Raw genomic sequence first — 144179 nt, forward strand, 5'->3', positions numbered from 1 at the left:
GATCCTAGGATAGCCATGAATCTGGTGATGAGAGCACTGAAGAGGGAAAGCAAAGCAAAAAAGAAAGATGGATAGTATTTTCTTCTGATATTGAACATGGTTAATATCTGCAGTGGATGTAAATAATTTGAGACAGCAGTTGATAAGTATAAGATCAAATGTGACAAGAAAATGATTTAAGAAGGGAAAACGTTGTGATTCTGAGGAACTTAATACCCTATTTATAATGAATTTTATTTCTGAGAAACAAAGACATTTGAGGAGTCAACGTGTACAATATTGTTCTCCTAGTAATGACGGACACCGGGCGTTCCTGAAGGAGGGTCTCAGCCCATGCAAGTTTGGTTAGAAACGTTCAGTTATTTCTGGAAAGTTTCCAGTTAGGCATCCTTTTCCACTTCCAAAAAGTGTCCATGATGTTGAGGCTATAGTTTATGCTGAAGGATTTGTTTCCTGCAGATTTATTTTTGCAGTGTGAGGAATAAGAGCTCCGAGGACAATTCAGCTTTCAAAGAGATGAGTCCTTGTGTGATAAGTCTAGACACAAGGTTTCTAAGAGCTGTGACAGCATGTTGGTAGGAGGGGTATGCTTGGGAGGCGAGATCTAGAATAGTGGTATTCCACTGCATTTCCTGTTCAAAGGAAAGAAAGGAACCTAGACATGAACTTGGAGAAATACCCAGTGCCCAAACATATAGACCCTTTCTTTCTCTTCTTTACAAAAAAAAAACTCATTTTTATTCTTTCAGTTATTTCTCTTTTCTTTTTGACAGAACCATGCCTCAAGTCTCTGCGCATGCCCTGGTAGAAATCAAGCGTGGAGGAGGTACAGAAATACGTTCTAAGTACTGGGGTGCCGTGCAGGAGGACATTGTAGCCATGCACTTGGCACACCCTTATTTAAAAATCTGTCTCAGAAAGTCTGGCAGAGAAGACAATTGTCTAGTTTTCATTTCACATGAAAACTGACTTCATTGGTTTTATATCATAGGCCCGTGACTGCATAATGAGTCAAAATCTTTATGAACACCATGACTCACTAGAGAAGGATTGCAAAGCCGTAATCCAAAACATTGGTATTAATTTCAGAGGCCACTGAAGCTGTTAAAAAGAAGAGCTTTTGCTAACCAAATAATGGAATACCCTTAACTACTTTTCTTAAAAAAATAAATTTTTAAAATTTTATTTATTGATTTGAGAGAGAAAGAAAGAGAAAAACATTGATGTGTTGTTCCACTTATTTATTTATTCACTGGCTGCTTCATGTTTTTTTTGTTTTTGTTTTTTGTTTTTTTGTTGTTGTTGTTATTAATTTTCACCCAAGGAATTTTCCCATTATTTTTTAGGTTGAATGGAAGGGAGAGAGGAGTGGGGAGAGAGAGAGAGAAGCATCAATGTAAGAGAGACATAACGATTGGTTGCCTCCTGCAGGACCACGACCAGGGCCAGGGATCATACATGCAACCCAGGTATGTACTCTTGACCAGGAATTGAATCTGAAGCCCTTTGATCCACAGGCAGATGCTCTAACTGCTGAGCCAAATCAGCCAGCGCTCATTGGTTGCTTCTTGTATGTGTCCTGACCAGAGATTGAATCTGCAACCTTCGTGTATCAGGATGATGCTCTAACCAACTGAGCTACAAAGCCAGCACCTACTTTTCAGTTCCTAACACCCTGAACAACAATGTTCTTTGCATAGTGACTGCAAACTTGCCAATAAGAACTTTCACTACTAAACTAAAAGGTAGCACAAAACATCTCAAAATCAATACTTACTGTGATTGAATGGTAAAGATTCAAGAATGTTCTTAAATAGAAAGGAATGAAACAATCCATGCAAATTTGTCTGCTTTAGTTTTTCAAATCTAGGGACTTAGTCTGAATCAACTTTACCTCCACTTCTCATCAACATGTGAAAATGACAAAAATAAAAGACCTTTCAAGTCTATAATTACACTGCTCCATCACCATTTTTGTTGGCATATGTTTTTGTTTTTTAAATGAGTTTTTCAGTAATTTTAAAAAGAGCAAGGCATTTGTTACTTTTATGAGATACTTGGACATTTAAACCCTGCCCAAATATTTGATGATATGAAGACATTTTTTAAATTATGTTTTTAGAAGAACAGTATGTTGTATTTTAAAAGAACATGTTGATATTTAATTACTGTCTTAATCATCAAACATTTGTTGACCTTCTGCTATATCCAGACCTCTACGCTTCAGATGAATTATTTGATATTGGACTGTGACCAGGTGGTAATTATTCCACCTCTGCTTGAAGATTATGCCCAGCCCATTGACTACTTAATTTAAGTTCATTCTTGAACACTTGCCACTGAATTCCAAGCATTTTCAAATGATAAATTACTGTTTATAAAGTTAATAGAGTACGTATGAGCTGTTCTGAAGTAACCCACGTGATGTGACTATGTTATGTCAATTTTAGTATCATCGCGAAGGGATCGGTAGTGAATGCAACATTTGGCCGTAGTTCTTTTTTAATATGTGTATTTAGTTTTTGTATCAAAGTAATTCATGTACAATGATTTTAAAGAATCAAATAGTATGACAGAACCCCTGAGAAAAACAATAGACACTTGGTCCATGCCCTCCCCCTAACCCAGGTATCCTACAGCTAAAAGTCACCAGGGACACACCTGTAATTGAACAGCATGGGCTTATCACTCATTTCAGTGAGGGAAAACTTAAACTGTGGGAAGCCATGGGCATCTCAGCTAAGGGGTGTTAAACTTATTACAGGATTGGGCTTTGGTTGTGTGATATTGGGAGAGTCTCCTGCTCTGGATTGGATACTGTTTAAAAGTGGGGACAATTCTATGTTTATCTTAAATTGTAGGTAGAGGAGGGCAGACTAGAAAAATGCTCAAGCTCCATTTGCTAAGAAGCAGCCCTCACTCATCGCTGGAATAGGAAGATGTTTGGTATTTTGCGGCTTGGCCAATGCTCATATCTTGTCTGTGTTTGGATATGATTACAGAGTGGTCTTCATGTTGCCTAGATCGATCATGGTTACTGAGTGGCCTTGTCTGCTATTGATGTTCTGTGAAATTCTTTAAGTTTCAGAGGCAGACATCAAGACCTAGCAGATAGTTCTGGATTAGCTCTTAGAGGTCAGGAGTGGCTTTTCTTCCTCCCATGTCTTTTTCCAGAGGCAAACACGTTTAATTTTTTAGCACTTATTTCTCCAACTTACCTCCAGATTCCTAAATATGAGTTTCTTATTTCTTATTTATTTATTTTTTATTTATTTTAATCCTCACTTGAGGATATGTTTGTATTGATTAGAGAGAGAGAGAGAGAAGGAGAAACATCAATCAGTTGCCTCCCATATACGGCCCTACTGGGGACGAACCTGCAACCTAAGTATGTGCCCTGACCAGGAATCAAACGTGAAACTTTTTTTTGGTATATGGAATGACACTCCAACCAACTGAGCCACCTGACCAGGGCTAGTTTCTTTTTATTTTCAAATATTTGACTTCCTACTATAGAAATAAGCCTTTTGCTCTCATATCCATACTACTGTACTCATTCGCCACATACACACCCTTGTACCCATCCTGGTATGTAGTTATGTCACTGGATTTTAGTAAAAGTCATTATAGATATTCTTGTTATTGGGGCTACGTAAATGTTATGCATAGTAAGGCTAGTATATAATTATAGATCCTTTCCTTTAGAATTTAATTGATCAGTGGTCTCATTTTATTACACTTGCTTAGGTATCAATAATTCTTCCCAGAAATCTCTAACAGAATTGCGAAAGTTCTCTTAAAAGGGTGAAACATCACATAGTTCTCTAGCCCTCCTGGGCCGCTCAGGTGATTGCCGCCACTAGAGCTCTGAAGGCCCATGGCATTGTTGTCACCTGGCACTTCATTTTAGGCATCTGGTTTACCTCTATGCTGAATTTTCTATTTCCTGACTTTTGTCTTGTGCTACTCTATTGCTTTTGTTAGAGTACATCCCTTAATGGCTTCACGAGGAAAAAACACACAGGAGGCCAATTATTTGCTATACATACCTGAAAATGCCCCTTCTTTCACTGCCCAGTTGAATGAGACTTTGGGGGACCCAGAATTTTAAATTATAAAGAGGTTTCCCTCTAAATATTGAAGTCACAACTTTATTTTTTTCCATGTCCCAGTGTTGTTGTTGAGAAATCGAACGCTTACTCATGTAACGTGACCCCCCACCCCCCACTTTTGGAGGCTATTTGGATCTTTGTCCTTGGTATTTTTACTATTCATGATACTATGACCAGATATACTTTTTCTTTTTTCTTTTCCTTTGCATGTATTGTTCTGGGTCTTTTGGGTCTGGGATTTCAGGTCTTTTCCTTTCTGGGAAACTTTGTAATACTATTTCTTTGATAATTCCTTTTCTTCTCTTTTCTCTCTCTAGCACTCATATTCGTTGACCACCTGGTGAATAGTTAAGATTTTTAAAAAATTGATTCTTCTTACCGTTATACCTCTTTTAAAAATGTGTTATTATATTTGAATTTCTGTGTGGTCTTTCTTATTGTCTCAAAGCTCCTTTTGGTAGGTCTGGAAGTTTATATACTTAGATCACTGAGTTTATGACTGGGTGCTTTATTACTGACCATCTGGCAGGGACGGAGCGAGCTTTGGGATGGGGAAGGACACTAAACATTTCATTACTGATAGGTTTTTCTCTTCCATTGTTGAGTTACTCTAGAGAACAAAACTCTCATCTGCCTGAGGGGTTAAACAAGTAACTATCCTACTACTTGGATTTTGTCTCTACTCACTTTGCTACTTTTTAATATCAAGAAGAATGGTTATCTTTTCAACCACATGATGTATCGTATGAATTTAAGACTTCATACTAATTCCTTTATTGTAGGTGGAAAAACAGAATTCTTAGGAAACAAAAGTATAAGAAAAGATTAAAGGTCATACTAGTAGTCACAGTGAAGGTGCTAATCACATATTAAACCCATCAAGATAAATTTTTGCAAACAGCTTCTGTGGGTGTCACAAATCTTGCCTGTAAATGTTGGTTCTTTCCGTGGTTAGTGACATCAGTTGATTGAAAAACAAGATGCAGGAACATGCAGATGCTTCTTTTAACAAATGAATGCAGTGTGGCCTGTGGCAAGTCTCACTTTGCAAATGTTACATGTCCTTGGGAAGCCAGACAGAGAACAAGTTTAGACTTGAGAAGAACGAATGTCAATGAGGCTGAGGAGAAACATTCTGGTTTTTCTCCCCTGCTTGGGGAAAGAACTTTTCTACAAATCAAAATGAAAAATGTGTACATTGGTCCAGTGATTTAGCATTTTATTATATTTCATTCAGTGCTTAAAATGTACATAGTATGCATTCTCCATTGATCTCTTCCACTCCTGGGTAATCATTCGTCACTTACTTACTGATGACAGTCAAATATGCCAATATTATTCTGACTTTTTTTCTAAATTGCTAACACATTCCAAAAAATTTTCCTGGGTTATCTCAAATTCAAGAAATCCAAAAATCAATCAAATTATCTACCTACTAAGCCTAATGTTTCTCCTAAATTCCTTAACTCAGTCATTTGTTTTACTATCTATGCAGTCACTGAAACTAAACGTTGTAGTCACAGTCCGCCACCAAACACAGCTCTGGCACCAGCAGCCAAGAACCATTACTCAAACAAGTGAATGGATGGATTTTCAATGCTTTCTATTCATCTCCCTCTCATTGACGATTTAGCAAGTTCCATTCGCTCTGCTTCAGATCACCTCTCGAAGCATCCCCTTCCCTGGCCTGCACTGTTGCTGGTCTATTACAGGCCCCCAAGGCTCTTACTTCTTAACCATCCAAACCATCTGTATCCCTCCAGCAAAGATTTGGTCATATTTTAACTCTTTAACTTGGCTCAAAAATATTTAGTTTCTCTTTGTTGTCTGCAAAACAAAATTCCAGCTTCTCCCGACTCCCCATAATTATTACACTCTTCTCTCGCCACTTCCGACTCATTCACTGAACACTCCCCTAGAGCCCTGTGTCCTCTGTTTGATCACACTGTGTCACCTCATGCCTCCATGCCTTCGATCGTATTACTTCCTATGCTGGAGTGTTTCTGCCCCCCACTGTCTGGCATGCTCACATCCTGATCATCCTGTAGCTCCTAATTCACACACCTCCCTGGGCTCTAATCATAATTATTATTATTTTTTTTAACTCCTCAAAGCTTTTATGGTACCATTTATTCCTACTTCTGCTCAAGCTTTCAACACAGTCTGAGCTGTATTTTAATAATCTATTCATGTGTCTGCCTTTTCCAAAGTTCTAACGAGCCCTATTCCCAGCAATTAGATACCGTAAATGATATAGGAAGTTTTCCAAATTGCCATTGAATTAAAGCCATGTATACATTATTATTGAGAATCACACATATTTCAGGAGTTAAAAGAAAAAATAAATAAATAAAATTGAACCAGAAAGTCTTTTGTATTCAGAAGAGTGTGAAAAGTATTAAAACAATGTGGTGCGTGGTGTGATATGGACGTACATCATGAATCACTCATATCAGTGGACTGCATGAATCAGGTCATTAACAAATAAGATTTCTCCTGAGAATAAGCCCCCACTCACACCCTAGTCATCGCTGCTCACACCGCTCCTTCCCTTTTCTCGCAGACTCTCCTGACCACAAGCAGCGTGGGCAGCACTGAGACTGTGGCGTTCACGCTTATTCTTTATTCACCAGGTCTGTGCTTCCCCATTTCATCTTGCAGGTGTCCTGAGTGTAGATCTAAGAACTCCAGTGCTGAAGACGAGATAGCACGATGCCTGTAGGAGAGAGCCTCCCGGCTCCCCTTGCAAAGCTTCCATTCCATCCCAGTCCCTCTGAGAGCAGGGGCCGTCTGGAGTGCGAGGCCCCTCCTTCTGGATCTGTCTGTCTTTATTGGAAGAGAGGGGCCGGAAAGGATGAAGCAGGCTGTTCTGGGTTCCTCCACACACCCCCAGCTCTCTACCTCCCACCCCCACCCCCGGGACCGACTTGTATTGTAATGGTCTCATATATAATGTGCCAACTTAGGGGCAAGGCAAGGCGAGAACTTGTATCTGAATTGTAGTTGAACATGGTGAAGACCCCTTCATTCAGAGAAAGCCACTTTTCAGGTTGGTTTTCTTTTAGGGAAGGGGCATTTTATCTAATTAGAGGGGAATTATCAGAGAGTAAAGAAGTCAAGTAGCTACCTCAATCTGATTGCAGATGTGCATATAAGAAGGTACTAATTAGCCCAGCAGTGTGGCCCAGTGGATTGAGCATCCTCTCCATGGACTGAGAGGTCCCGGTTTGATTCCTGATCAGGGCACACGCCCAACTGCAGGCTGGATCCCCGGTGTGGGGCATGTAGGAGACAGCCAATCCATGTTTCTCTCTCACATAGATGTTTCTATCTCCCTCTCCTTTCCTCTCTCTCTCAAAAATCAATAAAAATACATACTTTAAAAAAAGGTACTAATTAAACTTACCCAACCAATGGCAATCAACTCTGCCCCTGCAAAGTAATATTTTTAAAAAACTCATTATTATTAAAAAATTATAATTATATAAAAATATATATGCTAATTAGAATTGTAAAGACCCCTCTCCCCCATACACACACATGTAATCATATCCAGGTTCCACAAATATTAACTTATAGCCAATCTTATTTCATCTATACACCATTCCCACAATCCCAGATTATTCTGAAGCAATTCAGACACCATGTTATTTGATCCCTAAGTATTTTTAAGTATCACAAAGGAATCTTATTAACAGTATTATTCAAATAATTTACCTTTGATAATAAATCTCTCATCTTTCCACAGAATCTCTAATTTGTTCCCGTGAACCGTGAAGTCTATGGGGCTTCCACAGGGCCCTGAATGTGAAAAACTGACATGGAGAAAGGCGTTGTGTGAGTTAGCTCTGCCTCTGTGATGACTCTGTTCTGTACACAATGGCACCCAGGGTGCAGGAACGCCCCTCCTTTGGTCACCTAGTAACTTTTCACTGGTCAACAAGAAGCTGAATAAACCATTATGTTGCCAGAAAGTGCTTGGCTAGCCGACTTGGATATTCTCCTAGGTTTTAGGAGGAAAAAGCACTGCCAAGTTGGAATTTGCTAAACCTTTAGGCTTTGCTGGCTGGAAAGAAGCATTCTACTCTTAGAACATAACATGGATACAGAAGACATGGGCTCAGGTAAACTAGGCCAAATACTGAAGCAGATTTGGAGACGGAGCCTGATGCTGAAGCAGGCTCTCCTGGGCCATGACCAGTGTGATGGGGCTGGTGGGGCCACTCGGATAGCCACAGTGGTCTTTCTGGGTCAAGAGCTCAGCGGGGCCCTTCATCAGCTCTTGGAGCACACGGCAGGCACGCTGAGCTTCACCTGCCAGCAGCTCTGCGTGCTGCTCAACAAGGAGAATCAAGGTACCTGGGGACAAGGCAAGTATTCTATCCATCCTTTCTCTAAGAACTGTAGCCCTGGCTGGTTTGACTCAGCAGTTAGAGCACTGGGTCACAGACCAATAAGTCACGGGTTCAATTCCAGTCAAGGGCACGCACCTCGATTGAGGTTCAATCCTGGCCCTCGTTGGGGTCCTGTGGGAGGCAACCAATCAATGTGTCTCTCTCACATCTCCCTCCCTCCCTCCCTCCCTCCCTCCCTCCCACTCTTTCTGAAAATCAATGGAAAAAAATGTCCTTGGGCGAGGATTAAAAATGAAAAATAAAAAAATAGAAATATTGACTGGGTAGGCATTCTGAGAGAGGATAAGGAGCCTACCAAGAAGGCTAAGAGAGAGTCTCTGTCTACAAGGGGCAAACAACATAATAGGGAGAGATGACACAGTTCCATATCCCAGCTTACCCGAGTGCACAACAATGCAAGGAAAATTGAGGTCAGTTCCATTAGAAACATACAAATAAAATGTGTTAAGACTCCAGAAGCAGGCAAGATCTCATTTTTAGGATGAGGACTTGGGAATTTTGCTAAATAAATGTGATATTTAAACTGAAGCTTAAGGAATGAATTGGAGGCAAGCAGCCAGAAATTTGGGATTCTTGAAAGAACATTCCAGGCAGAGGAATCATCAGCGGGATGCGAGACTTAAAGGTAAGAAAATATAGGCTCACTTTGAGGTTGAACAAACAGTTTTTCTATATTGAAATATGATGTTCTATGTTTAGACTTATTTGAGCTTGAACCTATTAATTGCAAAAAGCTTTGGAAAGACGAGGGTGAGCTGGGATATGGAATTGGACACCCCCACCCCATATAGACACACTAAGAGGAGTTCAGGTTCTTGGGAATAGGCCCAGTTATGGATGCTGAGTTCAGTACAGCAGGGAAAACATGAGGTGTAATGAATATGGTCTCAGACAACAACAGTTACTCAAGATAAGAAGACAGGTGGCTTCATGAAAATCAGTTCTAAGTAATATAGTGTCAAGGCAAGTGGGCAGGTCTTGTTACTCAGGAATCTGGAGCAGCTAATGTTAAGAACTTCAGTCTAGAGGACAGATGGTAGACATCTGGAAAGTCTGTCCAAGGACAGCAGACCTGGAGATCATCAGGCAGAACTCATAACCAGGATTCAAGTCTCCACAGAGAACTCAATGTGCTCCTAGGCAACATATTTAGGCAAATAGTTATTCAAAGAAGATGATAAGGACTCAGCTATCAGAACAGAAGTTCCAGATAAATGCAGGCTCTCAGATACATGACAAAAAACAAGTTGTCAGAACTGGAGTCCAAAGTTAAGTCCAGACTAGTGAAAGGATGATTTATTGACGATTCTAAAAACACTGAGCTATGGGGCTTTGAACATCATTTTCCAGTCTTCAGAATTCAGTTCTGAAGAGAGTTGCTAAGACTGCATCAGGTGACCCCAGCTGTGCGGAGGGGAGAAACGAACAGAATGGGGATGAAATGAGAGGATTACGTCAGATCAGATCATGGTGAGGGTTTACACTAGAGTGAAGAGGGTTGACTTTGTTTAGTCACTGCTGTTTCTAATGAGAGAATCAGTATAACGAGAGCTATTCTTTGAAAGACTAGTTTGAAAATTGCCAATGATCACAAGCTCTGCAGGAGAAATAGTGCAAACCTAATACAATTCTCATAACAGCAAAACAAACAAACAAAATAACAAAAAATAACCCCTCAAGATAGCATGCACACCAGCAGAAATAATGTTGCTGTGGTATGCCTCTACCCGTCTCATCTTGAGTGTTTCACTCCATTTTAGGCAAATAATTATGAGTGCACAATTGATAAATTATAGTACATTTAAAGGAGAAAGAGCAAGTCTCAAAATCTTACCCAATAAGCGATGGCGAAAGGAGAGTTGACTTCAATTGAACAGTCTTGGGGGAGGTTGGGATATCTGTCTTCCCCTATTCAAAAAATTTTCACAAGCAAAAATGATTCGATGTACTATTTTTTACTACTTTAAAAAGCAATCTGTCCCCAATTTCTAGATGTGTTAAAAGAATGGCAGTTGTACAAATGGCTTCTCTTTCAGGAGGGATATTGGCTTAACTGCCTAGGAAGGGCCTCTGTGGGTTTCTAAGGTGCTCTTGCCATTCCTCACTACATGTCAGTGGAGAAACATAATTTGGTTTCGTTTTGCATTTATTCTTTTTTATGTGTCTCTCTGTGTGTACGTGTGTGTAGAGATTGTTACTTTCATAGACTGCCTCATGAAAATAAATGAATATTTGGGGAGCACTGCTACACTTCTGAAGAGAGAAGAAAAGCAGATGTGTAATTTATGCAGCATGCATGATGAATGCACTCCAGTACAGACAATGTCTGCCATTCAGGATATCAAAGCAACAGGCATTGCTGCAAGAGGGGAACAAAATGTCATAGAAACAGCTACTGTTTCTCCCTCAAATGGTGAGGAAAGTCATCACACACACCAGGCTGGGTTAAAGAAAAATAAAACACACATGAGTCCAGGATCCATGGAAAAAGAAAACAATACACCATTGACTGGAGATGTCACAGTGCAAGAGGAGTCACGGGACACAATGTTCCCAGATAATGCAGAAAATGGAGAGGATAAACAGTTAGCACACGTGACTGTGGAGAACATGAATGGCAACAGGGAACAGATGCATGACATCATCCAGACCAAAGAAAGAGAAATTCAAGAGAGCTCAGAAAACCAAAATGAAGAGACTACCACATCCTCAATAATGTGTGATATGGCCAAGAAATATGTGAATAGTCTTCTTCCCAATGATTCAGAGAGTTCAAAGCAAAAAAATAACATAATGGAAAAAGAGTAAGTAAATGTAATCAATGTGAGAGATGCTTATATATGCCTATTTATGTGTGGTTCTGTAGTTAGTAGTCGTACTATTTGCACATGAATAAAGTCTTGTATTTCCATTGAATATCTCCAAAAGATATTGTAGATTGTAATTCAGTTTAAATTACTCCTATAAAAATTTATATGGCTACTATTACTAATATTGTTTGTTTCCTATAGCTTTAGGAGACAAATGTTTCTTTAAAGGCCTGGCTGGTATAGCTCAGTGGTTGAGTGTCGACCCATACACCAAGAGGTTGCTGGTTCGATTCCCCATCAGGGCACATGCCCAGGTTGTGAGCCTGATACCCAGTGGGGGGCATGAAGGAGATGGCCAATCATTGGTCTCTCTCATCGATGTTTATCTCTCTCTCTCTCTCTCCCCCTCTTCCTCTTAAAAAAAAAAAAAAAAAAAGTTTCTTTAAAGGAGGAGAAAATTGACCACATGAGAAAGTAGTTAAAATGTGGCATTTTTCAGAATAGAGATACTTTAAAAATCACTATTTTTTTCAATGATAACAAGAAAAAATTGGTAGGCTGGAAACTGTTCAAGATTTAGGAGAGGATTTTCCAACCTCAGGTTTATTTTATTTACACTCAAGTAAATTTTCAGATTTATTTTATTTATAAATAATCTTGAATTTTTAACCTGTGTCTGTAGAACTCTAGGGGGATCATGGATTAGCGTTGGGAGGCTCTTAAAATTGAATATATATTTTCATACCAATTTAATCTCCTTGGTCCAGAGCTTTCAAGTCTCAGAGAAACTGTGACTTCAAAAAGTGTATAAGACTAATCTAGTTTATGAATTATCTTCCCAATACAAGTAGGTAATTTCCCTATTTGTTCAAATAAAATATTCATAAGCCATATTTCCCCAGCAAAAATAAAACCCTTAGAAGGCCCTGGGGAATAGTAAAAAACAAAACAAAAAAAAACAAACAACAACAATTGCTTTGTGAGTCAGACAGACTTACATTTTATCTCCTGTTTTATTACAAACTAGTTCTGTAACCCTGGGCAACTCGCTTCATTACTGAGCCCCATTTTCCTTTCTGTAGATGTGTATATTTCCTGGGATTACTCGTTACAGTCAAATGAGAAAATCATGTCAAGGTCCTAGCACCATGCCACTTTGCAGAAGCTCATGGTCAGCTAAATGTTAGTGTGTTCATTTATTTCACGCCCAACAAACCTCACTTTCTCCAACATGACCAATCGTGACTTGTTCCCTGGCTGCCACCATGTGAGATGCTCTTTCAGACGCACGGTACCATTTCAGGACAACACTGCAAATGAGTCTATGGTCGTAAGCAAGTCATTTTGCTCAATTTGGCTTTAATAATCTCATTTAAAAATGAAGAGGTTGAACCAGTCGATGTGTCTCTCTCACATTGATGTTTCTCTCTCTCTCTCTCCCTCCCTCCCACTCTACCTGAAGATAAATGAAAAAAAAAAAAAAAAAATCCTCAGGTGAGGATTAAAAAGAAAAAAAAAACAAATGAAGAGGTTGAGTTAGTTTAGCCATGAGGACCCTACAGGTCTGAAATCTAATAATTTCTATAGGTGTCCCAGAAGTACATTCAATGCATAAAAGACCCCCTTGGTTTGAAAGAATTATTGCCCCTGCAAAACAGCTATTGAAGTACTCAAAAAGTGGCTGCCCATTTCACTTGTGAAAAACATTAACACTTCAGATCCTCACATTCAGAAATGACTCAAAGTATCAACTAATGAGTCATTATTGAATCACTCCCTCTCACACCTCCTTTAGGTGTTTCCTACTTACTGATTTCCTCTTTATGGCCTACAAACCAATTGTGCTTGGCTTGCATCTTTAAGAAGATGACTACTCATTGCAATCTCTCAGGCTAGGAGGCCATCCTTCATGTCACATAAAGATGAGTGCCATAAACAAAACCTAGCTCAGAATCTGTTTTGCTTCCTCTCTGAATAGCTTTTTGAGAAAAGCGTATCTCTTCTATTGTAATTGTCCTAGTATGTACAGACTCAAAGGGAAACAAAAGAAGAACAAATCCGTGTGATTATTTTAGTTGCTGGATGTATTTGATTAGGGTTATGGTAAATTAAGAATATATTGAGATGATTTCCAGGGCATAGAAGAGTTATTCTTGAATTCATTCTTCAGAAGTCAAATTATTCATCCCTGAAGTCATTCTTGAAGGCTGGGTCACTGTACCCTCTACTAGACAATGTTTCTCATTTTCTGAATTAACATAATCACCATCATCAGAGAATTCTGATATACACCAGTGGGCTGTGTAATTTTCTATTTCTTCTAACTTTGTGAGTTCAGAATTTTAAATATAGATAAATAACCCTAACAGAAAAGTCAACATATTTTTTAGACTTCTATGTTAAAGTGCATTATGATATTTAAGTTACTAATAATTGAAAAATAGCTAAGACTTGATAATTCTAAAACTGATTATTAATGCTGTATTTTATATAGATCCTCTAATTTCTTTGACATTGTCTATATTTCATTCATTTCACTGGTATAAAATGAGAAGTAGCAAGAAAAAGAGAAACTCAAGCTGGTAATTTTAATGTAGTGATCTAACATTTATTGAGCACTCATTTTATTCTAACCTATTTTATTAGAAGTTTAAATATTTTATCTCATTTAATCTTCACACTATTGTGGACTAGATATAAGTTTCAGTATGTAATGCACACACAAAAAAAAACCCTCAAAACCCCAGGGCTTTATAATGATTTGAGGATGTATAATATTATATTAGAAAGTTTGAGCTTTTGCATTAAAGATAGATGGATTCAATTATTGATTCTACAACTTCCCATCTTTGTAATCTTCAGCAAGTTAAAAAATTTAAACATTAGTTACCCTATATGTAAAATGGTGATAATATACCTGCCTGACCCCAGTTGTTGAGAATTAAATGAAATAATGTATAGCTTAGAACCTGGCTCATTGATAGGGCTAAAATATTAGCTATTTTAATAATAAGTACTGATGTTTAAGGTTAAACAAACAGCAAGTGACTGATCTTAAATTTGAATTAAAATCTATAAGATGATAAAATCTTTGGCCAAAGTGATGGTATAAAAAGCCAAAGTAGCCCTAGACAGTTTGTCTCTGTGGTAGAGCATCAGCCCTTGGACCAAAGTCACAGGTTCAGTTCCGGTCAAGGGCACTTACCTCTGTTGCAGTTCATCCCTGGCCCCGGTCAGGGTCATGCGGGAGTTAGCCAGTTGATGTGTCTCTCTCACATCCATGTTTCTCTCTCTCTCCCTCTTTCTCCCTCCCTCCCACACTATCTGAAGATAAATAGAAAAATACCCTCAGGTAAGGATTAAAAAAAAAAAAGCAAGAGTAACATAAATAATCAAAATAAACTTTTGGTCAAAATATACTTTTAGATTGATTCCTTGAGGATTGCAAATATTCTGTTTCTAATTACCTTGATTAGTCATAAGTGCACAGGACTTTTGTACCTTTCTCAGTTTTTCTAAAAAATGAAATTAACATCATCATTTGATCTAATGTGTTTAGACAATTCCAATACCAGATATACATTTATTCCCCAAGTTAAGAAACTATTCAGGTGGTAGTATTTGGTTTATCAAGAAACTTCAGCCCGGCTGGTGTGGCTCAGCAGTTGAGTGTTGACCCATGCACCAAGAGGTCACTGGTTCAATTCCCGGTCAGGGCACATGCCCAGGTTATGGGCCTAGTCCCCATGGGGGGGCGGGGGCATGCAGGAGGCAGCCAATCAATGTTCTGTCTCATCAGTATTTCTCTCTCTCCCTCTCCCTTCCTCTCTCTCTAAAATCAATAATAAAAAAAAAGGTTTAAAACAAAAAAAGAAACTTCAGCAATCTTCAGATTTATATTGTGGCATAAACAAAACTGAGGAATGAGTCAATTACTTTTTGCTGTGTGTTGTTTTTTTTTGCATTTTATTTTCAGATAGAGAGGGAGGAAGAGATGGGAGGGAGACAGAGAAAAACATCAATGTGAGAGAGACACATCGAGTGGTTGCCACCCAAATGACCCAACCAGGGCCGGGGACAAACTACAACCAAGGTACATGCCCTTAGCAGGAACCAAACCCGGGACTCTCTGGTCCACGGGCTGATGCTCTAACCACTGAGAAACCGGCCAGGGCCAATCACTTTAATAATAGTAGCAACAATAAAATAACTAACATATAATACTATGATCTAGGTACAGATTTTAAAATTATATATTTTTATTGGTTTTTAGAGACAGAGAGGAAGGGAGAGGGGGACGGAGAGAGAAACATCAATATGAGAGTGAAACATTGATTGCTGCTGCCTGCAAACCCCTACCAGGGATCAAGCCCACAGCCCAGGCATATGCCCTGACCGGGAATCAAACAGTCAACCTTCTGGTGCATGAGACAATGCCCAACAAAATGAGCCACACCAGCCAGAGCTAGGCACAGATGTCTAATGATTTAACAAGTAGTAGTTTATTTAATTCTCACAGCCTTCTTATGAACTTGCTTATTATTTTACTACCATGTTGTAGTTGAAGAAGCTGGGGCTCGGAGAGGGTGAATATATTGCCCAGGGTCACAGCGTCAGCTAAGTGGGAGAACTGGGTTCCCATGAAGGCAGTGTGACCCTAGAGCTTAGGTTCTTATATATTTACCCATACAATACATAAATCAGATATTTGCAAAAACGATGTCCCTTTATTCCCCTGCAGGTATCTTGATGTGCTGAGCGATGATGCAGGCCCCCAAGTGTCTTGTTACATCACAGCACCATCATACCTTCTACAACATCTGGAATGCCGAATAACTAACAGCATGAGTTCTTTAATAGTGAGTGATAACGAGGAGTTGGTCAGCAATGTCATCACTGTCCAGTGCTCAGATATGGAAATGAGAATTCCATTCCCAATATGCATTGCAATTCCATTTACTGCGCGTTACAGGGGAAATTACAAAGACATCATGGTGAAAGTGTCTGACATAAACCTTCCATCGAGTTACCTAACCCCGAGTTCACTGGAAAGAATGAGAGGAAGTTCCAAGGTTGGTAAATCACTGGGTACATCTACAGTTGCTGTTTAACTCCTCTTCTAAATATTGCTTAGACAATCAGATTGCAGTATAGATATAATCACTCATTGGTAGCAAATCACAAGGTTGACAAATTTATGCGAGCACATTCACACTTTTTTTTTTTTTTTTTTGCCATCCACAAGGATCAAAGAACAGAAATTACTGGCCAAATTTAGGAATGGAGAACTTGGTTAGGCTAGCTTTAGACCAACCTTTTCACTGTGATGGACCTCTGCAACACATGAGAACGTTAGACTCCCCAGATGAGATGGTATCTTTATTTTTATCATTCATGGGCTGGGACAAAATGTTAAAAGGAACATTTTGTGTGTGTCTGCCCTGAGATAGTTATTGAGTCCGTATCGTGTTTAGCCCACACATGGAAGCAGTGGATGTGGCTGTTAGGATGTGAGTTGTGAAGGGTTCAAATGTGGTTCTTATACTTTCTCGCTATGTGAACTTTAGTAAATTCTGTAACCTTGCTCTAACTCAGTTTCTTCATCTGAATGATGAACAAAAAATAGTGTCTACCTGGTAGGGCCATAAGGACAAAATGAGAAAATATTGTACACTTACGATAAGAGAAAGCCTAAACACACATGCTAGGAGTCAAAAATGATCATTTTCCCATGGTACACTGTATAACTCTGAGGACCTCTATAGTCACAAATCCATATGTTTTGAAGAAAGAATACACACAATTATTAAACAGCATGGATTTGATGGGAACAAAGGTTTGCGGTACTTCTGTGGGCCAGTGAATGTACTTTGAAACAATTTCAATATTTGTCGTTTTAGCTTTCTGTAAATTGTCATTATTTGAAGAGAGGGGCAGGGAATAAGTGTAAAAAAGTTCTAGGCAGACAAGAAATTCTTTATAACACATGTCTACCTTTTCTGGTTTGGTCTTTTCTGAGTTACAAATAAGGTTATACAGTTAAACATGAAAGCTAAGCCTGTTCTAATTATTTACTACAACTCATGCCACCGATATATTTTATATTTTTTCTAGGAAGCCTATCAGTAGAACAGCTCTTGATTGGGGCTTTTTAATCTTGGCCATTTTGTTTGATGTAAAAGCAAAAAGTGCTCAGGTACACATGCTTTTCACAAAGTGGTTACACAAGATGTTTAGCAAATGAATAATCGAAGCAAAAAAAAAAAAAAAAGGAGAGAGAGAACCATTGTCTACTGGAAAAAATAAAAGTATAGACTTTTTTTTTGTTTTTGTTTACAGTATTCTAATGTCTAATGGTAGGTATCCATATTTTTAGCTCAAGACAATTTAAACTCTCTTTTCTTCCCAAACGTTTATGTGGTTTATACGATGTTTAAGAATTCCAATTCTGGAGGCGGATGAACCTCCATCAGCGCTCTGTTCATGACACTCCCCTGGTTAACAACCCTTCCTGTTCCCCAGCATCTGCCAAATGTGCTTGAAGTGCAAGCCAACCACCCCTGGTTCCCAGAACACCTTCCTTTCTTACCTCTCACCATTTTCCCTCCAGCCAGTTGGGAACATTCATCATGCCCTGAATTTTCCCAGAGACGGATTCATGCAGTGATATTGCGAAATCTTTTCCTTAGTCAGTTTTCAAATGGTAGATTATTTTGCATTGTGACTGTCCCTGAAATGTTTGTGTGTATGCCGGCACAATTATCCACTCATGCCAGGGCGGAGCCGGCTGGTGTTCAGAAAAGCATGAATAGATCAAATTACTTCTAAATCTTCCTTCTCATTTTAAGCTTCAGAGATTATATGAATAGGTAATTCTGTTTTCATCTATGTACAGTTCCTTTTGTGTGATATAAAAAAGCTTAAATATGTGCCTGCGTATATGCATTACAAATTTAAATGTGGCTCTATGAAAAAGAAACACGAATGTCTCTGTAGCCAACTGCTTCCATTGCAGGGAGGACAGAAATAGAGAAAAGGACTTGACTAAGAGATTGCGAATTGTCAGCAGGAAGAATTTGCTGACAGTACAGGTGCTATAATGTGTACGTAAATTGCCCGGTGAAATTTCAGTCCTTGGAACTCCTAAAGCAGTGTTGAATCTTCTGGGTAAAGGCCAATATTTGAAGTTCATTCTGGCTTAACCTAAGGAGGATAGGATTCCAGAAGTAATTAGTATTTGTTAGAAATCCTGAATGTGATTGCCCATTATACATATGCATTTTCTCTTTGGAATTTATTTTAAATTAAAAGATGAATTGGCCCTGGACGGTTTGGCTCAGCGGTTAGAGCGTCGGCCTGTGGTCCTGAGAGACCTGGGTTCGGTTCCCGCTAAGGGCATGTACCTCGGTTGCAGTTTGTCCCCGGCCCTGGTTGGTCGTGCGGGTGGCAGCCACTCGATGTGTTCCTTTCACATCGATGTTTCTCTCTCTCTCTCCGTTCCTCTCTCTCCCTCTCACTCTATCTGAACAAAAGTTGGAAAAGTGTCCTCCGGTGAGGATAAAAAATATATAAAATAAAATAAAAGATGAATTGATTTCTTTCTTTTCTATCATGGGGCTCAAAACTGAGAGACTCCAGGTTATCTGTGCTCCACTGTGGGCAATTACAGGGGCAGCATAGAGTGTTCAGTCACAGCCAAAGTGGGTACAGTGTGTGCTCCCAGGACAGTCTGTGTTAATGTCCTTGTCTTAATGCCCTTCGATCTATACAGGGCACCTGTGCCGAAGTGAACGTTTACAAGTTGGGAATCTTCTCTGTTGTGTCCTGTTTAAAGAAAGAGTCCTTCACAGTGACAAAGAAAGGCCTCACTGTCAAGCCAAGCATGGATTCCCGGATGTCCTTGCATTACCCTCCAGGAGTGTTCAGCTCACCAGTACTTGTACAATTAAAGGTAAATGTGAACAACTAGTGATTTCCTTCTTATAGACTTTGTGGGTCATCAGACATGGTCCTAAAAGATGAAGAAGATGGAAATATTTAATGAAATTGTAAATGAATTCTTCTCTGATACTTTTAATCACCTAACATGTAGTGTTATTAGTAATAAAGCGGTGATTGGGAGCATATGTAATCTCACAAGAGAGAATATTGATTGTCCACCTCCAGCATACACCCACTGGGGATTTGGCCCACAACCTGGGCATGCGTCCTGACCAGGAATCGAACCAGCAGCCTCTTGGTGCATGGGTTGACTCTCAACCACTGAACCACACCAGCTGGGCTTGCTTATGACATTTATTAACGATATGATAGAACTGATGTCAGGGCATTCATATGATTCAAGATTTCCTCCTAAGAGGCAAAAATGAGGCTAATCAATTAAAATATTTATAATTTTGAAAATCTGTCTATATTTAATTATAAATTGTTTTTATCCTCACTCGAGGACGTTTTTCCATTTTTTATTCAAATAAAATGGGAGGGAGAGAGAGGAAGAGAGAGAGAGAGAGACATCGACGTGAAAGGGACACATCGAGTGGCTGCCATCCACACAACCCAACCAGGGTCGGGGACAAACTGCAACCGTGGTACATGCCCTTAGCGGAACCGAACCCGGGTCTCTCTGGACTGCAGGCCGACGGTCTAACCACTGAGCAAAACCAGCCAGGGCTATATTTAATTATAAAACAGTCCTTCTTGGGAAGGCATTTTTAAGAATTCAATATATACAAACACTATTTGCAAGGTGAACAATGATGTATCAACGTGCACTTTAGAAGATATGTTTCCTCCTTATTTTCTGTACTTCTGGCCTCAGCTCTCTTCCCGGGGATTCTGCTTCTCCCAGTTGTTACCATAAAAGGTAAGCGAAGAAGGAAATTTAGAAAAAAAATAACATGAATAATTAATTTTTATAAATATTTTTCATAAACTTTGAAATTTTGGAAGTATGTTAGCTATTTTTATTATTAGCCATTCTTATGTGAGACAAAACACTTAAGTAAATATAATGTTGTTTTTCTAGTTTCTAAGGATTCCTTAATCTTACAATAGTTTTGATTAGAAATTATGAAAAACATCTATTTTGTTTTCTAGGTCATTTTGTTGCCTACAACAAAACGAGGCTAATCAATTAAAATATTTATAATTTTGAAAATCTGGCTACATTTAATTATAAAGCAGTCCTTCTTGGGAAGGCATTTTTAAGAATTCAATATATACAAACACTATTTGCAAGGTGAACAATGATGTATCAATGTGCACTTTAGAAGATATGTTTCCTCCTTATTCCCTGTATTTCTGGCCTCAGCCCTCTCCCAGGGGCTTCTCAGAGTGTTTCCCAGTTATTTATAACAAAGAACAGGGAACCTACATCTCAGGAAAACTTTGTAAAAAGAGACTAACTGCTGTGCTCTTTTATAAATGAATCTAGTGTTGATTCAGCCAACAATGTATAGAAAACTGTATTAAAACTATGTTCCTTCAAATTATCAGAAGATTGGTTTAGAAATGTGCTGATGCTTTACATCTTTGGTATTAAAATATTGGAATACACACATATACATAGTTGTTGTTGTTTGTTTAGATCCAACCGGTCGACCCATCTCTGGTGGCATATTTAAAAACTCAGCAAGATACTTCCTACGCAGTGCTCGCCACCAGCCCTCTGCTTCATGTTCGGCACCCATCAACCCATCCTTTCCAGAGGCCGGTCACTGTATTCCTTCCTTGTTCCTCACACCCTGAGAAAAAGAATTTGGGGTCTGAGATCGATCATAGAAGAACAGTTAGCACGACAACGAAAAGGATCATACCTTTACACCTCAACTGGTGAGTTAAATCCTAATATCTCTCACTGACTTGATGGTCAACAAAGAAACTTAAATGATTGGAAAATATAATCAAATGTTTTGTATTTTTAATATAGAAATAAAATGTGGATCCACAAAGGGTAATGATTTTAGTTTTCATGGACCCAAAACTATGGTATATGATACAAAACAGGTAAAATTAATCCTGGCTTTCAAAGAATTTGATATGGTTAAGTACAAAGATGTGGTATGGTGATTTTAATTTCTCTTTTTAAGAGTGCTTTGTTAATGTAGGATAAAGATTAACCTTAAATTTGAGTCTATATTTACTATATAGGTGCATTTCTTCCTCTCCTAATTAAATAAAATTCCTGCCAGTAAGACAAATGTATATTGAATTACCAGCTAGAAATGTAATTGGAAATAAATACTACCAATAACTAGGGTACACTAATACTAATCCTGATCTAAATTACTGTTCTTTTATTTAATACTTATGTTCTTGCCCTGGGCGGTTTGGCTCAGCAGTTAGAGCGTTGGCCCGCGGACCAGAGAGACCCAGGTTCGATTCCCACTAAGGACGCATATCTCGGTTGCAGTTTGTCCCAGGCCCCAGTTGGGGTCGTGTGGGTGGCAGCCACTCGATGTGTCTTTCTCACATTGATGTTTCTCTCTCTCTCTTCCTCCCTCTCCCTCCTGCTCTATCTGAAAATAAATGCAAAAAAAAAAACCAAAAACCGAACTTACTTTCTTTTCCCATTGAAAAGGGCAGAAGGGAATCTTTCTATTCTCTGGTTCTAAAAATAACTTTTTTTCTTTGAAAAACCAGAAGAAGAAATGAATTCAGACACTTAACTGATATAACTATTATTAACTGAGAAACTACCATGCCCCAGGCTCCTTATGTACATTATTATCTCATCCAATCACCTCACTACCTCACCTTCATTTTATTAGTGAGAAGACTGATTAAGATTAAGAATTTGTACAACTTCCCTAGCTGGTTTTGCTCAGTGGTTAGAGTGTCAGCCCTTGGACCAAAGGGTCATGGGTTCAATTCCCTTGGACCAAAGGGTCATGGGTTCAATTCCCAGTCAAGGGCACGTGCCTAGGTTGTGGTTCGATACCCAGCCCCAGGGTCATTTGGGAGGCAACCAATCGATGTGTCTCTCCCAAATCGATGTTCTTTTTCTCTCCCTCTCCCCATCCTTTCTTCCCTTCCACTCTATCTAAAAATCAATGAAAAAATATCCTCGTGTGAGGATTAACTACAACAAAAAAAGAACTTTTACAACTACCTATATGTACCAAGTAGTAAAAACTTGGGTGTAGACTCACATAGCTCTATTTCTTTAAAATTTTTTTTTTTTTATCCTCACCCGAGGACATTTTTCCATTTTTTGTACAGATAGAGTGGGAGGGAGAGAGAGAAACATCGACGTGAAGGGACACATCGAGTGGCTGCCACCGCACGACCAACCAGGGCCGGGGACAAACTGCAACCGAAGTACATGCCCTTAGCAGGAACCGAACCCGGGTCTCTCGGACCGCAGGCCGATGCTCTAACCGCTGAGCCAAACCGGCCAGGGCTAAAAAAAATTTTTTAAATTGATTTTTAGAAAGAGGAAGGGAGAGGAAGAGAGATAGAAACATCGATGAGAAAGAACATCGATTGGCTGCCTCCCACATGCCCTATCCTGGGGATTTGGCCCATAAGTTGGGCATGTTCCCTGACTGGAAATCAAACTGGTGACCTCTTGGTGAATGGGTTGATGCTTAACCATTGAGCCACATCAGCCACATAGCTCTATTTCTGATCATGACTCAATGCAGCCATCATTTATTTAGTTTGAAGCTGCAAGGCTAAGCACTGGGAAGTGTATCATTTGCTCTTTCCCACCATGTTGGCAGTTTAGGAAGCTGACAATCATGGAGTGTTGGTTTGTTGCTGGGAGAAGAACCAAACTTTCCCTAATTAGATAAGTGAGAGAGAACCTAGAAATTAGACACGATCCAGTTATACATACTTTTGTTACCTGGGATAAATGTGTGTGTGAGCTCCATTTGCCAGAAAGATGTATAATACGCATCCTAAGTGGCAACTTAGTTAATCTATGTGCCTGTATGTCATGGTAAAGTAAGATTTTAAAGCAGAAATATCCAGAAGCTCTTAAAACATGTATCAGTCTAATAGATTAAGATATTATTTTTTAAATATCCTCAAACACACACACACACACACACACACACACACACACACACACACACACCGTTTTTAAAGATAAGAACCTAACCATAAAAATTGATACTGACTGGTAACCTGTTGCTAGAGTCTACTGTCTGTAGGGTGGATAGCAAAGGATTTATAAAGATAATTTGTGACTCATATGTACTTTACATCATAAAACAAAGCAGCTCTATTTGCCAGAAAGATGGTAGAAGTAACAATTTGCCTATCCCCTGTTATCTAATTCCATAGTCTATACATAGCACTGAAAATATAAATGTATCTCCATAATACACAAATAATTTTTAGAAGGGATTAGATCAGTGTTTCTTTGCCCCTCCTTTGTTATATTTCCACATCCCTCAGAAACAACAGAGCGGGATGCAGAGGGAAGTTGGAGGCATCCCATGGCATTGTCAAAACTGAAATTCCCACAAGTGCAGGGATACAGAAAGAGGCAAGCAGAGCCCTCACAGAAATGCAAGCTGAGGCGGCACATTTTGTGTACTCAGTCGAGTCAAAGCACAGGACATCCAGTTAGCACAGGGAGGAGGAGGTTACGCCCGAGTCCAGAGGAATTATACTCAGGAAAAATGACTGAACACCAAAAGTAGGTTTAAAAATTATGAACATGGATCTGCCAGCCAAATCTGAGAAAGAGATTGAAATGACTAACGAACTGAAAATGGACAGACAACTATTCATTTAAAGATAAGAAAAAAAATCCTACTTGGTGTCATAAGGGAAAAGAAACAATACCTAGCAACACCAAGATTTTAGAAGAAGAACAAAAAAACAAAAATGAAGAAAAAACATCATCCTGACTTTCACAGAAATTTGAATAATGAGAATTACAGTTACCTGAAGAATATCATAGAGTTTCATTTTGTACATTTAGTAGTGTCCAGGAAACAAAATTTCCAAGTCATCAGGATAGACCAGGAAAAGATAAAAGGACAACAGGATGAAATAGAAAATGATATTGAATGTAAACTGTACTTAAAAATAAAATAATAAAGAAAGCACAACAGGATGAGATACGAAGATGACAAACTGAGATGAAAAGGGACAAAGTGTGATAAGAAATCACGTGGGACAAAGTGTGATAAGAAATTACTTGAAGAGATGTAACCTTATAATTATAGGTACCAACAAAGAAGACAACAAAGCCATAAAGGAAGAATCAAAGGCTTCATTGAACTTAGTGTTCTGAGGTTGATTAAAACCTTGAGTTAGAAAGTACTGAATGATTACTAGACAAAATTTATTAATAAAACTATACTTAGACACAACATGGAAAACTGAAATGCCTGTTCAAATAAGATATAATCTTATCAGCATCCATTCTGAAGAAACAGTTAATGTAAGAAGGAATAAAATCAGTTTAGCTTCAGCCTCATTCTAAATATCGAAGGGAAAAAAATGGACTAAAACCTTTACAGTTTTGAAGGGAAGATATTGTGGAATAAGGCTTATCACCCAACAAAGGAGTTTTTCCTTTTTTATATATATAAGGACTCACAAAAATGTACTACTCACATGTTCTTAACAAAATAAATAAATAGATAAAATTAATTAGCTGACTTATCTTAAATAAAATTTAAGATATTTTTAAAAATCTGGTATTGGATATAAATAATATAAAAGCAAAAAGGAAAAGCTCAGATGGCAAAGAGATAACAGAAAGAAAACGGCACAGTGACATTAAATAGAAAAGTTGATGTGAATAAAATCATCAAATAAACTAAATACATATAAAAGGGTTAAACATAATTTCTTAACCTTAATATTTAATATTTCATATGCTGTATTTGGGGTAATTCCCTTAGATTTATCATATATTTTATCAATTTTCCCATCAGTTGTTTAAACTGCTTGTTTCAATCATTATCATTCACATTTCTAAAAGACTATTGCTAAATTTTCAAAATCTTTCTTTTCCAAGCTCCTCTGTTGTTTTTTTCATTATGCTTGCTATATCTTCCTTTATTCCTTTAGTCATTGTAAACATACTCCTTTTATGATCTCATTTAGATTATTCTATCACCTATTGACATAATAATTACTATCATATCTATTAGCATGGTGTAATATCGTACATTGTCTATCATGTTAATTCCACTCTACCTTACCCTTAGAAATTAATTTCCAAGTATGGGTTATAATTTTTGATCAGACCAATTTTTCTTCTTCCCTTCCCTCCCCCACACAGAGCAGCTTTTATGTGCTTCTTTGTTGTTTTCTTGCACAGATGTTCAAAGAGATTTGGGTTGTTTTTCTTGTTTCTCAATTCATGGACAATGCTGCCCTTTTGGGATTCCAGTTTTATGACTTAGTTCCAGCTAACAGTTGGAGGCTGTATTTAACGTGCCTGAATGTATGTTAAGCGCCAGGCCCCACATACCTGGTGTGTGCATGGTTGGTGGGGTGGGGAGGCCACCGGGTGGGAATATCAGTAGGATCAGTTCCTTGTGTTCCCTAGGGAAAGAAGAGCATTCTACCTTTTTGAGATTCTTTTTTAGTTGTTTCCAGGTCTAGGGGACTCCCCCCCACCCCCAGATGTTCAGTTCCTCCAGACGGATCAATTGCTCCTCTGGGCCAGCCGCATTCATTGCACACATCCTGTATCACATCGTAGTATCATGAAATTTTTATTACATTTATCATCACTCAGCAAATGTATAACATAGTCCATACTCAAAATATGTTAAGTAAATCAAAAAAATGAATGAGTAAATTTTTTGAAATGTAAATTGCATCATGAATTCCTCTATACTTTTGACAGGGCTAAATTTATGTAATCATTATTAGTGCTAGATATGTTAGATGCATTTTGTCCATCCATTGGAGCATAAAACAATCATGAGAATCTACGTCACTGTTTATTTCACATACTTTACTCAAAGAATGAAAGCCAGTTGAACGTTTTTCTAGGGAAATAGAAACCCAGTGAAGCAATCCATGTTTCATAACATAAAAAGATAAAAGCCAATTGAGGCCAAAACATAGTCTGACTATGAAAATGAAAGTTCTCTATTGCATTCCATTCCTGCGTATCTGAATGATTTCTGGAGAAAAAATGAAAGTCATGTAATTGTTAACCAGAAAAGTTTTCTTGACAGTAACAAAAAGAGAAATTTATTAGATTGAAGCATTCCACCCTATACAAGAAAGTTTAGAGTTACATGGAGTTGCTCAAAAAAAAATGGTTATTTCTACACAATGCTATTGGTTTTTAATGTAACATGTGAATCAGACACAAGAATGTAAAATATGTGTCTAGTCACAAACTGGTAAAGCTACCACATAACCTAAGAAATTGGATAATATCCATACAGTTGGGTCTCCTTACTTGCCCGTCCCTGATTCCATTCCCAGCCTCTCTACATAATTGCTCCTCATCTATACCAAAGTTAACCATTATTTGGAAATTTTAAATCATTCTTTTGTTTATATTTATTTTAGTTTTATCACATATATTTTTATTCTTTTCTATACAATGTCTTGTTTGGCTTTGTCTATGCTAATAAAAGTAGTATCCTACTGTCTATAGTCTTATGGTCTTGCTTTTGCATTTATAGTTGTATATACTCATTTTCACATCTATATAATAATATTCTATTGAATACCTATATATTTTATTTTCCACTTTCCTACTGATGAACATTTGTCTTCCTTCCTTCCTTCCTTCCTTCCTTCCTTCCTTCCTTCCTTCCTTCCTTCCTTCCTTCCTTCCTTCCTTTTTTTCTTTCTTTTTGCTGAGTAGGGCTATTATAACTATTCCTTCTTTAGAGTAAATACCTAGAAAATGAATTTTTGAGTCATAGGGTATGCACATGTCTGATTTTACAAGTGTTACAAAATGACAAAACTAAACGCAACCCCTACTATTGCCCCTCTTTTTCTCCAGACTTGCATATTGTCAGATTTTATAATTTTGAAACTCTAATGGTTTTAAACTGCACTCTTCTGATTACAATGAAAATGACACCTTGCATTTCTTTTGTTAGACATCTGTGTTTTCTTATATGTGAAATATCGGTTAATTTCTTTGCTCATTTTGAATGTTTTACCTTGATTTGGAACATTTCTTATCATATTCTCAATGCTAATTCTTTGTCAGTTTGTGGCCTATATTTTCATATTTGTGTGCCAAATTCATTATATATACATATATATATATATTTATGATTAGTACTCTTTGCCTTGATGCTAAAATCTTCCATCTCCTGATATTATGAAAATGTTCATCTTTGTTATCACATAATTTTAAAGGTTTTAATTTAAAAACAATTTTTTTTCTTTATTGATTTTTAGAGAACGAGGAAGGGAAAGGGAGAGAGAGATGGAAACATCGATGAAAGAGAACATCGATTGGCCGCCTCCTGCATGCCCCCACTGTTGATCAGGCCCACAACCTGGGCATGTGCCCCGATCGGGAATTGAACCTATGACCTCTTGGTGCATGGGTCGATGCTCAATCACTGAGCCACACTGGTTGGGCTAAAGGTTTCAATTTTATATGTCTTCAATTCATCTGAAATTGATTTTTACATAAATTGTGATGTAGGAATTTGATATATATTTTTTTTATTGCTATAGAATAGTCCCAACAATCTGCAAAGCTTCCTCTGTCTCATAACAAATTTCCTTAGTCTGAGCTATTCCACTTGTCAGTCTTTTAATCTAATTTTGAGCCAATTGAATACTCTTTTAATAATTACAGCTTTATAGTAAGTTGATACCTGGTAGGTAAATCATATCATATTCTTCTTTAGGAGAAATTTTTATGGAGATATTTCCATTTATGTAAAATAGAATCAGTTTGTCAAGGTCCACAGAAAAAATACTTTGTTGGGATTTTAATATTAATTGCCTCTAACTTATAGGTCAATTTGGGGAAAAATAAAACTTTTACTATATTGAGTCTTTTAATCTATTACAATAATATATGCTTCTATTTATGTAGTTCTCTAGTGTCTTTCAATGAAGTGTTATAAACGTTGCCATACATGTACCACAAAGGTTTGCTAGGCTTATTCCTAGGTACTTTATAGTTCAGGCTATTCAAGATTTTTGTTTTATATTTGTTGGAGATATGCGTATAAACAAATATAGGGAAATTTCTACAATGGTATTGAAGCCAGCATCTTTATAAACCCTCTCATCATTTCTAATATTTTTTTTGAGAATTCCTTCAAGTTTTCTATGTAAACTCTTACATCATCATCAGGCAATGACAGTTTTGTTTTTCCTCCCAGTCATCACATTTAAGTCTTTAATCCATTTTGAGTTAACTTTTGTATATGGTTTCAGATAGAGTGCAGTTTCATTTTCTGCATATGGATATCCAATTTTCCCAAAATCATTTAGCAAACAGAGTAGCCTTTCTCTATTGTGTTTTTTGCATCCTTGTGAAACATAAGTCAATTAGAGATGTGTGAATTTATTTCTAGACTCTCTATTCTGTTCCCATTGATCTATATGCCATCATACTGTTTTGATTACTATAGCTTTGTAATATATTTTGAAATCAGGAAGTATGATGCTTCCAGCTTTTTTTTTCCCCTCAAGATTACTTTGGCTATTCAAGTTCCTTTTGATTCTATATGAATTTTCAAAAAAAAAATTTTTTTTCTGTAAAGAATGCCATTGGGATTTTTATAAGGATTGTATTGAATATAGATCACTTTGTATATTATGGACATTTTAGTAATATTAACTCTTCTAATCCATGAGCATGGGATGTCTTTCCATTTGCTTGTGTATACTTTTCTTAAACTAGAATTTTGCTAGTTGCTTCAGTTATCTACTTCTGCATATCAAACTACTCTAAACAACAACCGTTTTATTATTTCTCAGGATTCTGTGGGTTGTTTGATGGTCTAAGCTGAATGGTTCTCTCATTGATCTTGTTTGAGGTTTGTTAAACATTTCAGGAAGATAGTGTCCGAGGCTGGGAGGTCCAAGATGGCTTTATTCACATGTCCGGAGCCTTGGCAGTGGTAGCTGGAAGCCTGAGTTCAGGTGATATGCAGGAAAGGTTGGGTTTCTCTTTCTCTCCATGTAGTCCCAATGCCTTTTTCTTTCCACCTGACTTCTCCATATGGCCGCTCTCTGCCACGTGGTCTTTCTAGAAGCATGGCTGGACTACTTACATGGAGGATCAGGGCTTCCAAAAGTACAAAAGCTGATGCTGCTAGGCTTTCTTAATTCTTAAGCCTGGAATTCTCAGATCATCAGTTTTGTACTTTCTACTGGTTCAAGTGAGTCTGAGAGGTTTGGTTCATTGTGGGAGAGAGCTGCACAATGGCATGAATACCGAGAGGCGTGTTCAGCTCCTTGGAGACCAGCTAAGACATAAGATTCTAGATTTACATGGATTTTTTGCTCATTTCTTTTGGGATATCATGCCACTATTTATGGATTTTTAAAAAATCGATAAGAAAAAGACTTCAGTGAATTTAATTTTCATGATGCTATGGGTGATCTGCTTTATCTTGCTGGTGCTTTTAAGATATTTTCTTGATATTTGAAGTCCTGCATTTTTCTATTATGTATCTAGATGTGAATTTTAAAAACTTTTTCTGAATGTACTACATTGTGCTTCCTGAAGAATGAATTTCTGTCTTTTTACTTTTCTGAAAAATCCTTATGTGTTTTCTAATCAGATATTGCTTTTCATCATTTTATCTATTCTGTACTTCCGGGTTTCCAGTTAGGTGTGTATTAGGCCATCTCTTTCTAAATTCCGTATTTCCTTCTTCTCTTCCATCTTCCTGTCTCTGTGTGCTGTATTCAGTGTAATTCCTTCACATTCCAGTTCAAATGCCTCAAACATTGTATAACTTTAAAATCTACTTTTAATTCATCCTTGACTTACTGTTTCCAGTGATTATATATCTAATGTATTCAGGTTCTATTGAGCTCTTATGCAAATCTCCCCGGTCATTCCTGACAGTCTCTTGATGCCGGTTTATTTTTATGATGCTGACCTTTGTCGTATTAAACTTTTCCTATAGAGCTGTTTTCGTTCTGTATCTACTAATTCTGGTATCCACAGTCTTTGAGGGTGCCGGCTGTCGCCTCTGCTGTTCATGGTATTTACCGCATGTGTCTGAGGACTTTGTCTCTGACCGTGTCTAGCTGAGAAGTCTGCAGGCGTGAATGGAGCTGTTTTCCTTGAGATGGTGTTTGTTTCTGTCTCTGCTGAGAACCAGGTGCTACTTGCTTGACACTGTATTTGCCTCTTTGAGAATCTTGGTTAAGTTCTCAAGTTCACCTTTTATGGATGGAGTCCCAAGGATCACAGTTCCTTGTTCTGCTAACTTGATTATCACATAGTTTTCTTCTCCTGCATCTACCTTATTGGAAAGAAATTTGTCCTCCTAGTAATCCCGTCACTCCTGTTCAGTTGCTTCCTCGTCTTCAATCCTGGCTTCATATATTTTTTGAGGGGGAAATTGGGGATATTCTTTTAAGATTCCTCTTGTTTATGCAAGCCCCAAAATACATTAAAAAACAGGTTTATCAGGATCTAGTTCTTTAGCATAAGGAAGGGAGAGGCCATAGATTCCTTGTTCTTGATTTGTTATTTATTTATTTATTTATTTATTTTTTTATCCTCACCTGAGGACATTTTTCCATTTTTTGTTCAGATAGAGCAGGAGGGAGAGAGAGGAAGAGAGAGAGAAAGAAACATCATTGTGAAGGGACACATCGAGTGGCTGCACGACCAACCAGGGCCGGGGACAAACTGCAACCGAGGTACGTGCCCTTAGCGGGAACCGAACCCGGGTCTCTCTGTACCGCAGGCCGACGCTCTAACCGCTGAGCCAAACCGGCCAGGGCTTGATTTGTTATTTATAATCCAGGGTTTTGTATTGAAAACCCTGTATGTGAAATTTATCATGTATTACAGATTCAGCCTAAACAGAAAGAATTAACTAATTAATTAATTTGAGCTTTATTGAGGTATAACTGACAAATAAATTGTAAGACATTTAAAGCCTACATCATGCCCTGGCCGGTTTGGCTCAGCGGTTAGAGCGTCGGCCTGCGGTCCAGAGAGACCCGGGTTCGGTTCTCGCTAAGGGCATATACCTCGGTTGCAGTTTGTCCCCGACCCTGGTTGGTTGAGCGGGTGGCAGCCACTCGATGTGTCCCTTTCACGTCGATGTTTCTCTCTCTCTCTCTTCTTCTCTCTCCCTCCCACTCTATCTGAACAAAAAAATGGAAAAATGTCCTCGGGTAAGGATAAAAAAATAAATAAAATAAAGCCTACATCATGGTGATTTTAAATGTGTATACTTTGTGAAATGATCCCTCCCATCTAGTTGGTTATCACACACATCACCACATGTTATTTATATCTTTAATTTTTATTTTTGGTGAGAACATTTAAATTACATTCTCTTAGCAAATTTCAATTATATAATACGGTGTTATTCACTACAGTCAGCATGTATTTTCATTAAGAAATGGTAATTTTATAAATAATTAAATTGCACATGCCATATTTTCCTTTGTTCCCAACAGCCAGTACTACATTGTCCACACAGGTTGAGCTCATTTAATAAAGTGAAATGGTTTCAGCAAAACACTGAAATAAATGCAAGCTGAGCAAATATGACTTTTCACATTTATTAAACTTGAAGGTAGTATACTGGTAAACTTGAAGGTAAACTTGAAGGTAGTATAGAAATATTTTTAATTTATTATATACCATTGTACTTAAAAGAACATAACATTTCCTGTGGTTTGGTAAACCATGTGAGGCCAAGATGTAGAAACAGCCCAAGTGCCCATCAGCAGATGAGTGGATAAAAAGCTGTGCTACATGTACACAATGGAATATTACATGGCCATAAAAAAGAAGGAAATCTTACCATTTGCAATAGCATGGATGGACCTAGAGATTATTATGCCAAGTGAAATAAGCCAGTCATAGCCATATGCAAAGACAAATACCATATGATTTCACCTATATGTAGAATCTAATGGGCAAAATAAACTGACAAACAAAATAGAAACAGAGGCATGGATACGTGGAACAGACTGACAGCTGTCAGAGGGGAGGGAGGACTAGATGAAAGAAGGTGAAGGGATTAGCCAAAGTACATATATGCACAACCCATAAACACAGATAACAGTGTAATGATGGCCAGATGGAAGCGGGGGGCGGGGGGTGGCTGGATGGTGGTGTGCAAAACTGGGGGAGGGGATGAGGACATCTGTAATAGTGTGAATAATGAAGTAAAAAATAAAAGCAAATGAGTTATAGAAATGAATATGCTAAAAATAAAAAATTTTACACTGAAAGGAAAACCATGTGAGGAAGAATTTTATTTTTCAAATAAAAAAGAAATTATCACTCAGAGTAGCCAGCATAATATTGAAGGAGAAGAACAAAGCTGGAGGACCAACACTACCTGACTACAAGACTTACTGCAAAGCTACGTAATCAAGACAGAGTGGTATTGTCTAAAGAATAGATAAGTAGATCAATGAAGCGGAATAGAGTCCAGAAATAGACCCACATTAATGTAATCACTTGATCTTTGACAAAGGTGGAAAGACAATACAATGGAGCAATGAAAGTCTTTTCAACAAATGATGCTGGAACAAGTGGACATTCTCATGCAAAAATAAATCTAGACACAGATCTTTCACAAAAATTAACTCAAAATGGACTATAAGCATAAATGGAAAATGGAAAGCTATAAAACTCCTACAATATATAGATAAAAATCTAGATGATCTTTGTATGGTGATGACTTTTTAGATACAACACTCAAGGCAAAATTCATGAAAGAAATAATTGATATGCTACACTTCATGAAATTAAAATCATCTGCTCTACGAAAGACAGTCAACAGAATGAGAAAATGAACCACAGACTGAGAGAAAGTATTTGCAAATGATACATTTGATAAAGGAGTATTATCCAAACTATACAAAAAACTCTTAAAACTCATCAATAAGGAAACAAAAACCTGATTAAAAATTGGGCCAAGACTTTAATGGACACATCATCAAAAAAGGTAACAGCTGGCAAATAAGCATATGGAAAGATACTCTACATCACGTCATCAGTGAAAAGCAAATTAAAACAATGAGGTACCACTGCACACCTATTAGAATAGCCAAAATCCAGAACACTGTCAACATCAAATGCTGGTGAGGGCGTGGAGCAGTGGGAATTCTCACTTGTGGCTTGAGACAATGCGAAATATTACAGCCACTTTGGAAGACAGTTTGTTGGTTTTTAACAAAACAAACCATAACACTTACCACAAAATCCAGCGATAGCAATCCTTGATATTTTCCCAAAGGAGTCGAAAACTGTCCACACAGTAACATGCACACAGATCTTAGAGCAGCTTTATTCATAATTGCCAAAATGTGCAAGCAACTAAGGTGTCACTCAGTAAGTGAATGGATAAATAGTATCTGTACAATAAAATATTATTCAGTGCTGAGATCTAATGAGTTATCAAGCCTTAGAAAGACATGGAGGAATCTTAAATGCATATTGCTTAGTAAAAGAACCCAATCTGAAAATGCTTCATACCCTATGGTACCTACTATATGACACTTTGGAAAAGGCAAAACCATGGAGAGTGTAAAGAGATCAGTAATTGCCAGAGGTTGGGGTGGGAGAAGGGTGACTAGGCAGAGCTTAGTGGATTTCTAGATGGTGAAAATAGTCTGTATGATACATAATGATGGATTTATCATTATACATTTGTCCAAACCACAGAATGTCCAACACCAAGATGAACCCTAACGCAAACTCTGCACTCTGGGCGGTTGTGACGTGTCAGTGCAGGTTCACATGGCACTCTGGCTGGGGTGTTGATAACTGAGAAGGCCATGCACGTGTGGGGGCCCGAGCTGTATAGGAAATCTCTGTATCTTCCTCTCAATGTTGCTGTGAAGCTAAAACTGTTCTGAAAAAATAAAGTGTAAACAATTAAAAAGTAATTGTCCTAAAAAAGTTCCCAGTAATGTCTGTTTCTACTTGTGGAAACAAAATATCGAGATCCTTTGCAGCAGATCTTTTTTATTTTGGGAAAAATCTCTCGAGTGTCCTTGAATTATATAGCATTAAGGCATTTATCTGGGACAGAAAGGCAGCCTGAAGTGGACACCTGCTGCTTTGTCTACCCGGCCACTCTATTTGGGGCGAATTATACCACAAATTCCAGAAACTGTCCTTTCTATCTCTGTAGATTTAATGAGATCTTTCATAGTCATCGCTGACTATGTTCATTATAATTGAGCACTTGACCTCAAATAGGCCAGTTATTATTCCCTGGGTGCCTGGAATTTAGGATATGGGAAGAGTTTAAACTCAAGAAACAGCAAAGTCAACCTGGCCGGTGTGGCTCAGTGGATTGAGCGTCATCACATGGACTGAGAGGTCCTGGATCAATTCCTGGTCAGGGCACATGCTGGGGTTGTGGGCTGGATCCCCAATAAGGGGCAAGCAGGAAGCAGCTGATCGATGTTTCTCTCTCACATTAATGTTTCTATCTCTCCCTTCCTCTCTCTCTAAAAAATCAATGAAAACATAAAAAAAGAGAAAAGAAACAGCAAGGTCAATTATTATTGAAAAAACAATTGATTTAACAAAGGTTGATTATGTTTTAAAGAATCTTAGTACAAAAGAATGCTATTCACTGCTAGGAATGCAAGGTGTCAAAGTTAGCTAATAGCATACAGGGTGCGGTAAGAGTAGGTTTACAGTTGTCCATATGGAAAATAATACAATAACTAATAAATATTGATACAAAATAAATTCTGTGTTTTATGTACTCACAGCCATAAACCCACTTTTGCCCCACCGGCATATAAAAGGAAGTGTTTATTTGCAGAGTTAAGAACAGCTGGGATGAGTAAGGATGCCGCCAAAGCATTTAATTGCAACATGAATTGTATCGATAACAGTAAAATCTAAATTTGAGGTGATGGGTGTGTTAACTAACTTTATCGTGGTAGTCATTTCACAATAAATACATGCATCAAATCATCGCATTTTAGACCTTAAACTTAAACAATGTTATAGGTCAATTATATCTTTAAAAAAGGAAAAAAATGGAATCTAAAATTGATCTTTGTATCGCTAAGGACTCTTCATTTAAAGTGACAGAAAAAAACAAACAAACAAACAAACAAAAAACACCAAAGATTGTTTTAAAATCCTCACCTGAGGATAGTTTTCCATTTATCTTCAGATAGAGTGGAAGGGAGGGAAAGAGAGAGAGAGAGAGAAACATCAATGTGAGAGAGACACATCAAACCCGCCAATCTTTGGTCCACTGGCCAATGCTCCAACTGCTGAGCCAAATAAGCCAGGATAAAACCCAAAGATGTTTAAAAATGGAATTCTTTGGTGCATATAATTAAAACATCTGGGGATATATTTCTCTTTCCCTACTTCTTGAACCAGAATGAACCTGCTCTCTCAATTCTCTTCCCGTCTTTCTCTGCGCTGGTTCCATGTGCTGCAACATGGCTACGTCTTCATCATTCCAAGACTGGTGGAAAAGAGGAAATTCTTTTCTCCAGCAAAAAGCATAAGGACCTAGAGTATTATTCTAACTGTAAATCTGTTACAAACCCATCCCATAACAGACCCCAGGGACCACAAGGAAGATGCACTATGCAGGGCAGGTGAGCCTAGGTTATGGCATGGTACCGAAAACCCAGTATCCCAACAGTCTGTCTCACATGCTACGTGGCCATCAAAGGTGGGCTGCTACTTGGTTGTCCTCACTCCCGGACTTACCCTGAAGGGCAATCACTGTTGCTGTCATGGTGGCAGAAAAAAGTGTTTGGATAGACTCACATTAGCACTCACAGTGACATATATTTCCTTATTCACTATTCATTAACCAGAAATAGTCACGAGCCACACTCAGCCGCTGGGGAATAAGGAAGTGTAACCCTACCATAGATTAAGAATGGGCAGAAATTGAATTTTTTTAGGTAAAGAGCATTAATAAATGCCAAATGCACTCTTTGGCTCAGGTTATATACCTACCTAGACCTGGGAGTATAGTCAGCCCCACGACAACTGAGACCCGTTTATCGGTAGAAAAAAGTAAGAGTTGTCATCATTACACCAACAGTACATTTAATTAAGTCAGTTTCTAGTAAATGACCAAAGTTTTGGATTCAGTATGAGTGCATCTTCCTGTGTTAATAAATTATTAACTTCAAGAGTGATAAGCCAAAACCCAAAAACTAAATGTCATTTCCTGCCCATCCTCCTGATTTTATTCTGGTTGATCCCCAGAAGAAATCAACACAGTCTAGTTTTTATTTTTATTTTTTATTTTTTTTTATCCTCACCCGAGGACATTTTTCGATATTTTGTTCAGATAGAGTGGGAGGGAGAGAGAGAGAGAGAAACATCGACGCGAAAGGGACACATCGAGTGGTTGCCACTCACACGACCCAAAAAGGGCTGGGGACAAACTGCAACCGAGGTACGTGCCCTTAGCGGGAACCAAACCCGGATCTCTCTGGACCGAGGCTAATGCTCTAACCGCTGAGCCAAACCGGCCAGGGCAACACAGTCTAGTTTTTAGAGCAGACATTTTAAATCTAGTTCAGTTGCTAATTTATAGATCATAGACATCTTCTCAACCTGTGACACTAAGCTGGTTTTATACCCATAAATAATTCTATTAAAAAATAAAGATGTGTGACTCACAGTAGGGTTTTCATTTTCAGTACCTAGCTAGAATCGTTCTGTTCTCTCGTGGGTTGCAGCATCATTCGATTTTTGTTTTTTCCTGCAAGATGTTCAGCATCAAGCATTTTTCTTCCTTTAGTTGTGAGGAAGAGACACCCATTTCAATGAACTCAAGGAAAGAGCAATCTACTGTAAGGCTACAATAGGTAATCTCACCTTTCTCCATCTCTAGGCCTACGCTGATTTTCTCATCTTCATTTTTCTCCCTTTCTTTCTTAGCATCTACCCGATTTTTTTCTTTCTTAGTGATCTCTATGCTCATTCACTTTCATAGACCAGGGCATGGCAACCAAAGGACAAAGATGAGTCACAATCTCTGGGCCTCTTACTCAACTTAAAAAAAAAAAAAAAGAATCAAATTCATTGGGTGTTGGGGGAAAAGTACCACATGGTACATACTACTGCTTCTTTCAGGGCTTTGAGTGGGGCCAGTTCAGCAAGAAGGAGAATTGTACAAGAAAGCTAATTGGCTATGACTGTTGTAGGAATTAGGATATGACTATTAATATCACTTAGGGTTACTACAATTACAAGTGCTTTAAATATTAACTCATTTAATCCTACAATGCAGATACTATGATTGGTCTCATATTATAGACAAGAAAACTGAGATACAGAGAGATAAAGACACATTGCTGATAGTCGTACAGTTAATAAGAGGGAGAGCCACCCAGGATTTGAAAGTGGGCAATCTTGTTCAGTCTGTGGTCTTACCTTTTATGCTATACTACTACTCTTGGCTATCCTAAAGCATCCAAGTTTACATCAGAAAGTGTATCAATGTTAAGGGTGTTTGCTTAATTCTTTAGCCAGTAGCAAAGTGCTTCTCATTCTCCAAAGCTCTTGTCAAATACCAGTATTTTTACTTTGTGAGCTTCCCTGAGCACCTTCCTTCTGCGGCTAGACCACATGTCCGTTCCCTTAATTACCACACGGATTACCTTGTCCTGTAATTGAAAAATATTGTCATACTAATTCTGTAGAGCAAGGGTGATATGTTTCTTATCTTTGTACTCTTGGTGCATAAAATAATTAGTGGCACATAGTATATACTTAATGAGTTTGTTATTAAATCATTCACTTAATGAAAAATATAAATGAATTAAATATGATTTATGCTATCCACATTTTCCCAATTTATCTTCTGCTATCATTCCATAGGACCAAAAGTGCTTCCGTAAGAAAGCCTGGGAGCAATGCCTGTGAATCTTTGAAATTACTGGGATTCAGAAGCCGAGACAGTGGTTGGTTTGGGCTTGATGATGTTGTGGTGAGAACCATGCAGAGTGGCTTGATAGCATTTGAGTTGTGTGAACACTTAGAGAGGTAATATAATAGTAGACAATAAAAGCTGATGATATTCTATCCTGATGATTTATCACTGGGGTTTACAGAAATGGAATCATAGGATTCAATTTTATTCTTCAGATAAGAATAGGAATAGTCCCTTAGGGTGTACTTAAAATGTAAACCAAAACTGACATGAATATGCTATCTGTAATTTCACTTATGATACTTTCTTAACTGCATTTGGAAACCACTCATAAGTTAGATTTATTTATACAGGTTTCTTCTAACTCCAAAATAGTTTTAAAATAGCACCTTCATTTTTTACATTCCATGATGATGATAATTGTTCATATTATTCTCATCTCATAACTATGTTATATAAACTGAATTTGTTATTTCGGTGTCCTCATTTTGCTTTCTCATTTTCATATTTTCTAGACAGCTCATTATTACAAGAGTTCTAGACAGTTTTAAGGTTCACAAGAAGTAGACATTCATAAAGAGAGGGCAATCACATATCCAAAGATAGCCTTTATTTCATAATGGAACATCTTGCATCTACTATTGTCTTGGGTCAGGCTCCCTAGAAAAAAGAGTCAAAGATGTAAATGCAGTGACTTACTGGGGAAGGGCCCCGGTGAACCCTGAAAGGGAATGAGAGGAGCAGCAGGCTCTGCAGTGTGAGTGATGAGTTGTCTGCATCAGTGAGTCCTTGTCTGTGGGCGTGATGCTGCTTCAGGTTGAGGGATCCTGGAGGGCAGTTGTCTGGAGAAAAGGTGGGTGATGGGTACTCCAACCAAGGGGAGGGGGTCTGTACTAATTTTCTAGGCTGCCAGAATAAAGTAGCAAAAACTAGGGACTTAACAGAAATTTATTGTCTCGGTTATGAACACTAGAAGTCCAAAGTCAAGGTGTTGTTAGCAAGGTTCATTCCTTCTGAGGAGGGTGAAGGAAGGAGCTGTTTCAAGGCTTTCTCTGTAGCTTCTATTGTTATGTTCACCTGGAATTCAATTTCCCTTTTTTATGACACCAGTCATATCAGATTGGGGCCCACCCTAATGACCTCACATTAACTTCACCTCTCTAAAGACTCTATCTCCAAATAAGGTCTCATTTTGAGGCACTGGGGATTAGGACTTCAACATATGAATTTGAGTCGAGGGGACACAATTCAACCCAAAACAGGATCCATCACAACAATCCTTACGACACATGACAGCGAAGAATATTTCAATCCCCAGTTAATTTTTATATACATATTCTGTCTTATTGCTAGTAAATGGATTATTTGGATCATCATTCTTTCCTATATTTTGAAGTAATACTCTTTAGTAATGTTAATGAAAAGCTAATTTAAAGTATGCTGCCGTATTTAGAGCTGAGCTGAGACTACACCATTTCTTCATTTAAGAACATGTTTTAGACTTTGGTTTGATTTGAACCAGTCTCCTGACTGCCAAGGTTTCATTAAAGTTTCTTCTAACTCCAAAAATAGTTTTAAAACAGCACCATCATTTTTTAAATTCCATGATGATAATAACTGTGAGGTCATTAGGGTGGGCCCCAATCCGAAAAAGTTTATGAATCTAACCAGTTGGTCATCAGAATGCTTGATTTCAAAGGAAGTTTGGATGATAATGGCTCCCTTCCTGGGTGTTGTTAGTTATCCATGATATTTTCGAGACCATGTATTTCCCTTCAGTCAAGCATCTTCTCTTCCATGCAGGTTTATTGTGCTCCACTTGTCTTCCATCGTGGACAATGGTCATTTGGTTTCTTTTGTGAAATCGTTAGAGGAAGCCATGCTCAGCCTCAGTGCCTGTGTCATACTGTATCACCAGAGAGACGACCCACACAGAATAGTCATTTCAGTGGTGCCTTCTAAAGATTTAAGCCAGGAGCTTAGGACTTTGAGCTTGGAAGCCTCCAGTGGTTCTCCAGAGCCATCTTGCCATTTCCAGGTGAAAGAAGGAGAACGGCTTCTTTTAAGGTTTACTGGAAACATATTTGCTTCAGGTGAGCATTAAGGTATCTTTCTGTATATCCAGTGGGCTATCAGCCACAGACTTCAGAAGGACTTCTCTAAATGTGTGTTACTAAGGAAAACTGAGGGCTGAGCGGCTTCCCGGCTCTTTCTTTGCCTTTTAGGGGGGGCATAGTCCTTGATGGGTAGCCTGTAAGGGATACTCTTTTCGAAATAGTCTTCTCGAGGACTGCTGTCTGAGCCCAAGCGAGGTTCATCTCTTTCCTACGCCAAAGCAGTTGCCTCCTGAATACTCCTCCGCTTCCCCTATCAGTCACTGGGAATCCATTTCCATATCGTAACAACAGTGATCTCTTAAAAATACAAAAAATACTTTATTACTCTCCTGATTAAAACCTTATAATTATCTCTAATTCTACTTAAACACCCAAACTCTTGTTGTTTTATAATCTAATCTGGGGTCAGTGGACTCCTAAGATATGTGTGGATAGAACTATATTTCAGTACAATTGTCTTATTTATAATTCCATTTATTTTATTTTATATATTTAAAAGACTGCCCTGCGTAGGAATCAGTAGGTTTCACCAAGCTTCAACAGGGTCCATGGCACAAAAGTGGGTTAGAGCATCTGCTCCAGGGGTCACCCCACTGCTTCCCTTTCCCCCTCATAATTACCTAGTGCTTTTGGTTTCCATGATAAATCTGTTTACTTGTGTTGCTTGCGCAGGTTTATGCTGTGTTCTTCATTGGCATGTAAATTTCACAAGGGCAATGACCGTTTTCTTGCGCATCCATACATGTGATGATGCTGAGAAAAACAAACAGGATGAGTGAATCTGAGAGGGGACGGGAGAGGTTGGAGAAGTGAGGGAATCAATGAGAAAGAAGGGATGAAAGAGAAAGAGAAAAGGAAGAAAAAGGAAAACACAGACACAACAGCTGAGTGAGAGAAGAGAGGACAAGGTTTTGAGGGCGCCACCATCACAGCGATGTCTTTATCCAGTCAACCCCTTCCCTTCTCTACTCCTTTCTTTGCGGTGGGGTCGAATCTAACAGGTATGCTTACAAAGATGCAGTGTGAGGGAAAGCTCAGGGATGGGGTTAGGGGATTCCTGGGCCAGGAGTCTTGTAACAGACTTGACTTGATTTAATCTTCACTTATGAATTAATCTAGGTTCCATTGATTTTGAATGATGCCTATTTTCTATCTCATTCTGGAAATGGCTGCAAGCCCCATGGGCTCTTTGTTGCTTCAAAAATGATGCAGCTTGGCTCAGTGGTTGGAGCATTGGCCTGTGGACCAGAGAGTCCCGGGTTTGGTTCCCGGTAGGGGCATGTACCAAAAAAAAACAGATGCAGCTTGAAGCTGAGGCTGCTCTTTTTCTCGAGTCTGTGATGTGAGACCCAAAGTGTCCCAATTTGAAGAATCTCTTCCACTTGCACAGTCTCAGCCATCTGAGTCAGCTGACAGGGCCACTGAGTGACTGTCAGGGATGTCAGAAAAAGGGAAAGGGAAGAGAGAGGAGGGGGTAGGAAGGAAGGGTAGAAGAAACCCCTTCTTCCTACTTGGCTGCCAGAGCAGAAACCATGGTGTCCACCGTGGGACAATCTCTCTAAGAAGAGATAGTCAAAAACTGAAAGTGTCCCACCCAAATGAATGATGCAAATGACTTTCCTGTAATACTTGGGACAGCAGCTGTGTTTACCTACTGCCCTAAGCAGCAGGGAATTACTGTGCTTCTTCTGGGCAGTGCTCCTGGGTGTACTATGCCTGTCATGGCAGCACATACGCTAAAAGAAGTTCCTGAAGGTAGCCAGCGTGTGTACCATCCTCCAAATGAGGAACAGAGAAGAACTCGTCTTCACTCAAGGAAAATGAGTCAGGCAGGAAACCACAGTCTTTCCTGCTTTGCCTTTCCTAGAGACCTATGCTCAGCCCTGGAGCCTCATGGTGTGTTCGCCATTGCAGAGGAGCAAGGATTACAGAATCGATACTCGTCCTTGCATCAGGGCCTGCGTCCTTTCTAAATATCCCAGACATGAAGTCAGAGGCTGTCTGCTTCGAGTGTTCTCCTCCCCACCCACCCCACCCCCACCTGCAATTATCTTCACTGTATTTTTTAAAAATTTATCTTTATTGTTGAAAGTATTACAGATGTCTCTCCACCTACCCCCCACTGACCTCCTACTGCATCTTCATGTCTCACCTTGATGATCATGTTCAGAAAGGCCTTCTCCATCTATCCCTATCACGTCAGTCCGTATTTTACTTCTTCAGAGTCGACATTGTACTTCTTCAGAGTCAATGTGCTTCTCTTTGGTGGGCCTTGCCATACATGCAACCTTCTATTTATTCGTCTAATCGTTTGAGCAGTGACAGTTTCTCTGAGTGCGGTTGCATGGAGAGTGGGTCTGTCTTTCTGGCAACCTCCACTGCATCTGACAGGGCCAGACAGGTAGGAGGAGTTTAGTGAGTATTTGTTGGAATAATGAAGACAACAACCTGGGGAAGGTCTTAGCACAACAGCATTGTGTGATTGAGTGTTTGAAACTTTAATACATTTAGATGACTGCTGTCTGAGAAATGTCATGTCAACATCTCCATATTCATTACTAGAATACAGATGATTCCTTTGAGTGAGGACCATGGGATATGGATTTTATTCCACTTCTGAGAGAAAAATAGATAGTAGGGACTCTCCTTGGTCTTTATATTGACCTTTGGCATTCTTCTGGATGCAAAGCAAGAGTGTGTTTTCCTTCTCTGGGTCCAAGGTGTTAATTCAGCACTTTAGCTTTTCACTGGATAGCATCGAAGCCCCGGTGCTTATGAAATCCAGAAAGTACCAGAAAATGGGCAGACCAAGTTTAAGTGAGTTGTTTTTGTCAAACAAATGCAAAACAATAGAAAAATTCTGCTTCATATCATTGGCTACCTTTGCTTAATTTATTGAGTAATGTATGACAGGCAAGGCCTTGTGCCAAGTATTTTTATCCATATTATCTCGCTTCATTCCCAGAACCAATGTAGGAGGTTAGGAGGTACATTTTATTTCTCCTGTTTTAAAAATAAGAATGTTAAGTAAAGTTCTAAGAAGCTCAGAGATATGAAAGAACTGGATAAATATCACAATGTAACTAAGTAGTAGAGTCTAGAATTGGATCTATATCTTTATGTCAGGAACATATTATAGCTACTGCATTATACCTTCCTTTTCAGTTTTGCTAAGAGTAATGCAGACACGCCTTAGGACACATGGTAGTGTCTGTTTTACTATTGCTGTGACAAAGTAAAATATCCTGATTATCACGATAAAACGCCCATCAGTGAAGGTTATGTTTCCTAAAGCTTCATTCTTTTCAGTAAGCAATGTGAAAGATTTTCACATATCATTGCTTTGGGGGAATTCACCAGGTTTGAATAGAAATTCCAGTAGTATGAATCTAGTCACTGTTTCCTTTAGATGTTCTAGAACAGCACTGTGTATTTCTGTGATGGTGGAAATATTTTACTTCTGCACTGCCCAATAATGTAGCTATTAGACAAATGTGGCTAGTGAACATTTGAAATGTGGTTAGCATGACTAAGGAATTGAATTTTAATTTTAATTAATTTTAACTTCTGTTTAAAAAGCTGCTCATTGGTAGGGGCACCCAAACAGGAGAGGGCAGACCTAGAATGTCATTATGAGGTCATGATCGTGTGCACTATGATACAGAAAGGGGAAAGAAAAAAATAATAATTCTGGAAAGGTGAAAATAATTTTTTCAACATAGAACCAGCTGGATATTTCTAATAATTTCTTATTATAGCAAAAATGGAACAGAAAAAGAAAATAAAAGACTCGTAGATACAGAAGCAGCCAGAGAGCCATTGGTGCAATTACAAATGAGAAATCCTTGGAGAAAATGACACAGTTTCAGAGCCTATTGCATTAAAGAAGTATATGATTATTTGGATTTTAAAAAATTAAGACAAAGTGGTATATCTTAAGAGTAACACATGCATTTTACTTCTATGTAGGCAATGGGAAGGATTATGGAAAAGACTACACACTTATTTTTCATTTACAAAGAAAATCCAGGCTGGAACTCCAAATCAAAGAGGTTGATGAATTTGGCAACCACAGCTGCTCTCATTATAAGGGCACCATTGTAGTTTATAAAGTACCTAAAGAAAAGATAGTCCGGGACTTGGATCAATCTCTTGTACTTAATGAAAACCATGATCAGTTGCCAGTTTGCAAATTACCACTGAGACTACCTAAGGTGAGTTCTTCTACTTCCCTGATTACCATAATTTGTTAATTCTTTGTGAAGCTCTACCACAGTAAAAACTTCTGGTTTGTGCGTAGTTGAAGGTAAAAGGAGGGGCAAGAATTATGTGAATAAGGAAGGAGTGGGTAGCTACACTTTTAGAGTCATAGGAAGCACATCAGGCTTTCTATTTCTTCTTCTTTTTTTTTTAATCCTCACTCAAGGACATTTTTCCATTTTTTGTTCAGATAGAGTGGGAGGGAGAGAGAGGAAGAGAGAGAGAGAGAGAGAAACATCGACGTGAAAGGGACACATCGAGTGGCTGCCACCCGCACGACCAACCAGGGCCGGGGACAAACTGCAACCGAGGTACATGCCCTTAGCAGGATCTGAACCCGGGTCTCTCCGGACCGCAGACCCACGCTCTAACCGCTGAGCCAAACCGGCCAGGGCAGCACACCAGGCTTTCAACTTCCATATGAACTTTCTAACTAGAACAATTCAAGTTGGCCCGCTCCTGACGCCATGCTGTTAATGACCACGGAAATAATGTCATTCATTTCCTGTAGCTGCATCTGAATGACTGGGGGTCGTTTATGAAAACACTGACTATATATTTAGAGCACAGCCCTTTGAGGAAACATCTTGTGGTGAGCAGGAAAATGACATCAAAATAGTTTTACCAGTATTTACCAAATCCTGAACATTTGTTTGAAGAGTTCAGTACTCTTATGTAAAATTATTATTCTTATCAGAAAAGTATGATGGAGTTGTTTCTCCGACCATATCACACAACAAATAATTTTATTGCTGTACATACTATTTCTTTTAGTGATTCATGACTTAGTACTTCTAAACAATATTATTAATGAGAAAATAACTGAAAATTTTGTTTTAGCTCTCTAGGGGAAGAACAAACTTATTCTTTAAAGATGACAGAATTATTTTTCCTTTTTCTGTTATGATGAGCAGGAATACATTTTCCATAGGGTTAGATTTGGTAGTGATTTTAAATAAATAAGTAAAGTAGGTGATCAATTTGACAAATAGTAATTGAACTTTGGCAATAGGGAATGTGCCCAGCTAGAAAGAGCTATAGGGGTGATCCAGGCCCTGAATGGTAGCCACTGTCCTCGTGTGTCTGTGGAGCACCTGAAATGCGGCTGGTCTGAGTTGAGGGGTGTGGTATGTGTAAAATCCATGCTGGATTTCAAAGACTCAGCGCAAAAAATAGAAAATACTTCATTAGTAATTTGTTTATATCAATTGTATAATAAACTATAATACTTTCGTTATGAGAGTAAATAAAATACATTATTAAAATTAATCTCACCTGTTTTTTAAAAAAATGTACATGACTAAAATAGAATAAATACAATTACTTATGTGTCTCAAGCTATATTTCTATGGGACAGCATTGCTCTAAGTGATTTACAGTCTAGCAGAGTATGCAAAACAAGTACACAAAATCACCTTGTAAGGCAGCAGCTGATGACGCTGACGGTACAAACCACAGTACTAACAGTTGTTCAGAGGTGGAAACGGGCCTTTCCGGAAGCTGAAATCAGAAGTTTTATGGTGGTTGTGGCACTTTATCTGAACCTCGTAAGTCAGTAGAAATTTGGCCATTGGAAATGAAGAAAAAAGGATGTTAGGATAAGAAAATGGGATGAATCTGAGTGGGGATGGTAGGCATAATTTAGCAGATAGTAATACTATTATAATAACCATTATAATACTTTCTGATGTGTCAAAAGGCTTCCAAAAGCTTTACATGCAAGGGGACCAAATTCTCACAAACACCCTATGAGCCATTATCACTGCTTTTATTTTACAGGAAACCGAGGCAGAGAAATTTTAGGTAACTTGCCCATGGTCCCAACACTAAGCGCCAGAGCTGGGAAAACCTTCCTCCCACATGTCCAACTACTGAGTGCTCTTACCTGTTCAGCAGATAAAGCTGGGATTCTTAGGGGTGGACTTGAGGACAGTCAGGTTCACCCTTGAAGTTGTATGACAATGTCATGTACACTATGTTTAGAGTAGAGGTGATATTTACATTATTTAATACATGCTATGAAGTGGGTTCTCATTATTCAAACTGAAAATAGCAGAAGTACAGGGTCCTTAAAGGCATTAATTCTTTACTTATTGGTTTTAGGGAGACCCGGGGGTACCTGGGAAGCATGTGTAGGGGGGCAGAGTCTATTAGGCCACTAATGCTGAAAACTATGTTTTAAGAACAGTCTAGCCATATAGGTACACCCCCACTCTCAGCTTTCTCCCTGCCACTTTCGTCCCCTCTGGGGCCATTGCACTTGCTGCTGCCTATGTTTGGGGCGCTCTCTCCCAGTCACATGGCTGGTTTTCATTCAGCTCTCAGCTCAGATGTCACCTCCTTATCCTGATGTCCCCATCTCCTTATCTAAAGCCACTCTTGAACCTATTACCCTTTTGAAGCTTAATCCTACACTTACCATTCATTGAACTTCTTAGATTTATTTGGGTTCATTTATTTTCTATTTGCCTTTGCTCCGTGAGAAAGCAGGCTTTATGAGTGAAGGACCTTATGTACTCTGTTCCGTTTCTGTCGCCAGTGATCAGAACATGCCTGACACATCAAAGGTACTCTAAATATTTGTGACACGGGGGGATGTTTATAGTGTGCATTAGACTCTAAAGTTTAAGAACTCCACTTAAGGAAATACGTGAACCGTCTGAGACCGGGAGCTTAGAGCCTGACTGTACACATGCTTTCCCGACTGGCGGAGGTGCTGATTTGGATCCACAGGAAGAGTTGAGAGCAGGGGAGGGTACATTGGGGGAGCTCTCCCAGTACCTCCATTTGCACACTGCTGTTCTGCTGCTGTGGAGTGACCAGAGGGAGCAAGCCAGGGGGATGGAGGCGGTGACGATGCAGACGATGGGGAGGTCATTCTGTCAGAGAGGACAGGCTTGAGGCCCAGCTGGGACACAGAAACCGCTTTCAGTTTGCAGTATTTTCTCAGGATCCTATCTGACATTCTGAATCAATTGGCCAAATTAGCCCAGCTAGATAACTTAGGGGTTTACATAGATTTGTTTCACTAAAAGCCCATGTGAGTGGAAGAGAGAAACCGAAGAACTTACACGTATACGTGCATAACCAAGGGACACAGTGCGGTGAGGGCTCAGGGGCTGGGGCGGGTGGGGGGGGACAGGAGCAGGGTGTGCATGGGAGAACAAGGAGGAACATCTGTAATTTAAGAAAAAAATTTTTTCAGTCCGTTAGTGATCGTCCAGGTCTTTTACATTAGATGAGCTCTTCTTCTACCTGCTGCCAGCACCACATTCCCTACGCACCAGCCCGAGTGACCCCAGTGGCCATGCCTCGTGCCTCGGAGCTCTGCTGAGGTGCCACCTCTCCCAGGAGGCCTTCCAGGACCTCCTGCTCCACACCCAGTTAGGCGTTCCTGAGGGTGCTTGCCTATCACTGCAACGACCATATTTTACTCTGATCACTGGCTTCCCTGTAGACAAAGGTTTCTCAGTGTTTTTGCCTCCCTAAGGCGTCTTTCTAGATTCCTTTATCCCTAACCACTCTTCCCCATTAAATGTTTATATCACAGGTAGTCTGTATGTCCACGTACTGTGTGAATATTTGTATATATACAGCACATACATATACATGTTTCGTATAATACAAGTATTTTATAAATATATACACATTAAAAGAGGAAGCTCTTCTTGGTCTTACCCAAATGCAAGTCCCTGAGGTGACATCACCCTGGAGAGAATGAGACGGTTGGGGCGGCACATCTGTTCTCCTGCGGGGCTGTTTCGTCAGTCCCACACAGACACGCATATACTGGATACTTATTTGTGAATGATTCGGTGGATGAAACGATTTCTCCCAACCTTAAAACTGTCCAACCTTGATGCTGATCATCTTGAAACTGGAGGGGCATGTTTAAAAACAGCACTTTCATATGGGAATCTACCACCAGTGTGCCCGTCCTTGCCTCTTCTCCCAGGTGGGTTGCACCGGGCTTTCCAGGGCCCCTCTGCGGGCCCTTTCTCAGGCCTACATGCAGTCTTCACAACGAGTGCCTCGGCGTGGGGGAAGAACCTGTGGCCGTAGAAAGGTTTCCCTTCTTTTCAAACGAACAGACCTAAATGGGAATTGAAACTATGACCTTTATGTTTGGGAGAACAGATTTCTTCCATAAAGCTCCAAATTAAAAAAAAAAAAAAAATCAACCTCAGCTAGGCAGTTTAGAACGGGCTGTTTTGGGGGAAATGAATGTAGCCTTTTTATATAGAGCTTGGCATTAGTCAATACTATATTATGCATATATTTATATAGGTAGCATAAAATAGGTGAAGTCATTTGTCAAAATTAAAAGTGCTTTCCACATAGAAGACAAGCAGTAAATATTTATAGGTATGCATTTAGAGCTAAGCACAACCATATGCATACACACACAAATGTAAGATATAACCTTAATATACTATGTCTGATTCCCACAGATGTGAAAGCACACCACCCATTACTTCATGTTTGGGAGAATCTCTGTGTATCTTACCCGTCAGCCTCCATAGTCTATTTATTCCTATATTAATTCATTTGACAAACACTTCTTGAATCTCATGGGCAAGACATGCCTGCTATTCCTGTATGGATGATATCCTTCTTCCGTTGCCTGTCCACAAACTAGTCTCAACTCAGAGGACACAGGGAGCCTCAAACCGTCGGTCAGATCATTTCCTGCCTTGCCTCCAAACCCTGAAGAGCTACTGGGTTCACTCAGAGTGAAAGACTCTGTATGAACTTGGCCCCTACTGACTCTAGGACCTTCTTTCCTATCCTCTTTGCTTATTGAGCTTTAGCCACGATGACTCTCTAACTATTCTTAAACTTGCCACATAGGCATCTGCTGTAGGTCTCCGCGTCGGTGGTCCCCCTGCCTGGAATGTCCTTCCACCCATCAGATACCTGTGTGGCTAACAGGATCACCTCTCTCAACTCTTTGCTCAGACATCACCTCCTCAGGCCATCCCGGGTTCCACATCTTCCTGCAGTCGGCCCCTACCCATACAACCTGACGCTCCCGATTCTCCTGGACTTGCTCTGGTTCTCCCTTCCCTCCAGCATCGTTACCTTCTAACACGTATTTCCTCAGGTCTGATGTTTATTTAAAAATCCTCCCCTCCACAACAAGGAGGTAAGCTCTTGGGGGCAGGGACCTCTATGTGTTTTGTTCGCTGCTGAATCACGAGGCCTAGCATAGCTCCTGGCATGTGTTAGGGCTCAGTAAATGTTTGTGGAATGAATGAATGCATAGAGAGAGCTTGCATTTTGAACACGAAAAGTGTGAAGAAGACAGTGAGGTGTGTCAAGAAGGGAAAGCAATTCGCATCAGGGTGTTGGCAGAACTGGCCGTGTATACTCCCCGATGGGATGACCTGTGAAGACTTTCCTGTGGAGACTATTCTGGGCTGAGAAGCAACAGTGACAAGACGCCCACAGGCCTGTGTGGCCAGGAGAGCCCAGAAGTGGGGAAACAGCAAGTACCACGGCTGCACTACACCCGAGCTCTCGTCCAGGTCTGGGAGACCATCCTGGCTGATGCACACGCGAGGGGCAGAGAAAGGGGATGAGGTTTGAAAGAAAAGGAGGGTAGGATCTCCTAAAATGGTCAGCTATCAATGCGTGTGAAACGTGTGGCTGCCCAAACAATGACGCGTCTCTGACTCTTTCCTGACGTTGAGCTCCATGCTGCCTCCTCGGAAAACCACTCGGGGAACTCAGTCCACGCCACCCGGGTGCTCGGGAGAGGCCCGTGAGTTCCGTGGGTGGGAGGAAGTCGCGTGTACGCTTCGGAAATGGTGCCACGCAGGGCCTGTGCGTGCCGTTGGGCCCTGGTGCTGGAGCCGCCCCCCCCCACGTCCCCGTCCCCGGGGAGGGCAGGGGCCCAGGTGCGGGCCGGTGTCTGCCCGAGCCCCCGGGGGCCGCCGTCCCGGCACACCCAGCCTCCACATTGACGTAAGCCTTCTGCTGACCCACCTTTTGCTTGGCCTGAACTTCCTGTTTTTAAAAAACTGAACTCAAGACATGTGATTTCTAGTAAATAGTGATACCGCTTCAACCACCCCACGAAACGACCTGCTGTGTCAAAGGGAGGAGCCTGCGGAGGCTGGTGAGACGCGGATTTCGGACCCGGCAGAACCACTGGACGCAAGTTCACTGCGTCTCCGCCTTGCTGAGCGTGATTTCTTCTTCCACATGAATTGTGGGGTTTTTTTTGGGGTGGGGGGGTAACCATCTGAAATACCAAAGACCAGTCTTGACTAAATACATGAGAAGATTCTAAGCTACTGTAGTTTTTACATTCACAGGCACTTCAATTCTACTTAGGAATTTTAGTTATAATAATTTACAAAATTATCTTAAGGTTCAAGAATGAAGTGGGACTTATTATCCTATTGTTAGCCATTAAGAAAGCAGACGAGGAAAGGCATGTACCTTTAAAAAAAAACTTCTAAGGGAAGTGTGTGTGTGTATGTGTGCACGCACCTGTTTGTGTGTGTGTGTGTGTATGGAGGGGAAATAGTGAACTTAATGTGATTTTGAAGTTTTCTGTAAGTTTCGCTCTTTCTGTAGGAGAGTTGATTCCAATAACATGTATGTTGCCTCATGCTCCACCCCCTACGAAGGATGGAGAGAAGTCACGAGAGTCTTTGTAAGAAGAGAGCGTGTCCATGTTTTTTCAACCTGTCAAAGGTTTACAAAACCTCACCCCCTTTCCATTGGCCCAGTTCTGGCTCTCCTGGGCTCCTCCGTGATGCCCTCCAGGCCTGCAGTCTGACCCTCCTTGAAGCCACCAGAATGACCTTTAGAGACCCAGTTCTGGGCATGTCACTGAAAATTGACTTTATATTGTACATGACATGTGCAAGAGAAAAGGAGCAAAACTGGTTTAGTCAGAAATAGGATCCTTTCTCTTTTTTGGAAAGTGTTTTACCCACTAATTTAATCAAAAGAGACTCTTTCCCTTCTCTCCCCCCCTCTTCTTCCTGTTCATCTTGTCCCTCTCCCCTCTCCTGCTCCTCTCCTCTCATCACTTCCCCCAACTCTTCCCCTCTCCCTCCTTCACCCCTCTTCCTTCTCTCCCTAATCTTTCCTCCTCTTCCTTCTTCCTCCTCACCCTCTGTCCATGAAGGGGAAGGTTTTCTCTGCTCAGCGGGCAGTATAACTAAACCAGAAACTAAGCACTATGTCGTCATATAACTTTCAATAATTCTTTTACAAAAGAAGCACATATATTCTTGCCTGTTTGAGAAAAAAAAAAAAAGGTAATTGATAGTTTTATTTATTCTCTTAAAATTGCAACATTTAAAAGTAAATAATGATGTTCATCAGTTTAAACTATTTTGTAGTTCATGAACTCCAACTGTATTTTTTGTAGATTTATCAGTCAACATGTCAATTAACAAACGCAAATTAAGTGCCTATTATATATGAGATATTATGTAGAGCCTAAAAATAATAGTGATACAGGTCAAAGTCCTAGCTTTCAAGGAAATTACAATCCAGTTCAGGAAATAAAGCATAAACACTTTAAAAGTTATAAAACAATGCAAGAGATAATATAACAATACAGTAATATGGCAAGACAGGAACTGGTGATTAATTGCAAATGAATGACCAAGATGGTAAGTGCTGGGGCATTTCAGAGAAGGGAGTGATTTCTGTGAGCTGAGGTGGCCTGGGGACACGTCATAGAACAAGACAGATGTAGAGAATATTTAGATTCCAGAGGGGAAGAGAGAAAGAGGCAGTGGGTTCACACACAGCGATGGTATGAGCTGAAACTCCGTAGCAGCAGAACACAGGTGTTTCAAGAAATGACCTGTGTGGCTAGAGCAGAAGATTCGGAAAAATCAGATTGGAAATTAGTTGGGGAAGGATTATGGAGGATTTTGGATGCCTTGTTTAGGTCCACCAAATATCTGTGTGAAATTATTATGGATGGGGCTTTCTGTCAAATTTTCTCCAAAGACTGTGACATTTCATGATACAAAGATGATGTGCAAGGTAGAGATTCAAGTCAGAGGTCCTCAGCATCTGAGTAAACAAAAACATCTCAGCCAGTGGTACTCTTGGATTGAGTGTGGCCAGGACTGAGGATAGAGAAGTAGGCATCTAGTTAGTTTATAAGTAAGCTTTGCTTTTGTCCTCGAAGGAGTGGCAAGCCATTGGTAAATTTTGACTAGGCAGGTTATGTGATCAAACTTTGTTAGTAATATCACTGTGATGGGCTACGAGGATGGCTTAGAAAGAGATGAGCTTCATAGTAAATGCGGGCTAATGAGGGAGTCTGGGAGGGATGGGAATGGACTGGTGTAAGACCACGGCAGCAAGGATGGCAAGCCGAGAACAGCTGCAGAGAGATTTAGGATTCAGGACTGACTGGACTTGGCGACAGGGTGAACGTGTGTGGGGTTGTAGGCTAGGAAGATACTGGGAGACAGGGAAAGCTTTGAGACAGGCCTTTCTTTCTTTAGTGGCTCCCTGGACACTGGTTTGAGCTATTGTCCAAAGATACAACATAGTGTTTTATTGAATTTACTTTGGAATTGTGTTTAAACTTGCATTCCATCTTTATTCCCCCAATTGTTGCCCTACCCAATAGATGATTGCCACTGTCTCCTTGAGGCCTAGGACCAGCCCCTCTTCTGCTCTAGGCCACATGACAGGTGGGCTGGTTCATCTCAGAGACAAATATGGTTTTATTACTCTTCTAAAACTTCCCAGTTGGGACTTTGTTATCTATTGATCAAAGTCTGAGCCATTTAAAAGGCCCTTCATCACCCCCAGATCTTGCCCCCGCAACCCCTTCCCATGACATCTACCCAACTAACTTCTTTTGCTCCGATCCACTTAAGGCCTCACTTCTTTCACACATCATGGTCGTAACCGCCTCAGAGACTCATTTTACTGCTGCCCTTGTGACAGCATTGAGTCCTCACTTCGCTGTTATCACCTTTTCAGAAGAAGCCCTTACTTTCCCCGGGGAGCGTCAGGCACGACACCGTAACACAACTAGAGACTTGGACTACATAGTAACGCACGTTCTTCTATAATTTTTATTCCCATAATAATGGTAATGATAATAACTAATAGTTATCAAGTTATTCCCTGATAGTAACTTGATAAAGCATTTACGCATATTAACTTACTTGCTGAAAAGGTAGGTAGTAGAAAAACTGAGGCCGAGAGAGGCTTGTTCGGGGGAAACAGCTAGAGAATGGTAATGCCGCTGTGTGAAGCAAGTTTGTCTGATCCCAGGCCGCCACTCTAACCATTATCCTGCTCTCTCCCTTTGGGACTGAGTTCTTCAGTGCTGGGAGCGTGGCTCATTCAAGTTTGTAATCCCATTTCCTAGCGTGCCTTCAATAGTGTTGTGCTGATTTAATTAATAAATGAATGCATGCTGGGGAATTGATAAAGCGAATGAAGGCAGAGTTGATAACTGACGACAGCTTTACCTGTATCCTTCCCCACTAGCAGCCACGTGGAGCAGAAGCTCTTCGTGCCTTCTGAGGAGTGACCAGCGTGGGGACTGCACACACTGTGGCAAACCTGGGAAGATGTGGCTATCCAGGCCTTTCCCAGCCACAATCATGTTATAGTTTTTTTTTTTAATATTTTCTTTTTTTTATTGATTTTAGAGAGAGAAGACGGGAGAGGGAGAGAGAGATTGAAACATCGATGAGAACATTGATTGGCTGCCTCCTGCATGGCCCCCACTGGGGATTTGGCCCACAACCTGGGCATGTGCCCTGACCGGGAATTGAACTGGTGACCTCTTGGTGCACGGGTCAATGCTCAGCCACTGAGTGACACCGGCCCGGCTCATGTCATACTTTCTGTTCAAAAAGCTATTTCTTCCTATCATATGAAAGAATGAAAACAAAACAATTCAGGAAAAATTTTTAAATGTTAGAATACTCTAGAAAGAATTATGTTCCGTGTTGTATAGGCAGGTACCTTGGCAAGTCCTCAGGACTGACAAACACTTGTCGGAGGTCCTAATTTAAAAGCAGAACTAGAAAGAGAGGAGGCGGAAGTTTATGCAGGTTCTAACAGTGCTGTGTATCTTTGATTTGCTGAGCTGTTTTAAAATCGACAGCATCCCCCACGTAGCTGCATTTCTGGATCAAAGGCATATATATGCCTTTGTAGAATTGCCTGGAACAATGACTGAAATTTTAAACATATTGACAATAGTCAGCATTTAGGCAGTGCTTGTTGAATTCTAAGCACGTGTTATGTGCTTGATCTATTCTAGACTGCTTTGACAACTCTTCTTTACTGACTCCATGTATGTTCCCTATAGATTTCCTGAATTAGCCAGGTCCTTGCTCATTAATATCTGCAGCCATCCCCTTCCTTAAGACTGGCCCAGCTCCTTAGGTCAGTTGAGGTTTCTTGAATTGCTCTGTCTGGTTACCGGGGACTTAAAGCTTTCTCCTTTTGTGACTAACCTCTTCAAAGGCTGAGAGATATTTAATCCTTTCCTCTTGACAAAACCACAGTCAGAGTGAAGCCTTAAAAAGGATTATTTTCAAAGAAACAATTGCAAACGTAATAAAGAAACAAAACAAAAGTTTGGTTTCATTATTGAAGAGTTGAAAACCAAGAAAGATCTATCTTTACTCCTTTGTCAAAATTCATCTCTCCATATGTGTGTCATTTCATATCTGGGCTCTCAATTCTGTTCCACTGATCTGTGTGTCTGTTTCTCTGCCAATATCGTGCTGTTTGGTTATCGTAGCTCTGCAGTATAATTTGAAGTCGGGTAGCGCGATACCTCCAGCTTCATTCTTTTTTCTCAGGACTGCTTTGGCTATTCAGGCTCTTTTGTGGTGCCATAAAAATTGCCATTTGTGACAACATGGATGGACCTTGAGAATATTATGCTAAGTGAAATAAGTCAGGCAGAAAAAGCTAAGAACATTATTTCATTCATATGTGGGACATAAAACTGACACTCGTGAACATCAACACAGTGTGGTGGTTGCCAGAGAGAAGGGGGCAGGGGTTGGGGGTGTAGGGGGCCTACTATATGGTGCTGGAAGATGCTTTGATTGTGGGTGGTGGGCCCAGAGTGTGATGTGCACGTCTTGTAACACAGAAACCTATACCTAAGACGTATGTGATCATATTAACCAATGTCACCGCAATACATTGAATTAAATATATATAAATAAATAAAGGGATCTTTCCACAAAAAGTAAATACATATATAAAACCACGAAAGAGCTGAATTAAATAAAGACATAGACCTGAATTATTTCAGGAATTGTCAGCAGCCTGATTTCATGTCCAAAACACTTAATTTCTAGATTTATCTCCAAGTAAGACCATTTTTGGTCAGCTCTTGTTGCTCTCAACTTGGTTCCTATTTTTGTCCCCACAGTAATCTTACTTCTCTGTTGGTTTATTCCGGTCTTCAGCTGTCTCTATGCAAAAGCACTTCCTTTTATTGTGTGGGCCCCGCGTTTCTGCCCAAGCCCTCAGGAGGGTCTGCACTGAGTGCAGCCAGAATAAACCCATGATGACAACGGGATATTAAGTGATACTATTCTTTTAATTAATTTATTTGAAAGCTTTAATTTGTTGTTTGTTTGTTTATATGTTGTTGGTTTTTTGGTTTTTTTTTTGGTGCATGTTTGTGTAAAACTTTTCAAAGGCGCATAAAAATAGAGAAAATATACAATGAACTAAATGGAACCATCACCCATCATTTTCTGCCATTCTTGTTTAATCTAATACCCCTGGGTATGTTTGTTTATTTTAAAGCAAATCACAGCTACTATATTTTACTTGTAAATAATTCTGTATGTTTCTCTAAGAGGTAAGAAAAAAAATTCACACACACAATGCATAAAATTAGCTATTATGATTTAACAGCATCTACTATTCAGGCATGTTCTATATTCACAAACTTACTTTGTTCTCTGTTTATGGTTAATTTGTTTAAAAGCAAAACCAAAAAACCTACAGTGTCCTAGAAATGTGCCACAGCACTCTTGGTGTGTGTATCTCCACCACCCCTTGTGGGCTCTCGCTGTAGGTACGGCCTTGACAGACAATCTCCCACCCGCCCTCGGCATGCCCCAGAGGGAGGAGCCGGCGTCTCCGTCTCCCCAGTCAGTGTAGTAAGAATGTTCAGAGGGCTTGCCTCAACTTGCACGATTTCACTAGGACCCAGGCTTCGAAGTCATTCCTCTTCTGTGCTGGTCTCTCTTCCTCCTCTAAGTCAGTCGGATCCTGGCCGACTTCCTGTCTGCCACCCTTAGCCCACCCTTAGCTCTGTCGCTGCTTCTCCTGTCTTTCGTCCTGTTGGGGTGTTTGGCAAATCCAGACCTGGAAGCTGGGTATCTCCCTTCCCCCAGGCTGGTTAGATGCTGATTAACCCCCAGCAGGTGAGGCTTTGGTTGTATCATTTCCAATAAGGGCAGACCTTGTTAAGGAGAAACGCACACTCTGGTGTATTTTATTTATTTTTTTTTTAATCCTCACCTGAGGACATTTCTCCATTTTTTTATTCAGACAGAGCGGGAGGGAGAGGGAGGAAGAGAAAGAAACATCGACGTGAAAGGGACACATCGAGTGGCTGCCACCCTCACAACCCAACCAGGGCCGGGGACAAATTGCAACCCAAGTACATAAGGGAACCGAACCTGGGTCTCCCTGGACCACAGGGTGACGCTCTAACCACTGAGCCAAACTGGCCAGGGCCGCTCTGGTGTATTTTAAAATGGTTCCTTTTTCCTTCTTCCTGCCAGCCCCACAAGGGAATGTTTTCAGGTATTCTCTGTGTGAAGCTGGTTGAGCTCCTGCAGGTGAAATTCACAACAAGGGGGGAGCATCCCTGACTCGGTGACCTGGAGATTTTAACTCTCAGGCTTGTGTGAACACGGAGCCTCCAGCAATTTGTCAATTGCAGTTCAGGTTTCCTCACCACCAGTCACCCTGGTCAGTGCCTGTGGGCTTCTGCTCTGGCAAGTTGCCATTCTCTGTGTTGGCATGTCAGTCTTTTCCAATTTGGAACAGAGGTTTGCCTTATGGCCTTACTTCTCTTACAGATGCAAAGAGAGTTGCTGCTTTTTGCAGTTTGTCAGCTTTTTACTTGCTGTTAGGACAGAGTGGCAACTCCCAGCTTTTTGCATAGCTTACTGGAAACCAGAAGTTTAGCAAAGTTCACACCGTCTACTGTAGTAAGGACTCAACCCTCATTGAAGCTTTTATTTCGTTCATAGTTATGTTGGACCCATGACTGCAGCACACACTTTTTAATCTTTGACCAGATTACTTCTTTGATCAATATTGCAATGTAATGTATTTACAGTGGGATTCTATAGGATTTGTACATTGTGAAGATTGCGAATATAAATGTTTACTATTATGATGCAATAGATAAACTCACGTTAAGCACATAGCAACTATGAGTTAGTTGAAGAGGCCTCTATGCAAAATAAATACAGAGTACAATAAGCAATGAAAACCAGTACTTAGTCATGGTATCCAAAAGGCTTATGGTAAAATCCATGCTAAAGATACACAGAAATATACTGATTATATATTCTTCCTTGATCTGTTCGCTTTCATATCGCTTTCACTTACATATCATCAAACTACAAAAGAAAGGACCTGTTTACCAGAAAATCTACCATAAGTGTGTGGGGGTGGGGAGAATATGGGGGTAAGGCTACATGGAGGAGTGGTTGCCACATATTACAATAATGACTTGTGGAATTCTCTGCACGTATCAGTGCCTTAGGGTAAATGATTAAAACAAACAATGATAACATCAGCCTGACATTCTTTGTTATTGTTGTTGCTGGTTGCATTGCACTCCCATTTAGCTGTCAGGCTCTGTGGCACCCATGGTGGATGGGTCATCAGTCCTTAGGCCCACACAAATGCTGGGCCTGCAGTAGACACCAAAGAACGTGTAGGCGAGGAGAAATTAAAGAAGAAACCTACCACTTATTATTTCTATATCTGCCAAGTGGCAATAGTATTATTGTGGATGTCTTTGGAATTAGTGAGCCTCCAAGTTACCATTTAAAATAGAATATTGTTATAGGATTCAAATATAGAATTTTATGTCATTATTACCACTTAGCACTTTAAAATATGTGTACATCTAGGGGAAGCACCAACATAAAAGCAGGTTACTCAGAGAAATGAAAAACCTTCCTTTAGCAAAGAGTCGAACCTGAGAAGATATGACAGAATAGCACCTTTTGGCTGGGAGAGGACAGTGGGGAATAATTAGAGCCAGTCCCTGAGGAAGTCATCCCGGGAGCCATGGGTAGCTGCTGGGAATCTGTGGGAGGGGATACCATCCAAAGCAAGCAAAGGCTTCCTAGTTTGCCTTGGAGCTGACCCTGAGCACCAGTGAGATTTAACAAATAGTAAGCAAGACAGCAATTATGCATAGATAAAAATCCAGCAATACAAGAAAAAAGATGGGAAAGGGGAGAAAGGGAAGGGGTCGTTGACCATCCTGGATGAAGAGGTTTTGTGTGTGGCCAGCATGGTGCCTGGGAGTCCAAAAGTGCCCGGGTTTCCTGGGCTGCGCTGCCCCCTGCACCGCTTCCATGGTGTGTGCCGGACGGAGGGCTGGGCTTGAGTGTTCGTGCAGGAGAATAAGTGCATGTATTTAAACACTAGAATCATTCTGAATGCAACGAGATGCTATGAGACATCTCTGAAGGAAGAAATGGCTGGGGGGTGGGGGATTACTTATGTGAAGAGAAGAAAAAATTGCAATGTGTATCTCTTGTCCTAGACTGAATCCAGTCCAAATGTCCTTTGATGGGAATGCTAGAATTTGCTGCACTATTTGAACTTGTATTTCTCTCATTTTTTTAGAGCTTTATGCACAGAGTTGCCTTTGCACTCACATTGCAGTGCTGCAGCGTTTGTATATTTGAACTTAGGTTGTTTTTATATTGTTACTTAATTGCCTTCCATGAAAACTTAATAGAAGTCTGTATACCTGTTTATGTAATGTCTATGACAAGAATACCTACAAAGTGATATTCAGATGTTATCAATTGTATTGAATGCTCATTATGATTTAGACAGTGTCCTACTTATTAGCATAGACCGTCCATCCTCCTCAGGTCATTGCTGTAAAGTAGGCTTTTTAAAAACACTCATTTTTGAAATAATTAAAGATTCATGGAAAGCTTGAAAAACATAGTGCAGAGAGGTCCTGTGAATTCCTCACTTAGTTTTCCTCAGCGGTTACATCTTGCATAACTATAGTCTGATATCACAGCCAGGATGTTGTCATGGATGTAATGTATGTGCATACACCTGCATCATTTTATCACATGTGAGATTTGTGGAACCAGTGAACTCAAGATAAAGAACTGTTCCATCATCACAAAGATCTCCCTTGTGCTACCACTGAGGGTCCTCCCACCATCCCGAACACCTGGCCATCAGTAATCTGCTCTCCATCTTTATAATTCTGCAGTGTCAAGAATGTCATGTAAATGGAATCATGGAATGGGTGACCTTTTGAAACTGGGGTTTTTCACTCCATATAGTTCCCTGAGGTCCATGCAAGTTGTCACAAGTGACATGTCCTTTTGATTGCTGAATAGTATTCCATAGTGCAGGTGCACCATACTTCCTTCACCTATTGCAGAAAATATTTGTCTTCAGTTCTTTTGGCTACTACAAGTATGGATTTTTGTGATGTGTGTTTTCAAAAAAATATAAATCACATTTCAGAGCTGAGATGGAGAAGATAAATTGTCCAGAGCACAGAACATTTTTCCAAACCCGGATGCTTTTACTTTATCTCATGTGCGGTTTACAATGATCTTTGGAATATGTGTGAATAAACTATTCTGTCGACAGTGTAGAAAAGTAATTATGTATTTGATTACATCTTCATAAACTATTGGTTTTAGAAGACTATCTGCTCACTTAATGGTTTTCAGCATCCTGTGTGCATATCAATTGGCTCATTTATTCACTAAAACTATAGTGTTAGTGCCATTAGGTGCCAGGCCCTGTGCTGTGTGGCAGAGCAGGTGCCTGACCCAGAAGGGCATCTCTAAAATACTGTTTGTAGCATAGAGGTAGCTTGCTCTATGTTTGCTGGTTTTAATAGTTTTATAGTTAGAAAAATGCCTACTCGCAGATAAAGTGACTGCTATACTAATATTTTGATGTATATTCTTAAGTTTAAATTTTCTGAAAGATGTGAGTATTTTGCCTCATCTTAAGAAAGCAGCTGCTGAGCGTGTGCGCACAGTACACAATCTGATCTGCAAGGCACGCGGCTCAGTGCTTCTCTCAAACCGGTGAGGTGCAGGTGGATTTTTATTTGCAGCTTGTTCACAAATTAATTTCTTCTACTTAGTCTGTGTCTCTTTCCTCCAACAGCATGAAAAATTAATCAACCGGCCACAGACTACCAAAAGAATTTCTACAGATCCTCTAGGTAAGAGTGCCCTCACTACAGAGGTGTTTTTGTTTTCTTGTATGTTATGTGAATTCCTTTATAAAAAAGAACAGAGAACTTTGCAGGTAAACAATCATTAGGTTTCTCAGGCTAATAAATGTTTTCCTTTGGAAGTCATGCACATTTAAATCAAAGCATACTTGAATGGAGACATAATTAAAATTATGTTAATATCTACAAGAAATATGTAGCCTACTAAGTAATATTTTACCAAGATAACTAGTAATTGCTTAGTTTGGTAAGTAGACCACTGCAGTTTGTTCTGAAATGCTGACTGTTAATTGTGAGTCCTAAAGTATGGCCACTTCAAATCTACATTTGAGGGCAAGGGACTCTAAGCGGAGGTACACTGGCATGAAACCACATGGAACCCGTGACATTTGATTGTGGTTATGCATAAATCAACAACATAACAATGATGCAGATTTAAGGGTAGAATTTCACACTTTTATTCTATTTTAGCCTTTGAAACAATTCATTCTGTGATGTTAACAGTTACTACCGCGATAATCTGTTGGTCTCTAGGAGACATGAGTGAGTGTGTTTTGCTTCTGTGTCAGACACACCATTGATGGTGAGCCTTCCATTCAGGGGTTAACTTTACAGATTTGCACAGAAAATGTGCAAACTTTACTAAATGACATTAGAAGAAAGTAGGATGGGAATAAATCTGTGTTATATGTCTTCCCAGAGGCAACAAAACTGTTTTCAAAGACAGAGCAGGCGATACAGCAAAAAGAAAACAAAACAAAAAAATACCAAAGCCAATTCCCCCCAACAAGAATCCAAACGAAACCAATAGCAGTAGATGAAAGCCCAGCACGTTTGTTCACTTTTAAAGAGTCTGAGGTTCAAAGAATTCTTACTACCATTGCCACAACCACTGGAGAGCACAGGGCGTCCCCATGCCCCCCACGTGCACCAGGGAGCCCTGGGTTGGTATAGTACATGGGGTCGCATGAGCAACGCCATCTGAGCTGCTGCAGGAAGGAGTGAGGTTCAAGCAGGATTCAACAATAAAAGCTTTAAATGCTAAGTTAAGGAGTTCAGACCATAGTCTAGAAGAGATTTACTAACAAGGAACAAATGAGATCAGATTAGACTAAACACTTCTCTTTATTAGTTGTGTGGAAGACTAAAGTTAGCCAAAACTGATAGCGGGGATATGAATGAGAACCCTGGTCCCTGCAATTCTCCAGAAAAGAGAGTCAGGTCATGACTGAGTGAGTCAGTATGTCTGGAAAGTGGGGGAAATATGAGACGTGTTTAAGAGTTAGGACCAATAGGACTTGGGTCCAGGGGATGAGCAATAGGCTTTCAGAATTTTGAATAATATTACATGTTTTCACTTACTCAACTGAGTGGTCACATTTACTAAAAAAGTTGATCCAGTGAAGGCTCAGGAGAGAGGGAAAGGCTGAAGCCGGTTTTGAATTGAGAAGCACGGAGTCTGAACTGGCTGTGATATACTCTGGTAAAGACAACTAGGAGATGAACACTGCAAATGCTACGCCAGGATCTAGGAAAACAAAGCCAGCGAAGCCGGATGAAGATAGAGCAGATCTGGGCTGTCTCACAAAGCGAGATGCCAGGGCAGGGAGAGTTGATGGATTCATGCAGGGGAGGGGTACACATAGAGGAGGCTTGAGACAGGAAGCAGCAATTCAGCCGTATCACAAGGAAGAGACTCCGCAAAGCGGGAGGAGGCACGTAGCAGGAGAGGGAGCCCACGGGAAGGAGGAAAATGCCTGTGACGTCAAAGGAGGTGCAGACGGAGAAGCAGCTGTTGTGGAGTAATTTGGAGGGCTCTGGGAAGGCGCAAAGGCTCAGTTGAGCCTGAAGCAAGGGTCTGAGAAGTGAGTTGGTAGTAGTGAACTCGCGGCATCAAGTTTACACTGGGCATTAAAAGATTTTGTGGTCGCGCTGGCCGGTTTGGCTCAGCAGTTACAGTGTTGGACCCAAGGGTCAAAGGCTCTATTCCAGGCAGGTACGTGGGTTGCAGGTTCAATACCCAACCCCAGGCAGGGTTTTGTGGGAGGAAGCCAATTGATGTGTCTCTCTCATATCGATATTTCCCCTTGCCCTCCCCACCCCCACTCTCTAAAAATCAACGGAAAAATATCCTCAGTGAGGATTAACAAAACAAACAAAATAAAAGATTTTATGGTGAAAGGCAAAAGATTTATACACTCTGAAGAGAAACCACAGCATAGGTAATACTATAGTCAATAATAGTGCGATAACGGTTGGGTACTGGAAATACCAACGGGAACACTTTGTAAAGTATACGATTATCTAACCACTATGCTGTACACCTGAAACCAATAGAAAATAACACTGAAATTAAAAAAAAATAATAATAAAGTAAAGATCCTTTAGCTCTGAAAAAACATAAAAGATTTCATGGTAAAGTAAGGAAGAGATAGCTCAGTAGCTTGAGAGAGTAGCAAGAACAGAGAAAGAGGGGGCTTGAGAGTGTTTGTGGGAAGTATGGCAAGAACCTGTGGTGAGCCCTGGCCGGTTTGGCTCAGTGGTTAGAGTGTCGGCTTGCAGTCCAGAGAGACCCAGGTTCGGTTCCCACTGGGGGTGCATACCTCAGTTGCAGTTTGTTCCCGGCCCTGGTTGGATTGGTGGTTGGTGACCACTCGATGTGTCCCTTTCGCGTTGATGATTCTCTATCCTGTCTCCCCCTCCCACTCTATCTGAACAAAAATATTGAAAAATGTCCTCGGGTAAGGATTAAAAAAAAAAAAAACCTGTGGTGAGTAGGAGATTCAGGAACAGGTGTGAAGGGAAATTACTTGATGAAAAACACTGTGGGGGACGGAATCTGGCAAACACGAGGAGTGAGATTTTGTAAGAAAATGATTTTGAAATAAAAACAAGGTTAGGAAAACTCAGGTCAAATGGCTTTGGGTACAGTAGGAGAAACAGACCTTGGCTGAGTGAAACAGAACGAGTGTGAGTTTGGGGCAGAAGAGATTTGGGTCATTACTCTGAAAAATTTTAAATCGAGTTCAGGAAAAAGATTTTTTAATGGATTTGTAAGCTGCTAAGGGCTCAAATGGTGTAAAAAGCATACAGTTTGTTGATCACATTCAGCATAGGTTCATAACCCGGGCAGCCCGGTAGTTAAATGCAGTGAGTGAAGCAGGGTTGGGGATTGACAAACAGAACAACGAAAGCTAAGGAGGACCGCAGAGTTAGGGGAGATGCAAGACCTTTCTTGATGCACATAGCTGGTCATTAGGAGCAGCCTGTGCAACCCAGTAGGGCTGACTGGATGGCCGGGGCATCAACAGAATGACTGTTAGTAGTGATGGGAGAAGAAGGATATGGAGCAGCAGAGGCTGTGGAAGTTTGGAGGGGCCGGTGGGAAGTAATATTGAGAAGCTGAGGCCATGGAGCTGGAACAACTCTGCTTGATGATGAAACATGAGAGCCGGCCAAAGAGTTAGTTTCTACTATAGAGTCACACACAGGTCATTGGTGTTGACAAGATTAAGACACTATTTGGTCAGTGATGTTACTGCTGATCAATACAATTGCTGATAATTCTGCCTGCCGATGGCAACAGCTAGACGATGTGGATAGGGAGAGGAAGGCCCACCCAGGGACCATGGATGTAAAAACCAGCAAGCACCCTGTGCGAGGGGAGCAGAATGCTAGTTTGAAAGTGACAGAGGAGAGCAAGGAGGTGTTGATTCTGTTTCCTGAAAATGGAGGCACAGACAAGCGAATGCTTCGTGGTGTGAAATCAGGTGCGATGTGTGTGAGCAGGCAGATGGAAGGAATACTTGAGTCGAAGGTGGCAGATGTTCTTGTTCACACCAGACCAGGGAAATGGCGTGGGAGTGAGCTTGAGACTGCGTCACAGCGACGTGACGCAGGTGAGTGCTGGCCATGTGGAAGGAGACAGACAGCAGGGGTGGGGGTTTACTGAGCGTGATGGGTCTGAGTTACACAGTGAAGAAAATAATAGAAAAATGAATCATGAGTTTAGGTGGCCAACAGGAGTCACAGGGTAAGGGAAGAGGTATGTTGAACATACAGGATATTTTCAGAGGGGATGTCTGTGGTTCTAAACACTAGTCCGGAGGCCAGGGGAACTGTTGGTGTGAAGAACCTTCCACAGAACTGCTCATTGGCTAGTGGACCATGGTGAGCCTCTGGGTGTCCTGTTGGGTGCATGTGTGAGAACTGTCCAGCTGCTCGTATAATTTATACATGAGATGAGTATTAATTAAGGAAAGTATTTTTTGAACCTAAACATATCCTTCGCCATAAGTGCTACTTAAAGTAGGGTTGGGAGCTTGTTAAAAATGCCAAGCTTTGCCCCACCCTAGCCCTGATTGAGTCCACGCTCTGGGACAGGCTCTGTAAACCGCTCTCTAGGGAAGCCCCATGAGAGGCATCTCCAGCCCAGGCGTTCGCCAGGGGAAGCCCCCAGAAACTCCAGCCTCTCGCCCGTCCACCGGGTGGCCCAGACCTGTGTGTTGCTCAGAGGACAAACCAGAGAGCATGAGGCCCTGTGAACAGGTGAGGAGGGTGAGGGAAGCACATCCCCGGGGAGAGCCCTAACGCTGCGCCCCCCTTGCCTGGCAGACGCCCCATGGGACCAGGTGCTCCGCTGGCTGGCGGCCCAGCTCTCGGAACAGGACGCCGCAGGCCTCTCCTCGTCCCTCCCTCTCCGCAGCAGCGCCGTTCAGCTCATCAAACTGAAGAACCCCGATGACCTCACGGAGCAGATCCATGCACTTCTTTGCTTCTGGAAAAAATCGCTCCCAAATTCCACCGATAAACGTCGCCTCCTGGCTCGTCACCTCCGCAAGATCGGCAGGAGCGATCTCTCCAAAGAGCTCAGGTTCAAGTGGGAAAAGGGCGTGTTCACAGACCCGCGGCAGGGGGCGGACGTGGCCCAGTAAAGCCGGTGCCCTGTCTCTGGGTCAGAGTTGGTTGGAAGATCGTTTCTGTCCACATTTTACCAGCGGCTCCGAGTCACGTTGTTGGAAGTGAAGCTGTCTGCTCCATGTGCTACTGGGACGGGCGGCCGAGCGCTGATGGGACAGCAAAGGCTCCTGCCTGTTCAGACAGATGCTCACAAGCAGGACTGTCTCGGGTCCAGCCAAACTGAGTAGCGTTTGGAATAGAATTTTCTCTATTCACATTTTAATTGCTGAGGTCGCTTTCTGGGTATAAAGAAAATATATACAGAATCCCCTTTTTATTGTTTCTACAATAACGATACACTGTTACCTATCTACAGACAATACACTGTTACCTATCTATAGAAGAGTGAAATAGTTATCCAGGATTCCAAGCAGCTAATCCTTGTTAGGTGCCTACAGTGGAGCCCACAGGTAATGATGCCAAATAAATTGGGCTGTAGAGACCTGCTATGGATGATAGCCAATCACTTTCCGAAAACAGACAAGCTCTAAGTAAGTTAAAAATAGAATAGTCCTGGCTAGTTTGTCTCAGTGGTTAGAGCATCGGCCTGTGGTCCAGAGAGATCCGGGTTTGGTTCCGCTCAGGGCATGTACCACGGTTGCAGTTTGTCCCCGGCCCTGGTTGGGTTGTGTGGGTGGCAGCCACTCGATGTGTCCCTTTCACGTTGATGTTTCTCTCTCTCTCTCTCTTCCTCTCTCTCCCTCCTACTCTATCTGAACAAAAAATGGAAAAATGTTCTCGGGTGAGGATAAAAAAAAAATAGAATAACACTTCAGTCATTTACTGCCACAAACTTTCCTTTTTCTAACATGCAGCCTGATACAGGGAAACCCCTCATATTTTATTATGAGTGGGATGAGCACAGTGCAGAGGAAATGCAGTCTCGGGAAAGAATTCAGGGCCCTCTTACCTACTTGGAAAGAAAACTGCTTTTAAATCACTTTCAGAGAAGCCTTATTATGTTAAGCCCTATAAAAAATAAAAAAAGTGCCTGTCCGGTGTGGCTCAGTGGTTGAGCGTTGACCCATGCACCAAGAGCTCACCGGTTCAGTTCCTGGTCAGGGCACACGCCCAGGTTGTGGGCCCCATCCCCAACGGGGGCGTGCAGGAGGCAGCCAATCGATGTTCTCTCTCATCCATGCTTCTCTCTCTCTCCCTCTTGCTTCCTCTCTCTGTAAAAATCAATAAAGGAAAAAAAAAATGTTTTTAATAAAAAAGCAAAAATCTCCCCCAAATGAAAAGAAACACATAGTAATTACAAAATCCCCTCTGTTACTGATACTCCCTGTTAATGTCTAATGCATAAGCTCTGAGACCGGACAACCGGAAACAGCGTGAAATGAATGGGGCGTTCCATTAGCTTTACCAATTAATTAATGCAAGCCATCAGGGCCCTGGCTTGCAAGCAGCCGTAGCAATTAGCTTCAATTATTGAATGCCTAGAAATTAATGAAATTACATAAAACATTAAACATTTATATGGTTCTGAAACTTCACATCAAGATTTCCTGCAATGAATTAACCAGGAACTGCCTTACATACCTATCTGGTTATATATTTAAAAGGGGAGTCCAACTTTCAAACACTTTCCTATTAAGAAACATTTATTAGTCAATATTTTTATTATTTTCACAGAATGGTACGATCTGTTTCTTGGAATGAAGACAACAGGCTGAGTTGTTTATTGTTTTTCTGACTACCAAATAACAAAAATAAAGAAAATAAAAGTCTCCTCCTTTTCCAACACCAGAGATCACTATTGCAAACATTTCTGGTGTCTTTCCTTTCAGGGTTTCTTTTTCCCTGGAAGGACTTGTTTTTAGTTCTATGTATAGAAATGTATATAACACGCTCACCCACGTGCTCAGATGCACACCTACTAACGCTTATAAACCCCTTCACACACATCACCTCACTCACTCAAATTCTCACTCACTCACACTCACCCCTCTCCACGTCCTCACACCCCACGTGCTCTCTCACTCACACACACTCACTCACACTCACCCCTCTCCACATCCTCACACCCCACGTGCTCTCACTCACACACACACTCACACTCATCCCTCTCCACGTCCTCACACCCCACGTGCTCTCACTCACACACACACTCACTCACACTCATCCCTCTCCACGTCCTCACACCCCACGTGCTCTCACTCACACACACACTCACACTCACCCCTCTCCACGTCCTCACACCCCACGTGCTCTCTCACTCACACACACACACACACACTCACACTCACCCCTCTCCACGTCCTCACACCCCACGTGCTCTCTCACTCACACACACACACACTCACCACTCTCCACATCCTCACACCCCACGTGCTCTCTCACTCACACACACACACACACACACTCACCCCTCTCCACGTCCTCACACCCCACGTGCTCTCTCATTCACACACACACACACACACTCACACTCACCCCTCTCCACATCCTCACACCCCACGTGCTCTCTCTCACTCACACACACTCACTCACACTCACCCCTCTCCACGTCCTCACACCCCACGTGCCCTCTCACTCACACACACTCACTCACACTCACCCCTCTCCACATCCTCACACCTCACAAGCTCTCACTCACACACACACACTCACTCACACCCCTCTCCACATTCCCACACCCCACAAGCTCTCTCACTCCCACACACTCACTCACACTCACACTCACACCCCTCTCCACATTCCCACACCCCACAAGCTCTCTCACTCCCACACACTTCTAACAAGAACATCCTTGAACACACATATACCCCCTTTACTCACACACAGACTCACACCCACCTGCACATCCTCACAACCACACATATTTGATCACAAACACCCACCTGTCACACACAAATGCACTTAGTCCCATACAACCCCATATGCACACACCCCTTACACGCATAGTCTCAGATCCAGTTTTACACTCTTACATGTGCTTTCACAAACTCACACACCTCATGACTGCATCTCATAGGCACATATACTTATTAACATACATATTTTACAGACATGCACACACACAACCACACCATCTCACTTTACCTGTATATCTTTACACACACACACATACACACACAAACACACATACCTCACAGGCACAACATCCCTTCACATACACACTCTGACAAACATTTCTCCCCAGAATGAAAAAAAAAATGCATCTATTATTGCAACAGTAAGAAACATATGAAGGTCTACAAAGAGAAAAAGTGGATCACCTCTCCAGCACCTCCTCTCCCTCAGGCACTCAAAGGAATCAGTCCCATGTACATGCGGCACGAGCCTCCTGCGTTCAGAGTGCCATGCCCATGCCCATGCCCATGCCCCACCTTTCTGCAGCCTGCTCTGTGCCTGCCAGGATGACCCATGGGGACCACATCAGGGATGCCTCTGGCTTCTCACTGGGTTTGGGTAATGGAGACCCGGGTGGGGGAGGCGGGAGTTAGGTTATTCTCCTTTCACTCCCTGTACATTCCGTGTGGCCAAGCCGTGTCGCACCCACAGGCCACTGCGCAGCTCCTGCTCAGCAGCCCTCCTGGCTTCGCTTCAGGCCTGGGAGTAACGGCCGCACTGCCCTGTGGCCCTCCGCACACTGCCACCTCAAGACGACGCTTCTCTAACTATCTTCATTCGAGGTATCGCATGTTTCATACGGAGCCCCTGACACTTCTTGTAGCAGCCTGCACATGGTTTTCTAGAATGAGGTTCTATATTATACATATCGTTTAAACATTACTGTCTTTTAGGAAATTACGAGCATTTTCCAATGTCTTTCTTTAACTGTTTCTTTTCTTTTTTTTTAATCCTCACCCGAGGACATTTTTCCATTTTTTGTTCAGGTAGAGTGGGAGGGAGAGAGAGGAACAGAGAGAGAGAAACATCGATGTGAAGGGACACATGGAGTGGTTGCCACCCACACAACCAACCAGGGCCGGGGACAAACTGCAACCCAGGTATGTGCCCTTAGCGGGAACCGAACCCGGGTCTCTCAGGACCGCAGGTCGACGCTCTAACCGCTGAGCCAAACCGGCCAGGGCTCTTTAACTGTTTCAATAGCTGTATAAAACCCCATTTCATAGCATTGCCCTATTAATTTTAGTATTACTTATTTTGGAAATTTTGAAAACTGGAATGATGCAATATTTTTAAAAATTATTTCTGGCTTTTTATTTATTTATTTTATTTATTTTTTATCTTCACCCGAGGACATTTTTCCATTTTTTGTTCACATAGAGTGAGAGGGAGAGAGAGGAAGAGAGAGAGAAACATCAACGTGAAAGGGACACATCGAGTGGCTGCCACCGGCACGACCAACCAGGGCTGGGGACAAACTGCAACCGAGGTACGCGCCCATAGCAGGAACTGAACCCCAGTCTCTCTGGACCGCAGGCCGACGCTCTAACCGCTGAGCCAAACCGGCCAGGGCTATTTCTGGCTTTTTAATTCAACTTTCCGTTGTTAAAATTCATCCATGTTGCTTGGCAATAGTTTGTTCCTTCTCACTAATATATGATATTTCATTACATGCATATACTACAAATTACATGTGTATTCCACTGTAGAAAGTGCTTCCGAAGATTCCTGTTTGGAGCTGTTATAAACAATGTTTTTTTGAACATCTGTACATACCTTTTATGGATTGAACATATATATTTATTTTTTCTAAATATATACCTAAGAGCATAATGATTGGTTACCATAATTAACTTAATGTTTCCCTCTTATTGTCTATTCAGGTGACTTCCTTCTTTTCATAAAAATAACACTATAATGACCATTTTTCTACAGAAGTATGCAAATTATTATTTCATGAGGGTTAGTGTTTAGAAATGGGATTACCTGCTAGGAACATTTTTAAGGTTCTTGATACACTTTACCAAATTGCCTTTTTATATTCTAATCATTGGGTTATGAAGATTCTTAGAAAAATATTATTTTCAGATATCTATCTATCTATCTATCTATCTATCTATCTATGAATCAACTTGAAACACATAACATGAAATTCTACACCCTAGGTAAGCCTGGACTGTCTTCAATTGCATCTACTCTACCAATGAATAGAGTATATTTCCTTGGCGTTGCCATTTCAAAAAGTATCAGAAAGAAGAAGAATGTAGCAGACATGTGGACAGAGTCCCAGAATGTCAGATAGTTCATGGTCTCAAAAATAGCTGAATTCCAAGGAAAGGATGTTAAATTCATTTATTCAGCGGATATATTTTGAACACAAACTCTGGGTCAGGCTATCTGTTCAATGCTAGGAGAACAAAAACAAGTAAGAGACAGTCCCCTGAGTATATTTTCCATTTGGAGGAAGAGAGAATGAATGAGATCAACATACTGTTATCGCCTGTCATGCACCAGGCTCTTTATGTTCAGCTCTTTACGAGTGTCACTCACTTAATTCTCATAGCTTCCTGTGCGGAAGGAACACTGCCTCGTTCTATGAGAGAGGAAACTGGAGATTAGAGAGACTGAGTGCCTTACCTAAGATTACAAATGAGTGATAGCCAGGATTCAAATACATGCTGCCACCAAATTAAGGAGAAGAAGAAATGGATGTATCCTCTACTTTTTTTTTCCATTATCCTAAACTTTCTATATTTCTACTTCTCAATTTGCAAAACAACATTTTTATTTTATAATTTTTCTTTATTGATTTTAGAGAGAGATAAAGAGAGAGGGAGAGAAATAGAGACATCAATGAGAGAAAACATCAATTAGCCACCTCCTACATGCCCCTCACTGCGGATCTGGCCCACAACGTGGGCATGTGCCCTGACTGGGAATTGAACTGTCTACCTATTTGTGCATGGGTCGATGCTCAACCAGTGAGTCAGACCAGCCAGGCAAAACAACATTTCTAATTTGTATCAGTAGTGCTAATAGTTATTAGTTTTGAGTATGGGGTGGGGGAGGGGCAGGTGATAGGAAGGGAGTGTGATGTGGACATCCTTGATATTTGTCCCAGATCAATTAGTTAAATGTTCTCTTAGACTTATTTAAGGGACTGACAGGTAAGGGTAACATTGAAAAATGACCTATCATAAATTGGTGGTACATAAATACTGTGGGTTATTTTGTTGTTATTGTTGTCACTGTTGTTTTTGCAGCAGCAAATATCAGTAAACAGAGCTACTTTGCCACAGCTGGACTGCTCAGGCACGAGAGCCCTTCGAAACAGTGGCTGCAAAGTCAGGCCATTAGCCATTAAGCCTTGGACCGTTACTGAGGTGCCTGCTTCATAGCAGAGGGTACGAATGCTTTTACTACAGAGAGAGCCAATCTACAAATCTCGACTAACAAAAATTTAATTAATTAAAAGCCTTTACAACCACTATTTTGCCAGCTATTAAACACCAAATTTTACAAATAAAATAGGTTTAACATAGATTATTCTACTTAACAAAACCTGTGATGGTAAACCAGAGTTATCTTCATCAAATGCTTATGATATTTGGAGTGTAAATTTTTTATTAGAGCAACTGATTATTTCTAAAAAATGTAGTTTAAATGTATACACAATATCACATGGTATGTTCTGAAGTATTTTAGAATAAAATAGAAACACCTTAACAGGTAAGTTAGGTAGATTTTGACGATCTCGTAATCCAGTTTTCAAAAAAGCTATATTTTGTGGGGAAAGTTCTGTCTTTCTAACTCATGTGTTTCTCTCTCTCTCTCTCTCTCTCTCTATATATATATATATATATATATATATATCTCCTTTATTGATTTTTTAGAGAGAGAGGAAGTGAGAGGGAGAGATAGAAACATTGATGACAGAGAACATCGATTGGCCGCCTCCTGCAGGCCCCCCACTGGGGATTTGGCCCACAACCCAGGCATGTGCCCTGACTGGGAATTGAACCAGTGACCTCTTGGTGCATGGGTCGATGCTCAATCACTGAGCCACACCGGCCAGACTCTAACTCGTGTGTTTCTATGGAGGTGGTATTGGCATTTCGAGTGGGGTATTTTTTGAGTAACCTGAGCTGGTTCCTGCACTGGGGGTCGCTCAGCATCCTCTACTTCTGTCCACCACAGAGAGTACCACCCCCACCCTAGTAAGTGTGAGAAACAAAGTTCCTTCCCCATCATTCTAGTTTTGAGGTGGGTGGGTTGGGAGAGCACAGAAATCCTATAACTGGACTTCAGGATAGGGTTCCAGGGACCCCAAAGGAGGGTACTGAGAATCACTGTTTTAAACAGCTTTGGAGTTGAAGCAAGGCATAGAATACAGGGGGAAGAATACATTAAGAGAAACTAAGAACATTATAAGCAAAAGAGGGCCCTACCTTCAACTCTCCAACTGCTGTCACTGTTTGGAAGAAAAGTCAACTGCTGCCTGATGACTTGCCCGGAAACATTCTCAATGAGGAATCCCCTCTGAGTTATAATCTAGAGTTTTGGTACAGAATGAGAAGTTTGTCTAGAGACAGAGCAGGCTCCTTGAGATTAGAAGAGTCATAGTTCAGAAGAAAAGGAAAATACTGGGTTAGGTTAAAATAGTGGCTGATGCAGGTCCCTTGCTTTCTCCACAGCTGAGCCAAGCACAGCTTCTGTGACCTGACATCAATAGAATGTCCCTATACCATGTTTAGGTGTTTTGACAGATGTCACTTCATTTAATCCTCAACTCATTACTTTTCCCTGGTTTCCTCCACTGGCACCTTCACTTTCTCCCACTCTGCATTTATTCCATGACACAGTAAATACTTTACATTTTAATTATAATTATACCCCCACCCCCTTTAAGGCATGCTATGTATGTAAGGGTCAGGGAGCTTGTGTCTTGAATTCATTGATACAATCCTATCACTTCGAACTCTGCCTGTCACCCATGAATGTTTCTTTGTTTTGTTATCCTTATTTTACAAGTGAGAAAACTGCATCTCAGAGTTACAGTGATACCCATCCAGTGGTAGACCCTGGATTAGAACCCAGATGTATCTGTTTTTAAAGGTCTGAATTTCTTTCCTGGCTCCGTATCCCCTCCACCCTAGTCCTCTCTTCTCCATAACCTCAGGTCTCGTCTTCCCAGTTCCCTGAATACCCAAGACTGGGTCAATTGTCCGTGGCACTTATTCTTAAATGAAGTTATAGCATTTGTTTTTCAAGTTACAGTACTTTTATACCCTGCTGTAATTGCCTATTTATCTGTGTTTTTCTTCAGCTCATGTAGTGTGTAAGTTTCTTGATGCCAGAGACTGACTTTTTTCATCACTGAATTTCTAGTACCCCATACGTCTTTGTTAAATTAATGCATAAATAACCTCTACGTGCTTACATGCTAGGACCTCCTTGTCCCATTCCATCTTTCTTCTGGAAGCAATTCTGTGATTACGATCAAAAAGGTAGAAATTAGTTTGGACTTCAAGTATCTGCCCTCCCATTTATCAGACTAAAATAACAGACACAAATGAAGCCAGCTGCAAAATTAACAGGATTCAATATTTCTCCCCAAACACACTTGCCACTATGTGTCCCCGTCTTTGAGTGACTGTTGCTTTTTGTACACACCGAAAAACTTTATTTTCCAAAATCACAAGCTACCAGAAACTTGGCGGTTTGAAATCATAGTAAGAATGCGATATACCTCTCTTGTCCAAGTCATGTTGACCCAGAAAAAGTCTCAATTGACCACCCACAGGCAGAACTTCTGATAAAGGGTTTCTGGATACAACATTGGACATCCATGTCAACATTGATGCTTCTAAGAACACAGGGCTCTGGGTCTTTTTTGCAGTGCAGACCTGAAGTTGATCCCTTTACACAGCTCTGTTTTCCTTTGAGCCCATCCAAACACAACTCCACCCAACGCCTATGCCTAAAATAACTCTGTTTTTGCCTTTGTTTAGTGACACATCACTGTTCTTTTGGCATGCTTTTGACTCACTGCAGAGTCAATAAACCCGACCTTGCTGAACTCTAGGCGTGTCCCTGTTGGCCTCAGATTGATTGGGCTCAGACGCCAATGCTTGTGTGCTCTCTAAGCCAGTGGTTCTCCAATTGGCTGCAGGTTAGAATCAGCAGGTGGTGCCTGGACCTGTTCTGAGAAATTCTGATTGCAGAACTCTAGGGTGTGTCCTGGGAATCAAATTTTTAAAGCTCTCCACCTGATTCTGCTGTCAGGTCTAAGAAGTATTCCTCTAGCCAAATGGACCCAGGAAAAAACCTGACGTAGATGCTAAAAATCAGTTTTATAGCACCACAACTCAATCCTCTGAACCAGAAGCTTTGGCTATTGACGTGAGCAATCTGTACGCGTAGTGGACACCGCGAGGGATACTTACACACATGGAGGTTTTACGGGACTACCTACTTCCTGTCCAAAACACTCTTGCAATTTTTACTTTTATTTTCCATGGCTAGCACAGAACCAAGAGTAACACAGAAGAGAAACAGAAGGAAACAGAGCAGGCTCTGTGCTGTGATGAGTATAAAAGGCGTTTTCTCTCGGTTTATAGTTGTCTTTTGAGGCAATTTATCTGTTCACAGGACTAAACAGGGTGGAGTCAGGAGCTGAGGCCTGGGAAAGCTGGGAAGGAGGAAACCTTGACCCAGGCCCCACAGTAACAGAGGAACCAAATACAGAGTCTTATTACTCTCTCTGAAGGAGATAGCTGTGCCACAATTACAAAGATGAGCTGACTTCCCTGGGAGCTGATTACTGCATATTTTAAATATGGTCCCGTTGATAGACTACATACTCACTTATATACTGTAAATTAATTGATTTTTTATTTTTTTCCCCTCATTTTAAAGAGCAAAACTATGTTCCATTGCATTTTAGTGTGCTAATATTTTTTAAATGAATTGTAATTTGTTCCATTCTTTTTAGACACCTTTTTGATATTTTTTCATATACTGAGGGCCTCAAAAATTGAGTGGTCCAGGCCTTCTCCACCCGAAAGGCCCGCCCGGTCTGTGCCAGACAAGTTGACATTTTTCTTTAAAAAGTCACTGCAAATGCCCACATGCTACCACAAGAGGGCATCTGTGTCTCAGATAACATCAAGGGAACATTTGAGACCACAGGGAAATTTCCCTTATGTTTTCAAAGAACTGTTCTACAGGATTTTTAAAAAAACTTACGAAGTTGTTTTAAGAAAAAGAGAATAAGTTGAGCCCTGGCCGGTTTGGTCAGTGGTTAGAGCGTTGGCCTGTGGTCCAGAGAGGCCTGGGTTCGGTTCCTGCTGAGGGCACGTACCTCGGTTGCAGTTTGTCCTCAGCCCTGGTTGGTCGTGCGGGTGGCAGCCACTCAATGTGTCCCTTTCACGTTGACGTTTCTCTCTCTCTCTCTCTTCCTCTCTCTCCCTCCCACTCTATCTGGACAAAAAATGGAAAAATGTCCTTGGATGAGGATAAAAAAAAAAAGAGCATAAGTTGACCTGTGGTTAATATCTTGTTAATGAAACAGTTCAGGATTTTGTGGCTAACTTCTCTAATATTCTGAAATGTGTAATTCCCACTTTACTAGAAGCAAAGTATATAGAAACTGCTGCATTTATCCAAGTCTTTATGTTACATTGTACATTCTGTTTCTTCAGTCAAAAGAATAGAACTAGTAATGCAATCTATTATTAATCACTGAAACTGCGGTGTGAGATTTCTTTGAAATTGTCTGGGAGTAGAAAATGACAATACTATACAATAGATGTACTTCTGACTCTCTTCACTTTCCAATAAATGCTATCGTCTGATGTGATTCCCAAACAATTCCTTTCTAATTTTTGAGAGGTTCTAAATGGAGTATCGCTATTTTTATCAATACATAAAAATGTCTACCATCAGTTAAAATGGATCTCTGCATCAAGATTATTTAAAAACAATCAAGTAATATTTTTCAGAATATTAGCGTTAGTGGTGTTTTACTAAAAGAGTATATTTCCTGGGATACAGTCTAAAAGGAGCTATTTTCCCTTCCACAAAGCATCACCAAACACAAGCCAAGGCATGGGGGTGGCCACAGAGCAACACGAGTATAAAGCAAAAATGAGCAGCGTGACTGAGAATAGAACGTGCAAAGATGACCACTACCATGTGATCGAGGCCATTCAAACACCTGCTGCTCCTGTTTGAGAGAGGACGGTGCATTCCCGTCATGCTGCTGTTACCCGTCATATGGTTTAGGGTAGCCAGGAAAGCACGAGGGCCGTGTTTGAGCCGAGAGTTCTCGAGCCACAGGGTAGTTCCTTTCTCTCTGCTTTGGGAACAGCAGTGTCCCACTGAAGGCTGTTCCGAAGGCCTGGGTCCTGGAACATGGAAGAGACCCACAGCCTACGTTTCCAAAGCATGGAAAATACATGTGAAAAATATATATCTATATTTTATTCCTCACCCAAGGATATTTTTTTATTTATCAGAAGATTGAGTGGGAGGGAGGGAGAGACAGACAGAGAGAAACCCCAATGTGACAGAGCCACATCGACTGGTTGCCTCCTGCACGACCCAAACAGGGCCGAGGATGAACCACCACCGAGGTACTTGCCCTTGACCAGAATCGAACCCACGACTCATTGGTCTGCGGGCTGACGCTCTAACCACTGAGCCAAACCAGCCAGGGCAAAAAAAAATCTTTTTTCTTGCTGTAACTCTATTTTCTGATTGATACAATTGACCAAGCACGAGAGAGAAAACACCATGTTTGGCTCCCAATGCTATCAGACTTTAGAAAAAGGAGCAGAGCCCTGGGCTCCATAAATAAGGCGAAAGGAAGAAACAGTAGTAAGAAGGGCAGCAGAATCACCGTTGATGTTAGCAGCAGACTGCTGCAGCAAATGGGGTGGGCTGGGGGTGGATTAAAAGCCATTTTGAAATGGTAAGTCCTGATGTTATGCTACTATAGAAAGAGTAATAATTGATACCAATGGACTGAATTGAGAAGAGCTTTTTATGTATCGTTTCCTTTTATTTTTATAACTATCCTTCAATTAGATGCTATTACTTTTCTTTCTTAGATGGTAACACAGGTTTTGAAATGTTAATTTTATTCATTTATACATTCTCTGTTCACATGCTCATAATTCAATCAATAAGCATTTATTAAGCACCTATTATTTACCAGCTGGTAAAGTTAGGTTTTTAAATCCCTCTCTATCAGATTTCCAAGTCTAGGTTCTCACCATTCCATAGAACTCTGTGCTAGGCAGAATTCTAAGATGATCTCCAATATTTCCCACTCACATATACCCTGAATAATCCCCAGGACAAACAATATAATTGCTTTAACTCCCAGGATTCCGTTATGCTGCATTTCAGTTGACTTTAGGATAAGGAGATTATTCAAGTGGACCTGACCTCGTTTTACGACCTGTTACATCTGACTAATGGTTTGTGGCAGTAGTGGTCCACCCATAATATGTTACATTTTTCATGGCCATGAAAAATTTAATTTAAACATTTCCATTAAAAAAAATAACTATTATGGCTACACTAGTCTCTGCAGCAGTTGAACTAGACTTCTTCATTCTTTCTTTTATGTGAGACTCAGGTCTGTTCAAAAGCTTTCCCATAAGAATAGTATGAATGACATGAATGAGCCCAGCTGGTGTGGCTCAGTGGTTGAGCATCATCCCCTGCACCAAGAGGTCACCGGTTTGATTCCTGATGAGGACACACGCCCAGGTGGAAAGCTCAGTTGCCTTAATCAATGTTTCTATCTCTCCTTCTCCCTCTCTCTCTAAAAATCAATACAAACATATTAAAAACATTTTTTTTCACAAACAAATAATATGAACAAACATATGAGCATTTCCATAATCATGGCCTTTTATTTCAATGCACATATTTCCTACAACAGTCTTGATCTCCCCTCATTTATTCTTTTCCTCTGTTTATTCCTGTATCACAGGTTAAATATCCTTTGAGTATTTGACATATTTTTGACAAGTCCCCATAATTAAATAAAGACTTTATTTAACCTTAGTATTCTTCTGCAGCAATAGCTCCATGAATAACTTTACTTTTTTCTATTTATGATACATTTCCATAATGTCATTTAAATAAAATACATGCGAAATAGATGACCTTTATTTTAAGAGAATTCTCTCCTATTTCAAGATCTATATGAAATGTTACTTCGTGTTAACAGAGGGGTTTGGACAACAGGCAATAGTAAAGTGTTTAAACAACATGATCTTGAAAGTTTAAGTTCACAAATACAAAAATTAGGCACAAAAGCAACAAACTGGTCATCCAACCCACAGCTTTATGAAATGAAATCTTGTCACGAGAAATTATCCTGAGCTTCCCAAGGACAGACGGTCCTTAGCGTCGCCCTGGAAGGGTGCTGCATCCTTCATTCGCGGTGACTGCCAGGATGCCCTCCAGCCAGGTCAGTTTCCTTTTCTTTATTTTAACTTGCTGCTTCGAATTATGTGTCCGTTCAAGAAAATAACCCCCTTCTTCTTTGTTCTTCTTGTGTATCCGGGGATGTAATTATCTCTGGATTCATTAGCATTGTTGCAATTAATGTCTCAACATTGTCTTCCTAAAAGAGAATTGTTCCTGTCTTGTCTGTCTGTGGCTTGCCTGTTTTGAATAACATGTAAAGAAGTTGAAATGCCACTCCTAACCATTGAGTAGAATACTGTACTCAGCTCCAAGGAAGTTATTTGCCTAGATTATAAAATCTTGCATAGGAACAACTCTGCCTTTTGAAGAAGAATCTGGGTTTGAGTATATGAAAATCTCATAGTGTGGGCTGTGACATATGGGAAGGTACCTATATTAGATTATGGGTCAGGTGTCCAGAGTGTCTATCTAGCTCAGAATCTGACCCTAATTCACTGCTGACTTTTGGCAAATCCCTTAATACCTCTACCTCATTGTTTCTTCACTTAGAGATGAGGAATTGGATATATTTGGGATATCATATATACAGCTTCAGGATTGTTGCTTTTTTCCATCCCTGCATACATCCATAACACACAACTGATAATGCCACAATTTGTTCATTCATATATTCAAATTCGATCAAAACCTTCATTCTTAAAGTTAGCAGTTTTCAAGATAGTTATTAACATTGTTATGTTGTTAACATTAAACAATATACCACTCCTGGAACAGATGGTCTCCAAATTCTCTTGTTTTCCAGTGTTCAATAATTCTTGCACGCATCGTTCTGTACAAGGAATTTTGCATGAACTCTAACAAAGTTCCATTTTGCTCCAGTTCTTGACTATCTGTCTCGCTTGGCTGCCCTTTCCTTATTGCAGGAAGTGATACCATTATAATAACCAGGTTATGGAGCAAAGGGGAGACTAGATAATATAGGCAAGCCATTTATACAGCTGTGCCAGAAGGCTGCAGTTCTATTCCCTGCAGATTGATGGGGGAAGGGACTGGACAGAGGCAGTTTAGATGCATGTCCACTAAGGTCTGGGTGACAGGGGAAGATGCTTGCCTATCAATCACACCTGGAAACAGGTAATTGGCCAGAATAGGCATGGCCACTGCAAGGATGCAGAATCTGAGATACTTGACTCCGAAACAAAGGAAGTTCTCCCTTGGCCCCTCTTGGTCTCTGGGACTCCTGTTGCAGGAGATGCGTTCCCCTGCATTTGTCCACATGGCTCACAACCATGCAGGACCCACACAATGGACTAATGGACTGAATTTAGCCTGGTGCTCTTCCGAACTCAACTCCACCATGGCATGGAAACTCTGGACACTGGTCCTGCTTCTAGCTCTGCCGAAACCCCAGCTGCACGTCTTCCAGGACTGGCTTAACGGAACTGGGACTTTGCAAACCAAAGGATATAACGCTACGCAAATAAAAATCAGGTAAACATTCTCCTGTGCGAGTTTTAGAAAATTCTTTTTCTAAAGATAACGTAAGAAGCTTACTCCTACTAGTGACGGAGAAATTCCACCCACTCAATACTTTGGCAACAGAGCACTTTTTTTTTTCCTCCTGAGCAGAGTGTACTGCTGGACAGTGGTTCCCAAATGTGTGTGTGTACAGATTGCTGGGCCCATCCCAGACTGATTCAGTGGGCTTGGGGTAGAACTTGTGAATTTGCATTTCTAACAAGTTTTCAGGTGACTGTGATATTGCTGATCTAAGAACCACATCTTGAGAACCATTGTTCTCTAGAAGAACATTCCTTAACCTAGAGTTCATAGATCTCAAAGGCATCTATGGATAGAATTTAGACAGTTAATAAATGAAAAAAAATTTTTAAAGGTAGGTTAAGAAATTTTATCCATATTTTTACTCTGGATGTAGGTAACAAACAACAGAAATATTAGTAGTACCTGACTTTGTGACAATAAATATCAGGGATATTTTCATAACACTGTACACTTGTTTCAGATATTTTTATTTATTTATTTATTTTTTTAATCCTCACCCAAGGACATTTTTCCATTTTTTTGTTCAGGTAGAGTGGAAGGGAGAGAGAGGAACAGAGAGAGAGAGAGAAACATCGATGTGAAAGGAACACATCGAGTGGCTGCCACCCGCACAACCGACCAGGGGCCGGGGACAAACTGCAACCGAGGTACGTGCCCTTAGCGGGAACAGAACCTGGGTCTCTCAGGACCGCAGGCTGACGCTCTAACCGCTGAGCCAAACCGGCCAGGGCTGTTTCCGATATTTTTAAATGTGTTTCATGCACATCACTACTTTGACACAGTATTGGTTATTTCCCTCTCATTAGGTTTTATTTTATGAGAGCACATATTATATATTAATTAAAAATATATTGTCTATATTTCAATATTATTTCTCCTTTGTAATATTCTATATTTTATATTAAACATGGAACACATCATTTTGAATAAAATTTATAGTCTTCCTCTATCTGCTTGAAGGATTCATGGCAGGAGACATGAACTCCCTTCCTCAAGAACAGGTATAATGTGAAGAGCAAGTCATATTCCACCACCAGGACCATTCTGGTTGTGCAAACACCACTGAGGATCTGATAGCAACGGAACTGGAGGTGCTGGTAAAGTTTATCTCTAATTACTTTTGCACCTGAACAGGTAAACATCAAGTTACATGATTAGACAGATGCAACTATGGGTTAAATTTTACCTTTTCGTGTCATCTTGCTACTCTAAGTCACACTACAGCGAGCTGCCACGGCTACATCGTTTTAACTACCAGTGCAGTGGTCTGCCAGGAGCGGCGGCCTGAAACTCTCAGTGGGTCTGGCTAGTCCAGTTCAGCAGGTTGCTCAGGGAATTCTGACAATCAGCTGGGTTTTAGAATTAGTGCTATGAAGCACTATACACATGTATGGTACAATATTTGAAACTACAGAGCTTGTCTGTATTGGGGTTGACACTCATCCTCACAAAGTTGGGTACCTGTCTTTGTTTTCCCTGAAATTGTAAACATGTTAAAAATAAAAACTGTTGCCCTGGCCGGTTTGGCTCAGCAGTAGAGCATTGACCCACAGACCAATGAGTTCTGGGTTTGATTCCGGTCAAGAGCACATACCTTGGTTGCGGTTCGTCCTGCCCTGGTTAGGGTTGTGGGGGAGGCAACCAGTCGATGTGTCCCTCTCATGTCAATGTTTGTCTCTCTCTCCCTTTCTCTCCCTCTCTCTACCTAGAAATAAATAGAAAAATATCCTAGGGTGAGGATAAAAAAAAGCAAAAACTGTCTTACTTAACACTCTTATATGTCTCACTGTGTCACTCACTGTATTTGCTATTTTTTGCACAGTGTGCAATCTACAAACTGGCCTGGGTTCGACATGCCAGTGCCAAGGAGAGGGGTCGGGGTTTGGGACCAGCACCTTCGGAATGACCTAGAGTCTGAGTCTGCTTCTGGAGACGGGGGGGGGGGGGGGGGGTGTCTGTGCCTCACGTTTCACCTAGAAACTACCTTGTAGATCAGGCTGCAGCCCTGGAATGCTCAGTATGACAGTCAGCTATCTGGTCAGATTACAGCCTGTATTCCACCTACATGGATGAAAATATTTCTCTCTCTCTTTTTTAAGTTGTAGTTTTGTTTATTTGCAAGGCCATTGCCCAAAGATCTGAATCGCAATAAAATTTGCTCTCTCAAACTTTTTAATTCAGTTTCCCTATGGAGTTTAAGATATTACTGTCCTTTTTATTCTACCAACACTTTGCATCATTTTACTACAGCCAAAGTGAGATATTATCAACACTATAACAATGAAAATATTACTATGTCCAATACACTCTAGCAATTGTCTGTATATAGCACTTGTATGGTTGACTAATTTTTTTTATGAATGAAAATATTTCTAACATAATATTTGACATTCACACAAATTCTATGTCAACATTTATCAAATACAATTAGAAAAGAAGAAGAGACTCAATGTAGCTTAAAAATTCAGTATTGCTTCTGGAGACGAGCAGATAACAAACCAAGGAATAAATAGGCTAGCACATATTTTCTGACATTATATATCATATTAAATCTTGTGCTTCCTTATTATAGTAAAAATTCAACAAACAATTTTTATTTATACCTAAATCAAGACTTAAATTGAAATCAAGATTAACATAAATAATTAAATTAGAGTACCCATTATTTGGATATTCCCTTTAGTGTACAAAATGAGTAACAGCAGGAAGAAATGAACCAAGGAACTTCTCTGCATATATGCATAACCCATGGATACAGACAATAGTGTGGGGAAGGGGCCTTCAGGGTGGTGGGGGAGGGTGTCGGGAGCAGGGTAGAAGGGGTCAATGTAGAAAAAAATTGGGGACATCTGTAATACTTTCAACAATAAAGATAATTTCTAAAAAATGAATAGTAGCCCTGGCCGGTTTGGCTCAGCAGTTAGAGTGTCGGCCCGCGGACCAGAGAGTTTCAGTTCCCGCTAAGGGCACGCACCTCGGTTGCAGTTTGTCCCCAGCTCTAGTTGGGGTTGTGTGGGTGGCAACCACTTGATGTGTCTCTCTCACATCGATGTTTCTCTCTTTCTTCCTCCCTGTCTTCCTCCTGCTCTATCTGAAGATAAATGCAAAAAAATTAATTAATTTTTAAAAATGAATAATAAATGAGCACACGAATACATATGTTTTATGAAAATATTCAAATTCTGGGTAATTTGATATATCATGTGAATTACAAACTCATCTTCCTCTTGGAAATCTGAGGCACAGTTGTATGGCTATTATTTAGGGAAAACTCACATTTTAACAATTTTTCAATTTGTGGAGTTACCACTCTCTACATTTTGCCGATAATGTAATTAGTTATTAAAATGAATGAACTCCTCAGCCACTAAAGCGCAGGCATTTTTTTGCGGGATACTTAATATCCTCACTTCCTACAGCTAACACTTATCATTTATTGCAATTTATAAAGTCCGTGCCAGGAAGTTGTTTGCTTATAGTGAAATTTTGTCTCTCTGAGCTCTGACTGCTACACTTTATTCAGTAAACATTGTACACACAATGAAATGGAAGTAAAAATATATTTCCCTACCTAAAATACAACAGAAGTTGTAGCTGGAAGGGATTTTGGAGATTAATGTGATGTGACACCTTTATCTGCTTACGAGAAGACTGATTCCAGAGAGTTCAGGTAACTTTCCACAAGCCATGCACCTAATCATTGGCAAAGCAGGGCCAGAACCCAATGGCTTTGCTATCCAGTCCATTTATCTTCCAGTATAGCAGCATTTTTAAAAGACTGACAGAATGCCAGTGGTAAACTAGATAATCCCAGGTGATTACAGATAATTATTAAAAAGATATTGTGCATTCATTTTACAAGGTGTTGTCGACTTCTGGCTTCTGCTCAGGACAGAAAAATCTGGGAGCGGCATTGCTTATACTCTAACAACATAAAAAGCAAGGCGATCTACACATGTATAATGTTCCTGAATCCGTCGGAGAGACGGGGTTGCAGGTTCACCAGCTGGCCTGAAGTCAAAGGAACGACAGGTACCCCCACTTCCCTGACCCACAGGAAAGATCGCAGCTGGAAGATGGGTCTTCCTTGCAAGTTGGTAGAAAAAATTTAGCTAAAAATTCTAATGAAAAGAAGTCAAAAGTGAAGTGTGGGCAAGTGTGAGAGTATAGAACCCCGAGGAACTGAAGACGGGGGATTCGCACGCACTCCGGGGTTCTTCGCGGCTTCCCACTGGCTGCGCACAGAGAGTGGGCGCAGGTGAGAAGAGAGAGGGGGCTGCCCGCACGGCGCAGGCGCGGAGAAGAGGAGGGGCCCCTGCGGGGGAAAGGCAGAAAGTCCACCGGAATGCTTCTGCCCATGGGAAATAAAAACCCCCAAACAAAATACACGTTACTGGGGGAAGGGCAGCAAATCTTGCCACACACAAGTCACAGGTCAAGACTCACTGTGGCTTGGAAAAAGAAAAAGGACAACACTGTCTAGATCTTGGCAGGGGCCATAAATCTCCTGGGCCCGACCCTAAGAAATCGCCTCCCACTGGGAGGGGAAAGATCCCTCAAGGGCCTGAGAGGCAGTGATGCGGAGTCTGCCTAAGATGGAGCCTGGATCGAGGCAACAGCGCCCCCGCCTCCCTCTACCATCTGACTAGCAAACCCGTAGTAACGAGCAGTCTTCTGCTGGGGATGGACAAAAGCTTGGAGAGAGAGCTCCTCTGAAGCAGGTGCACAGGAGGGTCTAAAGCTGAGGGTGGGACAGGAACATTGTGAAAACTCCTTCAGCAAACCAGCCCTCCCCACAAGCACAAGGTAACAGTAGATGAAACTGCAGCCAGCCATGCAATGAAAATGGAACAATTCACCCCTTCCCCCTGCACTAAAAGACTAACAGAAGAAGAGGTGTGCTCACTTCTAGGCATAAGTACTAATTATTTCAGTCTTCACTGATCTATACACAATGTTAAACTTTCAGCAAATATACAAGACAAAGAAGTAAACAAAAAAACATGCTGTCAATGGACAAATCAATAAATAAAATCATATTCACATGTAACCCAGATATTAGAACTATCAGATAATTTTAAATAGCCACAATTAATATGTTAAAGGCTCTAGTGAAAAAGTTGGGCGATATGGATGAATAAATGGAGAATTTCAGTAGGGAGATGGAAACTGTAGGAAGAAGTCAAATGGAAATACTAGATATAAAATTACAGAAGGAGAAATAAGAATGCCTTCCACGGGCTCATCAGTGGACCCAATAGAGCAGAGGATAGAAGCAGTGAACTTGAAAATAAGTCAACAGAATGTACCCAGACTGAAACACCAAGAGAAAGAAGAGTGAGAAAAAAAATCAGAATAATATAAAAAGCTCACCAAAAGTGTGATCTGAATTCTGCTTGTTATTTGAGGTTGAAGAGAAAAACAAACACGTTAACGTCAACCGAGTCGTATTGATGGTGGTAATCTCGATACCGTATGATGAGAGTGGTTACTTCAGCTCTGTGTTCTTGCTCACAAAATCCTATAAACCCAATCTAATCATGAGAGAAACATCAGACAAATCCCAGCTGAGAGACACTACAAAATACCTGACCCATGCTTTCCCAAGTGTCAATGTTATCAAAAACAAAGAAAGTCTGAGAAACCGGTACAGCCCAGAGGAGTTTAGGGTGATATGGTGACTTAATGTAAGATAGGGGATCGTGGAACATAAAAGGACATAAAGTAAAAATTGAAACAAATCTAATGAATTATGGCCTTTAGTTAATAATATTATATCAGTATTAGTTCATTACTGATGGATCGGACTGATACTGTAAGTTCTGAATAATAGATAAAATCAGGTGTGGGGTATATGGGAACTCTGTATCCTCTTCATACTTTTCTTACAAATCTAAAACTGTTCTAAAATAAAATGGTTATTTAAAAATTAAAAAAACTAATTTTAAATCTCATTTAAATAATTATACAGTTATTATGCAGAAATGATCAGAATTGTGAAGGTGGTATGGGAATACTGAAGCTTGGGGAACACGGCATTGAAACAATGAAGTGATTATACTATGCCACGCTATTTGAAATTTGAGAAAATTCTGCATTTCTTGGTCCTGGGTCTACATTTTTACTCTATTGCCTCATGGTGCTTTATGGTTCTGTAGCTCAACCTCAGAACTCTCCCTCCGATTGGAAGCTTCATTCGTGCAGAGTGTACGCCCTTCTTCCATGCCCTTGGGGTCCTGTGTGACAGTGTCTAAAATGGATTTAAAGTATTTATCCCCAAAATCAATTCATACGATGATGAATGCTTCTCTGTATTTAACTTTATGTCACTAATTTCTCTCAAGTATTGCGAAGGCCAGACTATTGCTATGTTTTCCTTTAGAGTGACTCTAACATTTTGATCATGGATAATCCCGAAACTGTCTCAGGCACTTTTTCTGTGATCACCTGCATTACCTTACACTGAGCTCACGGTAGGTGAATCTCTTCATCTCTGCCAGTTCTCAGTGAATCTGCTTAGAGCTGGGAGAGCAAATAGGTAGCATTTTGCAGGCCTCTCCAGTCCCTCAGTGATGGCTGCCCAGATCTGACCTGGGGACTCTGAGGCCCTGAGTGCTGTGACCAGTCTAAGGGTGAAGGAGACAGAACGGTGATGCCAAGGTGGCTCGCCTGCTGCACGCCGGGCAAGTTCAAACTGAAGACCACGATTTGACACTATGTGTCATCACTTTCATCAGGGCCCGCTGAGATCCGGAAAAACGTAAATATTAAAATACATAAATTTCTATGAGCAAATTCTGACATGTTGGCAGGTGTCAGGGTGGGTAAAAAGGCTTTCTTGGACTCTTTCAATTCTTGCTGAAAAGAAGGTTATTAAATTTGCCTATTTGTGAGGCTGCTCTTTTTGGCAAGTTTTCATATATTTTCACTAACGTCTTTAATAAAACATACATGAAGCTCAATTTTTGGACAAAAGTTATGAGTGAAATATATTACCATTATTATCATTACTAAAGGAAAAAGACAATAAATTCAGATGAACATAGAAAGGTTAAAAGTTCTGTTTTATAGCATAGAATTTTTTTTTAATTGGAAGAAGAAAGACTAAAAGACACTCTGTCAAATATATATATATATATATTTTAATATTTTGTTCAGATAGAGTGGGAGGAAGAGAGAGAGAGAGAGAGAAACACTGATGTGAAAGGGACTTATCGAGTGGTTGCCACCCACACGACCCAACCAGGGCCGGGGACAAACCGCAACCGAGGTACGTGCCCTTAGTGGGAACCGAACCTTGGTCTCTCCAGACCACAGGCCGACACTCTAATCATTGAGCCAAACTGGCCAGGGCATGTCAAATTTTTTTAATGTTTCTCAGTTAGCTTGGCAATTATCCTGATTTCTGGGAAAGCTTTGAGTCACCTGACTTACCATGTAAGCCAGTTTAAGCCTGCTTCATCCCAACTGATGCCAAAGGCCGTCAGTCACTCACCTCCCTGTATTACCTCACCTGCCACCTGCTCGTTCCTGCCTGAGAAAGATGCTACTGTGACCTCCAATCAGGTTCAACTTTCCAAAACATTGTCAGAATTTCCACTTAAAAAGTGTTTCCAGAAGAATAATTAAAAGGAGCAAAGTCTTCATTGCATCACTTATCAGCTAGACCATCAATTTGAAAAACTGGAGATGTTATTTATCTTTACATCTCTGGGACTTAGGTCAAATGAGATTAGTCCTCCTCACACTGTCTCCATGATGAGGGCTACTTGCCTCTGGTATACCTCTGGTATATGTAGGTCCCTCTCAGCTGTCTATCTCCTCTCCATCCATCCATCCATCCATCCATCCATCCATCCATCCATCACACAAATCAACAGACATTTATTGAGCATCTGCTACTAGCAGGCTTAAAGAGATGAATACATCAGTTTTGTCCTCGAGAAGATCCCACTCTGTATGGGAGAATTATAATCTAATACTTCTATTTCAGTTTTCTATAGATAGATCAGAAGAGCAGTTAGTGTTTGTCCAGGATTCAGGAAAACCTTTTTTTCAGTACTAAAAATAATGTATTTATCTGATTTGAAGACTCACATTTCAGCATTTCTGAAATTAGTATACCACTTACATTGATTTTTTTACTTTCTATTTTAAAAAAACTTATTTTCAATTATAGTTGACATTCAATATTTTATTAATTTCAGGTAAACAACATAATGATTACACACATATACTTTAAGAAATGATCACCTCGATGTCTAGTACCCATCTGACCCCATGCACAGTTATTACAATATTACTAACTATATTCCCTATGCTGTACTTTGCATCCCAATAACTATATTTTTTTTGAAGAGTAAAAAAATCTAAACATCAATGCTTTTATTAAAAAAAAACATCATTTTGAGCAGACTTATCTTGTAAATTGGGAGTCAAAGTACAGGAACTTATGGCTGGCTGTAAAGGGCACTACATTGAATGATGGTTGCTAACCATAGGAAGCATCTGCATCAATGTGGAGGCCAAGTCGAGAAGAAAAGGAGTGGGCTTACCCTGAGATCCAGCTGAATGTGAGATTGATGGATGTGCTTCTTGCTTTGGAGAAGGGCACTCATTCTATCATTTTTTTTTTCTTAGTAGAAATATCTGTTCCATTCATCAATTTCACAAATGAACACCAGAGACACACTTGAAAATACATCCATCTCTCCCTGGACTCTGCAAAGATACTTCCCCTGGCAGCTGAAAAGTCAGCAATTGTACATTGGTGACATGGGCACCATGAGTAACAGTATCAGAAGCAAAGCCTATCCTGCCATGCACATCTGCGAGCGTTGGTGGGAAAGGACTTCTCCCTTCACTCATCAGTTGACAGCCCGGGGTTTCTATAGTACTCTGCTCTCTGGGCAAACCGGGCATGCAATCATTTGAATGCATCAGGGTGATGGAGTCAGCAGATAGATGAAAAGTTTTGGGTATTTTTTTCTATCAGAGAAAACATCAGAAAAAACTATAAGGTAATATCCATCTATTTGGAACAGCAGTGCATTTTTTCTTTTTCTTTCTTTTTTTTAATCTTTATTGTTGAATGTATTACAGATGTTCCTCATTTTCCCCCCATTGACCCCCTCCTCCCCACTCCCGCCTGACTCTTGCCTTTCCCCACACTGTTGTCTGTGTCCATTGGTTATGCATACAAGTTCTTTGGTTTATTTCTTTCCACCCCACGCCCCCTTCCCTTTGAGGTTTGTCAGTCTAGCAACCAATTTGTACTTCTTAATCCCTTCACCTTTTCCATCCACTCCCCCAACCCCGCTCCCATCTGGCAACCAATAAAATGTTCTCTGTATCTATGAGAATGTTTCTGTTTTGCTTGTTCATTTTGTTTGTAGATTCAATTGTTGATAGATATGTATTCACTGCCATTTTGTTTATTTATATTTTTACTATTTTCTTCAAGAAGACCCTTCAACATTTCATATAATAATGGTTTGGTGGTGATGAACTCCTTTAGCTTTTCCTTATCTGGGAAACTCTTTATATGGCCATCAATTCTAAATGACAGCTTTGCAAGACAGAGTAATCTTGTTTGTAGGTTTTTGCTTTTTATCACTCTGAATATTTCTTGCCACTCTCTTCTGGCCTGCAAAGTTTCTTTTGAGAAATCAGCTGACAGTCTTATGGGAACTCTCTTGTAGGTAACTAGCTGCCTTTCTCTTGCTGCTTTTAAGATTCTCTCTTTGTCTTGAACCTTTTGCATTTTGAGGATGATGTGTCTTGGTGTGGGCCTCTTGGGGTTCATCTTGTTTGGGACTCTCTGTGCTTCCTGGACTTGTATGTCTGTTTCCTTCACCAAGTTAGGGAAGTTTTCTGCCATTATTATTTCAAATAGGTTTTCAATTTCTTGCTCTCTCTCTTCTCCTTCTGGCACCCCCAAAATGCGAATGTTGGCACGCTTGAAGTTGTCCCAGAGGTTCCTTACACTATCCTCATTTTTTTGGATTCTTTTTTCTTTTTGCTCTTCTGATTGGGTGTTTTTCACTTACATTACAAATCACTTACATTACAAATCAATAGTTTGCTTCCTGGCTTTACCTACTCTATTGAATCTGGGTAAATTATTCTTTATTTCAGTTAGTGCCTCCTTCATTTCTGACTGGTCCTTTTTTATGCTCTTGAGGCCCTCATTAAGTTTTCTGAGGTTCTCACTAAGTTCATTGAGCATCCTTATTAGTAGTGTTTTGAACTCAGCATCTGTTAGGTTGCTTATCTCCATTTCACTTAGTTCTTTTCCTGGGGTTTTGTTTTGTTCTTTCATTTGGGACCTGCTTCTTTGTCTCCTCATTTTGGCTGCCTCCCTGTGTTTGTTTCAGTGTATTACTTAACGAGAGGGATGGGGCTAGCTGAGACCAGATGCTGCTTGTTTGAAAGGATTTAGGAAAATATGAAGCTGGATCCAAGACAGGCCAATCCTATGGTGAAGCAAGTGGCAACAGCTTGGGTGGGCCTGAAAGGTGGGTGGGGCGGGGCCTCAGGGAATCACCAGGGTGGGGCTACCAGTGTGAGCCAGGTTGCTGGAGTCCCAGATATGGTGACTGTCTGCAGCCCCAGGGAAGGGCTCATCAAAGGAACAAAGGCCTCTGAAAGCACCTTTGTCCCAGAGAAAGCCCCCTCTCCAGCCCTTAATCCAGTGCCAAACAGCTCAGTTCTTCCCTGTATGTCTCTGGCGCCCCTCCAGCTGCCTCCCCTCCAAGCTTAGAAGGAGTGAGTCCGATAAGTTAAGTGGAGCTGCCGGGGGCTCCAGCAACCTCAGCCTCCCTCACTTCAGTTTCCGCTGGTTGTTTTAGCCAGAAGTTATGGATATTCTCTTCCTGGCACTGAGACCCTGAGTGGGATGCCTGGTGTGGGACGGGGACCCCTTAGTCCTCACGGAGGACCTTACCAGCCGAGGTCTCCTCCTAATATTTATCCACCAAACGTGGGTGTGGGACCAGCCCGACCCCTCCGCCCCTCCTACCAGTCTCGATGGGGCTGCTTCTTTAATTTTGTAGTTGTAGGACTTCCATTCATCTTGATTTCAGGGGGCTTTGAATGATGGTTGTTCTTTAGTTTAGTTGTCACTTTGATGTGGTTGTGGGAGGAGGCAATACCGCATTTACCTATGCTGCCATCCTGACACATCCAATTGCTGTGTCTCTCTCATGCAGTGCTTTTTTTCAATGGAGATCATTTCAGTCATTCATTCATGGTTGCTTTTCATTAAATTAATTATTGAATACCAACAAGCTCAGAGTCAGATATGGTGCTAGATGCTGTGACTTCAACAACTTGAGAAAGTTCCTTTTCACAAGTTTCCATTCATTCATTCATTTTTTTTCATGTATTATTTATATATATTATTTGAATGTCTACGATGTGCCATATACTACACTAGGTTCTGAGGATATGATTGTAAGTAAAACCAGACATGGCTAGTTATCTCATTATTTTGGAGTTTTTTTCTTTTAATAATTGTTTGAGAATACTAATAAAATCAACTGGGTTCTCTGTGGCTTGGGGGTGGTGGAGCAGAACAACCTATTCTTTTCGAACTAAGGAATCAGAGAGAGAAAGAAGGGAGACGCTTGACTACAGGGAGGGGAGAGAAATCAGAGTTAGTCTTTGCCATGCAAATGAAGGTTGGTAAATAAAGTTATTAATCAGACATGTATTTGCCATGCCAGCATATTATGCTGAAACATGTATTAGATTCAATGCAAAATGAATTAGAAGGTGTAGTTACAGATTTAAGACTGATGAAAGATATTACAGAAGTAATAATAAATATTTTACCCTTTATGCCAGTATATTGTTTTCAGGACACTCATTTTCACATTGAACGAGTGTAAAAAAGACCAAAGGGTAGCAGAATAGAGACAGCTGAGTTTTCTGACATGGAAACCTCCTCTCGCAGATTGTCTTATTTCTTGACATTTGGCCTCCCTAACCCTCTGGGCAAGAGGTTAGCACTTAGGTTTCCTTTATTATTATATCATGTTAGTAGAGGTTAGGGATTTTAAAAAACAATTATGATTATGATTGTGGTTATCATTTTGTTGTTGTTGTTGTTGACATTATCACAGATATCGCCCATTTTACCTCCTTTGCCCCCTCCGCCCAGCCCCCGCCCCACCCCATGTCTGCTAAGTTTTATTTTGTTTTGTTATTCCTCACCCAAGGATACTTTTCCATTGATTTTAGAAACAGTGGAAGGGAGGAAGGGAGAGAGAGAAACATCAACATGAGAGAGACACATAGATTGGCTGCCAACCAGGGCTGAGGATCGAACCTGCAACCCAGGTACGTGCCCTTGACTGGGAATTGAGACTGAGACCCTTCAGTCCATGGGCTGACACTCTAACTGCTGAGTCTTCTTAGGATGGTCTTCTAGGTTTTAAATAGAGGCCACACCTAGAAATTGACCCAGGAAAATAAAAACAAAAAAAACTATGGCTAATTTTCATGGTTGTTTCTGATTTTTTTTTTTCTCATAAGAAATGCTGGAAAGTGTGGTGTCAGGTGACTGAAATGAAAATCTTACACGGGACTGAAAGTGGAAAATTCTAAATAGGAGAAGTGAGTCCAAGTGTGTTCCTTCCTATCCCCCAAACATTACACACAGCACTGGCCTGTCACACTAGCTAATTCTTTCTTTCCTTCCTTTTCTTTTTTGCAAGTTTAATCAATCATCATGGTTTATTTAACGAGGTTGTTTCTACATCAGATTATGGTTTAAAAGCAGTGTGACATTACGAGAATGATATGCAATCAATAAGACTCTTAAATCCTTCTTTCATGGACTTCCCTTATCTTTCAGCTTAGCCATAAAGGGCATTTTTAGATTTATCGAAACATATTCTTTACAATTGCCTTAACAGAAAATTAGCATATAAATCTCTCTGAGCATTTAGTAAATGAATCACAAGCCAATAAGTTCAGTTGTGCATCTGTGAAATGTAATACAAGTTTTTGAAACCTTCAGACTAGGTAAGCTGCCGTGTTTCCCACGTGTCTTCGACTGCCTTAAGAGAGTATTTGGTTTCCTTCTTACTTCGACCTGCAAACTCATAACCTCTGTTTATTTGACTAGCTGCCCAACTAGCATATTTCAAGTTGTCCTTTTTTGTTTTTTTGCACTTACTTTGGGATTAGAAGCAGTGTGATGTGCCAACATGTAAAGTCCAAATAAAGCTTTCATAGTTCTATTGTTCAATTTCAATGCCTGTGTAAAATATTTTCTTGAAAATTCAAGGTTTTCAAGTCCACCTTGGGTATATTTAACATCAGCATACTGCTGACAGTATAAGTGGTTTCTGGAGTAGTCATCACACACTCCTCTAATAAAAAGGCTGCTTTAGAATAGTCCTGCGCATCGATACAAAGTTCTGCAAGTTCATGCCAGACTTCTTGGTCTCCAACAAATTGGTCCAGATATTCATTCAGTTCCCGAATGACCTCTACACTTTTATCCTGGTCTTTTCGATTGGTGATCTTATACTTTCTTGCAGCAGTGTTAGTTGGATTTTCATGTAGAATTTGATCATATAGATGTATTACATCATCATATCCTTCCATGGCTTTGAATCTCTTGCTAGTTAGTCTCTGGACTCTGTGACTGCCCGGGAACTATCTTCTTAATTCCTGAAGACAAAATAATGTCAAGTCATCCCTACAATTGTCTAGGGCTGCAATCATCACCTGTTCATATATGATCCCAATATCATCTCCAAGCTTGGAAGCATATTCATTAATTTCTCTCCAACTTCTACAATTTGCTCACTATTTCTTGAGTTTTCATCTCTTCATTTTTCTCATTTTATCTCATGATCAAGTGATGGTAAAGCTCTGAGACTTTTGCCATCTTCTCAGTCACATGCTAATTATTTCTACCTGGAATAAACTTCTCTTTAGACCTCTAGCCAAATGAAACATTTCTCAACTCTTCCCTCCTTCATGGCTTTTCCAACCACAGTGATTTGCCTCTGAACTCATGAGATGTGTCTCTATCATCCATTATACCTGTTTAACCATATGCTGCTTTGTGATTCTTTTATTTTTATTTACTTTTTTATCCTCACCGGAGGACATTTTTTTCCATTTTTTGTTCAGATAGAGTGGGAGGGAGGAAGGGAGGGAGAGAGAGAGAGAGAGAGTGAGAGAGAGAGAAACATCGATGTGAAAGGGACACATTGAGTGGCTGCCACCCACACGACCAACCAGGGCTGGGGACAAACTGCAATCAAGGTACGCACCCTTAGCCGGAACCAAACCCGGATCTCTCTGGACCACAGGCCGGCGCTCTAACTGCTGAGCCAAACCGGCCAGGGCTGCTTTGTGATTCTTTTAGATCACTCATTTGTTGTTACTGTTAAAGTGTGCAGACTAGGCCCAAGATACAGTGATTTATACTAAGCCCCATATAACTTAAACTGGAACTTAGTTAAATTTCTGCCTGGCTCTCCCAGAAAAGGAAGACCTACCCCAACCAACCAGCGCTTGCCTGCTCAGCACAAATTACCTGACCAAGACATCTCTTGCTCCACACAAGGAAAGTAAACTTGCTTTAACCCATCAGCAAATGCCCTGCATAACTTCCATGTTCCTACTCACTTTGGTCTATAAAATTCTCTCTTTGTACAACTCTGAATTTCTTTTCTATTTTCTAGACTGGATGCTTGTGTGTGTGTGTGTGTGTGTGTGTGTGTGTGTGTGTGTGGTACGTGCCCCTAGTGGGAACCGAACCCAGGACTCTCTGGTCTGCAGGCCGACGCTCAACCACTGAGCCAAACTGGCCAGGGCTAGACTGGATGCTTCTTAATTCAGGGATCACTGAATAACACCAACCAGATCTTTTTAAATTTTATGATTGTTAGACATTTCTTTTAACATTATTTAGTTCTCCCAGGTGTACATATCTCATATTTTCCCTACCTTATTCATAAAGTTTTAGGGATCAGGGATGCCTCTTGCACATACTTCTCTATCCATCATGTGGACTAGGCAGGGAATCAACACCGGAACCACTCCACGGCCTTAGGTGCTTGGACCTACTCTCATAGCTGGAGCAGCCAGCTTGCAGATCCCGCCGGGCCCAAACAGCCTCTGTCCTAGTTTGGCTTCTGTTTTGAATAATTTTTGGATTTTCACAAATATATGTTGAATAGTTAAATTAATGATTGAGTGAATTGTGTTCCAACTGGCAGTCTTATTCTGGCTCCAAAGATAGGGAATATTTTGGGATGAGATACTTGAGATGAGAAAAATCTTTAGGGAATCTTTGGTCCAAAGGCTTGAGAGAGACCCATCGGGTAATTTTTCCAACCTCTTGTGAAATATGCAAAATGTTGTAACTTAGCCTTTGCTCCAAATAATGCCTTTTCCGAATTCTGTAGAACACAGAAGAGTATTGTCTTCTAGCTCCTCTGGCCCCTCCCTCATGTTTGCTCACGTCTTTACTGACAGGAGTACACTCAAATGAATTCGTTTTTTCTCTCTTTCAAGCCTCTACTGCATGACCATTTTATTCCAACTTTATTGTCTATCTTAGAGTCCTTTTTTCTTCTTAAGCTTTAACCTTGTGGTTACTAAAATATTCTAATAATATTATATCCCCAAACTTGGTTGGTACAAGGCAGAAGTAACACAAACACTGCCAAATTAATTGCATCTTTATTTAAAATTTCAGAAGGTTCATGAACCTCTTGATATCTTTTAGAATATGATGAACATCAACTACATGTTGTTTGGGAACAAGAAGTGCTTTGAGGTTTTAAATAAAAGCTGGATACACGGGGGTTTACACTGATCACAAAATTCAGAAGAATTTGATGTTTTAGTTTACTGGGATAAGGCACATTTTTTCTCCTAATAACAATTAAAAAGATGATACAAACATAAACATATGATTAACATATATCAAATACCTGCACATTTTAATTTCTTTACATTTTATCTCTGTTGCAAATTCTCACAAATACCTAAAGAAAAACTACTTTTTATTGATATATAGAAATTAAGTAACTTGCTCAAAGTCACAAAGTCAGTATACTGCAGTCAAGACTCAACTCCAGCATTCTGACTCTGGAACTCATGCTCTAGATTCTGGTAGCAGGAACCATACTTGTCTGGCCAATTGTTAAATTTTCAGAAAGTCTGTAAACCAGCTGATGTCTTATTGCTGGCCTGAAATTGGCCATAGTGGGTGCTGTAGGTGGAATAGTGACTTCCCAAAGTTATCAATGTCCTAATACCTGGAATTTGCTTTACATGGCAAAGGGGACTCTGTAGCTATAACTAAGATTAAGGACCCTGGGAAGAGTATCCAGGTGGGTCAATCTAGTCCCAGGAATCCTTACAAGTGGAGAACCTTCCCCCACTGTAGTCAGAGAACTAGATGTAAAAATAGGAGCACAGTCAGAGATGCAGTGTGAGAAGGAAATTGCTATGGCAGCAACAGAAATCTAAGGAGTTTAGTGGGAGTCTACACCATAGGGATTGGCAAATGGTATACACTGGCTTTTATGGTTTTTTCCTGGAGACACAGCTTATCACCACTACATCACTGCTCTTAACCAGTATATTTTGCAGTATTTTATTAAATAGGTGAAGAAACAGAAACATAGAGAAATTAAGTAATCTATCCAAAAGTTAGAAGAGATTCAATTATCTTTATAAAAAAGTTTGTTGTAATTAATATCCAAGCATGTTTTAAATCTTTGCAATAACCAGGAAGTTAATTTACTTCCTTATTGCTGTACAACATATTTAGGTTAAATGAGTTTAAGTAGAATCCTTCTCTATCATAGCACATCTCTCTAGGGTCCTCTGTGTTTTCTGACTAGACCTTAGTGCATATCACTGTGTCTCTGAGAAATAAGATAGCATCTAAGAATATGTAGGCCATTTAAAGAAAATAGGGAATCAATCAATGAATATTCATTCATCTGTTCATTACTCTATCCCTTAATTTTTGCTTTAAAAAATAATCCAGTTACTTTTTCAATTTATTAAGATTTATTGATGAGCTACTATTCATACGTTCAGTTCTACTTATTTGGTTATTAGTGGAAAAAAAACAGCCCAAAACAACAAAAAAACCCAAACTACCATGATCTCATAGAGCTCAAGTTCTAACGGAACAATACATAAAAATTACCCCAGGCACAAAATATTAATTTGGAGGGTAGGGGCTTTCACATAACTAGATATTTCATTTTGGGAGAGTCCATGGCCAAACATGACAGTATAGTGTTCATCCTTGTAGCCTCTGACCTTTCATTCTGCTCTTTCCTCTTATTCTACTCCTCCCTTCTTTTGTTTCTTCCTCAGTATCTAAAGTGGATCTTCTTTAGAAAGGTATCATTAAAGATCTTGGTATGGATAAAAAAGCTGTGGTACATATACACAGTGGAGTACTATGCAGCTGTAAGAAAGAAAGATCTCTTATCCTTTGAGATGACATGGAGGGACCTGGAGAGTATTATCCTAAGAGAAACAAGCCAAACAGAGAAAGACAAATATCACATGATCTCACTTATTTGTGGAATATAATGAACATAACAGTCTGAGGAATGGGGTAGTCCCAGAGACGTGGAAGTGGGGTACAGACGGACAATCCCCAGAAGAGGGGGTGGTGGGGGAGAGATAAACCACAGAACTTATATGCATGTGTGCATGAACAATGGACATGGACAAACAAAGGTGGGGACAGGGTGGGGAGGGAGTGAGAGGGGGGAATAAGTGGGGGGGGGGAGGAGAAACATCTGTAACAAAAATAAATTAATTAATTTTTAAAAATAAAAATTAATAATAATAAAAAAAAGGTCCTGGTAAATAAAGATAGGTTTCAAATAAAGAGCTATTATTGAAGCCACCACTTCAAGAGTTATGATTCAAGCTATGGGAATTAGCTCAGTTGGTGTGGCTCAATGGATTGAGCAAACTCCCATGGACTGAGAAGTCCTGGTTTCATTTCCTGTCAGGACACACGCCCAGGTTGCAGGTTCGATCCCCAGTAGGGGGCATACAGGAGGCAGCCAATCAATGTTTCTCATATAGATGTTTCTATTACTCCCGTCCTCTTTCTCTAAAAAATCAATAAAAACATACTTAAAGCTATGGGAATAGCATAGGATGGTGGGGCACTCAGAAACTAACAAAGAAAATTCCTGAACCCTGAAGGAAGAGCCCCTGGATAGGAACTGTGCTCATGGGTAGACAGCTCCTGCCAACGCTGCAGCACCCAGGCAGGGAGTAAGGAAAACACCACATCTCACTCCTGTCATCTGTTCTGCTGGTGTCTCCCATCAGTCAGCCCAACCAGAAGCCAACCAGAGCTGGGGTAGTGACGTCTGCCCTGGTCAACACCTGGGTGCAGAGAATGTCAGAGATTGGATCTGGGTAGGAGGCAAATGGAGAGTCATCAGCATAAAAATAATTCAAATTATGATGCAAATGAATAACCTACATTATTTACATATTAATAAAGGGATAGACCTTAAGCTAAAGATATAATCATCTAATAGTAAAATTTAAAGTAACATTAAAAAATATTTTGGGGCTAATGAGATCTACTTTTTGACCCTCAGATCACTATTCATCTCTTCTTTTTTCTTCATTTTTGTATTTATTTATTATTTAATTATTTATGTATTAATTAAATTTATTGGTGTGAAATGGCTAATCAGATTATATGGGGTTTAAGTGTACAATTCTGTGATACATCATTTGTATATTACACTGTGTGCCCACCACCTAAAGTCAAAACTTCTTCTATGGCGCCAACCTCTCCACAGATCTTCTATGTTACCAGAACTCACTGCTGCCTTCGGTCATTCACTAACTTTCAAGTCGTCTCCATTTGCTGGTTTACCAAGTTAATGTGTTTCAGAGGAATTGTCCTAGTGCCAGAGAAAATAATCAGATATAGGAGATGAGGAGGTTAGGATTTCCCAACTAGACTTTATTCTCTAATTCATTACTTATGTAAAATGAAACCCTGTGATTTAAAGAATGGACCTATGAAACACTTTGGGTGACAGGAAATCTTCCAGTCCTGTGGACACTGGGTAGCCTTAGGAAAGTTATCCACTCATGTATTTGGGGGAGAAAAATGAGTTTTTGCATCATGTACACTGTTAACCAGCAGATGTCATGCAAAGTCCTGTGCATGTGTTTTTCTGCTTATTGTTGTCAGTAGACGAACGACAGTACATGAAGTTCAAGAAAATATTCTTGTAACACCAAGAACTATCTCTGTCTTTTTTGAGAAGAAATAGCAAGTTTAATAAAGCATAGCTTATATTTAATATGTTTGAAGGGTAGAGAAATGATCATATATTTAATACACTGGAGAGAAAAGAAGCAATCAGAAAGAAAAGTAACCAAATAGTCTTATGTCTGGACTGTAATTTTAAATTACAATCATTCTAATTATTCTCCACTTATATTCTAGCCCTCATTGTTTAGTAATTGTTCTGTTTCTTAATGTATGGAGGACAGGGAAAATTTAGAATGCCTTTCACTAGCATTGATTTTGTTCCTTTGATCAATGGCTTGGGGTGTTTTAAAAGCTAAATTGTATAGATTTATGACACAGTACTCTAGAGATAAAGAGATGCTATTATTCTTTACCAAATCTTCTTGATAAATACAAAAAGAGTAGCTTTCACACAGAAAAAGACAGTCACACCTTGGTCTAAGCCTGCTTATATCTTACTGGAATATTTTTTTCATTTCATGCTACAACAGTATGGGAATTTTTTTCATATTGAATCCTACTTTGTTCATTCTGAATAAATAAACCTCCCCTCCCCCTTGCAGGATGTTTGGTCCACTGCTTCCCTTTGCTGTGAACTGCATCATTCATAGGCTTTGCATAGGCCACATATTCTATCAATTTATCAGTATCTTTCTCTTCAGATCCCTAACAATTTGGTGGACATCACTGGACTAAATACTGGGTTTTGTGGTACCCTATTGGCCATCTCATAATTATTTGGAAAAAATACAATGCATCACTATAATCTAATAGGTGTGATTATGTTGCTACTCAAGCTAATGTGAACCCACAGTTTATACCCAGTGGGTCAAATAAACCAAATGATTCATACTAATGATTCATACTAATCAGGTAGTGACTGTTAGTGGCAAAAGTTTAGGATGATAAGTTACTTTTTTTTACTTACATTAGCCAGAACTTCAGAGATACCATTTATGAGTCAGGATTCTTTAGAGAAACAGAACCAATAGGAAGTATATATAGCGAGATTTATTACAAGCATCGGATCATGCATTTATGGAGGCTGACATACACCAATGTCTGCCTTCAGCAAGCTGGCGACCAGGAGAGTGATGGACACTTCCAGTCCCAGTACGGGGGACTGACAACCAGGAGAGAATGGTGTAGACTTAGCCCAGTGGCCTTCAGGCTTGGGACTCAGGAAAAGGAGGTATTTCAGTTCCAGTCTGAAGGCAGGAAAAACCAATGCCCTAGCTAGAAGGCATTCAGGCAGGAGGAATTAGCTCTTATTCAAGGGGCATAGCTTTTTTGTTCTAGTCAGGTCTTTGACTGCTCCTATCCATCAACACCTGCTTCACCAATTCCACATCAAGTCTTCTCTGTTGGAAGACTCGGTGCAGTCTGTGTTTCCTGACTGATGCTATCTGCAGCGAGTTACTGAATGTCCACGTGAAGAGCTGTCCACCGAGTGAAAGAGCAGGTGCAAAGCCCACAAAGCAGAAACAAGCCTGGAACATTTGAGCAACAGCAAGGAACCAAAAGGAAATGAGAAGTATTTATAGATATCAAAACAGGCCCGAGCATGCACGGCCTTATAATTTACAGAAAAAACAAACAAACCAACAGCTTTGGCTTTTCTTTTGAGTGCTGTGGGAAGCCACTAAATCCACCTTTCTTTAAGGAGAGGCGTGATCTGATGAGAATTTTGTTTGAAAAGTATCACTGTAGCTGCTATACTTGGAATATATTTAGCGGGACAAAAACAAAACCCAGAGATATTAGTTATGAGACAACTGTACGCGTTAAAACAAGAGATGATGGTGATTTCTTCAGGGTAGTAACAACGGTGGTAATAATAACTAGTGAGACTGTGAATATACTTTGATGGTAGAATTAACCAGATTTGCCGTAAATTGGATGAAGGAAGAAGAAAGGCATCAAGAATGACTTCAGCCCTGGCCGGTTTGGCTCAGCGGTTAGAGCGTCGGCCTGCGGTCCCGAGAGACCCGGGTTCAGTTCCCGCTGAGGGCACGTACCTCGGTTGCAGTTTGTCCCTGTCCCTGGTTGGGTCGTGCGGGTGGCAGCCACTCGATGTGTCCCTTTCATGTCGATGTTTCTCTCTCTCTCTCCCTCCCACTCTATCTGAACAACAACAACAAAAAAAATGTCCTCGGGTGAGGATAAAAAAAAAAAAAAAAAAGAATGACTTCAAGGTTTTGGCCTGTGCAACTGGAGTAATGAAGCGACTGCTAACAGACGTGGAGCTGTTATTTTTGGGGGGTGTGGGGTAGACAGCAGGAGCCATGTTTTTAGCAGGTTAAGTTTCAGATGTTTACTACACAATGGAGGTGTTAAGCAGACAGAGTATATGTGGGTCTGAAGGTCAAGGCAGAGGTCTGAGATAGAGATATAAATGTGAGAAACCTTAGAATAGAGGTGATATATAAAAGCCATGTGACTGGATAAAATAATCTACAGAGTATAGCTGGAACAGAGAAGAGGCATAATACTGAACATTTAGAGACGGTAGGAATGAGAAGGAACCAACAAAATAAACTGATGAATAAACTAGAAACAGAGGCATGGAAACATGGAACAGACTGATGAACCTCAGAGCGAAGGGGAGTGGGGAGAGGTCAGCCAAGGGATTTACGTGCAAATGTGCATTACCTATGGACACAGACAGTAGGGGGGTGAAGACCTGAGACGGGATGGAAACTGGGAAGAGGAGGGCAATGGAGAGGGAGTGGGGACACCTGTAATGCTCTCAAAAATAAAGATTTAATAATAATAAAAAAATGATTGAGAACCCAGAAGAGTAGCAGGGGTACTCGGAGAATGGCATCCTGCAAGCCAATGATGAAAAGGTTTCCAGGAGGACGTAGCATGAACTGGGGCAGTGGCTGCTGATAGGTCAACTGAGATAAAGACAGAACAAAGTGGTTTTAGCAACAAGAAGTTCATTGATGACCATGATAAAGAGTAATTTCTGTAGAGGGGTGCAGTTGGAAGTCTATTCAGAGTGAGATTAAGAGAGATGTAGATAGCCCGGCCAGTGTGACTCAGTGGTTGGGCGTCTACCCATGCACCAAGAGGTCGCCAGTTCAATTCCTGGTCAGGGCACATGCCAAGGTTGTAGGCCCAATCCCCAGTGGGGGGCATGTAGGAGGCAGCCAATCGATGTTCTCTCTCATTGATGTTTCTATTTCTCTCTCTACCTCTCCCTTCCTCTCTCTATAACATCAATAAAAAAAAAATTAAAAAATAAAAGAGAGAAGTAGATAAATTGCAGTCAGAGAGTACAGACAACCTTCTTAAGTCATTGTCTTTTTTTTTTTTTTTTTGCATTTATCTTCAGATACAGTGGGAGGGACAGAGGGAGGAAGAGAGAGAGAGAAACATTGATGTGAGGGAGACACATTGAGTGGTTGTCACTCACACGACTCCAATCGGGGCCGGGGACAAACTGCAACCAAGGTATATGCCCCTAGCAGGAACCAAACCCAGGACTCTCTTGTCCGTGGGCCAACAATCTAACCACTGAGCAAAATTGGCCAGGGCTCAAGTCATGGTCGGCCTGCCTTCCTTCCTTCCTTCCTTCCTTCCTTCCTTCCTTCCTTCCTTCCTTCCTCCCTCCCTCCCTCCCTCCCTCCCTTATTTTGTAATGTAAATGAAATGAGAGAAATAGGATAGTAACTAAAGTGGGAAGGAGGATTGAGAAAGAGTTTTTAAAAAATGACAAGAAAAATCAGCATCTGTATGTTTCCATTAGAGAGGACAACTTCATGTCCTTGATGTAGGGCATAGCTGAAGAGATTTGCTTTAGACACATGCACGGTATTTCTAAGTCATAAAACATATTACTGCATTCCCCCTGATTAAAGCATGTGAATGATTTCTGCTTGTTTTAGAAGAAAATCCACAATTTTATACCCTTGCCTTCAGGGTTAAACATGACCTGGACTTTGCCCTTTTGCCTGCAATCTAACCTCCCCCCCCACTAAACTCTAGACAGACAGACTGCTGCTTTGTGTCTTGAACACATCAAGCTTTTTCTTGCCTTAGGACCTTTGCACTCGCTGTTCCCTCTGCCTGGTAAACTATTTTCTTGGGTTTTTATTGTCTTCCTCTATTATATATTTTAGGTTTCAGTCTACATACTTCTTTTTCAGAGAATCCCTTCCTGATACCCTTATGTAAAGTATGCATCATTTTCCCCTATTTGATAGTATATCACAATTTATAATTATCCTGTATATATTTTTTCACTCCTCATAATCTTTCTCCCCAAACAAAATGTAAGTTCTAGCTATATTTCTAATACCTAGGTGATGAAGATACAGGTTCACACAGGTGACTAATAAATTATGTCTGTGACCTAAATACACTGACATCAGTGTAATAATTAAAACCTCAGTCTCCCAGAGTTCTCTAGGTCTCCAGGGTGTTTATTACTTTTAATATACATGCAACGATAATCTGAGCTCCCATAGTAAATTGCAGGAAGTCTAATTCGCTTCCCAAGCAGTTCTGATATTACTCTGTACATGTTCTAGAAACCCACCGTCTTGCTTGTGGCTTCTTTCTCGCTCTCACCGATCACCTCCAGCTGTCTCATCACCACTGTCCCACTCCTGGCTTCCTTCCTTCCAAAACATGGCCACAGGCCCCTGGACCCCCTGGGCAATGCTCTCATGCCGAAGAATTTACTAACTCTTGGTGGGCACAAAACATAGTGTTGGGCCCTGGCCGGTTTGGCTCAGCGGTTAGAGCGTCGGCCTGCGGTCCGGAGAGACCCGGGTTCGGTTCCCGCTAAGGGCACGTACCTCAGTTGCTGTTTGTCCCCGGCCCTGGTTGGGTCGTGTGGGTGGCAGCCACTCGATGTGTCCCTTTCATGTCGATGTTTCTCTCTTTCTCTCTCCCTCCCACTCTATCTGAACAAAAATATCAAAAAAATGTCCTTGGGTGAGGATAAAAAAAACAAACAAACAAAAAAACATAGTGTTTGTAATACAATCGCATATTAGATACTTGAGAACTAAATTATATATATATACACATATACATATACATATTTTTTTTTCACTTAATGATCCCACCAATCCTATGATATAGGTATTATTATTATCCCCATTTTTCATATGTTTTCCAAAGATATATGACTAATAAGTGATTAACCTAGGATTTAATCTCAGGCAGTCTGACTACCGAGTTCATTCTTTTAAGTAGAAGGGACTTATGATGTAGACAAGGTTAAAACTGTCTGTTTGATAACCTTTTTCCTCTAATGTGTTGGCCATTCCCTCTGAGTTCTCCTACTAGACAAATCTTTCTCAGATGATGGCTTACTGTCATCTTACTGGGGCTTGATTCTTTTTCTTTGGGATAAATTCATTGTTCCTCAGGTCTTTATTTACCCCCACTACCTGCCCTCAGCCAGAAAAATCCAATGTATCTGAACAACATAATAATCTCTACAAAGACGAACTCAATTCAAAATAAAAAAAAAAACCTTTCCCACAATTAATTATGCAAGAAGAGCTCGGCCTGAAGCACGTGGGTCTTGGTTTCTCCGCTGCCTTATTGTGCGTTTCTGAAAGGGACACCGAGAGACCCCTGTAAGAGCGAACGGAGGATGTCGCCATTCATCGTAGGATTTAGAAATGGCTATAACCGCCCTGGCCGGTTTGGCTCAGCGGTTAGAGCGTCGGCCTGCGGTCCCGAGAGACCCGGGTTCGGTTCCCGCTAAGGGCATGTACCTCGGTTGCAGTTTGTCCCCGGCTCTGGTCAGTCATGCGGGTGGCAGCCACTCGATGTGTCCCTTCACGTCGATGTTTCTCTCTCTGTTCCTCTCTTCCCCTCCTACTCTACCTGAACAAAAAATGGAAAAATGTCCTTGGGTGAGGATAAAAAAAAAAAAAAAGAAATGGCTATAACCTTTTAAGTGGCACACTCTTGTCCTCACTTTATATGCAAGACACTGCAAGGGTTACGCAAAACAACAATGGCATTTGCTGTTCCTAGGAGCTAACAGGAGAAAGAAGACAGCATGGCACGCGGCTTTAAGTGTGATAACATTGCCTCTGGGAGCTGGGAAATAAGCATTTTGTTTACCAAAGATGCTACAATGCACAAGGCCAGAAAAGTCCAAAGTGACCACCATAAACCTCTAAGAAAGCATTCATGGGAAGAGTTGTTTTTTTGGGGGGAGGGATGCTGTTGGGCAATAAGGATGTTAGGAAAGACTGATTCTCGGGGCTAAACTCAGAATGTAGCAACCCCTGGTATATCGGAAAGCCAAGAAGCTGTCTTCCCTAAACATTTTGAGGGCAGTAAGTGCCTAAGTGACTTGAAGATTGAAAAAAAAAAATCTCTCTCTTGATGAATGTCATACATCTTAGGACCTTACATTAATAACAAACACAAGAACAGCAATATAAGCAGCTGCCATCAATTAATCAATTAATCATATAAAAGGTTACTAAGTGGTACCAGGCGGTCTTAGCAATGAACAAACCAGATAAAAACCCTGCCTTCAAGGAGCTTGTTTATGAAGTACTTACTTTGAGCCAGACATTACTGTGTTGCATTGGCATTTGTAGTTATTCCTCAGCTGTTAAGGTAGTTTCTCTTTTGGAAAGCACTGTATACGCTTATAGAATGAAAAGAGTGAGGCTTAGAAGGACTAAGTCACTGATCAGGGTCCAGGAACCAGGGACAAAGGAGCCGAGTTGCAGATCCAGGCCTGCCTCACTCCAAAGTCTAGAGGTCTGATACTTTTATTAAACACTAGTGTTACTTCCTACTATACCCATTTGTGTTCTGTGAATTCCTTGGACCGCTACCACTAACCACAGGCTACCAGTGTGGCCTCTATCCTATCCATTGATATTTCTACTCCATAATACTTTGTCTACAGATATATTTGTTGATTCCTCCCAGACATACACATAGTCATGGTAGTGCTTCTTTGCTTATATTTCTGATGAGAGCATTTATGAGACCCTAATTAGTAGGAACCTCACAAAAATATCATCATCCAGGCCCATTCAGTTGTCTAATAAAGGATGTATTCTGGTACTCATGTGGTCGAAGGTGTCCTGTATTAAGGTAATCTACAGCTAGTCTAAGATTTCAAGCACGGACACATTTCATAGCTTTATCTGAATTTTGCAGGAACAGAAGATACACAGGGCATTCACTGTAGTAAAATTGGTTAGGCTGGAAGCTACATTTCCCTATATACTTCCAAATTAGAGTTGGACTATAGGACTTGTGTGCACCTGAAATGCAGGAATAAAGCAGGGTCCATTATTTTCTGAAGGCCTTTTTCCAACCACATATGGTGACAGATATTTATAGAGGTGCTTGCTGTGTCCAGTTATTCCTTCAGACTCCTGGCATGCTGACAAACAGTGACCTCAGGCTCTCCCCAGACACTTGGCTGTGGACTCATTGATTCAATAGCTATTCATAGGCTTCTCTAGAAACTTGCCTTGCATGGTTCTGCATCTGTGACTTGTATGACATGGCTTCTCTGATTGACTAGTTGGTGACTCAGCCTCCGATCTAACCCCTCTTCTGGGCCTGGGTTTTCCAACAACTGCATAAGGTCTACTTCCTATCATAACTCCCTTATTCCAAACACTCAAACTGACATTTCTGCATTGATTAAATCTAGGTGGATTCAGCAACAAGGATAAATCTTAATTACTAGTGAAATAGAAAGATGGCAATTTTTTATTTCCAAATGTAGAATTCCGAGTAGAAATATTTGTAATCTCTTTTTAAGAAGTGTTATCTCTATCTCAAAGAGATATCTGTACCTTTGTGTCCATTACAGCATTATTCACAATAGCCAAAACATGAGTCTATCAATAGATGAATGGATAAAGAAGTTCTGGTACACACACACACACACACACACACACTGGGATATTATTTAGCAGTTAAAAGCAAGGAAACATTGCCATTTGTGACAACATGAATGCCCTTGAGGGCATTATACTAAGTGAAATGAACCAGACAAAGAAAAATACCTACCAAATGGTCTCACTTATATTATGAATCTAAAAATACTGAATTCATAGAAACAGAGAGTTGACTGGTGGTTGGATGGTGTGGAAATGGGGAGATGTTGATCAAAGTGTACACACTTCTAGTTATAAGACAAATAACTTTTGGGGATCTAATATGTAGCTTAATGACTAGGTTAATAATTGTATTATATACTTGAAAGTTGCTAAAAGAGCCTGGCTTATGTGGCTCAGTGGTTGAGCATCAACCCATGCACCCAGAGGCTGCCGGTTTAAATCTCTGTCAGGGCACAGGTTGTGTACCCAATCCCCAGTGGGGGGCATGCAGGAGGCAACCAATTGATGTTCTCTATCATCAATTGATGTTCTCTCTCATCTATCTCTCTCTCCCTCTCCCGTCCTCCCTCTAAAGTCAATAAAGAAAAAAAAGTTAAAAAAAAAAAAGTTGCTAAAAGAGTAGACCTTAAATATTGTCAACACACACACACACACACACAAGATAATTTTGAAAAAAAATGCCCTATTGGGAGAATTAACATACCACACATGACTTGGTATTTTGCTGCTTCACCTTGATTTTAACAAGCATTGGCCTGAAATTGAGAAGGCAAGGAATGAATGCAGAACAAGTCTGCCCTAAATCCCAGCCAAGTCTGATTGCATATGAATGCAAGAGATAAAAAGTTACTAATACATATTCTATTCTACTCCTTATTTTCTCTTAAGTCATTACTGTAGAACATAAAAAATTGTTCAACTGAAATTAAATGAAGCAGAAGTTGTTTGTGTAACTGTCTGAGGATATGTCAAAATATATTATGATTCCTAGTAAACTGAGAGAAAAAAAATCATTTATTAGTTATGGTTTTCAAAGGATCAAAAAACTGTGGGAGAGCATTTTGAAATCTACATCCTGCCTCAAGAACTGCATAATTTATATCAATAATTTATGATGGTACTATTTTTATGTATTTAATGTGTACACTAGTTTTTATGAACGTGCTGGGAATTATTGCAAACTAAATTTCCTATAAAATAAAGCTGTATCTCACAATACTTTGCTTTATGCATTTTAAGTCCATTACCAGATGAGTAGCTGATCCAATTTTTTGCATTTATTAAATAAACTTTTCAATATTAAACAGTTTTGGATGTATATAAAAGTTGAGAATACAGAGAATTCTTTTTTCCCCCTATTATCAACATCTTATATGATGTATTTATTTTACTTAATTAACCAATATTGACATATTAAATAAAGCCCATAACTTATTCAAATTTCCTTACTTTTAACCCCATGTCTCTTTTCTGTTCTTGGACCCCACCTGGGACACCATATTACATTTAGTTGTCACGTCTCCATCGGCTCCTCTTGGCCGCGACAGTCCCTCAGACTTCTTTTATTTTGATGGCAATTTGGAGAGTATGGGTTAGGTATTTTACAGAATGTTCCTTAACTGGGATTTGTCTGATATTTGTCTTATGATTAGACTGGGGTTGTAGGTTTTTGTGAGGAAAACCACAGAGGTACAGTACCCTTTTCAGCACATCAAATAGGGTACATATTACCGATGCTCCTCATCCCTGTTGATGCTGACCCTGATCATCTGGCTGAGACAGTGTTTGGTTTCTCCACTGTACAGCCGCTCGCTTTGTTCTCTTTCCATACTCTATTCTTTGAATAGTCACTGTACTAGTTTCCTGGGGCTGTCAGAAAAAAGCACCATTAACTGGCTGTCTTAAACATCAAAAATGTATTGTCTAATGGTTCTGAAGGCAAGAACATCTGAGATCAAGATGTCCATAGAGTTGACTCCTCCTGAGGGTGATGAAGAAGAATCTGCTCTGTGCCTTCCTCCTTGCTTCTGGTGGTTTGCTGACATCATCTTTGAAGTGTTTGGTTTGCATGAGCATCACCCAGATGTCTGCCTTCATGGACACTTGACATTCTCTCTGTGCTCATATCTGTGTCCAAATTTTCTCTGTTTTATAAAGACACTGGTCTTATTGGATCAGGGGGCCCATGCTACTCCAGTATGGCCTCATTTTAACTAATTACATCTGTGATGACCCTACTCCTAAGTCAAATTTTGAGGTACTAGGAGCTAGGGCTTCACATATAAAGTTTTGGGGGATACAATGCACCCTTAACAGCTGCTATGTGCAATACACATTTAAAGAGTGGGGAGTTCTAGTCTACCTGATTTATTTATATTACTATGAACTCATTAACACTTACTTTATGCTTTTGGTTAAAATCCAATGTTACTTTGTTGTTGATCTTTGGTCATTTGGAGATCTTTCATGTGGCTCCTATGTCCTTTTAATGGACTCCCATCAACATAATTTTGTTTTTATTAAAACAATTTTTTAGCACTTACTTGCTGACACCTCGAAATGCACTAGCCTTATCTTGCATAAATACTGCCCTGCGTGGAATCAACCCTTTCTTCAAGGACCCAAGGAGCCCTGGTTCTGTTTGCTGGAGAATGGCATTAGCACCAAGAGCGGAGCACCGGATGTGCTCATCACTACGGAGTTGTTTCCAAGGCCCTCTCAGCACACAAAGCAACCGTCCTATGTAAATACACACGTCTACATGTATTTCCTGTGCAAACATCTAAATTTATCTTGAGCCAAATCAGTTCACATTAATATCTCCAACCTGTCAACATAAGAAACATTCAAACCTGTGAAGAATTTTTCTGAGTTTATTTGAAGCATAACTGCTGACAATTGCCGAGAAGCAAAAATCTCAACAACTTGAGAAAATGCTCCAGAGAATGGCAGTTTTGCACCTTAATTATGCATTACCGTCAAAAGAGAAGACATGAGTGGGTTAGATGAAATCTGCTGGTGATAGACTGGGGAGGCGGGAGAAGTAAAGCAGGGAAATCTCTGGGACTGGATGGAAAGGAAAATGATAGACACATCCTTCTTTCACACAAGTGAGTACAGGATAGTTAACTCAGTAACAACTGTGGTCTCCGCAGAGTAGAGCCTGTGAGTTTAGGGGTCCAGAAAAAGGAACATTACTTTGCCATTCCAAAGATATGTCATTGTAGATGCAAACAGGCTCAATTAAGGTAAAGACTGATCTTTGTCAGGGAAGGTACGGGCCTAGGACATGACCACCTGCCATAAACTGCTTTTAGTTGAAAAGTTTTAATTTCAGACCATCCTTTGTAGTTACTTTAGGGCTTTGAGTTTGCAAGGCCACCACGGAGGCCTCCCCTGAACTTGTCAGGTTAGCATGTGACCCCTTTTGTCCACAAACCTAATCCACTACCTAAAATGAGGACCACTCTGGCCTCCCCCTTTGCTGACCTGTAACCTCCCACCACAATAGTGAAAAGCCCGGCACCAACCACTCACCGTTTATTTACCTTAATTGTTTGATTTGAATACACATTTATAGCAGGTTTTTGTTTACTTTTAATCTACAGCATTATCAAAGTATAAATATTAGAAACTAATCATAAATATTTAAATACGCAAATATTCCACAGAATAATGACTTACCTTTCCTGGGAATAAGCTGCAGACTAAATTGGTAAAATGTAATTCTTCTCTAGATCATTGTCAATGAGACCAGTACCACTTCTGAAGTGGAACTGACTTTCTGTTCAACGTAATATGTTAAGATGTGCATTAGACCGATTAGAATAGTGATGCAAACATTAGCTTCAGGTTTCATCAGAGTAGCAAATTAAAAAGTTAGTATAACCCTCCCATATATATAGATGCTCTCCTCTCTACATATGTGTATGATTCATAACCTCTATGTCCATATATACACATATTCTAAATATCCAAAAGTTTCATTATGGACATTCTAGAAATAATGAAATAATTACTGAGTTAAGATGACCTAAAATAGAAAGGAGTCATAAATATAAAAGCTAAAAGGTGTTTTCAATACAGTAAATGTCTTTGATTATAGGAAGGGAGCTCTCGATGCCAGAGGTTGGTATTGGTAAGATTCCAACTATTTCAAACATATCAAAATGTAAAATTTTCTCTTTGTTTATCACAGGCAATATTGATTTTTGCCTGCCCTTTATACAATAAATATGGTATAACACCTCTCAATACTAGTTTTCTTTTTCTTTTGGTTATAAATCAGTTATAATTGCAAAGTCCTGCTTGCTTCAAGGTAAAGAAAAAAACTGAGTAAGTAAGGGGAAAGCATCGAAAATTAAATGAAAAATAAATGGAGTTAATGTGTTAATCAAAATATACCAAACACACACATTCTCTGCACTATTTGTCTACAAATTTGAATCACGGTTTACTGTTAATCACTATTTATCAGATATATTTTTGGTACTGTTTGGAGTCTTCTGCCTCATGTGTCTCTTGTCTCAGCTGCCACTGTGGTGGGGGACCGACTTCACAGGTACAACATGACAGCCCCAGGCCCTGGACCTGAGCCACACGCCCTCACCTCCCGTCCTGTAGCTTCTCTTGATAGCTTTGGACCTGGACCGTTACTCTGAAATCTCATCCCCGCCATGATTAAAGGAATAAGGCTGTCTTTCCTCTTTCAAACTTGAATTCCCATGCCATTTGCCCTTCCACTCTTTTCTTAGCCACCTCTTATGAATCTGCATAATTACCGTGCTCTGGGGAAAGCATCAGACATGAGATGGGAGCCTATCAGTGGGAGCCTCTGGGTCTCCCAGCCAGAGAATATGGTGATTCATTACAACATTAACAGAGTTGGTAATAGCATTGTTTAAAGCTTCTTTGTTTATCTTGAGTTGAACATGTGGCTTGAAGAGCTACATCTCTATCAGGAGAAAAGCTGGTTATCCTTGGTTGGTCACAGGATAAGGGATTTAATTTTTGTTTAGGCTCACTGAGATCTCAGAGGAAAAATCTGCAGATTGTATTTAAATGTAAATGCAAGCCCAAGCTCATTGTTATCTGGGCAGGTGTCCTTGAGGGAAGTGCCTTTGTCAAGGCACTTCTGATCCCAAGTCACATGGAACCCATTCACTTTGTCTCATTTGTAACTAACTGACTGCTTTAAAAGCTTATTTCCTGCTAGTCCTTCTTGACAATACCCCATGCAGCAGGGGAGATTGTTAATGCAACCTGGAGAACAAAATAAGAAAAAAGAGGAGCTCATTAAGACTTCTTCCAAAAACATCCAAAGTAAAATTCAGGCTGTGAAACAATGAAGCTTCTTCCCCTCCAGTAGGGGACTTCACAACCTTTATTCCTGGGAAATGCAATTAAAACGTACATCTCTCCTGTTTCCTGAAAAATGTAATTTGCATCTTAACTTGCTACTGCTGTGACCAGGATTTTCAAATCAAATATTAAAAATGAACTTGTCAACTCCAACAGCTTTATGCTGGGAGCTAAATGTTTCATAAATTCACTTTCATTTTGAAGTCTATTAAGATACACTTAGAGGTGCAAGTGTAGGGTCCTACATCATTAATAGGTAAATTTTACAAGGCGTTTTAAATTCGTTTCTTTCCACTCACTCACTAATCTACCTTATTTCCTGTATGTATTTTAAATATTTTCCTTTATTGATTTTTAGAGAGAGAGGAAGGGAGAAGGAGAGAGATAGAAACTTCAATGAGAGAAAACACTGATTGGCTGCCCCCCACTGGGGATTGGCAGGCAACCTGGGCATGTGTGCTGACCAGGAATCGAACCGGTTAACTCTTAGTGCATGTGTCAACACTCAACCACTCAGCCACACCGGCCAGGCTATTTATTTTACTTTTTATCCAATCCCAGAGATTTTCTGCTTTGCTTTGTCTTGCCTCCCTAATCAATCACCAGTATATTTCATGTAAATCCCTTATACCTCCTCCTTTGATTGTAATTTATAAAATGAGTTGCAACACGCCATTTTCCGCAGCATTTTATCTATCCGTTGAGATTGTGCTTCCTGGCAATTGTCCTCAGTTTGGCTCAAATTGTTGTAACCCAGGAGATCGACCAAACTCAGACGCCAAGATGGGGTTTAATAAAAGGAGTTTATTGAGCTAAGTCCGCAGGCACCTGCAGTATGTCCCACACAGGAGTAACTGCGGCCCCGGAGAGCTAAAATGGCTCCTTTTTATAGGATTTTGTAAGGGGGGGTGCTACGTGTAAGCACGCATATTACAGAAGCGGAATTTAGCAGTTAGTTAATTACCTGTTACTCAGTTTCCCAGACATCTCAAAGGTCAAGATGTTTTCAATAGATTATCCCTGGCGCCACCCAAGATTACTTAAGGGTTAGTTATTACCCCAGGGTTAGCGATTACTTAGGGATTAGTTAGTGAAGAATGTTCTTCGGTAAATGAGTAAACTGACAACCCCTTTGGTTGTCGTGAAGGCCTCTGGGAGTTTGGGTCAATGGCACTGAGTTATAACAAAATAAACTCAGAAAAATTATTACAGGTTTGGACTTTTCTTACTGTTGACAATACCAATTGACTATAGTATATGATATTCTCTGTAAAAATTAGAATTACTTTTACTTGCAAGTGGGAGGAGAAAGCCTCACACGAAATGTCCTCAGTGTGACAACATACAGCTGATTTGGGGCCTGACTAGGTCCTGGGGCTCCTTCAGATTCTACCTCTCGGGTCCTGTGTTTTACAAAATGGCCCTCAGAAGGCCTGCACCCCTCTGACCAGCTTACCGACTTTAGTGGGAGATAATCATTCTAAACAGTCCTGGAAGAAAAGTGCACAGAAGGCCCATTTGTCTGGCTTGGATCACACGATCATTACTGACCTAATAATCACTGTGATCAGGGTTCTGCAAAGCTCTGTTTGGCTAGACCCGAGTCACAGCAACATTCCTATAGCTCCATGAAACCACATGAAATAACTTTTCTCAGAAAGGACGAGTTTCGCCACCAGAGAAAGCAGGAGGAAGCAATACAGAAAAGACAAATAATTGTAATAGTTCTCTCTATTTACTGTTCTAGGTTTCAGTCTCTCCTCACCCCTGACCTTAGGTTTTACATTCCCAGATTATAGAATTTACCATGTTGCAATGTAATTATTTTTAGGTCTTGCCTTCATCAAATCCAGAACATTCTACAGATAAGATGCCAATATTATTTGTTTTATTTTTTTATGTTGCATTATTTCATTTTCAGAATCTAATCCAGTATTTGGCACTTAGGAGCTTGTCAATAAATGATTATTAATTTTACTAAATAATAACATGCACTAATTTTATTCTCGTTTCTATTTTTGCATTCTTTGATCTCTTTCTCTCATAAATCCTTTTTTAAAAAAATATATTTTTTTTTCTTTTATTGATTTTAGAGAGGAAGGGAGAGAGAGTGAGAGAGAGATAGAAACATCAATGAGAGAGAACATCAATTGGCCGCCTCCTGCATGCCCCCCACTAGGGATTTGGCCTACAACCTGTGCACGTGACCTGACTAGGAATCAAACTGGCGATCTCTTGGTGTGTGGGTTGACGCTCAACCAGTGAGCCACACTGGCCAGGCAGATGAGTCCTTTTGTTACTGGTGGAAGTGGAGTTCTTGGGTACCACGGTGCAAAAGAACGTCCCATGGAAGGATGGGTTTTGTGGAAAGCTTTATTGATGATGTAAAATTAAGGGAGTTCCCTTCCAAGGTCCCATCTCCATCTGTTCTGCCATGGAAAGAGTCCAATCTTGTCTTCACCAGGGCCAGGATTAAGGCCACTGTCCAGAGTTCTGCTCCATATTAAAGTCCAGTCCAGTCCAGCATCTGGCTAACTTAGCTTGTGTTTCCAGCTGCAGTCCCATGTGGAATCCGCATGGCCATGGGTCATGCAGGTCCTGAAGGCCACATGGCTGGTGAGTGCTGGTCATGAACAAGTGAGAAGAAGAAGAAGCAAACAGTAGGAGAAAGGAACTCTTTGGGGGATTTTACCCTCCCAAGACTTTGAATGCTTGCATTGGCCCCACCCCCTAGTCAATCCACTGTTCCCCAGGCTAGACTGACAGGCAAGCACCTTCCCTACATCACCCTAACTTCACTGTGCATGCACCCATCTCCCCTTTGTTCCATCCCTTCCCTCAGTGATTTGCAGGTAATAGACCAGTGGTTCCCTGGGGAGGGTGAACCTGCAGCTTCCTGGTGAAGCTGCCCAGATGACCACGCCTCCCCTTTTCTCTTTTCCTAGTTAATAATGAATAACTAGCTAGTTACAGCAATAACACTTTCTTTAATACTTTCTTCTAATTTTCCTTTTCATTTCACCCAGTTTTCAAATCAGTTTCCTAGGAAGCAAATGAATAAAATATATAAATTTAATAATAGATTTTATTTATAACAGTTACTTTCATGTTTGAGAATGATCTCTTAGGGTCTATAAAAAAAGAAGCAAAATATATAACAAATTAAATTGTTTTATTCAGGAAGGTAACTAAATATACCTAAAGTCTCTGATTCTTCATTCCCTAGGATTCATGATAGTACTATCATTGTAACTGTGCAGAACTTCATTTCTTTAATCTGATCTCTTCTCATTTCTTTCCTGTTGATTCAAACTTGACCTCCCCCTCTCTCTCCTTTGCACATCCACTCCTTTAATCATTAAACTCTAGGACAATGAGGTTCTGATCAGTATCAAATTATTTTAGGAACAGAGCCTCAGGTCTGTTGACCACAGAAACAAAGTTTCAAGCAAACGAGAGATAACATCTAGGCCTCAGTTGTGTTTCAGCTCTGGACACAGGAAAGTTCAATGACCTTACCAACCACAGCCTTTCGGAACCAGACAGAGCAATGCCACTGTCGACATCAGGACCAGATGCAATGATCAACTATTCCCTACGCTAGTGCCAGCCAATCAATAGAGAACATGACCCTACTCCTTTAGTCCCCTACATAACCCATTCCCATAGAAGCCATCAGGGAGCCAGGTCTTTGAATATGGTTCACCTGTAACTGTGAGCATGGCATCATTTCCATAATTAATAAACCTTTACTTTCTTGGCTGCAAACTCTTGTTTGCGTTTGATTGGGCTTTGATGTGCACAGGCAAACAAACCCCTTTAGTTCGATAACAGTACCTTGGTTTCCTGTTGACCTTACTCTCATGCCCAGTACCTTTGGGAATACTAAGTGCCATTCTTATTTAAAATGAAACTAATTTGGATTGTGTAGTGTTATGATGAATCTCTTCTTCTGGATTTTTGGCATATTTTCTATTTTATTGGCTGTTTATGAGTCACATGTATCAGTATTTAACTTATTACAGGTCCCAAGTTCGGCTCATCCTAATTAAACCCGATGAAATTTACCTTGTTTTGGCGAGCAACATTCCAGGTCTGGTCCTAAAGGAGATTTGAGTTTTATTTATCTCTATTCAAAACCAGAGGTTATTTTCCTAGCATAAGAGATGTTGCAAAAATGACTTCATTAATGAAGTGAGTAGTGGCCATGACATTTAGAAACATGGTAGAGACACTGGCCCTCATATGAATAGCAAGACCAGCAGTCTGTTTGGTTCTGATGGTTCTTGGATTTTATTCACAAAGAACCTAGTATACAGTCATTAATTTGAAAGAATGTGGTTGTCCATTGCTTACAAGTAGATAAGAAGGTTCCTGGCTCCAGCATATTGTCACATTTTCTTCTAGAGAAGCTTTCATGCCAAGCATGCCAAAGCTTTTGATAGGACAAAAGCTTAAGGAAGCAGCTTGCATGATTATTCTGGTTTGCTAATCAACACTTGATTGTGCATAGATTATTTTTTTTGGAATGATTGTTTTGATACCTGGCAGGTCTCTGGAGGAAAGCTCTTAGCATTCGATTACTTATAAACACGGATGCTATAAAACCAAAATAAAGCCTTCAATTATGGGGGGCCATATTGGCTTAGATCAATTTCACTGATTTCCTTGGACGTTCCCTCCAAATTGGTGAGTTTGAATCAACTTTTTGCCTTGTGTGTACCATAGTGTAACTGTGTATGAAGAATAACGTCATAAGACATGATTGTTTAATGGAAAGAGTTCTAGTCCCAATTCTACCATTATTTACTTGTTTATGTTAAGACCTTAATTATCTATCTCTTGGGCCTCTCTTTACATTGATCTTGGACTTCAAGCCTCCAGAACTGTGTAGAAGTCAATTGCTGTTGTTTAAGCCACCCAGTCTATGGAATTGTTGTGGCTGCCCTAGCAGACTAACAGAAAAGCATCACACAAGATATATCATCTGGGAGATAGTCATTCTAATAGAAAACTTACGAGAGTCAGGAGTCAGAAATGTAGCTAAATGTTGTGTGAAGTTGGGTGAATGACTTCATTTTGCAAAGGTTCAAATTCTTCTTTTTAAAAATAAAGGCAATAGTACCTAATTTATTGGATGATTGTGAGGATTAGATGGTCAAATAAGATAATTGAAGGAAGTGACTTGTAAACCATAAAGAATTATGTAGATATCCTGACCCACCCCACCCATCCTGAGAATCTTCTATTTTAGAGAGACAAAGATTGTAACCCCTTACAGACAGTTGCTCAGATCTCATCAGACCATTCTTGGGCAGGAAGCTCCACCCAAGTCCCTGAGACCGAGAGCACAAACATTCCAAATACACATAAACAGTTCTTCCCTCAACTTCTCTGAAGTCAAGCGTCCAAAAAACCTTCCTTCAAACCAATAATTCTAAGGCGGCAACTCTATATAAGACAATTTTGTCATTTTTTTTCCCACCTTTATGAGGAATTATTGACAAATGTAATTGCACATATTTAAAGGCTACAATGTGGTGATTTGATACACACACACACACACACACACACACACACACACACACACACACATTGTGGAATGATTACCAAGATCAAGGCAATTCACAAATTTACCTCACATAGTTCATCAATTTTTGCAGTGAGAACATTTAATACCTATTTTCAGCAACTTTCTAGTACATGATACACCATTGTTACACCACATACTCTCAGTTTTTTTTATGAAGATGATAACAAAAAAACTCCACAACAATCACCTCAAATGTTAGTTTAGGAGAAAAATCTGTTACCTATTTGGTGTCTCAAGAATAACAAATTAGTGGGTCCTCTGTGTTAATTCCTATGCAACATCTTCCTCCTATTTTAAAATTATGTGTTCTTTGAAATGTGATTTGGTCCTCATTCTACTTTTAACAGGTTTATATGTCCAGTGTGATCTAATTAGGAGACTAATTATTTTGAAAAAATTAATTGAGGTAAATATGTGTTCAGGTAGCTTTCTCTAGGGTCTTTATTGAAAAGAAGTCACCCTGCTTTGTTGCCAAAGACACTAAAACAGCTGGTGGACCGTTCGTCATTTATTTTCTAATGAAAAAAGACAGCATAGGAATTTGCTGGAGAATGAATTGGTGTGAATGGGGGATCATGGTTTAAAATCTTTCTGCTTAACTATTTAGAATATGACAGAGACCAAACAAGGTTACAGAGCAAAATGAACTGATATAAAATATGTTTGATAAAAACCTCACATTATGCCTTTAACATAATTGACTATGCCATGGAAATAGCCCCTGCCAACAGAGACTGACTATCGAACTGGGCAAAGTGGGTTATGCCTGAGTTATTTTAGAAACTAGGGCAAGGTGGCTCCCTTTTTATTTTTAAATAATGTGTCTTTTATGTCATTAACCAATGGTCACCATGCACATTTTGTGCACCTAACATTCAGGACTCACAATATCATAAAGAATTACTTAATGGCTTTGATGTAATAGAAGATGATGAAGCTACCAGGATTTAAAAGTAAAATTTTCTCAGGGTATAGCCTGTCACTTTAGGAAAACAAAACTACCTTGGAAAGCTATACTAATTTGGACCCACCATCCAAGAACTGTTATGTGTGTTATATCATCAGTCTCTGATAGTTCAAATGCAGGGAGAATGGGCCCAAAATGAAAGAAGGTCATGAAAGGAGGAAAAGGGATTCAAAATTGTCGTTGCCTAAATAAAGTACAAAGAAGCAAACAACTTTCAGTTTAAACACATTTATTGTCATTTAAATAGAAAAGCTTTGCCCTGGCTGGCTGGTTGCTCAGTGGTTAGAGCGTTGGCCCATGGACCAGAGAGTCCGGGGTTCGGTTCCCACCAATGGCATGTACCTTGGTTGCAGTTTGTCCCCAGCCCCAGTTGGGGTCATGTGGGTGGCAACCACTCGATGTATCTCTCTCACAATGATGTTTCTCTTTCTCTCTCACTCCTGCTCTATCTGCAGATAAATGCAAAAAAATGTCCTCGAGTGAGGATAAAAAAAAAAAATAGAAAAGCTTTCAGCTGTATACTTATTATTTTAAATGTAAAAGTAGAACCTGCTCTATATTAAAAAGTATAGAAACCTTTTTTTTTAAGGTTTCAGATGTACTTTATTTTTTCAATCATGTAATTTATTTTTTCTTTATTGATTTTAGAGAGAGGGAACGAGAGAGGGAGAGAGAGATAGAAACATCAATGAGAGAGAACATCGATTGACTGCCTCCTGCATGCCTCCCACTGAGGGTCTGGCCCACAACCTGGGCATGTGCCCTGACTGGGAATTGAACCGGCAACCTCTTGGTTCATGGGTAGACGCTCAACCACTAAGCCACACCGGCTGGGCCATATGGTGGTCTTTTGATGTGTCCACTTGGCTAGGCTGTGGTCCCCAGTTATCCATCAAACGCTAATCTAGATACTGCTCTGAAGGCATTTTGTAGATGTGATTCAAGTCTATAATCTGTTGATTTTAGTAAAGGAGATTTTCTAGATAATATGAGTGGGTTACATTCATTCTGTTGAAAGGCCTTAAAAGCAGACCCAAGGCATCCCTGAAGCAGAAGAAATTCTACCTGCAGATTGCAACTTCAGCATATGCGTCAGAGCTCCAGGTTGCCCTTCCTAACCTCACGTCCAACAGATACTGGACTTGCTTTATCGGACCTGACAATTGCATAAACAAATTTCTTACAATATATCTGGTATTAACACACCTCTTACTGGTTCTGCTTCTTTGGTGAGCCCTAACCAACACAAAATATGGTGAGGTGAGAGGAACAGAGTCTGAAGGACGGGTTTTCTGAATTGGTTCTGGGTTTTCTGGAACTGGTTCTCTAGTTGATAGATTTAAATGCACCAGTGACTCTATTGCCAGTAGTAAAGACAGCACTGATGGTCCACGGTTTGATGGGGCATCAGAGATATGCAAAATATTAGCATTGAACGCTCCTAATCAAATACCTCCAGAAGGTGAGCTTCTGGGTGACCATGTATTTGCTACATTAGAACATTTTATTCAAACTATTAGTATAATGGAATTGCTTGGTTGTCCTACCTGTTCTGGAAAAGGTACAGAAAACTAAGAATGAATTCAGGGCTTGGGATTCCCAGCATGAGCCCTGCATACGCCACTTTAAAGTTTCTACACCTTCCCTGAAAGAAACAATTGTCTACTGTGGTTGCAGGGCTGTGCTCTCTGAAATCCAAACCCAGTTTCATCCTGTGGTCCACTAAATTACAATGCAAATTGAATTACCTCCCAGTGTGCCTGTTAAAGTGAGGGAACTGGGAAGGAATAGGATCCTCAGTATTAGAATGGGGTCATGTAGGTAGCTCCTGATAAAGGTGGGGGTACCGAACCCCTAAATTCTGCCGCATCTTTTTTTTAGCCAGGAAAAGCAGCCTTTTCGTCTTTGCATAAGAACGCCACAACGGCGCCCTGGGGTAGTTGCCTGACCAGCCCTATTGATTCTCAGAAGAATGTACTACTTAATATCCCTTTTTTGTTCTAAACCTATCATTAGACCCAGTTCACAGAAGGCTCCAGGTGGAGGTAGAGATTTTAACCCAAGAGGTTGTTCACTGTACACCAAAAGAACTGTATGATTTTTCTCTCCAATAAATACAGACAGAAATCTTGGTAATGTATGTGAGAACAGGTCTCAAAGATTTGGGATAATGGTGGAAGTATATATAGCTGGATTAGGCTAAATTTATTGACATGGGGTCAATTAGGAGAGATTCAGGATTCAAGTTTTAGCTTGAGGGGATGGAATAGGTTTTGACAGTCTGGTTGAGGGACTGCAAGGTGAGCTCAAGAACACTATACTAGAGAAAATGGAAATGCCACCTATACTTGAGGGGAAGGTATCCAAAGGCTTAGGGAGCCTGGAATGTTAGTGTTTTTGTCAGGTAAGTCCCTGATTCCGCACCTTCCCCAGTACTTCAAGGGCTGGTGCCTCCTTTCTTTCCTAGTATAAAATAGGTTATTATTATAAGTCAATTAAATGTAGAAACAAATTAATTTTTGTTCTTTTTTTAAGTTTATTGTTGAAAGTATTACAGATGTCCCCCTTTTTTCCCCATTGACCCCCCTTCTCTCCCCTCCCCTTCACGGCACTGTTGTCTGTGCCCAGTGGTTGTGCATACATGCATGTAAGTTCTTTGGTTTACCTCTTCCCGCCCCCACCCCCCTTCCCTCTGAGGTTTGTCAGTCTGTCCCCTACTTCCATGTTTCTGGATCTATTTTGTTTAAAAAGTCATTTTCAAAGTCAAATTGTAGACATAGTATCAGTCTTTGTATATGAGCATGAGTATTTTGGGGGGGTCTGAAAAGTATATAAACATTATATATTAATGACTCATTACTTACATATCTGTTGAAGGTCACTGAAAGGATGTGACCACTGGCTGACCCGCCAGCAGGGCCCAGGCCATCAGAATCTCCTCACCCCTCCCCCGTCCTTGGTGAGTGCATTCTGTTCACTGTTCCCCCAGTGGGGGCTGTTTCAGGGCTGCAGCCTTGAGGGAACAATGTGTTGTTGAGACCATTGCACTGAATATATGACTGAGCCCAGGTAAGGTCTCTGTATCAACGTTTAAGATTCTGGCAGGTGGGTGTAGACCGACTGGTCTTGCAGCCACCCTAGACAACCCTCGTGTGTAAGTTCCCTCGTTTGTTAAACAGCCACCTACTAATCTAGAGTCGGTGGTCCCTTGCTCTGGTCTCGCCTTTCCCTCTGTATATGGAGGGCCAGATTTCAAACCAATAATATCATTAGCTCCAGAAGGCTTATCCCTCTTTCAGTCTAGTATTGTTTCAAAAATCCTGTATTTGATAACCAAAAGAGATTTCAAATTGTTCTGAATGAACAAAATAATAATAAATAAAATCTTAAGAATGTCTCACACACAAACTTCTTTCCCTCTCCTTTTATGAACGAATCTTTATGGTTACCCAGGGACTTCCTGAGAAACTCCAATACAGTTTTGGTTTAAAAGACATAATAATTTTATTTTTCTGAATCTGAGGTCATAATTAAGAAAGACATTATTAAAAAGCACTGGTCAAAAAAAGTATTTGCTGTGTTGGCTCCTTCATTAGTCATAATAATATATTTAAAATATGCAAAGTTTACACAATACACATTAAAAAATCTATTTCTCCTTGGAGTAAAGAATTCTTATTAGTCCTGGCCGGTTTGGCTCAGCGGTTAGATCTTCAGCCTGCGGTACAGAGAGACCCGGGTTCGGTTCCCGCTAAGGGCATGTACCTCGGTTGCAGTTTGTCCCCGGCCCTGGTTGGTCGTGTGGGTGGCAGCCACTCGATGTGTCCCTTCACATCGATGTTTCTCTCTCTCTCTCTCTTCCTCTCTCTCCCTCCTGCTCTATCTGAACAAAAAATGGAAAAATGTCCTCAGGTGAGGATGAAAAAAAAAAAAAAAAGAATTCTTATTAGTCTATTTAAAATAAATTAGGAGCACAGTGAAAGACAGCATGAGAGCACAAAGGTAGACTCATGAGGATGAAAAGTCGACATAAATAAGGAAAAAGTAAGCTATGATTTTCTGAGTAAAATATACAGATGCTAAATAATTATTTTTTCCCTCATAGGGAAAGCTAATTTTATAATTTAAACTTACAATTTTTGTTTACCTATCAGTTCTCCTTTTTCTGTTATAAGGTTTTTTTTGTTTTGTTTTGTTTTGATATGGTATAATAGATTTAAACATAGAACAGTCATATTGTAAGGTTTTAATTTTTTGCTTTAAAATATAATTACACTTATTCCTATATAAGGTAATATATATATAATTAATTTTAAAATGTGATTTAACTTTTATAAAATACAAATGCATATATATATGTATAGAATAATTTATGTATATGTCTACTATGTCTACATAAATGTATGTACAAAAATATAATACTGTATGGCAACTCTGTATATTTGTTCTCTCTGATTTCCACAGGAATTTTTTCTTCTTTTTTTTTTGCAATTAAAAATTTATTTACTAATGACTTTCAACTATTTAAAGTCAGTTGGAAGCCTTTGAAAGTAAATAGAGTCATTCTTTAAAAACAATACAGTCACTGTTGATTGCCAGCTGGTATGGCTCAGTGGTTGAGCAACAACCCTGGACCAAGAGGTCACTGGTTCGATTCTTGGTCAGGGCATATGCCTAGGTTGCAGGCTCCATCCCAAGTGGGGGATGTGCAGGAGGCGGCCAATCTATGTTCTCTCTCATCGATGTTTCTATCTCTCCCTCTCCCCTTCTCTCTCTCTAAAAATCAATAAAAACATATTAAAAAATAATAATAAACAATATAGTCACTGTCGATATTAAAAAGTTCCTTAAAAATAAACCACTTTTTAGAATTTATGCAAATTATTTGAGTAACCTAGCTCTCTAGATTTCACATAATTTATAGCACCATCTGAAGTTGTAAGAACAATCTGTTTTATAAAAACTTCGGTTATTATAAACCAGTTTGGTTAACATGTGTTCATTTTTATAATTGAAAATATATGTGATATCAGTGTTAGCTTATCTGACCAGTAAAACCAGAATAGGAAGCTTGGAAAGTTTCATTTATTTAGTCTTTCTCTAGAGAAATTAAGGCAAGTCCTGGATAAATTAAAATATTTTCTATTGTATTATTTTTACATTCTGATAAAATCAGAGAGAAAATATATTATCCAGTATAATTTCAAAGAATTCACCTTGATTAAATATATTAATTAAAATTTCCCCTTGTTAGAGATATATACCAATTATTGAAATGTATTAAATAACTTAAAAACAATATCTTCACAACCCTTATTTTGAAATTTCATAAAGCCATTAAACTAATGAAAATCCAAAGGCTATCACTTTTACAGCACACATAATTTCCCCTTAAATTATGAGCATATTTAAAGCATTAAACTTATTTTTCCTTTGGAAATTTTTTAGTTGTCATACCTTAAATTTATATTAGCCCCCTTTTTTAGTCTATATAAATCAATCAGCACAAAAATTCCTATACGTTTTAAGAGATCTAAGAAGCTGATTTATTCATTTTCATGTCTTTTATGTTAGATTTATTTGTGCAGGGTATTTCCAGAGTACACACATGACGTATTTTATAAGCAACTGAAACAGCTGACCCCTGTAAAACAGAACATTGTATCCTATTTTGTTCTGGAAGTCCACAGAGCTATAAAACTTGGATAGAATAAAAACTTCCTCATTGTGAACACTGTAATTCTAAATTACCTTAAGTGAAATACTCTGCACAAATAAATGGTCCCTGGTTACCCAGGGACTTCCTGAGAAACTCCAATACAGTTTTGATTTAAAAGACATAATAATTTTATTTTTCTGAATCTGAGGTCAGAATTAGGAAAGACGCAGGAATTGAGGTTATAATGTAAGGGGGGAAAAAGTGGTCGTTTCAGGAGGAGGCTGAGGTTTAGGTGTGGATGAACACATAGACAAGGAAGGAAGTACCATGGTCAGATCCAGTTCTGTGCCTTAAGTGGGCAGAGCTGGATAACACAGGCATAACCTCCTCCACTTACATCTCCCACCAGAGTGCTACATTTGTTGCATTTGATGAGCCTACACGGATACATCATAGTCACCTGAAGTCCATAGTTTATTTTTGGATTCACTCTTGGTTTTATACAGTATATGGGTGTGGACAAATGTAGAATGGCATGTACCCACTATTATACTATCATAGAGAGCACTGTAATTGCCCTAAAAGTCCTCTGTGCCCCACTTTTCACCCCTCCCCAGAGGAGCCTTTTTAATTCTGGAGTGATGAGATGATTTTTTTTTTTAAATTGCAAAAATAGAAATTATAATGAGTTAGCTTTTTGTCCCTCTTTTAATTGGGAAAACCATGAGAGCATTTCCAGCCTCAATCACTGGGTCATAGTGGGAACTGAACAGTCTGTCCTGTCTGAAAGCAGAGCCTTGTGCAGTACCCACAATGAACTTTGAATTTTCTCCTCTAACACCTACTCCTTTACCACCCAAGTAATCAGAAAACTCCCTTCTTCCTATTGTTTAGGTCAAAAACTTGGAATTATTACTTCTTTTTTCTTTTCCTCACACCAAACATTTCAATCCATTAGGTAAACCTCTTGGATCTATCTTTAAAATATACTCCTCTAGCCCTGGCCGGTTTGGCTCAGAGGTTGAAGCATCAGCCTGCAGACCAGAGAGTGCTGGGTTCGGTTCCTGCTAGGGGCACGTACCAAAAAAAATGTGTGTGTGTGTGTGTGTGTGTGTGTGTGTGTATTCCTCTAACCATTTCCCCACTTCCACTGCCTTCACCTTAGTCCGAGTCATCATCAAGTTGCACATCCATTATCACAGTGATCCCTAAATGGAATCTCAGTGTTCAAACCACTTCCCAATCGCCCTGGCCGGTTTGGCTCAGCGGTTAGAGCATCGGCCTGCAGTCTGGAGAGACCCGGGTTCGGTTCCCGCTAAGGGCATGTACCTCAGTTGCAGTTTGTCCCCAGCCCTGGTTGGGTCATGCGGGTGGCAACCACTCGATGTGTCCCTTTCACGTCGATGTTTCTCTCTCTCTCTGTTCCTCTCTATCCCTCCCACTGTACCTGAACAAAAAATGGAAAAATGTCCTCGGGTGAGGATGATAAAAAAAAAACAAAAAACCACTTCCCAATCTATTCTAAATACAGAAGATAAAATACAGATAATTTGGCCTAAAAAATATGTAAATTCATACTCAAAACTCCCGAGTGATTTTCTAATTCACGTAGAGTGAAAACCTAAAGAGTAAGACACCCTTACCCCCTTCCACGGTTAGCTTCTCAATGTCTCCCCCCGTCACTCCCGCTACTCTGTGGTGCTGGTTCCCTGTCGCCAGGCCTCCTGCTGTCCCTGAGCTTTGCCAGCGCGGCCTACCTTACACCCTGGCGCCCTTCTGTCCTGGCACATGGCTCTCCTCCCCCCTCAATTTTCAAAGGGCGTATAAAACATAATAAATGAATGGAATTGTACACTCGCACACAATGTTTCACTTCAAACAGGAAGTGAGATAATGACACTTTCCGAAAAGCCGAAACTGGGCCTTCGTGACCAGAGCACGTGCGGAAAGAACTTCGGGAGGACAGTGACCAGACAAGCTCGGAGATGCAGGAAGCAGTGGGAGATGGAGGGTAAACAGGCATGGCGATCTGAATAGATACCAGCTGTACGAAACAATGCGAAAAAATGTCTTTTGAGGTTTAAAATATAGAAAAAATTTAAATACCCAACACTTACTAGTTGAAAGAGGCTTAAAATTCAAGAGTTCCTACATTATACAGAAAGTGATAAAAGAACAAATTTAGATAAAAAATTAGAAGAAATAACAACAGATTAACCCAGGGAAATGTAAAAAAAAAAAAAAAAATACAGTAATAGTTACGAGGGGGAAAAAAAAGAGAGAGAGAGAGAGAGAGAAAGTGTAAATAACCAAAATCAGGGTTTGCAAAGACTGTAACCTACAAATGCAAATAAATTTGAAAATTTAGATAATAGTGAATAAATTCCTAGAAAAAAAACAACTTACGCTGTGGTACAGTTACACAAAGTAATACTTTACAGCTGTAAAAAAGAAGGCTCTCTTACTCTTGAGACAGCATAGAGGGACCTGGAGAGTATTATGCTAAGGGAAATAAGCCAGTCAGAGAAAGACAAGTATCACATGATCTCACTTATATGTGGAATCTAATGAACAAAATAAACTGACAAACAAAATAGATCCAGAGACGTGGAAGCAGGGAACACACTGACGAATCTCAGAGGGAAGTGGGAAAGGGTACTAGAAGAGATAAACCAAAAAATTTATATGCATATACACATAACCAATGGACACAGACAACAGTGTGGTGAAGGCCCTGTGGGCAGGGGAGTAGGGTGGAAGGGATCAGTGGGGGAAAAATGGGGACAACTCTAATACTGTCAACAATATAGATAAATTAAAAAAAAAAAACCAACTTATTAAAACTTACAGAAGAAAGAGAAAATGTGAACATCTCAATAATATAAAGGGGAAAAAGCCATAGAATAACCTTCATGGATGAAGAACAAGCATTTGTTGAAAGGCAACATCTGTTTATAACAACATATTGGAAGTTGGGAAGAATGAAGGGAAGTTCTTTAACCTGATAAGATTTATATTCAAAACATCTATTTTCCATCATTTTTGTCAGCTTCCTTTAGTATGGTTATTTTCTTATATCTATTTTCCAGTTGTCAACCAAAGTCTTACTTGTATTTCAGTTGTTTAAGCATAATTTTAAATATTTAAAAAATAAGTATAATTATTTTATAGTCTATGCTTGGTAACTAGGACTCTTTTACTATTGTCTGTTTTTCCTTTTGATTACTAGTCCACACCTCTCTCATATATGAAACAAAATAGAGATAATTTTCAGGATCTGTATGATATTATCTTTTTTGTTTTAATCCTCACCCAAGGACATTTTTCCATTTTTTGTTCAGATAGAGTGGGAGGGAGAGAGAGGAAGAGAGAGAGAGAGAGAGAGAAAGAGAGAGAGAGAAAGAGAGAGAGAAACATCCATGTAAAAGGGACACATAGAGTGGCTGCCACCCATATGACCCAACCAGGACTGGGGAAAAACTGTAACCAAAATACATGCCCTTAGTGGGAACCGCACCGGGGTCTCTCCGGACCGCAGGCCGACGCTCTAACCGCTGAGCCAAACCGGCCAGGGCTGTATGATATTATCTTATTCCAGAAAAGATTTGTGTGTGTTTTGGCATGTGCCAGGTGAGAGACACTAGCTTAATCCACTCAGTTTGAAACGAGAGCTGTACTGTAGTTCTTATGTGAACTAGCATATTTCTAGTGTACTTTTGCTTTTTTTGTCCTTTCAGCCCAGACCAAAAACCTGCATTTTTTACTAGCCTCTCTTTTTGTGAAGTCCTGAAATTCATTATGTAGTCACTTTAAACATGCAAATGTTTTTAAAACTCTACTTGGCTTCTCAGCATCTCAGAACAAGTAAATGTAGGGGAAAACTGTGGCTGTAAATGTACCAGTTAACTTTCTGGTTTCCTATATTCTCCAAGATCTAACTTTTGTTCTTGTTGTTGTTAATCCTCACCCAAAGATATTTTCCATTAATTTTTAGAGAGAGTGGAAGGGAGGGAAGAAGGGGGAGAGAGAAACATCAGTGTGAGAGAGACACATGGTTTGGTTGCCTCCCTCATGTTCCTGACCAGGGCCTAGGATCGAACCTAGGTATGTGCCCTTGACCAGGAATTGAACCTGCGACTCTTTGGTCTGAGGGCTGACGCTCTAACTGCTGAGGCAACCTAGCCTGGGCCCAGATCTAACTTTTTAAATTGTTCTGTGCATTAAACTTCCAAAATGGCGGCGGAGTGAACGGAGCTACACAGACCGTCTCCCAGGACCAAACTGGAATTACAACTATAACACAGACAAATCGACGGGAAAAACCAACAGAAAAGCAGCTTGCGAGGACCATACAACGAGGGACACTGACTCCAGCCCGGTAGGCTTGCGAAGGCGCGAAACGGGGCTGGGAGCCCACGGTCGGCAGCTCGGCAGCGGCCTCAGCTGGGAGCGGCGCCCTCGGGTCACACTCCCAGGCGGCCCCACAGCGCAGCCGGGACAGAGGCTGAAACAGCCACAGCCACTCACCTTGGGCTCCGGCGGAGGGAGGGCGGACTGGACTGGAGCTGTGTCGGGACACTCGGGATCTGGGGGGCGCTCAGAGCTTTGGCTGAGTGCAGCCACTCAGGACAGTGGCCACATTGCTCCTTCCCAGGGCTCTGAGGAGAGGCAGCAGCCCCTCCCTCGGAGATCCAACCCCACCCTGTGGGCCATTGAAGTGCTAACTGAGGCTCACTAACAACCAGCATCTGCCCCACCCTCGTGAAAGCCCCTTGTGCTGAGCACCTGAGAGAGTTTTTCAATCAACGGACAACCTAAAACTCATCAAGTAACCTAGACTGCTAGCCTCCAGGCAAAAAGCTAGAGGATAACAGTACCTTTCCTGGGCGAGCAACTCTAACCAGGAAAGTAAGATTTGACAGTGGTGTTTAACGTGGGTCCTCCCTCGCTCATCTAAACATAAGAGAGGGAGCCACAAACAGCAGAACACCAACACCCACAGGGAAAACTTGGCAGTCTCCATAGCTCACTGTGATAGCCAAAATGGTGAAACACAGAAACAAAAGCCAAATGAAAAAACAAGAGACCTCCACCGAAGATGATATCAATGTGGAACAGTTAGGTATGTTAACAGAGCTAGAATTCAGAGCCATGATCTTGGGGAATCTCAACAGCATGAGTAAGGACATAGAGATGCTGAAAATAACCCAATTAGAAATTAAAAACCACCAGGAAGAGATCAAGAGAGATATATCACAAATAAAGAACACATTGGAAGGTCTAAAGAGCAGAGTAGAGGAAGCTGAGGACCGGATCAGCGAATTAGAAGACAGGGTAGGAAAAATCAACCAATCAGAAAACCAAAAGGAAAAAACGAATTAAAAACAGGAAGATAGCTTAAGAGAACTGTGGGAAAACTGGCAACGTAATAATATTCGCATCATAGGAGTCCCCAAAGAAGAAGAAAATAGGCAAGGGTTAGAGAATATATTCAAATAAACTTCCCTAATTTGGTGAAGGAAGAAAACATACAAGTTCAAGAAGCACAGAGAGTCCCAAGTAAGAAGAACCCAAACAGGCCCACACCAAAGACACATAGTAATCAAAGTGACAAAAATTAAAGATGAAGAGAGAATCCTAAAAGCAGCAAGAGATAAGCAACAGGTTACCTACAAAGGAAACCCCATAAGGTTCTCAGCTGACTTCTCACAAGAAACACTACAGGCCAGAAGGGAATGGCATGAAGAAATCAAAGTCATGAAAAACAAGGATCTGAATCCAAGACTACTCTACCCAGCAAGGCTATCATTCAAAATAGAAGGTCAAATAAAGAGCTTCCCAGACAAAAAAGGCTAAGGGAATACATTAGCACCAAACCAGCACTGCAAGAAATGTTAAAAGGACTGCTGTAATTAGCAGAAGAAATGGGAAGAAAAATAGAACCACACTAAACCAAAATGGAAATAAATAAGTACATATCAATAATCACCTTAAATGTAATTGGACTGAATGCTCCAATAAAAAGACACAGGGTAGCTGATTGGATAAGAAAGCACGACTCATCCATATGTTGCTTACAAGAGACCCAGCTCACAACAAAAGACTAACATAGGTTGAAAGTGAAGGGATGAAAAAAATTTTTCCAAGCAAATGGGAAGCAAAAAAAAGCTGGGGTAGCAATACTCATATCTGATAAAATAGATTTCAAAATGAAGACCATAACTAGAGACAAAGAAGGCCACTACACAGCCACTCGATGTGTTCCTTTCACATCGATGTTTCTGTCTCTCTCTCTGTTCCTCTCTCTCCCTCCCACTCTACCTGAACAAAAAATGGAAAAATGTCCTCGGGTGAGGATAAAAAAATAAATAAATAAAAAAAGAAGGCACTACATAATATTGAAAGGATCTATCCAACAGGAAGATACAACTTTGATAAACATATGCATCCAATAAAGGAGCACCAAAATATATTAAAAATCGATTGGAGGACTTCAAAGGAGAAATCAACAGCAATACAATCATAGCAAGGGACTTCAACATCCTGTTGACACCACTGGATAGATCCTCTAGACAAAAAATTAGCAAGGAAACACAGACTCTAAATGAAGCACTAGACCAAATGGATTAAATAGATATCTACAGAGAATTACACCCCAAATCTACAGAATTCACATTCTTCTCAAGTGTACATGGGACATTCTCAAAGATAGACCACATGATAGGACACAAACTAAATCTCTACAAGTTCAAGAAGATTGAAATCATATCAAGCATCTTCTCAGATCACAATGGCATGAAACTAGAAATCAATTGCAACAAAAACATGCAAAGGCATTTGAAAACACAGAGGTTCAATACCAAGTTATTAAACAATGAATGGGTTACCAAGGAGATCAAGGAAGAAATCAAAAACTTATGGAAACCAATGAAAATGAACACACAACAACACAAAATCTGTGGGATGCAGCAAAAGCAGTTCTGAGAGGGAAGTTCATAGCACTACAGGCCTACCTCAAGAAACAAGAAAAAGTTTTAATTGACAGTCTAATCTCACAACTTAAAGAATTAGGAAGCAAACAAAAAGAAAACCCCAGAGCAAGTAGAAGGAAGGAAATAGTAAAGATCAGAGCAGAAATAAATGACATAGAGACCAAAAAAAACAACTCAAAGGATCAATGAAACAAAGAGTTAGTTTTTCGAAAAGATAAACAAGATTGATGGGCCCTTAGCTTGACTCACCAAGAAACAAAGAGAGAGAACCCAAATGCACAAAATCAGAAATGAAAGAGGAGAAGTAACAACTGACACCACAGAAATACAAAAGATCGTTAACATCTACTATGAACAATTACATGGCAACAAATTCGACAATCTAAGCAAAATGGACAAATTTCTAGAAACTCACAGTCTCCCAAAACGGGATGGGGAAGAGATAGAAAACTTGAACAGACCAATAACAACTAAGGAAAATGAAGAGATAATGAAGACTCTCCCAGCAAACAAAAGCCCAGGCCCAGATGGTTTCACGGGGGAGTTTTACTGAACATTCAAAAAAGAACTAATACCCATTCTCCTCAATCTATTTCAAAAAATTTAAGAAGAAGGAAGACTTCCAAACTCGTTTTATGAGGCCCGCATAATTCTAATTCCAAAACCAGAAAAAGACACTACAAAGAAAGAAAATTACAGGCCAATATTCCTGATGAACATAGATGCCAAAATTCTGAACAAAATACTAGCAAATCGGATCCAGCAATACATCAAAAAAACTATTCACCATAACCAAGTGGGATTCATCCCAGGGATGCAAGACTGGTACAATATTTGCAAATCAATAAACGTGATATACCACATAAACAAAATGAAGAATAGAAACCACATGATCATATCAATAGACGCTGAAAAAGCATTTGACAAAATCTAGCAACCATTTCTGATAAAAAAGCTCAGCAATGTGGGAATAGAGGGATCATATCTCGACATAATAAAGGGCATATATGAAAGACCTACAGCCAACATCATACTCAATGGGCAGAAACTAAAAACATTTTCCTTAAGAACAGGAACAAGACAGGGATGTCCACTTTCGCCACTCTTATTTAACATTGTGCTGGAAGTCTTAGCCACAGCAATCAGACAGGAAGAAAAAATAAAAGGGATCCAAATTGGAAAGGAGGAAGTGAAACTGTCATTATTTGCAGATGACATGATATTATACATAGAAAACACTAAAGACTCCATCAAAAATCTACTAGACTTAATAAATAAATTTGGCAAAGTAGCCGGATACAAAATTAATGTCAAGAAATCGACGGCATTCTTATACACCAATGATGAACTCACAAAAAGAGAAACCAAAAAAACAATCCCATTTACCATCGTGGCAAAAAAATTAAGATACCTAGGAATAAACTCAACCAAAGAAGTAAAGGACCTATATGCAGAAAACTACAGGATAGTGAAAAAAGAAATAGAAGAAGATATAAAAAAGTGGAAGCACATAACTTGTTCATGGATTGGAAGAATTAACATAATTAAAATGTGAAAAAAGAAATAGAGGAAGATATAAAAAAGTGGAAGCACATACCTTGTTCATGGATTGGGAGAATTAACATAATTAAAATGTCCATATTACCCAAAGCAATCCATAGATTCAAGGCAATCCCCATCAAAATACCAATGACATATTTCACAGAACTAGAACAAATATTTCAAAAGTTCATATGGAACCAAAAAAGACTGCGAATAGCCACAGCAATTTTGAAAAAGAAGGACAAAGTAGATGGGATCACAATACCAGATATCAGGTTATACTACAATGTGACTGTAATCAAAACAGCCTGGTACTGGCACAAGAACAGGCATATAGACCAGTGGAACAGAATAAAAAACCCTGATATGGACCCAAGACAATATGCTCAATTAATATTTGACAAAGTTGGCAAGAGCATACAGTGGAGTAAAGACAGCCTCTTTAATAAATGGTCTTGGGAAAATTGGACAGCTACATAAAAAAAAATGAAACTAGACTATCAACTTACACCATACACAAGAATAAACTCAAAATGGATAAAAGACTTAAATGTGACCCGTGAATCTATGAAAATTCTAGACGAAAATGTAGGCAACAAAATTTCGGACATCATACGCAGGAGAATTTTCACTAATACATCACGTAAGGCAAAAGAAACAAAGGAAAAAATGAACACATGGGACTACATCAAACTAAAAAGCTTCTGCACAGCAAAATAAACAACCATCAAAATGGAAAGACAACCCAGTGTATGGGAGAACATCATTGCCAATGATACAACAGATAAGGGGTTAATTTCCAATATATATAGAGTACTCATACAACTCAACAAAAGGAAGACAAAGAATCCAATGAAAAAATGGGCAGAGGAGCTGAATAGACAGGACATACAAATGGCTAAGAGACATATGAAGAAATGCTCAACATCACTAATCATCAGAGAGATGCAAATTAAAACAACAATGAGGTATCACCTCACACCTGTCAGAATGGCCGCCATCAACAAATCATCAAACAAGTGTTGGCGAGGGTGTGGAGAAAAGGGGACTCTGGTACACTGCTGGTGGGAATGCAAACTGGTGCAGCCACTATGGAAAACAATATGATGCTACCTGAAAAAATTAAAAATTGAACTGTCGTTTGACCCAGTGATCCCGCTTCTAGGAATATATCCTAAGAAGCCTGAAACACCAATCAGAAAGAATATATGTGTCCCCATTTTTAAAGTAGCACTATTTATAATAGCTAAGATCTGGAAACAGCCCAAGTCTCCATCAGTAGAGGAATGGATAAAAAAGGTGTGGTACATATACACAATGGAGTACTATGCAGCTGTAAGAAAGAAAGATCTCTTATCCTTTGAGACAACATGAAGGGACCTGGAAAGTATTATCCTAAGTGAAACAAGCCAAGCAAAAAAAGACAAATATCACATGATCTCACTTATATATGGAATATGATGAATATAACAGTCTGAGGAATAGGGTAGACCCAGAAACATGGAAGTATGGTACAGACTGACAACCCTCAGAAGAGGGGTTGGTGGGGGGTGGTAAGAGATAAACCACAGAACTTATATGCATCTATGCATAACCAATGGACATGGACAACAAAGCTGGGGACGGGCGGGTAGGGATGGGGAGGAGGGTGTCGAAGGGGTAAAAAAGGAGAAACATCTGTAACAAAAATAAAAATAAATAAATAAATAAATAAATAAATAAATAAATAAATTCTTCTGTGCATTAGTAGATCTCCAATGCATGGGAACAAACTTAAAAAATACTTGTTTAGCTTGTTCTGTTATTCTCAGCCAAACTCCCATTTTATTTCTTTTTAAGTATAATCTGTGTATTTAGAATGCTAAATTTTTTACTTTATTGTAATGGTACAAAGTTTTCATTAAAATAAATTTAGTGAGTAAAATGTAAGTCAATTTTTTTCTTTCTTTTTGTTTTTAAAATTTTTTGTCAATTAATTTATTTTTGTTACAGATGTTTCTCCTTTTTCCTCCACTGATTCCCCCTCCCCCACCCTCCCTGCCCTGTCCCCAGCTTTTTTGTCCATGTCCAGTGTTCATGCACACATGCATATAAGTTCTGTGGTTTATCTCTCCCCCACCACCCCCTCTTCTGGGGATTGTCAGTCTGTACCCCACTTCCACGTCTCTGGGAATGGTATGTACAGAAGTTAGGTATTTGTTTAAAGTTAGACAAACGGCACAGGCATTCACGAATATGCCCATGATCAATGTCTGGGAAGGACAAAAGTGAAATAATCTATATTAAATAAAAAGTACAGTGTCTTCTAAGTTTTTGGTGCTCAGAGATGTCTGCCTCCTTTAACACTGCTACCCTCACTGATAGGCTCTGTGTCCATAGACTCCATTTCCATAAAAACCGTGTGCCCCTCAGTCGCTAGGCCCAAGCCTCCTTGTGGTTCATTCACTCCTCCAGCAAACATTTATTTCAAATCTGCCACGTGGCAGGATGTTCCTATGTTGGTGACTTGGGGACCGATCCCAAGGTGCTCAAAGCCTGCCCGATGAGACAGACTGAGCGGAGGGCTTTACTGTCACGAGTAGGACGTTACAACAGTGGGCAGGGAACAGGAGGAGCACAGTACTGATGTAACTGACATTCTCTGGGGGTGGGCAGCTATGAAAATGTTCTAGGGGACACGGGGGATGAATAAATTAATAATCTGTTGGGTATGGTGAAAGGGAAAAGTGAAGAACGTCCAGTGAGTCAGGGAGGGACTTCTTGGGAAAGAAGAGAGTTGAGTAACGACGAAGAGGTGGGAAGCACATGGTTCCAATGGGCAGCTGTAAAAGTCATTTATTACTAATATAGCGATTGAGAGGAGGAGGAGCAAGATAACAATAAGCCCCCCCCCTTTATTCGCAGTTTCACTTTTCGGGGTTTCAGTTACTCATGGTCAAGTGTAGTCTGAAAATATGAACTGGAAGATTGCAGAAATAAACAATTCATGAGTTTTAAACTTTGTGCGGTTCTGAGTGATGAAATCTCGCATTTCATCATCTTATAGCGTCACAAAAAGAAAAAGGGTAAGATACAATAAGATATTTTGAGAGAAAGGGAGAGGCGGAGAGACTACATTCACATAATTTTTTTTTTTTTTTTTACATTCACATAATTTTTATTACAGTTATATTGTTATAACTGTTCTATTATTAGTTGTCAATATTATATTGTGCTACTTTATAAGTTAAACTTTATCATAGGTATGGATATGTAGATAAAACACAGTATACATAGGGTTCGGTACTATCCACAGTTGAGAGTATCCCCTGGGGGTTTTGGAACATATCCCCAAAGGTAAAGGGGCTACTGTAATCTGATTAGAGAGAAAAGCAGGAATGAGATCCCCAAAGAGCTCGACTATTCTCTGTGGTCAACAGAGAGCCCCTGATGGGGTTTAAGCAGAGCACTGACATGGTCATATTTTTGCTTTCCAAGGTCATGATGGTAAAACAAGAAAAGATGATTTGGGCATCAGGGTGAGGATCAGGCACTCATCATACAACCAAGTATGCCATGAAATTATAGACCTTGTTTTCACTGGTCATATCTTTGGAGTTGCAACAGTAAATAATTCTTTGACTTCAGCATATATGGTTCTTGTTCATATCAGTGTTTGGGGGGATACATTACGGGACAAGAAATCAGATTTCTGCATTGATGGCTATAACTAGTAGCCATCATAATATGTGGAGATTAAACAACATGCTACTGAACAACTAATGGGTCAGTGAAAAAAATCAAATGAAAAATAAAAAATACTTTGAAGCCTGTGGAATGCACATTTGAAACATGTATATTAAACTTTTGCTTAGAGCAAAAAATTCTTATTCTTTTTTTCATAAGAGAACACAAAACAACTCAATTTACTCGATGACAATTATTTCTATATTTAAAAGGAAGAAAGCATATTCCAAGTCAAGGTAGTTTTTGAATAACTACTGAAAGGGAAAAAACCCTATCAGCAGCTGGCTGTACATCTGTAATGCAGTGGTAGCAAGTTAATACGAAAACTCCTAAAACTCATTTAGCTACAAGTTGTATTTCATAATAGCATAGATGTTGGTCTCAATTTGCTGGATATCATTGTGTTTCAACCTTTGTGTAACAATTCTAAATTAACTGGGACCAGGGAGCAGAAAAGAGATGAGGGAATGATAAGAATTTAGTTTTTGTATTATTATAATGAAAAAAGTCTTCTTTACTAGCTTCTCAATTCTTACCAAATGTATTTAAAGCTCATTATTCATCATTTTGATAAAATGAGATGTTTTCAAGCAGAGTCTTTCACAGTATATGTACTTATTATATACTCTAAATTCTCTCTGTTAAATACCTAGGCTGCCCTCTTTTCTTCATGAAAAAAATCTGAATAAATTTAATTAGTACTGATAGAATTCTAGCTCATCCATATTCTTATTTCTATTTATTTCAATGATAATGAACTATGAGAAGGGACATAAGAATATTAATTTACTAAAAATATGTCTTAATTTTTATTATTATACTTGTTTACCAAGAAAGAATTTAATTTTAATGCATTTTTGATTACCTGGGTTTTGAAAACATATTTTTAAGTACATATTTAAAAAATATCAAACTAGTATCTAATGATGACATGGGCAAATACATTAAGATTGCCAAGCTTTAAAAAATATGAATAGAGACCTGAACTTTTAATTCAATTATGTTATTCTTTTAGTAATTTAAATAATGCTCACCAAAATGAATACCTAAAACACTAAGTACTGACAGTTACTGAAAATATATTATTTAAATTCATTACCAGTCACTGATTTCTAGAGCTCTGAAATGTTCGTCTTTGTGCATTTTATCCAGCAGTTTTATGGCTTTACTGGGGGAAAAGAACGTGTCAACCTCCTCAGTCTCAGTCTACCATGCTGCGAGTCCCACAGGTCCTTTTTTTTTTTTTTTTTAAGGCCAAGAGGACAGTTAGTTTTTCGTTTTAAGATTCCTCTGCTAGCAGTGAATGCTGGGTCCGATTGGACCAGTTGAGGCCATTGCCAATGACCAGAGAAGAGGTTATGTGGGCCTCAACCTGGACAGCAAAATGGAGTAGGTCTGATTTCAGTGAAGTTGCAGAAGTACAATCTGGAACGGGGTTATCCGGAATAAAGTGTGAATAACAGAAGAACAAGCGTTGCCTTTAGATTTCTAGCTTACGTGACTACATAGCCATTGTTTAGTTTGTGTAAACAATATTTATGTACCTTTTACTTGTGCTAGGCACTATGCTGAGCACAAGGGACACAGCGCTTAACACAGCGATGCTGTTTGAATCTCAGCTGGCATCTGTCAGTGGTGTGTCTGTCCACAGGCCGGCTCAGGCTCCTCGCACGCAGCCCTGTGCCTGAGTGACGTCCAGTGTCCTGTCCTCAGCAGCCCCGCTCGGCTCCTGTGGACTCAGGCCTGTGGCTTCTGTTATGGAGTCAATCCATCCCACAGTTAGTCTTTCTTTTTTCCTACTGCTTTCTATTTTCCCAGCGTTGTTGTCTTTCCCAAAGATCCCTGCCTTCTCGTGATAATGCCCCAAGTTGGATAGCTTTAGTTTTGTCAGTGATGTTTGAGAATTCATTTGCTCTAGGACCCACTATCAGGGGGACATCAAATACAACTGAGTGGCTGATAAATTATAATTATTTTGTTGAGGTAATTCACTGGTAAGTTTTCATTAGAAATCTTCATAAACATCAAGATATCAGGTATGAAGTAAGCAAATGAAGCAATATTGTAAGAGACAGTAATGATTGCTTATTTCCACATGGGGGCGCTTTAAAACTCAGAAACTCAATTCTCTTTGCTTAGCTCGAACCTCAATGTTGTTATGTGGGAACAGAATGATTGTGGATATTTGCATTAATCCTCAATATATTTAAAAGTCTTTCTAAGGAAAAAAAAAACCCCAAAAACAATATAAGTACCTTTCCCTCAAATTCATTGGCAGAAATGCTATCTTTTGAAAATATATAGTCTGTCCTGTTTTTCTTATAGTTCTAGAAGTACTATACAAAGAAGAAATTTGGTATGTGTTCAGTCTTTCCCTTTTCCACCTGTCCTTTATTTATTTAAATAATCTAAAAAGGTAACTAGAGTTGCCATTTAATTGAGAGCTTGAATTGCTCCATGACCCAAAATGATTGTAGTTAATAGGTAACTTTTGAGGAAAATGCATATTAAATAAGGCAAAATTTGAGTGCCTTTTTGGCAAATGCAAAAAATTCTCTAATCTTGAATTCTAACAGAAGAAAGGAACACTATCTTCAGACTGGCAAAATTACACGCTGTCTCTCTGAAAAGAAATGTGTCATTAAATAGCGCTTTTCATTAATTGTGTTTATGTATTCACTTCCAGCCAAAATGTGGACAAAAAAATTCATCATCTACCTGAGTGATACAAAAAATATCTTCATCATCATCCATCTTATCCATTGTATAGGAAAAATGTGTCTTAATTATTATGTTGCAATCACTCTGACAAGGTAAAATGTCAGTGTGATGAAATTCTTTTTTACATGCTAATTGATGAATAGTTAGTTGCAAAAACACCTACTGTGATTTCTACTGTTTAGCAACCTATTTGTTCCTGTAGTTAATCTTTTAAATGTAAAATATATGTATATTTTAAGTTTTAAAAATTTAGTTACACTGACATCTCTTGCTTCTGATTTGGAGATTGAAAAACAGAAAAAAATGGGAGAAATTTTGTCTCAATTGAGGCTCTTGTGCCTTTTTCAGAATTTTAGGCAAATTTTAGAAGTTATGGAATGTGATTGTAATCAAGTTCATCTTCAACAAAATGAGGAAACTAATCTGCTAAATCTTGGCTCCAAAATTCTGCAATTTCATTCACTTTTTATGATTTATTTCAAATTAGTGAGAAATTTTCTGAAGCAAACATACCTGTCCTCGTCTATCCGGATGCCTTTTCCTCATTTAGAAGTCTCCTGTGCATTTATTCCAACAATGCAAATACTGTCCAAAGCATGCTTGGCACTCTTTTGGAATATCTTCAAAGACTAAAGAAAATTATTTGGAAATCTTCAGTCACAGAAAATTTCAGAAAATGAATTGAATTTTTGACATGCATCGCATTTTTTTCAGAGTGAAATATGACAAACAGGGCTTTTGAGTTCTTCTGTATCTTATTTTTTGCCGTATTCTCTATTCCCGTGCTATATTTATTTCATTATTTGTCTTTATCATATTTTCACATGAAACCATATATTGCAGTTATTTTTAATTTTTAATTTGGCTCTACAGATAATAAACACTTTGAAGTCAAGCACCATTATCCTGATTTATTAGAAGTTCCTTGTAGCTAACGGAAACCATTATCATATTCAGACACATCAGATTCTCTTTAGACTTTATGTAATTTAGAAAACACTCTAGGAGACTATTTGTTGACTTGCGTTAATCTGGACCGATAGCCGTCCATTCATAAAGTACAACTGTGAACATGGACGCTCCCAGCTATCACTGTCATCCTGCAGATTCCCTTCGCTTCTCTGATGTATACACTGTTCTCCACACCTCATGTCTTCCACTTCCTCTGCTCCTTCGCTTTTGCAGGGCTCCTCAAAGAGCTTACCAACAAGGATCCACGAGAGGTAAATGTTTCCAGAACTTGAATGCCTTAAAAAATGTCTTCACTTTGTCCAAAGGATGGTTAAAGTTTCTCTTTAGCTTCTATCTTTCTTGCTTTGCATCTAACCTTTTTCTTTTTTCTCTACCAAAGCTTATGGAATCTTCCCGACACTCCTTTTTTTCACACTGTTACTGTTGTAACCCAGGAGATCGACCAAACTCAGATGCCGAGATGGGGTTTAATAAAAGGAGTTTATTGAGCTAAATCCGCAGGCACCTGCAGTATGTCCCACACAGGAGTAACTGCGGCCTGGAGAGATAAAATGGCTCCTTTTTATAGGATTTTGTAAAGGGGGGGGGGGGTGCTACGTGTAAGCAAGCATGTTACAGAAGCGGAATTTAGCGGTTAGTTAATTACCTGTTACTCAGTTTCCCAGACATCTCAAAGGTCAAGATGTTTGCGATTACTCAGGGGTTAGTTAGTGAAGAATGTTCTTCAGTAGATGAGTAACTGACAACCCCTTTGGTTGTTGTGAAGGCCTCTGGGAGTTTAGGTCAATGGCACTGAGTTATAACGTTACTAGTGCCTTGAATTAGGTCTGTTTTTCTTCCATGTTTATGGACATTTCATGGGCTTTCTCAAACTGAACATTTATGTTCTTTAGTTTTTAGAAATAATTCTGAAACATTTGGATGGTTTCATGCTTTTCTCCCCTTGTTCCTTATTTCTGATATCCTACCGAAGGAGTGTTTATATTGTTCTAATTACCTTTATATTTTTATCCTCTTTTAAAAAAAATCTTTTAACCTTTTGTCTACTTTATGGCAGTTTTCCCTTAATTCCATAGTGAGTCTTCCTTTTTTAACATATATTTCATATTTATGGCTTATTTTGTTCCCTAAATATACTATTTTTATTGTATTATGTTATTTTTCATAGATACAATATCTTTTCTTACTTCTCTCAGGATATTAATTGTAGTTTTGTTGTTTTTTCCACATTTTAAAAATTATTTTCTCCCAAGTTAGTATCTATCTGTTTGTTCCTTTGTAATAGCTTTTTCTGTTCTTATATTTCATATTGAATTTTTTCTGTGTATATTCAGTGGCTCATGCCACTGTTTATCTTTTTTTTTTTTTATCCTCACCTGAGGACATTTTTCCATTTTTTGTTCAGGTAGAGTGGGAGGGAGAGCAAGGAAGAGAGAGGAACATCGACGTGAAAGGGACACATCAAGTGGCTGCCACCCACACGACCAACCAGGTGCAGGGTCGGGGACAAACTGCAACCAAGGTATGCACCCTTAGCGGGAACCGAACCTAGGTCTCTCTGGTCCGCAGGTCGACGCTGTAACCACTGAGCCAAATCAGTCAGGGTGCCACTGTTTATCTTTGAAGGGAGGGCACTAGAATCTGACTGGAAATTTTGGGCATGTAGGGAACTGTCACTTTTTGGGTTCACTTTAAAGTGATCTGCTGGACTGTTATATTGTAGACAATATTAATATCAATAATTTTGCACACTGTAGGGAGTTAAACTAAGCTTCTCCAAGGTGCTGCTGCTGCAGCACCCATTTTGCTTGGCCCAGTGGCCTGCAAGGACCTTGAACGAACAGGAGCCCCTGCCGTGCTAGCACAGGCCTGGAGAGCAGCCCGGAGGGCCACAGCAAATGCTCGTTCCTGATGGCGCTCCCCCAGCAGCCCCTGTGTTCAGCAGTCTTTCCTGCCTCTCCGTGCCTTCCCTTTCTGCGACCCTTAGATGAGACCTCTGTGGGCACTCTTCTATCTAGCCCTAGCCCAGGAGCCCCAAAGCACTCCACCCACGGACCCGCATAGAGCACGCGCCCGGGCCCTGCCCCTGCGTTTGCACTCTGCCTGCACCTTCCCAGAGGCCCGAGAGGTGTGCGGGTACTTCTCTAGGACCTGTGAGAATTACACTTCTCTCACTTTTTCTTGTGGTCTGTTGTTGAACCATGGTTACCATCGGGCATCTAAGCTCTACTTAACACATGTTAGCTTAACCAACTCGTAGCACCCACACATACATATTCACGCACCAGGTATGTGCTGTTATTTAAACTTTGGAATCATATGGTTCTGAATCTTGCAATTATAGTAACATTAAATAAAAAGAATTTTGTGGCATTGTTCATATATTATTTGGAAATACAATAGTTACGGGGTTCATAGTATTTTATGGCATAAACTGACTATGTGCACTTTTCTA

The 144179-nt window shown here is 40.0% G+C and overlaps 1 protein-coding gene and 1 pseudogene across 1 annotated transcript; one reads left to right on the plus strand and one right to left on the minus strand.

Moving 5' to 3' along the window:
* Nucleotides 1-8211: 8211 nt before the first annotated feature.
* On the plus strand, nucleotides 8212-66142 carry DTHD1 (death domain containing 1). The gene is made up of 10 exons (XM_036244708.1): nucleotides 8212-8482; nucleotides 10716-11331; nucleotides 16079-16409; nucleotides 19109-19288; nucleotides 20924-21168; nucleotides 38303-38467; nucleotides 40158-40447; nucleotides 44441-44685; nucleotides 61139-61196; nucleotides 65823-66142. Exons 1-10 carry the CDS (start codon nucleotides 8212-8214, stop codon nucleotides 66140-66142), a joined length of 2721 nt encoding a protein of 906 aa, XP_036100601.1.
* Nucleotides 66143-94060: 27918 nt separating this feature from the next.
* LOC118617876 lies at nucleotides 94061-94938 on the minus strand (annotated as a pseudogene).
* Nucleotides 94939-144179: the final 49241 nt, after the last annotated feature.

Source organism: Molossus molossus, unplaced genomic scaffold (genome assembly GCF_014108415.1).
Source record: "Molossus molossus isolate mMolMol1 unplaced genomic scaffold, mMolMol1.p scaffold_m16_p_1, whole genome shotgun sequence".
Lineage (NCBI taxonomy): Eukaryota > Metazoa > Chordata > Mammalia > Chiroptera > Molossidae > Molossus > Molossus molossus.

Bases quoted from the DNA above. Each gene is read 5' to 3' on its own strand.
- DTHD1 (XM_036244708.1), top strand. From the start codon at position 8,212: ATGGATACAGAAGACATGGGCTCAGGTAAACTAGGCCAAATACTGAAG. The intron at 11,332-16,078 runs GTAAGTAAATGT...ATTCCCCTGCAG, and splicing joins AATAACATAATGGAAAAAGA to GTATCTTGATGTGCTGAGCG. The intron at 38,468-40,157 runs GTAATATAATAG...TCTTCCATGCAG, and splicing joins TTGTGTGAACACTTAGAGAG to GTTTATTGTGCTCCACTTGT.